The sequence below is a fragment of the Microchirus variegatus genome (genome assembly GCF_963457635.1).
Source record: "Microchirus variegatus genome assembly, chromosome: 10".
NCBI lineage: Eukaryota > Metazoa > Chordata > Actinopteri > Pleuronectiformes > Soleidae > Microchirus > Microchirus variegatus.
The window spans coordinates 14235487-14374849 of record NC_139811.1 but is presented as its reverse complement, the minus strand read 5'-3'; the positions used below and the strand labels follow the sequence as shown (position 1 = coordinate 14374849).

General features: G+C 41.3%; 6 protein-coding genes, 1 long non-coding RNA gene and 1 pseudogene across 9 annotated transcripts; all 8 read left to right on the top strand.

Annotated features, from left to right (window-relative positions):
• Window positions 1-6942: 6942 nt before the first annotated feature.
• On the top strand, window positions 6943-15242 carry LOC310932852 (sterile alpha motif domain-containing protein 9-like). The gene is made up of 3 exons (XM_083896228.1): window positions 6943-7038; window positions 8829-8888; window positions 10216-15242. Exons 2-3 carry the CDS (start codon window positions 8885-8887, stop codon window positions 14826-14828), a joined length of 4617 nt encoding a protein of 1538 aa, XP_083752354.1. The 5' UTR covers window positions 6943-7038; window positions 8829-8884; the 3' UTR covers window positions 14829-15242.
• Window positions 15243-17398: 2156 nt separating this feature from the next.
• LOC310932853 lies at window positions 17399-18684 on the top strand. Its single transcript, XR_014592943.1, has 5 exons — window positions 17399-17509; window positions 17660-17777; window positions 17918-18028; window positions 18140-18218; window positions 18413-18684. It is a non-coding gene; the product is annotated as an uncharacterized lncRNA (long non-coding RNA).
• A 6969-nt stretch (window positions 18685-25653) lies between these two features.
• LOC310932488 (sterile alpha motif domain-containing protein 9-like) lies at window positions 25654-28795 on the top strand (annotated as a pseudogene). Its single transcript has 3 exons — window positions 25654-25766; window positions 26782-26906; window positions 27623-28795. The product of its transcript is annotated as a sterile alpha motif domain-containing protein 9-like (transcript).
• Window positions 28796-34456: 5661 nt separating this feature from the next.
• On the top strand, window positions 34457-48918 carry LOC310932487 (N-acetyllactosaminide beta-1,3-N-acetylglucosaminyltransferase 3-like; the record flags this gene model as incomplete). Its single annotated transcript, XM_083895813.1, has 6 exons — window positions 34457-34513; window positions 34595-34671; window positions 34777-34892; window positions 38209-39191; window positions 47089-47222; window positions 48664-48918. Exons 3-6 carry the CDS (start codon window positions 34825-34827, stop codon window positions 48916-48918), a joined length of 1440 nt encoding a protein of 479 aa, XP_083751939.1. The 5' UTR covers window positions 34457-34513; window positions 34595-34671; window positions 34777-34824.
• Window positions 48919-54178: 5260 nt separating this feature from the next.
• Window positions 54179-57860, top strand: LOC310932486 (N-acetyllactosaminide beta-1,3-N-acetylglucosaminyltransferase 3-like; the record flags this gene model as incomplete). Its single annotated transcript, XM_083895812.1, has 3 exons — window positions 54179-55010; window positions 57361-57422; window positions 57855-57860. The coding sequence occupies 3 exons, from the start codon at window positions 54179-54181 to the stop codon at window positions 57858-57860; spliced, it is 900 nt and encodes a 299-aa protein (XP_083751938.1).
• gaa (alpha glucosidase) lies at window positions 57555-67175 on the top strand. The gene is made up of 19 exons (XM_083896256.1): window positions 57555-58434; window positions 59664-59815; window positions 60078-60243; window positions 60568-60664; window positions 60757-60876; window positions 61016-61134; window positions 61274-61405; window positions 61635-61745; window positions 62868-62981; window positions 63149-63233; window positions 63786-63903; window positions 64153-64286; window positions 64440-64591; window positions 64842-64990; window positions 65134-65275; window positions 65451-65549; window positions 66427-66591; window positions 66717-66869; window positions 66967-67175. The coding sequence occupies exons 1-19, from the start codon at window positions 57904-57906 to the stop codon at window positions 67030-67032; spliced, it is 2805 nt and encodes a 934-aa protein (XP_083752382.1). The 5' UTR covers window positions 57555-57903; the 3' UTR covers window positions 67033-67175.
• Window positions 67176-73417: 6242 nt separating this feature from the next.
• On the top strand, window positions 73418-90917 carry tbc1d16 (TBC1 domain family, member 16; the record flags this gene model as incomplete). Of its 2 annotated transcripts, none has more annotated exons than XM_083896810.1 (12): window positions 73418-73598; window positions 74259-74421; window positions 75316-75624; window positions 80024-80218; window positions 80910-81057; window positions 81142-81306; window positions 82124-82272; window positions 84916-85050; window positions 86041-86227; window positions 87225-87404; window positions 88432-88578; window positions 90618-90917. In XM_083896810.1, the coding sequence occupies 12 exons, from the start codon at window positions 73418-73420 to the stop codon at window positions 90915-90917; spliced, it is 2259 nt and encodes a 752-aa protein (XP_083752936.1). The 2 variants fall into 2 exon arrangements, with proteins under 2 accessions (XP_083752936.1, XP_083752937.1); XM_083896811.1 differs by having other exon boundaries at window positions 75316-75628; window positions 80028-80218.
• Window positions 90918-126587: 35670 nt separating this feature from the next.
• On the top strand, window positions 126588-133957 carry cbx4 (chromobox homolog 4 (Pc class homolog, Drosophila)). Its single transcript, XM_083896799.1, has 5 exons — window positions 126588-126719; window positions 126857-126900; window positions 127502-127567; window positions 129489-129555; window positions 131049-133957. The coding sequence occupies exons 1-5, from the start codon at window positions 126651-126653 to the stop codon at window positions 132465-132467; spliced, it is 1665 nt and encodes a 554-aa protein (XP_083752925.1). The 5' UTR covers window positions 126588-126650; the 3' UTR covers window positions 132468-133957.
• The last annotated feature ends 5406 nt before the right edge of the window (window positions 133958-139363 follow it).

The window sequence follows — 139363 nt, the reverse complement described above, 5'->3', positions numbered from 1 at the left end:
CAAAATGAACGTGCAAATGAAATCCATACCCGCGAATCCTGGATGTGAATCAGATGTATATGACCAGAAAACTTGTAACTGACCGAAGACGGCGCTTTGAGAAAACCACGTCAGACACAACACCCGGAGGAAAACAACACAGCAGCAGCAGCAGTAGTAAGTCTATAACACCTATGACACCAGCAGGCTCTCTGTGTGGTCCAAAGGAGACTAAACCAGGACGTACTGATAAAAATAATAATAATACACAACTGCTGACTTCCATTGTGGCATCTGCATTCGTCTTGAGTTTTCAGGGACACCGCACATGACTTCAATATCAGTAAAGAACACTGATGATTGACAGGTCATGCTGCTATCATATTCCTGACATTTTAAACATTTTGTTTATTTAAATATTTTCCCCTATGTATTTATATTTAACCTATTAACCTAACCATATTTAAACATTTGAACCATATCTGAAGGATTGTATTAAATTGCTGTTAAACACAATGTCTAAATGAAACTTATAAAGTGCATGGTTTTTATCGGTTTTAGGGATTATTACTATATTGTAATTTTGAAAAACTTTACCTTTACTTCCTGGCCAACTGCCATTGAACTAATAAAGAGGACTGAGAGGGCCAGCAGTAATTTTGAGCGGTTTTGTCCCAGTATGCTTACCGTACATGTACTTTGCTAGTGTTGTTGTCAAATGTTACACAGACGTGCTCCGCCTTTGCAGACGTCTTATTTGCCGTTTCGTAAATTGACGTCTTCGGAGCCTTTTGACAAAACGCCCTGTCTGTCACTGCTCCAGCTAAATAATTATTTACCTGGATTCAATGTAAGAGTTACATTTTAGCTCCACACTGAGCTGTTTGGTAGCTAATCGCAAGCTAACTGCTAGTCCAGGTAAAGTCAGCTCAGGAAGTGAGTCAAGTGAAAGTACTTATTATTAGTTTACCATAAGATTGACACTTTTCCATAGAATTCGTTGACTTCATGTGACAAAACTGAACTCATCAGTCCCGGTTGTTGATGGTGTGTTTCTTTGCAGGCTCATGCTAACCTATATGGCTCCCACCCATTCTACATTGTACAGGAGGCTGATGGATTAGCACATGGAGTTTCCTTCTCAATGCCATGCACAGTGCCAAATTTTCATTGGTAAATGACTCTTACAAGATAATTTCCTTATGACCTTAGTGTCAGAAAGAAGTTTGTGTTAGTGTTAGTGTTATGAGTTCAGTATCGACAACAAGAACAATCATACAAGCTTAGTAAATAGATTGTCTCTTTTTGTCACCATCAGGATTACGCAGACAAGCAAAGGATTTTCACTTTTGACCCCTGGGAATTTGGTGACCTCTCAGAGATGGTGGAAGAATTTCATAGGAGAGGCATGAAGTACATCCTTATTCTGGTGCGTTTTAATTTCTTAGACCTCAACCTGAAGGTTCAGATCCAACCATGAGTAAATGTTTCTCATTATGATAATAATATAAAAAGGTAAATGAATAAAAACAGACATATATTATATCAGCTGTTTAACTGAAAATAAACTACAGTGTATGCAACAATGTGTGTCCAGTAGATGGCAGCAAAGGCGTCTCAGCTTCTGACTGCTGTGCTCTCCTGGTTTCTGCCCCAGGACCCAGGGATCAGTAGCACTATCCCCACTGGAACTTACCCTCCGTTGGATGATGGCCTGAAACGACACGTGTTCATCAAAAATGTTGCAGGACACATTTTGATCGGAAAGGTAAGACCGCTTTTTTTATATGTTGTTCCGCCTGTTTGTGTGATATGTATAGCATGTGTTCAACTGTTGACCTGTGTATGGTTGCACATTCCCCCTGCAGACGTGAGCTTGGGGTTACAAGACAGTGACTACCTGGACGTCACCTGCACCCACTCTAACTGTTCAGATAACAGCACCACTCCAATCTATCTGTGTCAGAGCTGGGCATTTCAGCCAATGAGCATGAAGATGAAGGTAAAGTTTGAGATTGCGGTCACATTTTGACATGTCATTGTCAAACCTGTTCTTCACCATGTAAAATTTTCAGTTTGCAGAGGAAGAATCCATTGTTGTCCGAGTACGTAACATTACTTTTCATCCCAAAGAGGTCTTGGGTCATGGTGCTGAGGGCACCATTGTTTACAAGTAAGTCTAAACAACTGTCAAAAAGTCAACTGTTATTTATAGCTTTCTATTCAATCTCCTTGAAGATTTAAGCAATATCACTTCATTACAATGTTTTGTCATTGTTTCACCACAAGGGGTCAGTTTGACAACCATCCAGCAAAGATTTGGGTCCAACTAGCACAAATCATAATCATAGAACTAAGGTTACAGAAAGTGAATGTATTCAGTTATCAAATGTAACAATAACCTAAACAAACTAGCCTACGCTGTCGGGGGCCGACAGCAAAGGGTATATCCGCGAACTTGTCCAATCCTCAACTTTCCAATATACCCAAAGTATACGCACTCGTACCTGCCACTAACTGTTTTAATTAATTATTAATAAGTTCAACAAAATAACTGTTAAATATTATGATATAATGCTGACTACACTTTACATGTTCAAAGTATCCATATAAACTCGATATTGAACACACAAAACCTGAACTCATAAATTTCTCTCTAGTTTTTAATAAAACTAGTTAACCTATTATATATTTAATATGTTAAATATTATGAATATTAAAATGCTAACCACACCTGCCATATCTTCAAAGTGTCCAAATTTCATGAAAAAGCATACACTATGTTTATTAAATTTCATGAAAAAGCATACACACTGTTTATTAAATTTCATGAAAAAGCATACAATATGTTCAAACTTTCCATTCGATGCATTAATGAAGAAATGGAGGCTTAACTATATTTTATATGATGATTAATAAATTGATATTATAATGTAATAAATATTATGAATAAGTGCTAAATAAACCCATGATATCCTCAATGTGTCCAAATGAGCTCAATAATAAAGAAGAAATGCCTTAACTATTTTTTCTGTGTTCACTAATAAGTTAACCAGTTAACGTATTATGTAACTATTACCAATCATAGAAAAAGTAATAATGATTGTACTTGTAGATAGTTGTTACATGAATCATTGTACAAAATTTGAAGGCAATATCTCCATCAGTCTGGAAGATAAAGCCGAAAATGTGTTTTTAGCATAATAAATTAATTAATTTGCTAATTAATAATAAAGCTACAAAGATAGGGATAATTCTCAGGTGGTATGTGATGCCCATGCAAAATTTGAAGCCAATACCTGCAATACTTTGGAAGATACAGGCGAAAATATGTTTTTATATCATTAATTAATTAATTAATTAATTAACTAATTAATAATAATGGTAGACAGCTCAAAATCAATAGGGATCTTCTACAGGGGGTATGTGACCCATAAAAAAAAGCCTTTCCAGTTATCGCGTTAACGGGTAAAATCTGCGGACGCGCGAGACCGATTCCATAATATTCGCATTTCTCGCGGATATAATTACCACACAAGAGGCTTACAGCTAGCATAAATTAGCTTACCATATAGAAAGTGTTGTAATTCCTACAACGTTCACCTGATTTGGATGTAAATACCCTCAAATTAAAGCTGAAAGTGTGCAGTTCAAGCACATCTTGTGCAACCATGTCACTCCACCAACATGGTAAAAAAGTCTTTGCTTGTGTCATCACAATGGTTGACTGTCAGCATTTCCAGAGAGGACCTATGTTGCTTTGTTTGTTTCAAAAAAAGACATGTCCCTTCATGTCAGATCACATTAAACTACAAAACAAAAACAAAAAAAGTGGGAGATTGGTCGCTGGGATTTCATCTTTGCCGCTGGGGTTACACCACCTCTAATACAACCGCAGCAGCTGCGTTGGGAAAAGTAAACTAATCTGCAAGGCAACATATCACATGCAGGTGATGCATTCAAGAGAGTTGGAGGAGAGAATAAAGTATCATGTTCATCTCCTTGCTTATTCTGGATCTCCTGATGAAAAGTTATCTCAAAAATTAATTTAATCTCTCCAGTGGCGACAAGGACCCTCCCCCCTTGATAGCGATGGATGCAACTTAATGATGGTACATAAACTCTTAGAATCTAACGATCTTCAAACAGGGTCAATCAGAGTATGCTGTTCAACACTGACAGACAGCGCATGTATGTTTCTGAATGTTTCTGAGCGGCAGTCCCGGCTCGAGCTCAGTACAGAGGGCGATCGATCGTATAAGAAAACTTTCTGAGTTCCTGAACATTCTGAATGAAAATATAGCTGGTAGCTTGCGCTTGAAAATCTGTACAGGAAGACATAAGATAACGTGTGATGGGTTCAAGGACAACTGGAAACTCGGAATTTGAATTTGCTCATCTGTTCATTTTGGTTTTAACAAGTCAGTGGAGCTTTTTTGCAACAAAACTTAGATCATTGTCCAAGTCTACTGCTTTCTTATAAATAGTTTGATTTTTTTCACGCAGCGGATGCTAACTTCCTCTGATTTCCTGATGTGGACTAAATTATTTATAAATAATCAAAATACAGACCCAGCACACACACACGGGGCCACAAAGACAAAATGAACCATGCGCTCAACACCTGCCAACACACTAGTGATGGGAATTCCGGCTCTTTTTAGAGAACCGGCTCTTTCGGCTCGGCTCACTAAAAAGAACCGGCTCTTTCGGCTCCCAAACGGCTCTTCAGGTTGTTTTATTGCTTTCATTAATTTATCAACAACAATATAAAATTATGCACAAAATTAATTACTAAGTAAAAAAACGTGCTTTTTATTCATATATATGCTATATATGATATATGTGTTTATTATATAAATATGCTTTTATTTATACACTCCACAGAAAATGTAAAAAACAACTATTTACAATTCAACTTTTAACTATTTCAATTTTCAACTTTTTCCTTTTAAACAAATTTAAAGTGGAACAACACAAAACACTGCAAACCACAACATAATAAAATATAGATTAAAATATGCAAAATAAAAAGAAAAAAAATGAACACCCAGATCTTTAATTAAGGTCGAGGTTGGCATTAAGAAATACCAAGTGCCTCAGCTGTGCAGGTTGTTTGTGGAGCCGGCTCTGTAGGATATTCTTTTCTTGCAGACTCTACACTCTGCCACTGTGTTGTCAACAAAATTGAAATGGTTCCAGATTTTTGCTTCTTTTCCTGGTGTCACTCATTTTCTTACTATGGTAAAGGTATCTACTAAACCTTTACTAATGTGTCGATGATGTCTCTTCTTTCTCTCTCCTGCTCTGTTCGTGTGTTACTGCTGCGAGTGTAACTACCGCCCCTCCCCCCGCTGCTCAGCGCAAACACAAGGCACACGCATATACAAGGCACACACGCATATTGACCAATCACGTGCGGTGCGAAGAGAAAAAAAAGTGAGAGAGAGAGAGAGAGAGAGAGAGAGAGAGAGAGAGCAGCGCTGAGCAGCGGGGGGAGGGGCGGTAGTTACACTCGCAGCAGTAACACACGCACAGAGCAGGAGAGAGAAAGAAGAGACAACATCAACACATTAGAAAAGGTATAGTAGATACCTTTACCATAGTAAGAAAATGAGAGAGAGAGAGAGAGAGAGAGTGACAAGAAAAAAAAAGAAAAAAAAGAAAAAAAACAAGGCTCCCAAGAAAGAGCCGGCTCCCGTCGTTCACTTCAAAGAGCCGGCTCTAAGAGCCGTTTCATTCGCGACCGACCCATCACTACAACACACACATCTCCAACATCTTCCCCAGGAACCTACACATTCGTCACAGCCAGTGCAGGATTGTCACACAACACCTGTCGAATCAGTGCCCAGTACATCACCTGGTGAGCCTGTATCGTCACACGTGCCTGTACAGACGGTGGCGACTGACTTGTACAGTCAAACAGAGAACTCAACATTTGAACCAGAATGGCTTTCTACTTCTCTTAAGCAAAGGGAATCCAATCCGTCTGAAATGCACATACTGCCAACTCTCCTCACACTGAACAATGATCCAGTGTGAACTGGGATCAGTGGAGTCCAGCACAGACGGGAGCGTTGCCTTTTGAAGAGTGGATACAGTGTGTGGTGTAGTTGCTGAGCTCTGCTTGTGAGGACCAGGCCTGCAGTGCCTGTGATCCACGACCAGGCGCAGTAGCTGCACCTCTGCGGTTTAAGTGCCTTCCCCTCATCTGGGTTAAAGTGTTTCCCCAAAAGAACCGACGACAAGTCTCTCCGTCCAAAGCAAGTTCGATATCCACGAGGGTGTCGGAGGACATTTTCTTGACGCTGGATTGATGTTGTTGAACATGTGTGTAGTCACATAGTGCAATGTTGTATTTCTGAGTGAACCTTTTCACTGCACAGATACTGTATGTATATTTTTGTACAGAAAGAGTCAGAATTTGAATCATCAATGATAAATCATTTAATATGGCTGATGTGCCTTTTTTTTTTTTTTTAAACATCACTGCGCTGTATGGGTGCGGTTCTTAAAAGTTGACTATGCTAAATATGCTTGATTCCAGTTAATGCTGCTAAACTGCTTTTGACTCATTAAGAGTGAACAGTTCCAAACGGTGTTATGTATTGCATCTCAATACGTGTATGTATTTTATCATGTCTGTCTCTATGTAGTTATATGTGAGTCCGTGGTCAGGTTGCAGAAAGCTTGTGTGTAATAAGTTAAAAGGGTTTCAAAGTGAATTGATGACTTGCACAATAAATTCTATTTTTTTATACTGTAACCATGTTTGTATGTTGAATTAATATCTCAATGTGTTTAGTAGCCTATCTAATAATGTCAATGTTTTTTTAGTTTACAAATGTGCCAATTTATATAAAATTGTTCCGTCCATCCCTCCCGTGGACCTTATTGGACTCGCCCGGGGTTGTGTTTCCTGATAAACGAAAGTTACAGGTTGAGGGCGTTGTTCTTTGAGAGAAGTCAAATGCGTCAGTACAGAAGTAAACTTCTTCAACACAACCCAGAGCAGGAAAATGGACCAAAGCTGTCTTTCATTAACATTTATCGGAGGTAAGACCTGATCATTTTGCGATGTTTGGCTGTTCCTACAATTATTTTTAAAACGTAGAACGACACTCACTTTGTGCCCAACTCGCGGTTTTCAAACAACAACGCTCTACATTGGGGATATGGATGACTCATGACTTATGCTACTTTAGTTCCAAAGCGACGTTTTAGCTTCAGTGAACCACTCCAAACGTTAGAAAAGAGTGCGTGTTATTTTTGGCGTGGGGCTGAATAATAAACCAGTCCTTAGAGTCAAACGGCGTTTTGGACTCTTGTGGAGAAAAGGGGGCATTTCACCGTCTAGCATAGTTCGGAATTTTGGATATAAGACATTTTTTCCAACTCAGCCGGTGTGATGGAGACGTCGCATGGCATTAATTTTTGAGGGACTACTTTCTCAGCAGCAGCGGAATTAGTCCGCCGCTTTTATAGCCTACCAGGAAGTATGACGCGCTGCTGCGACATACATCCTTCACATTGCAAGGTTGGTTTTAATTCAAACATTCTATCAACACAGATATGTACATCGATAGTCTGCCGTTACAATCGATTTGCCTCGGGTGCACTGTGGAGTCTGTACGAGTGTTTCTCATTTCATGCTACCTTGTACCATTGACTTGCGCTAACCATAGCACCAGCGAACTCGGCAACTAGAAGACTAGAAAACGTCTCCAGACGTCTCCGTCACACCGGCTGAGTTGGAAAATAGGTCTTATGCCCAAAATCCCGAACTATCCCTTTAATTAAGAGCCAAAAAAAGAAACCCTGGGCTAACATTAAAAAAAAACATCACTGTGCTGTATGGGTGCGGTTCTTAAAAGTTGACTATGCTAACTATGCTTGATTCCAGTTAATACTGCTAAACTGCTTTTCCTCTGCCAATCAATCCTTTGTGCTCATGACTCATTAAGAGTGGACTGTTCCAAATGGTGTTAAGGATTGCATCTCAATACATGTATGTATTTTGTTATCATTATTACTAGGGGGAGGGGGGGGAGGGGGTTAAAGTAGTTTAACGACTGTAACTCTGCAAGGTTGGTAATAAGGAAAAGGCTTTACGTTCATTAATCAGTTACGAATACAGTTGCACCACTTCAGAAAATCACCTTTTTTGCCTGGCTATTTTTGGCCTGTTTTTTCTTTTCTTACAAATGCACTGCTTTATAATAATTGTATTGTCATTGCCACAATGGCTATGTAACCAAATGTAAGCCACGCAGGAGTGAACAAATGAAAAAATTATGACTTTCTTTCACATCTGTAGTCAAATATCATAATAACATAATGGGAGGTGAATGCTTGTTTGTCAAACTTGGAAATTATGTTGTTCACAAATGTATTGTTTTGTCCACAAACGAAAATGATTCCAGAACATTCCAGAATATTGTTTTAATAACGAAAAAAACTTCAAACCAATTAGTTTAATAATCAAATAATTGTTTCAACTTTATATTTTACTGTATATTACTGAATGATGAATAATGCTGTACAGAAATGTTGAAGATGCAGTATGTTTGAGGCTTTTAGAAATTGTGTCACCATTACTGAGTTTGCCCAGCAGAGAGCACTGTTTAGTTTGTTTTGTAGGGATCCTTAATAAGTTGTGGATATTTACATTTGCCTCAGACACATTTTATTAAGGAATGTATGTGTGAACCAAAAAAGGGAAACAATTAAATATCTGTCATTTTATTTTGAAATGTCAATCATGCATTTTGAGATTCGGTTCCATTATCACATTCATCTGAATGCAACATACTGTAACAAACATAACTGAACATTTTCTTTTACAGGTGGATGTTGACAAGTAAACCAGTGTTGTTGATGTGATGAAAGGAGAAAGGAAATCATGGGTGAGTGGATTGTCAAGTCAGTTTTATTGTGTTGTAATTTAATGTGATCTGATGTCTTTAAAAAAAAAAGGTAACATTTACTGTAAATAATATGCTCATGAACCACAGGATTGGCTCCACCAACGCAGCATAAGAATTTTATACATGGAGCATGTCAGCATCTTTAAGCTCATTGATGTGATTTGTTACAGACCACAACTGTACTTTTGGTATTTGTAAAGCATTTTAAAACAACTAAACAAAACCACAAATGGTATGGAATTAGATTCCAAACAACACTGTAAGAAGCACAACAAATATCAATTTAATCATTCAAAAATATTATATTTTATTGTTTGAAAATACACTTGTCAAAATAAAAGAATCGACTTCTATTGAATATATGTTTGTTGGCAAATAAAAGACATGTTTTTAAATAGGGATGCACCGATTGCCATTTTTGGGGCCAATTTCAGATTTTTCAAGAAGTTTGACCTGCCGATACCGATTTTAGCCGATTTCGATTTCAATTTTTTAAACCACTTTACAGCATACAGAAAGATATATATTTTTGCATCTTTTCTCTTTAATAGAACATTGTAACATAGAAATTCAATCAGTTCACATCCAATATCCAACTAAAAATACATAAACGAATCACTACCTGTATGTGTAGTTTAAGTTTAAACATATTTCACAACATATTACCTACACACAAATAAGTAAATGAACTAATGACCAAGAGCGCAGAGCTCTCTCTCTCTCTCTCTCTCTCCCGCCCCTCGTGCTCTCTGCGCACACAGGTTTAACAAACAAACAAATGCTGAGTGCTGATCAAAAGTTTTGTGCAAGTGGTTTAAAATCCTGACTCTTGTCCCAAATATGACAGGCTTCATTCAGTGATTGAAACAAATATATAAACATTAATGAAACATTTACATGCAGAGCGCCCACTCGCAAAGCAGACAGCAGCGTCACGGCTGCGCGGATGTTGTGTAATCAAATACACCGGTATGGCGGTATATTAAAAATTCATATCATAACGAAAAAAATGGTATTCGGTGTGAAACGGTATACCGCCCAGCCCTACACTCTACTACATGTGCGTGTAGCCACTTGCACGTGTGTTGCTGATGCTGCGCGGTGCGGGTGCATTTGACCGGCTTATTAAAAACTGAATATTTCTGTCTGACCTACCGGTCGCCAATTGCAGCCGATCACGTGAAAATCGGCCGGTTCCGGTCACTGGCCGATTAATCAGTGCATCCCTATTTTTAAATGTGGAGAACAATCTCTTATTCTATCATTTATGAATAAACCAATGTCTTTTTTCCCCCTCATTATTCAGCTGACAATCTTGTGCAGTCACCTGAGAATTGGACTGAAACTCAAGTAAGCACCTGGCTACAAACACTTGGCGTGAAAGAACAATACATAAAGAAGTTCCTTGAAGAAGAAGTAAATGGGAAAATCCTTCTTTTACTTGATAAGGACTTTTTGAGGACAGAGATTGGTATGAAATCAGGGCCTGCTCTTATGATCATCAAAAAAAGAAATGAGCTCCTCAATTCCCAGCAAACAGTTCAGCAGAATGCAAAGCCTACCAGGACGAAAAAAACTGAGTTGCAGCAGAAAAACAATTCAAAATCAGTTCATTGTCTTGCTCCAAGTGAAGTTCCTTCTGGACAGGTACATGCTGCCTTAGAAGAAAGTCAAACTGCCCAGCAACAGTGCACATTGACTTCAAAGGAAGACTGCAAGCCACGGCCATTTGATCAAGAAGGCATTGATTTCCTATATGTAAAGCACAGAGTTCTGCAACCTGAATCGGGAGCTTTTGATTTGATCTCTCCCTGCCATGAATTTAAATCTTTTGCTGTCGCTGCTGAATTGGATCGCACAAGACTTCAAGCTAAGTTTGCCAAAGAGGTTCTAAAATTTGCAACTGGTTGTATGAATATCCGATCAAATGGCACAATACATTTCGGTGTGATGGACAGCAAGGAGGATACAGGATATGTGCATGGTGAGGTAATTGGCCTCCCAATAGAAGACAAAGACATGTATGTGGATGCTTTGGACTACATTGAAAAGTGTTTCTCAACTGACAAAGAGCATGCTCGCAATTGTGTGCGCCCACCAAGGTTCATTGAGGTTATGGATCAAGAAAGTACAGCAAAAAAATATGTGGTAGAGGTTGACATTGTGCCTTCAGTCAACATTGTTAAGGGCAAGGTTTATGAAGTTCGTCTGCCAAACTTCAGTGAGGAAACAAACAAAGTACAATATGAGAAAAAAGCAATTCTGCGAAGGGTAGGTTCTAAAACAGAGCCAGTGGGTGACAGTGATTTAAGTGATTTCTATCAGAGAGTCAAAGAACGGGATGCTCGAAGAGAAGAGGCAGAGAAAACTCTAGTCTTCAGTACTCCACTCTGCCAAGACCTTGGAAGGAAACTCACAATGCTGATAACTAGTGGGAAGAAATTCATTGAAAATGATAAATGGTTCATATTCATTACAAACAAATTCAAACCTGATGACCTTTCTCACATCGAGTGGCTGCTGAATATGAAGATTTTCTCTGTGTTTGATTTTGACCCAGACTCAAAGATATCAGGCCTTTGCAGCAAATACCTTGAGCATCATGCTGCAAACATGCATTCCCTGCAGAGCTACAGCAAATCCAGTGACACGAGCATCAAAGAATTCACAGAAAAATTGCACCTGTTTGAACAAACTAGCTGGATCTTCTGCAATGGCCGTTCTGGTTTTAAAGCAAATGAAAGTCCTTCTGATGAAATGACTTGGATCAAGACACAAATTACCCTTTTGAGGAAATGTGTGTCTATGATTTGTCAACAAATCTTGCCAAAAGGGACATTACAGGTGATTTTTCTTCTCACATCACCAGTAGAGAAACCTCTCTTGCACACCTTTTATGAGTTTTTCACAGACATGGAAGGCCACACAGACATCATCTGCATCTGTGAATCAGAAACAAACTTCCAGAAGTGGCAAAGTTTTGCAGAGGGGTCATGTGGAACACAAACCGTGAACAACTTCAGTGTTGTTGGGATGAAAATGAGTCACATCAATGCAACTATGCAAATGATACAACCAGTAAAAGCCTGTGCCAAAAAACACTTGCCAGTCTTTGTGAAGGGGACATGTCTTCTTGAGACAAAGAAAGAGGAACATATGGCTTCTCTGGAAATACTGACAGTCAACCATTGTGATGACACAAGCGAAGACTTCATTAATGACGAGAAGGCAAATGTTGAACGCCAGTTTTACCGTGGTGGTAGAGTGACATGGTTGAACTTTTGGCTGGCTGAGCACAAGTATGTTGGAGAGACAATAGAACGAGATGCTTATCGCGACGTCTCCAAACTCCTCATGGATGTTTTGAAATCTAACGTGGATCAGACCCCAGTTACTTCTATAAACATCTACCATCACCCAGGAAGTGGTGGAAGTACCGTGGCAAGACAAGTGTTGTGGCAGAACAGGAAAGAACTAAGATGTGCAGTTGTGAAGCCTTCATACTCAGTTGCTGATGTTGCACAACATGCAGTTGATCTAAGAGAATATGAAGAAAAAGATCCACAAAGGTGTCTTCCAGTGCTGCTCCTAATTGAAGACTCTGACAAAGAATACCTTGATGATCTCAGAAATGAGCTAGAGGTTGCAATCAAAAGCAGGCGAATTCAGTATGGAACACTATGTTTCATTTTGTTGAGCTGTAGGCGATCCTATGATCCAGAGAGTAGATGCAAAGAGTCTGCACTGCAGAATGTATCTGTCACTCACAAACTGTCTCCTGAAGAGAAGAAGAAGTTTGCTGGAAAACGACAGTTGCTTGAAGAACAGTATGAGCCTCAGTTCATCCTGACATTTGTTTTGATGAGTGAAGAATTTCATAAAGATTATGTTCAAAAGTTTGTGAGACATTTGCTTCAAGGCATTGATCTTCAGTCTACGGTCACTCTTCTCATCCAGTACGTAGCACTACTGAACACTTACGTTTCTAACTCTTTCATCTCTCAGTCCCACTGCGAAGCTTTGCTAACCTTACAAATGCACATGGAAAGGTTTCGACAGCAAGAGTTTGCAAGATCACTTGGCGATCAGGCCAAACTAGTCTTCTTGTATCTTAGAGATGACAAGACCTACATTGAATCCATCAGAATAATTCACCCACTTGTTGCAAAGGAAATCCTCCAACAACTCCTTGGTAGCCAACAGACCCACAGCAGTTTGGCAATGAAATTGCTCTGTGACGATGTGCTTTTTGAGCACAGATTTGGAAAGGAAGAGTATCGGTCATTTTTGAGAGCACTTTTCATGAGGAGATCCAGAATAAGCAAAGGAGATGAATATGATACTTTATTCTCTCCTCTGATTGAACATGTGCGAGAAAAGGAGGGAAGCCCTGACAAAGCAATTGAGTTGCTCAAGGAAGCTTTTGAACGTTTTCATAAAGATCCACACATTGCACAACAACTTGCTCGTCTTCTGTATACTTATGAAAAGTTTGAAGAGGCAAAATACTGGGCGGAGACTGCAGCTAAACAGCTTCCCAACAACTCATACATACTTAACACAAAAGGACAGGTGTACAAAAAATGGTTCCAAGCCAAATGGAAAGCCATTGAAAATGCTCCAATCACAGCCCAAAACACAGCTGATGCTGTGGAGACTGCACTGAATGCCCTGCAGTGTTTTCAAGAATGTGAGAGAGCAGCTGATGCAGACACGGAACGTGTAAACGATTCAGGATATTTTGCTGAAGTTGAAGTTGGAATCAGCCTGTTCAAATTGATCTTTTCATTACAAGAGTTTGCAAATGTAGCTAAAGGCCATTCAAAGTGTAGAGAGTATCTGTTAACAGATTACATACCAGACATTATCTTAGACGCCTGGGCCCCATTTCATTGTCGTTTGAAAAAGCTTCACAAGACATTGAATGATTCCTTGGAATGGATTTCAGAGGACCTCAGTTTCTTCCAGACAGATGTAGGTGAAGATGAAGAAGAGATTCCTGAAAGTCCTGAAGAGAAGATAAGCCATCCACTGGAGTGGTTGATCAAAAGATCTTCCGAGTATGGAAAGTTCTTCAGTGAAGTTTCCGCTGCTGCAATTCTGCATCGAGGGCAATCAATCCCTACCAATGTCACTCATTTACAAAAACGCATGATCATCTATCAACTTGGTGGGGGTAACATCACTTCCATCTTGTCCAAACTAACTGACCAGAGGGAGGCCGTGCATATTTTAGAGACCATAGTTTCTCTTTACCCCAGCAGTCCACGAAAGGCAAATCTTGAACAGAGGGATATTGTGAACTACATTGTGGCTCACATTACTCTCAACTGCTTGTCACCACAGTCTTCAAAGGTTGCTCCTTTTAAAGATCTACAGGCCCTTTGTCATCAGTTCCCAGCTGATAAAAAGAAATGTTTACCAGGTGCTCTGTTCCTGCGTACCTTACTATTCTGGCCAGAGGATAAGGATACAGACCATGAGAGAGAAAACAAATATGAAATTGTCCAGTCAGCTGTGGAGCACATGGAAAAAGGCTACTGTACCAGGAAGAAGGACATTCCTCAAAGAAAGAGAAGGCTTTACACCCATTTTCTTCTGGGTCATGGAAATGGATTGGATAAATTTGTCCACAAGAGAAAGGTTCACAGTGTCACAAAGGTGTTCTCAATCTCTGAAAAACGCCTGAAATGGTTTAGTGGTGAAGAATGGGGAAAGCCTGAGGTTGCTGAAATGTTAAAACGCGTTTCTGGTTGGACTGAGGATGGAGTGGTTTACCTCGAGGGCCCTCAGAAAAAGAAATTCAGCATAGTGCCTCTTCACATGCGTTCAGTGCCACACAGCAATGAAAACATCACATTCTACCTTGGTTTCACCTTCAGGGGCCCTGTTGCCTACAACATTACTGTAAAGGAATAGTTCATCTTTGAACAGTGGACCTGTCATTGTTGAAGCACTGGCCTAGTATCCACTATGGCTGAACATTGAATCGTGATTCAATCAAAATTGCAATACAGCCTGTAAATGAAAACTTTGAAGCACATGGTATGATATCAGTAACGCATTGTTTTGTAAGATGTAACATAACTGATAACATTTTATGCATTTTTCATTTTTTGTATTAACCTTATGGAACAAGTCTTAAAGTTACACACTGAATGTTCATATACATTTGTATCCATGACATGATGGAGTTTGGATTGATGTAAATGTAAATACACAGTATTTTATCTTGTTTGTTTGTTCAATAGAAATTTTAATGTGGCCTGTTTGTGTCCTAGCACATTAGCTCACACTAAGTCATTGATGTGTTCAAGGAGTCCATGTCGAATCGAAGGGAATTTTGTAAACAGAGAAAATATGTTTCAGCAAAAGCTGTATTAAAGGGACACTGTGTAGTATTTATGGGTTTATATAACCCAAAATCCACTTTTTTATACATATTATGTGCTCCTGCATTGTCTAGTCGCTGTATAATAGTTTTTGTTTCATTTTCGTAGTGTTTCAAAAAGTCATGTAAAATAACATGGTCGCGGGCCGCGGTTGCATTGCCACTGTTAGCAGCGAGACGCCATGATTCTACCGGAGCCTGTAAGGACAAACGCGAGAGAACAAATCAAGCGTCGCTTTACTTGTAGCGGAAGTCTCGTCTGCTACGGCCGCGGTAGCTCGCCCTCTCCCTCACCTCACGAACCTCATCTGCTGACATGGAGAAAGACAACAAGGACGACTTTTGACAGGCTGCGGATACCGTAGCGCTCAGGGAAGGGAGGGGGTGAGCAGAGGAGCAGTTCTTTGTTGTAAATTTCAGCCTCTCCTCTAGATGGCACTATAAACTACTTACTTCACCTTTAAGAGCTGAAGAACACATTTTCTTATATATATATTAACAATTTATTTGTATTGATACTGAGTGTATTTCATGAAAACTGTGTAACGCCTGACCTATGTCACTATAAAGTCTACTTGTGTAGTAGTACCATGAGAATGTGTCTGGGTTCTTTTTAACTTCTAAACCTTTTTCAACTTTATTTGGTGTTGTTAGCTATTTTAAGCGAACAACGAGGTGCTGTTAGTTTTTTAAGCTAACAGCACCTCGTTGTTCGCTTAAAATAGCTAACAACTGTATTAAATATATATATTTTAGCATCTAGCTTAAAATGATGACTTCAAACAAAACAAATGTGAGTAGAATTGAGCTTTGCATTTTAACCCTTTTCGTCCTCTTTTTAAATGCTAACACAGGTATACTTTCTTTTTTTTCACAAAATGTACATAAATAATATGTTTGTTTTGGTATCACAAAAATAAAAAAATGAGGCTATATATAAATAGTTTTGCAATGTTAATAAACACAAAATGTCTCTTTAAGGGAAAAAACAAAGTAATATATTGTACCTATAAGTCGCCTTTGACTTTTTAAGTCACCTTATCTCATGCTTCTGGAGAAGCAACTTAAATTAACCTTTAATTTATGAACACACTCAACTGCAGTCAAAAGGTAAACCCTACAACTTCTTTGCACGCCTGAGTCGCTGCTTGGGAGCGTGGAGGCCGAAGACGATGTTTCACTTGTTGTAGAAGCAGCAAAACCAAATGAACGTGCAAATGAAATCCATACCCGCGAATCCTGGATGTGAATCAGATGTATATGACCAGAAAACTTGTAACTGACAGAAGACGGGGCTTTGAGAAAACCACGTCAGACACAACACCCGGAGGAAAACAACACAGCAGTTTTCAGGGACACCGCACATGACTCCAATATCAGTAAAGAACACTGATGATTGACAGGTCATGCTGCTATCATATTCCTGACATTTTAAACATTTTGTTTATTTAAATATTTTCCCCTATGTATTTATATTTAACCTATTAACCTAACCATATTTAAACATTTGAACCATATCTGAAGGATTGTATTAAATTGCTGTTAAACACAATGTCTAAATGAAACTTATAAAGTGCATGGTTTTTATTGGTTTTAGGGATTATTACTATATTGTAATTTTGAAAAACTTTACCTTTACTTCCTGGCCAACTGCCATTGAACTAATAAAGAGGACTGAGAGGGCCAGCAGTAATTTTGAGCGGTTTTGTCCCAGTATGCTTACCGTACATGTACTTTGCTAGTGTTGTTGTCAAATGTTACACAGACGTGCTCCGCCTTTGCAGACGTCTTATTTGCCGTTTCGTAAATTGACGTCTTCGGAGCCTTTTGACAAAACGCCCTGTCTGTAACTGCTCCAGCTAAATAATTATTTACCTGGATTCAATGTAAGAGTTACATTTTAGCTCCACACTGAGCTGTTTGGTAGCTAATCGCAAGCTAACTGCTAGTCCAGGTAAAGTCAGCTCAGAAGGTGAGTCAAGTGAAAGTACTTATTATTAGTTTACTACAAGATTGACACTTTTCCATAGAATTCGTTGACTTCATGTGACGAAACTGAACTCATTAGTCCCGGTTGTTGATGGTGTGTTTCTTTGCAGGCTCATGCTAACCTATATGGCTCCCACCCATTCTACATTGTACAGGAGGCTGATGGATTAGCACATGGAGTTTCCTTCTCAATGCCATGCACAGTGCCATCTTTTCATTGGTAAATTACTCTTACAAGATAATTTCCTTATGGCCTTAGTGTCAGAAAGAAGTTAGTGTTAGTGTTGTGAGTTCAGTATCGACAACACGAACAATACAAGCTGTAATTGGACTCTTCAGTAAATAGATTGTCTCTTTTTGTCACCATCAGGATTACGCAGACAAGCAAAGGATTTTCACTTTTGACCCCTGGGAATTTGGTGACCTCTCAGAGATGGTGGAAGAATTAAAAACTAAATGTTTCTGCATTATGATAATAATATAATAAGGTAAATGAATATAAACAGACATATTATATCAGCTGTTTAACTGAAAATAAACTACAGTGTATGAAACAATGTGTGTCCAGTAGATGGCAGCAAAGGCCTCTCAGCTTCTGACTGCTGTGCTCTCCTGGTTTCTGCCCCAGGACCCAGGGATCAGTAGCACTATCCCCAATGGAACTTACCCTCCGTTGAATGATGGCCTGAAACGAGACGTGTTCATCAAAAATGTTGCAGGACACATTTTGATCGGAAAGGTAAGACCGCTTTTTTTTTATATATGTTGTTCCGCCTGTTTGTGAGATATGTATAGCATGTGTTCAACTGTTGAGCTGTGTATGGTTGCACATTCTTGTATGGTTTTCCAGGTTTGGCCTGGCCCTACAGCCTTCCCTGACTTCACCAATACAGAAACCAGACAGTGATGGGTCACAGTCATTGTGGATTGTGAGTGTGTACAGACACACATTGAACATGTTATTTTAAATCAGATATGATTAAAACACAAGATGTCAAGTATGTGTAATCAGGCTGTCAGTTCTGTAATGTTCCTGGTGGTTTAGCATTTCGTTTGCGTTGCACCATGGAGTCACAAAAAGACAAATGTATATTTTGTTGTTTATCTCCAATGCTCCATCCAGAAAATGAATGAACCAGCCAATTTTGTCCAAGGTCATCTCTTGCCACAGAGTGTCCACAAGCAGCAGCAGCTTCAGCATCAGGAGTTTCAGTGACAGATGGAGGAGATGCTGGAGCTTCCCCAGAGACAGCAGCCATTTCCCCCTGCAGATGTGAGCTTGGGGTTACAAGACAGTGACTACCTGGACGTCACCCGCACCCACTCTGACTGTTCAGATAACAGCACCACTCCAATCTGTGTCAGAGCTGGGCATTTCAGCCAATGAGCATGAAGATGGAGGTAAAGATTGAGATTGCGGTCACATTTTGACATGTCATTGTCAAACCTGTTCTTCACTGTGTAAAATTTTCAGTTTGCAGAGGAAGAATCCATTGTTGTCCGAGTACGTAACATTACTTTTCATCCCAAAGAGGTCTTGGGTCATGGTGCTGAGGGCACCATTGTTTACAAGTCAGTCTAAACAACTGTCAAAAAGTCAACTGTTATTTATAGCTTTCTATTCAATCTCCTTGAAGATATTAAGCAATATCACTTCATTACAATGTTTTGTCATTGTTTCACCACAAGGGGTCAGTTTGACAACCATCCAGCAAAGATTTGGGTCCAACTAGCACAAAACATAATCATAGAACTAAGGTTACAGAAAGTGAATGTATTCAGTTATCAAATGTAACAATAACCTAAACAAACTAGCCAAACGCTGTCGGGGGCCGACAGCAAGGGGTATATCCGCGAACTTGTCCAATCCTCAACTTTCCAATATACCCAAAGTATACGCACTCGCACCTGCCACTAACTGTTTTAATTAATTATTAATAAATTCAACAAAATAACTGTTAAATATTATGATATAATGCTGACTACACTTTATACATGTTCAAAGTATCCATATAAACTCGATTGTTATGGTTTTAGCAAAGGTGGACAGCAGACAGGAGACGCAGAAGAGTCCTTCCTGATTGCTGATCTGGAGCAGGTGAGGAGGAGCCGGGCAGGTGTAGTCAATCACCGGCGTCTTGAGAAAGTGGGTCAGCCACGCCCCCTGCAGAAAGAGAGGAAGGAAGAGCAAACCAAAACACTAAAATAATAATAAAAACTGGGTGTGGGTGCAGGTGAGATCGTGACATCGATATTGAACACACAATACCTGAACTCATAAATTTCTCTCTAGTTTTTAATAAAACTAGTTAACCTATTATACCTTGTTAAATATTATGAATATTAAAATGCTAACCACACCTGCCATATCTTCAAAGGGTCCAAATTTCATACACAGCATACACTGTTTATTAAATTTCATGAAAAAGCATACAATAAGTTCAAACTTATAATTCGATGCATTCATAAAGAAATGGAGGCTTAACTATATTTGATATGATGATTAATACATTTATATTATTTTGCTGCCCTCACTGTGTGTTCGTCTACACAGATATGCAGCGACTCAAACACTCTCCCATAGAGCACCAGAGACAAGAGTTGTCTTTCAGTGACTTTAATGGAAGCCGTGTAAAACTGTAAACAATACAAAATACACACTCCGTTAAGACTACATACATACATAAACAACTCTCAAAACAGCAAATAAACTAATCATTCTGTAAATAAATGTATACAATAACACCAAAATATTACACACTAGTAATATATAAACAAATAAACTCACAGATTGTGCTTCCTTATGAGCAAACCAACGAAGATGGAAGAAGATTGACTGGAGCTCTCTTCACTGTGTGCAACGTTCATAAAAATGGCTGCTTCAAACTCATAACTTTATCGACAATTGAACACATTCAACTTTACCACTAGATGGCGATAACCACAATAAATGAAACTGAAAGTCCAAGGAAGGGCAGAATACTCCCCACCTGGCATCTGTAAGATGTCAAACAAACAAGCAAACCTAAATGTATCAAATTACTACTAGATCGCCACTGAAGTAGACGTGGATAGAAGAAGAATGACTTCTGAGACAGGTCGTAGAAAAAAACCTGGCTGTACCATCCTTGACGATCTTCACTTGGATCTTCCTTGTCTTCCCATCATCGCTTGGAAAGGTATGCGTAACCAGTCCGAGAGGCCAGTAGTGTCTTTTAGCCTGATTGTCTCGCAGAAGAACGACATCTCCTTTCTGCAGGTTTGGTCTTTCGGTTCTCCATTTGCGGCGTTCTTGCAGAGTACTCGCATACTCCCGTTTCCAGCGTTGCCAGAAGGTGTTCGCTAGACTTTGGACTTGTCTCCATTGACGTCGGAAAAGGTTGCTGTCGTCAGACTGACCAGGAGGCCATTTGATCAAGAAGGCATTGATTTCCTATATGTAAAGCACAGAGTTCTGCAACCTGAATCGGGAGCTTTTGATTTGATCTCTCCCTGCCATGAATTCAAATCTTTTGCTGTCGCTGCTGAATTGGATCGCACAAGACTCCAAGCTAAGTTTGCCAAAGAGGTTCTAAAATTTGGAACTGGTTGTATGAATATCCGATCAAACGGCACAATACATTTCGGTGTAATGGACAGCAAGGAGGATACAGGATATGTGCATGGTGAGGTAATTGGCCTCCCAATAGAAGACAAAGACATGTATGTGGATGCTTTGGACTACATTGAAAAGTGTTTCTCAACTGACAAAGAGCATGCTCGCAATTGCGTGCGCCCACCAAGATCGACCGGGACATAGCGGTGAGAGGCCGCATTGCTCGCGCCGTGTGACTGTTGCACCCGTTATAAATTCATCGGACGAATCTGACGGATTTAGCGAACCGGACCCGGATTCGTCAGATGAGAGGTTGCCGTCCTAATCGGGCAGGAGCAGCAGAGACTCGTCCCCAGACGCTGCAGGAGGACAGCAAGAAGGTAAGAACGAGCTAAGTTAGTTAGCCCCCCCCCCAAACACACACACACACGCTCACGCTAAAGTAGTTTAACGACTTTAACTCTGCAAGGTTGGTAATAAGGAAAAGGCTTTACGTTCATTAATCACTTACGAATACAGTTGCACCACTTCAGAAAATCACCTTTTTTTGCCTGGCTATTTTTGGCCTGTTTTTTCTTTTCTTACAAATGCACTGCTTTATAATAATTGTATTGTCATTGCCACAATTGCCACAATGGCTATGTAACCAAATGTAAGCCACGCAGGAGTGAACAAATGAAAAAATTATGACTTTCTTTCACATCTGTAGTCAAATATCATAATAACATAATGGGAGGTGAATGCTTGTTTGTCAAACCTGGAAATTATGTTGCTCATGTAACCGGGTTGAAATAATATCTTTATTTTCATGTTTGAAATGTCACCAAATCCTGATGAATATGGATAAATATTTGTTTAAGATGTGTTTTATTGTTATTTGTATACCTGAGTATTGTATTCAGACCATAGTGTTAATACCTGTACTGTCGCTTTAAGAGGTCGCAGGTCTTGTGACGTCATGTCAGTGCTTCTCTCAGTTCGCGCCAGACTAGCTGAGAGGAGGTAATGTATTGTTTTGCTCGTCACATTTCAACATTTACTTAGGGTTTTAGATAATGCAAGTTGTGTTTTAAGCATGTATAAATGTACATTTTAGGTTGTGAATATGTAGTTAATGTGTCACACTATGTATAAACTTTGTTAGCAGAGTTTTTACATGATTTAAAGTAGACAAGTTTCCATGTGCTAGTCTACAGGGTTTTATGTATGCTTATTTGCTAACAGGAGCTTGAGACACGTTTGCTGTGTGGAGGAGACTGCATATTACAGAGCCTTGTGTCTTTCTGTTGATTTGTACAGGTATGTGTGTCATGTTCATTATAATTTATGGCATAGTGTTTACATGCGTTTATACTGGTTGCATTAGGATGTGAAAGGAATTCATGTTTTCAAATGCATTGAGTATTTTATGATTTATTTCATTCATTTTCACATGTTTTATTTAAAAGTGTTTTTGCTGTTAAGGCTGAAAGTTGTAGCAGCAATGTATGTAGAGCAGTTCGCGCCAGACTAGCTGAGAGGAGGAGCTTGAGACACGTTTGCTGTGTGGAGGAGACTGCATATTACAGAGCCTTGTGTCTTTCTGTTGATTTGTACAGACCATCCTGTCATCAATAAAAGAGCAACCAGTAGCTAGTCGTGGTCCGGGTCCTTTCTTCAATCAGCACAACAGAACACAACGCAGAATATACAAGAGGTTAACAGATGCGCATTCAATCTGATGAGAAACTTTAAAAGACGATGCACACCCGTTACACTCACAAATGTATTGTTTTGTCCACAAACGAAAATGATTCCAGAACATTCCAGAATATTGTTTTAATAAGGAAAAAAACTTCAAACCGATTAGTTTAATAATCAAATAATTGTTTCAGCTTTAGATTTTACTGTATATTACTGAATGATGAATAATGCTGTACAGAAATGTTGAAGATGCAGTATGTTTGAGGCTTTTAGAAATTGTGTCACCATTACTGAGTTTGCCCAGCAGAGAGCACTGTTTAGTTTGTTTTGTAGGGATCCTTAATAAGTTGTGGATATTTATATTTGCCTCAGACACATTTTATTAAGGAATGTATCTGTGTGAACCAAAAAAGGGAAACAATTAAATATCTGTCATTTTATTTTGAAATGTCAATCATGCATTTTGAGATTCGGTTCCATTATCACATTCATCTGAATGCAACATACTGTAACGAACATAACTGAACATTTTCTTTTACAGGTGGATGTTGACAAGTAAACCAGTGTTGTTGATGTGATGAAAGGAGAAAGGAAATCATGGGTGAGTGGATTGTCAAGTCAGTTTTATTGTGTTGTAATTTAATGTGATCTGATGTCTTAAAAAAAAAAAAGGTAACATTTACTGTAAATAATATGCTCATGAACAACAGGATTGGGTCCACCAACGCAGCATAAGAATTTCATACATGGAGCATGTCAGCATCTTTAAGCTCATTGATGTGATTTGTTACAGACCACAACTGTACTTTTGGTATTTGTAAAGCATTTTAAAACAACGAAACAAAACCACAAATGGTATGGAATTATATTCCAAACAACACTGTAAGAAGCACAACAAATATCAATTTAATCATTCAAAAATATTATATTTTATTGTTTGAAAATGCACTTGTTAAAATAAAATAATCCACTTCTATTGAATATATGCAACGATTGCCATCTTTGGGGCCAATTTCAGATTTTTCAAGAAGTTTGACCTGCCGATACCGATTTTAGCCGATTTCGATTTAAATTTTTTAAACCACTTTACAGCATACAGAAAGATATATATTTTTGCATCTTTTCTCTTTAATAGAACATTTTAACATAGAAATTCAATCAGTTCACATCCAATATCCAACTAAAAATACATAAACGAATCACTACCTGTATGTGTAGTTTTAAGTTTAAACATATTTCACAACATATTACCTACACACAAATAAGTAAATGAACTAATGACCAAGAGCGCAGAGCTCTCTCTCTCCCGCCCCTCGTGCTCTCTGCGCACACAGGTTTAACAAACAAACAAATGCTGAGTGCTGATCAAAAGTTTTGTGCAAGTGGTTTAAAATCCTGACTCTTGTCCCAAATATGACAGGCTTCATTCAGTGATTGAAACAAATATATAAACATTAATGAAACATTTACATGCAGAGCGCCCACTCGCAAAGCAGACAGCAGCGTCACGGCTGCGCGGATGTTGTGTAATCAAATACACCGGTGTGGCGGTATATTAAAAATTCATATCATAACGGGAAAATAATGGTATTCGGTGTGAACCGGTATACCGCCCAGCCCTACACTCTACTACATGTGCGTGTAGCCACGTGCACGTGTGTAGGGCCCTATGAAATCCGTTTTATTTTTTTCCAAATTCCGTTTTATTTTTTTCCAAATTCCGTTTTTTCCGTTTTAATTTTTTAGAATTCCGTTTTATTTTTTTTTATTCTGTTTTTTTTACCTTTTATACTTACTTTACCACCATATAATGTGTGCTTTTTGTCAGTGAATAAAATGTCCACTGAAATGCAACTTTCTTCTTGAATCCACTGACTTCTCAATTGTTCAATTGTTTTGACTTAAGTTAAATCCTAATTAAGTAAATGCCAGTGAATCTTAAAACAAGCCATGCAATGCTGGTCACATTTAAAAGTAAAATAATTAACATAAAAAAAGTAGTGCCCCCTCATCTGGTGCAGACGGATTTCTGAGCACCGCCTCTGCGCTGTACTGTTCTCCCTCTCCTGCGCTTCTCCATATCCGACTGGATCAATTCTCTACACGCAATATTACCCCTACAACTCTGCAATTAAGGGAATAACAGATGCATCAGATGAGCTGATGTCTTTAGTTAACTGTTCAAAGAGAGAGAATGTTCTCTGCTGTGAAGTGAAAGTCACAGGGAGTTCATAAGTTTCACTTTTGCGCAGAGACTTTTCAGCATTTAACAGGCGATGTTCCACAGTTTACTCGCCGTGTTTCGGCCGCCGAATTATTGGTGCATTCCTTAATAAAACATCTTTATTGACAATAACAATATAACCGTAATAATGGCGTATTTGATGGTGTGACTTGGGTTTCAATTGGCACCTGGACAAGGGGACGCCCGCCGGTTACATGCGTGCGCAGCGCATTTGTTCCGCGGTTTAGAAAAAAAAAAGTGTATATAGCAACACGCACTGGGGGAGACCCTGGCCGGGTGAGTGTTTGTGGGGAGATGCACGGGTGGTGCCACGAATGAGCGTTCCCCGGAACATTTCTCCAGACAAACGTTCCTTCTCCTCACGATGACAGCATTTCAGTCACATTATGTCAATTTCCGCGATATTCCGCGTTTAACATTAGATTCCGTTTTTATTGGCCAATTCCGCGATTCCGTTAACACGGAAATCATAGGGCCCTACGTGTGTTGCTGCGCGATGCGGGTGCATTTGACCAGCTTATTAAAAACGGAATGTTTCTGTCTGACCTGCCGGTCGCCGATTGCAGCCAATCACGTGAAAATCGGCCGGGTCCGGTCACTGGCCGATTAATCAGTGCATCCCTATTTTTAAATGTGGAGAACAATCTCTTATTCTGTCATTTATGAATAAACCAATGTCTTTTTTCCCCCTCATTATTCAGCTGACAATCTTGTGCAGTCACCTGAGAATTGGACTGAAACTCAAGTAAGCACCTGGCTACAAACACTTGGTGTGAAAGAACAATACATAAAGAAGTTCCTTGAAGAAGAAGTAAAGTAAAGTAGACCTAGGAAATCGTGGATGGAGTGTGTCAGGAAGGACATGAAGGTGTGCGGCCTGACCAGCGTGAACCCCCTGGACAGAGCTGCATGGAAGAGGGGTGTGACGACTAGCCGGCTGCTGCCCACCCCTGTGTCAGGGACCCTGGCAGCAGTTTAATCAAAATACTGGATACTACTAATTCCCAGCAAACGGTTCAGCAGAATGCAAAGCCTACCAGGACGAAAAAAACTGAGTTGCAGCAGAAAAACAATTCAAATTCAAGTGAAGTTCCCACTGCACAGGTACATGCTAGAGATGAGTGTGCTTTAGAAGAAAGTCAAACCTCCCAACAACAGTACATATTGACTTCAAAGGAAGACTGCAGACCACGGCCATTTGATCAAGAAGGCATTGATTTCCTATATGTAAAGCACAGAGTTCTGCAACCTGAATCGGGAGCTTTTGATTTGATCTCTCCCTGCCATGAATTCAAATCTTTTGCTGTCGCTGCTGAATTGGATCGCACAAGACTCCAAGCTGTTTGCCAAAGAGGTTCTAAAATTTGGAACTGGTTGTATGAATATCCGATCAAATGGCACAATACATTTCGGTGTAATGGACAGCAAGGAGGATACAGGATATGTACATGGTGAGGTAATTGGCCTCCCAAAAAAAGACAAAGACATGTATGTGGATGCTTTGGACTACATTGAAAAGTGTTTCTCAACTGACAAAGAGCATGCTTGCAATTGCGTGCGCCCACCAAGATCGACCGGGACATAGCGGTGAGAGGCCGCATTGCTTGCGCATGTGACTGTTGCACCCGTTATAAATTCATCGGACGAATCTGACGGATTTAGCGAACCGGACCCGGAGGTTGTCGTCTGAATCGGGAAGGAGAACGGGCTAACTTTTTTAGCTTTGGCTAAAGGGGAGATGGCGGATCACTTTGATCGCCCCTGACGTGTGGCAGAAGGGGCACAAAACGAAGGTTGCTCAAATCAAGCCGGAGTGTGTCGTCTATTACAACTTATCAATGAATGGGGTGGATAAGTTGGACCAGAACATTGCGTACTACCCCTTCATTCGAAGGTCACTCAACTGGTCGAAAAAATTTGTCGCCTATCTTTTCCAGCTGTGCATGTTTAACACACATGTCCTATACAGGGCTAAAAACCCAGGGCAGTGTAGACCTCTCCTGGAGTTCATGCGTGGGGTTGCCAGGTCCTGGACTGCAAGACCAGTTGTGGGTGAGGAGCAGGAGCAGGAGCAGGAGCAGGAGGAAGTTGCAGGTTTGGGGGCTGAGGGAGGTGGGGACTTGGAGGAAGGTCGACATAATTCTAGGGCCCCGTACAGAACCGACCTAGCTAGCAGGCTAGACAGAAACATGGGCAAGCACATACTTGAACACCTCCAGCCTACCAGCAAGAAGTCTCGCCCAGCAAGGAGGTGTAGGGTCTGCGCACGCAGGGGCAAGCGCAGTGAGACTAATATGTAGTGCAAGTCCTGTTGTGTCCCCTGTTGTGGAGACTGTTTTACTGGGTATCACCTAAAGCAGAACTATGGTGTAGAGTCATGAGAACACACACACACACACACGTTCATATAATGTTGTATATTTGTAAATAAGTTATTGTTCGTCCCTTTCTGAGTGGAGAACAGACGCACACAAACATACATAAAAAAAGTTTATTATATTGTATATTTGTAAATAAATTATTGTTTTTGCAATCAAAAGCCCTTTCTGAGTGTTGTATTTGTTGTTCAGATGTTTGAGGTGTCACTAAAGAAAAAAATATTAGCCCCAAAGTCACTGATCTGCTGGGCATGCTTCTTTTCACAAAAAGCTTGTTTTCTCAGTTTTTTGGTCAATTTGCGAAGGGTAGGTTCTAAAACAGAGCCAGTGGGTGACAATGATTTAAGTGATTTCTATCACAGAGTAAAGGACGGGATGCTCGAAGAGAAGAGGCAGAGAAAACGCTAGTCTTCAGTACTCCATTCTCTCAAGACCTTGGAAGGAAACTCACAATGCTGATAACTAGTGGGAAGAAATTCATTGAAAATGATAAATGGTTCATACTCATTACACACAAATTCAAACCTGATGACCTTTCTCACATTGAGTGGCTGCTGAATATGAAGATTTTCTCTGTGTTTGATTTTGACCCAGACTCAAAGATATCAGGCCTTTGCAGCAAATACCTTGAGCATCATGCTGCAAACATGCATTCCCTGCAGAGCTACAGCAAATCCAGTGACATGAGCATCAAAGAATTCACAGAAAAATGAAATGACTTGGATCAAGACACAAATTACCCTTTTGAGGGAATTTGTGTCTTTGATTTGTAAACAAATCTTGCCAAAAGGGACATTACAGGTGATTTTTCTTCTCACATCACCAGTAGAGAAACCTCTCTTGAACACCTTTTTAGAGTTTTTCACAGACATGGAAGGCCACACAGACATCATCTGCATCTGTGAATCAGAAACAAACTTCCAGAAGTGGCAAAGTTTTGCAGAGGGGTCATGTGGAACACAAACCGTGAACAACTTCAGTGTTGGGATGAAAATGAGTCACATTAATGTAACTGTGCAAATGATACAACCAGTAAAAGCCTGTGCCAAAAAACACTTGCCAGTCTTTGTGAAGGGGACATGTCTTCTTGAAACAAAGAAAGAGGAACATATGGCTTCTCTGGAAATACTGACAGTCAACCATTGTGATGACACAAGCGAAGACTTCATTAAAGAGGAGAAGGCAAATATTGAACACCAGTTTTACCGTGGTGGTAGAGTGACATGGTTGAACTTTTGGCTGGCTGAGCACAAGGATGTTGGAGAGGTAATAGAACGAGATGCTTATCACGATGTCTCCAAACTCCTCATGGATGTTTTGAAATATAACGTAGATCAGACCCCAGTTATTTCTATAAACATCTAACATCGTGGAAGTACCGTGGCAAGACAAGTGTTGTGGCAGAACAGGAAAGAACTAAGATGTGCAGTTGTGAAGCCTTCATACTCAGTTGCTGATGTTACGCAACATGCAGTTGATCTAAGAGAATATGAAGAAAAAGATCCACAAAGGTGTCTTCCAGTGCTGCTCCTAATTGAAGACTCTGACAAAGAATACCTTGATGATCATCATATTTACTTCCACTTCCTGGCCAACTGCCATTAAACTAATAAAGAGGACTGAGAGGGAAGTGGGACAGGAATCTCACAGCAGTAATTTTGAGCGGTTTTGTCCCAGTATGCTTACCGTACATGTACTTTGCTAGTGTTGTTTTCAAATGTTACACAGACGTGCTCCGCCTTTGCAAACGTCTTATTTTCTGTTTCGTAAATTGACGTTTTCTGAGCCTTTTGACAAAACGCCCTGTCTGTAACTGCTCCAGCTAAACAATTATTTACCTGGATTCAATGTAAGAGTTACATTTTAGCTCCACAATGAGCTGTTTGGTAGCTAATCGCAAGCTAACTGCTAGTCCAGGTAAAGTCAGCTCAGGAAGTGAGTCAAGTGAAAGTACTTATTAGTTTACTACAAGATTGACACTTTTCCATAGAACTCGTTGACTTCATGTGACAAAACTGAACTCATCAGTCCCGGTTGTTGATGGTGTATTTCTTTGCAGGCTCATGCTAACCTATATGGCTCCCACCCATTCTACATTGTACAGGAGGCTGATGGATTAGCACATGGAGTTTCCTTCTCAATGCCATGCACAGTGCCAAATTTTCATTGGTAAATGACTCTTACAAGATAATTTCCTTATGGCCTTAGTGTCAGAAAGAAGTTAGTGTTAGTGTTATGAGTTCAGTATCGACAACAAGAACAATCATACAAGCTGTAATGCTGGACTTTCCTGCACCCCCAACATCATCGCGGTTGCCCGATCCTGCAGATTTGCCCTCTACAACATCCAAAGGATCCGGCCCCTCCTCACAAAGGAAGCAACGCAACTCCTGGTTCAATCCCTGGTCATCTCCCGCCTCGACTACTGCAACTCGCTATTGGCTGGACTCCCTGCCTCTGCGACTAAACCGTTGCAACGTATCCAGAACGCTGCAGTGCGCCTCGTTTTCAATCTACCCAAATTCTCCCATGTGACCCCCCTCCTCCGTGATCTCCACTGGCTTCTTGTTGCGGCCAGCATTAGATTTAAGACCATGGTGCTGGCCTTCAAAGCCATTACATTCTCCTTCTCTAGGCCTGTGGCTGCTTCGAACACTTCTGCAGCTACTAATGCAGCCTCCGCCTCACCTTCCTCTTTCATAGCATTTAATGTGGCATTCACACAGGCTTTTTCTACTGTCATCTCTATTGTCGTTTTGCATATGTAGCTTTTACGCGTGCAGCTTCAGCTTTTGCACGGGCATCCATTGCTGCGACGCTGACATTGGATCTACTAGAACGTGTACTGCCACCAGATTTCCGCGAGTGTCCAGTTGCTGATGATGATAATGCTTTGCATTCTGACCTGACCTCCAAGTCGCTTTGGTTGCTGGGTTTTGATGTAACCGACATGTTGCTCTCAGCGTTGATGTGGTTTTCCAGCCAGCGTAGACGCTCTTGTGGTGAAGTAATTTTTTCTTTTACTCTGCTGCCCTCACTGTGTGTTCGTCTACACAGATATGCAGCGACTCAAACACTCTCCCATAGAGCACCAGAGACAAGAGTTGTCTTTCAGTGACTTTAATGGAAGCCGTGTAAAACTGTAAACAATACAAAATACACACTCAGTTAAGACTGCATACATACATAAACAACTCTCAAAACATCAAATAAACTAATCATTCTGTAAATAAATGTATACAATAACACCAAAATATTACACACTAGTAATATATAAACAAATAAACTCACAGATTGTGCTTCCTTATGAGCAAACCAACGAAGATGGAAGAAGATTGACTGGAGCTCTCTTCACTGTGTGCAACGTTCCTCAAAATGGCTGCTTCAAACTCATAACTTTATCGACAATTGAACATATTCAACTTTACCACTAGATGGCGATAACCACAATAAATGAAACTGAAAGTCCAAGGAAGGACAGAATAATTATAATGTAATAAATATTATGAATAAGTGCTAAATAAACCCATGATATCCTCAATGTGTCCAAATGAGCTCAATATTAAAGAAAAAATGCCGTAACTATTTTTTCTGTGTTCACTAATAAGTTAACCAGTTAACGTATTATGTAACTATTACCAATCATAGCCAAAGTAATAATGATTGTACTTGTAGATAGTTGTTACATGAATCATTGTATAAAATTTGAAGGCAATATCTCCATCAGTCTGGAAGATAAAGCCGAAAATGTGTTTTTAGCATAATAAATAAATAAATTTGCTAATTAATAATAAAGTTACAAAGATAGGGATACTTCTCAGGTGGTATGTGATGCCCATGCAAAATTTGAAGCCAATACCTGCAATACTTTGGAAGATACAGGCGAAAATATGGTTTATATATCATTAATTAATTAATTAACTAATTAACTAATTAACTAATTAACTAATTAATAATAATGGATGACAGCTCAAAATCCATAGGGATCATCTACAGGGGGTACGTGACCCATAAAAAAAAAATTAATCTCAAACGCCTTTCCAGTTATCGCGTTAACGGCTAAAATCTGCGGACGCGCAAGACCAATTCCATAATATCCGCATTTCTCGCGGATATAATTACCACACAAGAGGCTTACAGCTAGCATAAATTAGCTTACCATATAGAAAGTGTTGTAATTCCTACAACGTTCACCTGATTTGGATGGAAATACCCTCAAATTAAAGCTGAAAGTGTGCAGTTCAAGCACATCTTGTGCAACCATGTCACTCCACCAACATGGTAAAAAAGTCTTTGCTTGTTTCATCACAATGGTTGACTGTCAGCATTTTCAGAGAGGACCTATGTTGCTTTGTTTGTTTCAAAAAAAGACATGTCCCTTCATGTCAGATCACATTAAATTACAAAACAAAAACCAAAAAAGTGGGACATTGGTCGCTGGGATTTCATCTTTGCCGCTGGGGTTACACCACCACTAATACAACCGGCAAGGTTGCACAACACATGCACAATGCCAACTTTCCAAGATCATTACCTTATGGCCTAAAGTGTTAGTGTTATGAATTCAGTATCAACGACAAGAACAATCATAGAAGCTGTAATTGGACTCTTGATTAAATAGATTGTCTCCTTTTGTCACCATCAGGATGTGCAGTGGAATGGTTTGGATTACGCAGACAAGCAAAGGATTTTCACTTTTGACCCCTGGCGATTTGGTGACCTCCCAGAGATGGTGGAAGAAATCCATAGGAGAGGCATCAAGTACATCCTTATCCTGGTGCGTTTTAATTTCTTAAACCGAAACTGAAGGTTCAGATCCAACCATGAGTAAATGTTTCTGCATTATGATAATGATATAAAAAGGTAAATGAATAAAAACAGACATTACATCAGCTGTTTAACTGAAAATAAATTGAGACACCAATGATATGATTAAAACACAAGATGTCAAGCATGTGTGAAATCAGGCTCTCAGTTCTGGAATGTTCTTAGTGGTTTAGTGTTTAGTTTGATTTGCACCATGGAGTCACAAAAAGACAAATTTATATGTTGTTGTTTATCTCCAGTGCTCCACCCAGGGGTCCGTTTCACAAAGCAGGTTCAACAAACTCTGAGTCTAACCCTGAACTCTGAGTTGATCTACTCTGAGAAAGGAAACTCTTTTCTAGTTTTCGGTTCCACAACAGCTGATTTGAGTTAGTTTGTTCAACCCGGAGTAGTTTCACCTTGAGTTAAGCGCGTGCACCACAAGTATAAAAAGACAGCCTCAATGGAGCCCCGTTTCGACTAGTCACCATGACAACGGGGAAGTGGAGGGCGACGTTCTTCACCCACTGGAGTTGAAAATATTAATGCGCTCATACGGTGAGTTTGAGCATGTTTTTAGAAGAAAGTGTAACACCGCAGCAGCAAAAGAGAGGGAGAACATTGTTGAACCAGCCAATTTTGTCCAGGGTCGTCTCTTGCCACAGAGTGTCCACAAGCAGCAGCAGCTTCAGCATCAGGAGTTTCAGAGACAGATGGAGGAGATGCTTGGGTCAATGCGTAAGTTTAAATGTCGTCCTTTGCACAATCACAATAATATCACAGGGGGAAACTGCTTGAGTTGTAGCCTATTCATTTATTCCATCCATCCATCCATCCATCTTCTTCCGCTTATCCGGGGCCGGGTCGCGGGGGCAGCAGTCTGAGAAGGGATGCCCAGACTTTCCCAGGCCAGCCGAGTGACATAGTCACTCCAGCGTGTCCTGGGTCTTCCTCTGGGTCTCCTCCCGGTGGGACATGCCCGGAACACATGCCCGGAACAACTCTAGCATGTCCCCATAGCTAGAGTTGTTGTCCCGCGATTGGGCCGCCGGGGCCCCCGCCCACGACTGCCACCCAAATCACACAGCACCGACCCCTTATGGCCCTCAATGCAGGTGGTGAGCCCACTTGGAGAGGCGCCCACGTGGCTCGTTCGGGCTGAGCCCGGCCGGGTCCCGCGAGCAAAGACCCGGCCACCAGGCGCTCGCCTGCGAGCCCCACTCCCGGGCCTGGCTCCAGGGTGGGGCCCCAGTGACGCCAATCCGGGCGACGTTAACGTCTTCCTGTTCTTTTGCTTCATAAGGGTTAGTGAACTGCTCTTAGTCTGATCCGTCACCTCGGACCTGTTTGCCATAGGAGACCCTACCAGGGGCATTAAGCCCCGGACAACATAGCTCCTAGGATCATACGGATACTCAAACCCCCCCACCACGATAAGGTGGCAGTTCAAGGAGGAGTTCATTTATGTTCATTTATTCCATTTAGGTTTAATCCCGCGGGGGAGAAGCGCAATTGACAACAGTTTAATATAAAACATAAAAACACTGTTCAAACAGGTAAGACCTCGGTATAATCTCATGGGATTACCTCATTTTGATCATGTTTTACATAAAGTAAATATGAAGTGGCTGTTTGATTGGACAGTTGTTTTATCCCCAACATAATGATGTTTTCACACACATGAAACACACGCTGGGATGTGAGAGCATGACTTTGGTTGGTAATGTTGGAAATGTAAGGACAGATTAGGTTGTGTATGTAAATGATGGACTGTGACGTGAAACGGTACCGCTCAAAAAGATAAGTGTCTGAAAATCTATGCGCGGTCTGATAATCATCTCCCGAGGAATATTTAATTATCTGCGCAGTAATGCTGCACCTTCATCCACGGGATCATAGTCAAAAGGACATGGTATTGAAAATAGTCGCCACCTAATATAACTTCTAATGTAGACGCAGAACAAAAGGCAGAACTCGTCTGCTGACTGAATGAATGAGGAAATCAAATACCATGTGTGTCTGAAAGAGGGCGGAGACAGAGAGAAACTCAAGGTTTGTTGAGGTTCATAGAGCATGTTACCATGGTAACTGACCGAGAGCTTAAGTTACCTCTCTCTGTGAAACAGGCTAGAGTTACTCCTCTTTCTCTGGTTTGACTAACCTCCTTTTGTGAAACGGAAAACTCAGAGTTTCCCTCATTTCAGGGTTAACAGACTCAGAGTTTTCACTAAACCTACTTTGTGAAACGGACCCCAGGAAATGAATGAACCAGCCAATTTTGTCCAGGGTCGTCTCTTGCCACAGAGTGTCCACAAGCAGCAGCAGCTTCAGCATCAGGAGTTTCAGAGACAGATGGAGGAGATGCTGGAGCTTCTCCAGAGACAGCAGCCATTTCCCCCTGCACGTCACCCGCACCCACTCTGAATGTTCAGATAGCAGCACCTCGAACATCACCCCCCGCGCTTCCAATCTATCTGTCAGAGGTGGGCATTTCAACCAATGAGCATGAAGATGGAGGTAAAGATTGAGATTGTGTTCAAATTTTTGACATTTTGGTGACAAACCAGTTCTTCACTGTGTAAAATTCTCCCTTTGCAGAGGAAGAATCCATTGTTGTCTGAGTTTCATCCCAAAGAGGTCTTGGGTCATGGTGCTGAGGGCACCATTGTTTACAAGTCAGTCTCAACAACAACTGTTATTTATAGCTTTCTATTGAATCTTCTTGAAGATATTAAGCAATATCACTTCATCAAAATGTTTTGTCATTGTTTCACCACAAGGGGTCAGTTTGACAACCATCCAGTGGCAGTGAAGAGAATTCTCTCAGAATGCTTCAGCTTTGCAGACAGAGAAGTTCAGGTTCACATTGTCAACTATTGACGGAGAAGCATCAACGGTAAGGGCAATTTTAAAGCTGTGGTTTTGCCGAAGGATTTCTATTGACTTTATTCTTTGGCTTTTATCTCTGAGGTGCTTTGGTGTCGAGTGCTTTGACATATATCCTCAGACTCCGTGGAGTCTCTGCTTTCATTCAAGCTGTATGGAGTGTGTTTTGGAAGAAGTGTTGCCGTACGAAGTTTGATATGTAGTAATTCATTTAGTTATTTGAGTTGTATTTGTCACATTTAAAATAGTTTATACAGCCTTGTAGCCCTTTTCTGCTGTCTGCTATTTTCGCTCATATTTAGTGCAGTGTTCCACAATATTATTACCCAGAGCCTCTTTGGCGTGCAAATTATTTTGCTGTGGGCCTGACAAAAAAGTTGCAGTGACAATCTGTTTTTTGCAACAAAAGAAAAACACAACTAGTTTTGAAAATAAAAACCCAATAATTTTAGTCTCTCCTTCTTCCCGAGTTTCTCCACATGTGATTTGAAAGAGAGGGAGTTAATTATGATCATCAGGTTAAGTAATGAGTGCTGGACAGCAGCAAAGGCTTTCCGCAGGGATTCAATGGCCTGAACAAGAGTTGATCTACAGCAGTAAATAACTCTGTCTGTCAGCATAAAAGTTCATGTTAGCATCCGACACATTTAGACCCAGATCACTGACATAAATAATGAACAAGAGGGGACCTACGGTGGTCTACAATGTCAAACACTTTTGTTGCTTCTTGTCAAGTGCAACAATAATGTCATTTACTACCTTCATTCCAGTTGTGATGGTACTGTTTTTTTTCTGAAGCCCGATTGATATTTCAAAAAGATAGCATTGGAATATAAAAACCCCTTTACTTGCTCACTCAGCAGGGAACAGCACTGACAAAGTAAATATTGGTCTATTATTATTTGTGTGTGTGCTGGATCACTCCCTTTTAATAAAGGGAGAATAAAAGCTGATTTCCATACAGAAGGATCTTTTTTACCATGAGATTAAAAAGGATTGTAAGATGCTCTGCTACAAAAATCAGCTGCCAATTTAAATAAAATAAAATTAATAAATGTCAAAAATAAATTAAAAGCATACATTCAATATAAACATAATCATAGAGCTAAGGTTACAGAAAGGGATCGTGGACATATCACCACACAAGAGGCTTACAGGCAGCATTAATTATCTTATCTTATTCTCATACCAAATGTCATGCTCGTATCGGATAGCATTATGAACAAATACACATAGTAACACTTAATAACACACCTACACAATATAACATTATCAGAACTCCCCCCCTGGCATTTACACACAGCAGTTAACAAAGGGAATTCAGGTCACTGGCGATAAAGGAAAAAAAATAAAATACACGTCGTCAGCAGCTGCGTTGGGAAAAGTAAACTAATCTGCAAGGCAACATATCACATGCAGGTGATGCATTCAAAAGAGTTGGAGGAGAGAATAAAGTATCATGTTCATCTCCTTGCTTATTCTGGATCTCCTGATGAAAAGTTATCTCAAAAATTAATTTAATCTCTCCGGTGGCGACAAGGACCGTCCCCCCTTGATAGCGATGGATGCAACTTAATGATGGTACATAAACTCTTAGAATCTAACGATCTTCAAACAGGGTCAATCAGAGTATGCTGTTCAACACTGACAGACAGCGCATGTATGTTTCTGAACGTTTCTGAATGTTTCTGAGCGGCAGTCCCGGCTCGAGCTCAGTACAGAGGGCGATCGATCGTATAAGAAAACTTTCTGAGTTCCTGAACATTCTGAATGAAAATATAGCTGGTAGCTTGCGCTTGAAAATCTGTACAGGAAGACATAAGGTAACGTGTGATGGGTTCAAGGACAACTGGAAACTCGGAATTTGAATTTGCTCAACTGTTCATTTTGGTTTTAACAAGTCAGTGGAGTTTTTTTGCAACAAAACTTAGATCATTGTCCAAGTCTACTGCTTTCTTATAAATAGTTTGATTATTTTCACGCAGCGGATGCTAACTTCCTGTGATTTCCTGATGTGGACTAAATTATTTATAAATAATCAAACTATATTTATAGGAAAGCAGTGGACTTGGACAATTATATTTTTTCAAGTTCCTCGAAGTGAATAATAGACAGAGATTTACTTCTCTTAGAAATAAAGTGGAGGAAATTCGATTCGCTAAAGCAAATTTTTTTATTAAAGCTCCCATAGAACAGAAGTACTTAACGCTGTGTTTTTGGTGTGCATCTTCGCTATTACCTCGTTGTTCGAAAACAAACAGTTCAGCCACTGCTGACAACACTGTGTTGTATTGTAATCTCGTGCTCAGCGAGATTTCTGAGAAAAGCTGTTCTGGTTATGTAAACAGCATATCTCATAAACAGCGGATCCTCCTGCTCCGGGCACTAGTCAGGGCACATCCGGTTGCGTACATTGAACCGCAGAAGAAGAATAACGTTGTGGTGGTGTTTCACGAGCGACAGGGTTTTCTGAGTCTGGATTCATCTCTGGGTCAAAGGCGTAAAAGGGACTGCACCACCTGCTGGTCATTATATGGGGAGTTGTGACAAAGCTATTTTTAAACATTGTTAAAACAATGTTTTGATAATGAGTAGCAGTGCATCCACCGTTCCAGAGGGGGAGCTGCGCTTCTGAGAGCAGGTGTGCTGATTACGTCCCTTCCAGGTATTGGCCAATCACAAGACAGTTGGGAAAGCCCTCGCTGGCTGGCCAATCACAACACAGTCTGTCTTCTGGGGGTGAGATGTTTGTCTGAAATATCGCAGCTGACGAGAAAAAGAAAAAAGACAGATTTCTATTTGCTCGTTTACAGCAACTAGGAGGTTTTTGACCATAAAAAGAAGTTAATGTATGTCTATGTGAGCTTTAAACTCTTCATTGTTCTTTCTTTTCTTTTTTATTTTCTGTTCTATTGTGTTTTTTCTCTGTGTAATTATTCCTCCTACTCCATGAAGGCTAACTAAAGGGACTAAAGATGGAAATTAGCCGTTTGGCTATGATCTTGCATATTTACATGTATATGTTCATTAATATGTATTGTCCCTGCTTAAATGAAAAAATTAACTCAAACTTGTAGGAGCCAATGTGGGGTTAGGTTTAGTTTAGGGTTGGTTCGGGTGGTTGGTGCAGGATTACTTGTTACGGTGTGATTTGTGAACTTCTAATGTAGTTAATGTCAACTGTTGGTCTTAAGCCTTTGGCAGGTACTAAAAAAGTACCTGGTACCAGGTATTATGGTAGTGGACATAACCGTGCCGAGGTGAAGTGAGCCGTTTGAAATGCGCCACTACAGATATGCTGATTAAAGTTTTTTTTTTCTCTGCAGAGTTTCAAGGATGAATAAAATCAGACATGGTATTTTCTGGCTGGCAGTCGTCCTTGCTGTGAGGCTCCTCATTCACTTGAGGAATTGTGAGAATCATCGCCCCATAAACATACACATCAATAATGATGAGGGACCAGAGGAAGACAGTCAAATGAGACAAAAAGAACCGAGCCATCAAGTCATCCCCAGACCAAAATGTCAAGAAAATACATCTGCTGCGAACATCACAGGTTTCAGCTCTTTTCCTAGTCAAATTAAAGACTTTCTGTCCTATCGACACTGTCGCCATTTCTCCATGCTACTGGACGTTCCAGACAAATGTGGAGGAGCTGATAAATCTGCAGATGTCTTCTTCCTTCTGGTCATTAAGACCTCCCCCGGAAACTACGAACGTAGAGAGGTTCTTCGCAAAACCTGGGCTAAAGAGAGGCTACACAATGGTAAGAAGATTCGCAGGGTCTTCATCACAGGAACAACTTACACTGGTTTGAAAAAATTGAGACAGAACAAACTACTTGAACTGGAGCATCATGAGTACAATGACATTCTCCAATGGGACCTTGTGGACACACACATGAACCTCACAGTGAAGCAGATACTCTTCCTGGAGTGGATGGAGAAGACCTGTCCGAATGCTCGCTTCTTGCTTAATGGTGATGATGATGTTTTTGCCAACACAGACAACATGATGAAGTATCTCCAAGGCCTGGAGGACAATGACGGAAGCAAACATCTCTTTGTCGGCTATTTGAAGCTGAGTGATGTACCCATCAGAGACCCACTTAGCAAATATTTTGTCCCTGTTCAAGTACAAGAGTCAAATTCATACCCCACTTATTGTAGTGGTGGGAGCATCCTCCTGTCTCACTATACAGCTAAGGTCATATACATCATGTCTCAGTCCATTCCCATTTTTCCTATGGATGATGTTTACCTGGGGATGTGCCTGGCCGAAGCAGGACTTAGGCCTTTTTCCCTTAAGGGTGTGTGGGCTTTTGGAATAAACAAAGTGAATAAATATGACCCTTGCTTTTATCGAGACCTTTTATGGGCGCACGGATACCCTCCCGATGACATATCTCTTATGTGGGAAAAAACACATGATTCCAAGCTGAAATGTTAATATTTCAATGTTTGGTAGCATGAGGTTGTCGTGGTGACAGTATGCCTCACACATTTGATCAACTTGAGGGCTGCTTCTTTCTTGCACAAAATTAAAGCAGACATTTTGTACATCAAAACGTTGCTACGGTTGTTGTCTAAGCATGTGTGTTGTTTTTCATATGGTTTGCGTTTTATCTTAAAATCACCTAAAAGCGCAGAGAGTTCTGGTCACAGCTCCCATTGACTCCCGTGTTAAAATTGTTGATTTGGAGTTTTGGAAAAATAGAGACGAGGGTGAATTAAAACTATCATTTCTCAGTCGATTCACACCCACTTTTTTACAAAATGAGATTTGGGCGCTGCTGAAAGCCTTGTGACGCTCACAAACCAAAAATGATCTCTATCATCTACTGTTGAAATATGACAACTTTAAAACATGTTGTTTGTTTGACAGTTAACCACAGGTGTATGCCTGAGTGAGGGGCTTGTGAGTCTCTCTCTGTATCGTATTGTTCTTCTGCCAACCCAAAATTTTGCACCACAACTCCACCCACACTTTTGAGAAAACCCCCACACATCCTATACCAAAACGTGCAGTTTAATCGGGAATGGTGTGGTATGACTTTTCTAAGTGTGTCGAGTCATCATGGCGACAAGGTATTCTTTGAGTCTTCAATTAGGAGCCGCACTGGAAGACACCTTTGTGATCTTTTTCTTCATATTCTCTTAGATCAACTGCATGTTGTGTACAACACTTGCTTTGCCACGGTACTTCCACCACTTCCTGGGTGATGGTAGATATTTATAGAAGTAAATATCTATCTGATCTACATTACATTTTACAAAACATCCATGAGGAGTTTGGAGACATCATGGTAAGTGTAGTGTTTATTCATTATGCACCACATTAAAACGAAATGTTGACAAACATTGTGCCCCTTATCAGCCAGGTGCTTAACTAACTTATTAGTAAACATTTTCTTAACCTAACAGACCCATTAATGCTGTGCAGACGCTTAACTATTCTCAGCTTCGACCTTTTTCCGTTTCCGGTTACAATCTATCAAAAATAAAAGCACCGACCTGAAATAACAGTAAAAAGAAATAAGATAATTCTAACAGATTACTTGAAATGTGTCAAATTGAAATATCCACAATTTATTGTAAGAACATGGAGTGCATGTTGGTGTTAACTAGTGTTTATTAACCCTTTAAGGCTGAAGGTCCCCCAAGAGGTTTGAGGCGAAAATATTGTGGAACGCTGCACTAAAGACAACAGAATATAGTGATGTTGCACATCAAATTAAACTGTTTTAAATATGACAAACACAGCTCAACTAACAACCAAATGAATGACTACATATAAAACTCACGTACAATACTGTTGTGTCAACCCGGCATGAATGAAAGCAAGACTCCATGGATTCTGATGATATTCAGTCAAAGCACTCTATACCAAAGCACCGCACAGATTACAGCCAAAGAATAAAATATACAAATTTTATATATATTGCGGTATTTTTCAAAATTCGAACGGTTTCACTGTATTTTTTTTTTCATGCATAATCAGGTGTTCACAGTATTTTCTACTGGTTGAGAACAGCATTACTGCAGTAGATTAACTTAGGATATGGTCTATTTTACTGACATGAATACTGTAGAATAACTCCACACTAGTACAGGTTCACATGGCCCCAGAAAATGATGCTGTTTACAAAGAAGAGCTGCTCGTGATTCTAATGAAGTGAGGAATCGCAATGCAAAGACAATTGCAGTCAAAATACAGAACTTTGACTGTGCAAATCAACATCTTTTATAAAAAATTCCCCATGTTACCTGCTGATGTGGAGGGTGCCGACCTTAACCTCATGCATTCTTGATAATCCAAGACATGCTTACTAGGGCTGTCAAAATTGCTGGAAAATGATATTCGAATATTCCCTCTAAAAAAAACACAGATATTCGAATATATTCGCATAGTATTTGCATCGCGCATCTGAGGTGCGTTGCTTCCGCTGCATCTGGAGGCTTTCAATCAGCCAGACTGTCAGGCGATGACAGCATGACGTCAACAATAGGACGAACTAATACAACGAGACATAACTACCTGTAGATGTAGTTTATTTAGGTTTAAACATATTTCACAACATATTACCTACACAAAAATAAGTAAATGAACTAATGACCAAGAGCGCAGACCTCACTCTCTCGCACTCGCTCTCTCTCTCACCTGCCCCGTGCCAACAAGGCTTCACGCTCTCTGCTCATACACCGGTATGGCGGTATATTAAAACTTCATATCATAACGAAAATAAAAACCTGTATTCGGTGTGAACCGGTATACCGCCCAGCCCTACCTGGATGTATCGATTGTCCAGGATTGGTCCAGATCTGAACGTCCATGAGGTGAATTAAGTGTGGACATTTAGTAGCATCTTATTTGTTTCATTTATTTGAGTTAGCCACCGGGCAGGTGTCACAACCTTGCCTTTCTTATGTTTGGTGGTAATCCTGAGTGGAGGTACGCTTCGCAGTGTTGTTGTTGTTGTTGTAGTCGATGCACTGAGTTCAGCGTTCAAAGTCGCCTCTGTTGCGGAGATTTGTTTATTAAGTGAGTCGACCAAAGATGGAGTTTCCTGGAGTCAGAGATGAGTTAAGTCGAAAAGCTTTATTGGGAGCAGCTCAGAACTGAGACAATGCCGAACATAAAACAAGTATGTTAACAGTTGGGCATCCTCTGTCAGTCTGCCTGTGAGTCCCAGAGTTAGGATACTTAAAGGTGCTTCTTCTGCTGATGCATGGAGCTGACCTTGGGGAGGACTGCGCAGTAGCGTCAGTCCTCTGCCCCATTCCGGTCAGGCTCAGCGAAAACATGAAGAGACGAATTCTGTAGACAACAGTGCTGTACCGAGGTCTATGTGACAACAACAGTTTCCGCAGGCGCTGTCCTGAATTGTTTAGGCTTGCGCTTAGGAATGGGAGCTGATAACTTTAGAGAAGGCCGAATAATGTTTTTCTCTTACAGCCTCGAGCTCGGCAAGCCATTGAAGACTAGTGAGGCCTAGCTTCTTCCTGATCGTCTGGGTGTCTCTTTACTTTTTCCTCAGTTTTTTTTCACTTTCCAAATAGAATTCGGATCACTTCATCTTATTTAATCACAATAAATTCTTAGTTTATACTAACTTGCGGTTTGAGTCCTTTGCATAATATGCATAATTCTGTCAGAATGACAACATACTCGTCATAACATACTCTTCACATGATGACATGGGGGCAGCTTGCAAAACAGACAGAATTGTACATGATTTCAATTTGTTTGTTTTAGTGATTATTATTACTATGTTGTTATTTTTTATAGTCCCAATAAATGATTGTTTAATATATTAAAATAGAGTGTTCTTGATCTGAGTCCATTCATTTTTGCTGCCGATATTTACACGCAGAATTCACCGTAACATCAGTTATGCTCTGATTAGTTGTTTGCCAAGTGCCATTAAACGAATAAAGAAGACTGAGAGGGAAGTGGGACAGGGAGTCTGGCAGCAGTCAATTAGAGCGTTTTTTTGTCCCAGTGTGCTTCTAGTGATGGGCAGATGAAGCCTTGAACCTTTCCAGCCAACTGGTTCCAGAAAAGGTTCATTTCTTGAGGCTTCATGTGCACACAAACCCCCTGCTGGCCAAAGCCTTTATTGACATTTAAACTGTTTGTGAGGCCTCTTGGTGCATGGGTACAGAAGAGGATTAGAGCCACGGTGGAAAAAAATATTTGAGATCTGACTTTAAAGTCAGAATTCTGAGAATAAAGTCAGATCTCAATTATTTTTTTCCTCCGTGGCCCTAATCCTCTTCCTTACATGGGAATAATCACTGCCAACAGAAATTTAATAGATTTTGTGTGGTTCATTCATTTATTCATCTATTCTGTTTTGATTACAGTTTTTCTCAAATGCTAAAACACATTTCACAAACGTTTCCTCCATGTTCCTCAATGTCTAAACACAATACCCTTTTCTAAAGCTACATAAGCACAACCACACCTTCTCACTTCAAAACTCAAACTTTCACACCAAAAGAGCAGCTCGAAGCTTTCAAAAATGTAAACACTATACACATCATTACACACTACAGCAAAACAATTTAAAACACAATGCTCAATTTGTGAGAAGGTTCTTTGTTTCATAACTGCCAATGCATATTTTTTTAAAAACTTTAGAGTAACGGATATTCTTAGCTCTCTGCAGAGGATTAGGCATTTAGAGTTGTGAGTTTCATATGAAGAGTACAGAAAATTCTGCAAGTACACTACTGTGACACAACTCAATGCAAAAAACAGAATCTATTGCACGCAACAGTACTCTTGAAAACATGATCAGGGTGTGACGTTTTTTTATTTTCTTCATTCACACCACACCCACACACACACCACAGTCACTGTGCGGTGTCATGTCGCCAAGCTGCATCGGGCCACATCACCTCATCCACATCGCAGGCTATATTGTCTCTTGCTAGGCACCGCGGGAAAAACGCCCGCTTTTATAGGTGTGGTCACAGCATTAGCAACAAGTGTTCATAGTGTTCAATTATTGCCGACTGTGGCAAGCATTTTGCATCACATGAACTTTCATTTGAGAATATGTTCTTTTAGCAAGGAAACATGTGTTTAGATTTATGAGAACGGAGGATTGTGTTTTGTGAATTGTGTCTTCATGTGAAATATGTTTATGATATTGGAAAATTATGGCTAGATTTAGTAAATGTGTTTAGACAACTGGTCATTTGGTTTAGAGGATTGGCCTTTTGTGTTTTAGCATTTGAGAAAAACTTAATATGTGGGTAATGCTAATAGTGGTGTATTAGAAATTACTAATAATAATTCATTATAATTAATAATTAATAACAATAATAATAATGCTTATTATTATTATTGCTTACTTTACCAGTATCATTAAGTCAATGATTAAATAAATCATTGATATTTGTTGAAAGTATTACAGTGTTTTCAAAGGATGGGACAAAGATGGGACATCAATTGCGATTGTGACTTTATTTGTTGTTGTTTAAAAACAACAAACGCTAAAAAAATGAAAAAATAAAACAAATAAAAATAAACTACAAACTCAACAGTGGGGGGGACTCTTTTTTTTATAGGGTTAGGGTTAGGGTTATATTATAGGTATTTTTTTGGGCTTTTTATTGCCTTTGATCGAATGTATAAGTAAAGAGAGACAGGGGAAATTACGTGCAAGAAAGAGCTGCCAAATGGACTCGAACCGGGGGCCACCCGCAATCAGGACTGTCGCCCCAATGGGGGACGGCAGCTCTACCAGGTGAGCTATACGCCGCACGTACTACTTTGTTCTTGGAGACAAAATCTGCAGCTTTTGAAAAACCTCTTTCGCATGGTATTGAGGAACCACCGAGGCTTCAAACGTCATCAGTGACGTAACTCGCCCTAAACAACACAATCGTCGATACGCGCTCCACTAAAGATTTCCGGGATTTCTCGACACACGCTCCGAAGCATCGACACTGCACTGCTTACCGTACCTGCACGTTGCTATTGTTGTTGTCAAGTGTTGAGCAGATGTGCGCCGTCTTTACAGACGTCTTATTTTATATAAATTGCTGTTTTCGCAGCCTTTTTCACAAAACGCCCTGTCTGTCACTGCTCGCAGGTAAATCATTTTGCGGGGAGAGTTAAATTTAGCTCCGCACTGAGCTGTTTGGTAGCTAATCGCAAGCTAACAGCTAGTTCATGTAAAGCTAGCTCATGAAGTGGGTCTATGAAAAGTACTTGGTTATTAATAACGAACGATTATGTTTTATGTAACCCATATATTCATCACGGCTTTTGTGCCACTAACAGCTTAGTTTAAAATTGACCAATGCAAATGCATACTTTTGTTTTGGAAGAATGATTCCCCTCCATCTTTCAAGATTTTCCTTGATCAACTGTCCTCATTCTACCACGCTGAAGTTGGCACCACATTCGCTTCCGGTTCTCTTTAATTTTCCGTTCCACCTTAAAAAGCGCAAGTTTCGGCCACTGGGTGGCAAGCTATTCTGCAGAGCAGTGCTGATCACACAGCTGTTGATGTGGGGGTGTTTTTGTTTTTTTTGTTAAAAAAAACTTGCCAGCACATACAGGTGCATATACATACAATAGATAAAAATATGCTGGTGCATACTTGTATTTATTAAACAACAAAAAAACTAAAAACTTTACAAGAACAGCATTCAATAATATTTAGTCATTTTAATTTTGATATATTTTTAGTTCTGTGAGGGGGAGATTGTTCATATAAATTGTTATAATGTTACTGATATAACATAAATATGTCCACGTTTACTGTGTGTTTACATTTTGACGTTTTTATTGCAACAATTGCTGACTTTGCAGTGCCACCTAATGGACAAATAAGGTTTCTTGAATGTCTCACCTGATTCACATACTACACCTTCTCACCTTTTCAGTGATGCCCCATATGTCCATATCTACTGTGGAATTTTGGAGAAAATCCACTTCAAATATCAACATTTTGACGTTTTCATTGCAATAGTTGCTGACTTTGCAGTGCCACCTAATGGACAAATAAGGTTTCCCGTTGAATGTCTCACCTGATTCGAATACTACAGCTTCTCACCTTTCCAGTGATGCCCCATATGTCCATATTTACTGTGGAATTTTGGAGAAGATCCACTTCAAATATCAACATTTTGACGTTTTCATTGCAACACTTGCTGACTTTGCAGTGCCACCTAATGGACAAATAAGGTTTCCCGTTGAATGTCTCACCTGATTTGAATACTACATCTTCCACCTTTCCACTGATGCCCCATATGTCCATATTTACTGTGGAATTTTGGAGAAAATCCACTTCAAAAATCAACATTTTGACGTTTTTATTGCAACAGTTGCTGACTTTGCAGTGCCACCTAATGGACAAATAAGGTTTCCCGTTGAATGTCTAACCTGATTCGAATACTACAGCTTCTCACCTTTCCAGTGATGCCCCATATGTCCATATTTACAGTGGAATTTTGGAGAAGATCCACTTCAAATATCAACATTTTGACGTTTTCATTGCAACACTTGCTGACTTTGCAGTGCCACCTAATGGACAAATAAGGTTTCCCGTTGAATGTCTCACCTGATTTGAATACTACATCTTCCACCTTTCCACTGATGCCCCATATGTCCCCATATGCCCCACTGATGTCATTACGTGCCAAGGTGCTGAGTGAGGCATCCTGTTTCTTGGTGTGCTTTGTGGGTCCGCCCATCTCTGCTTTTTCAACAGGTGCCTCAACTCGGCACCTTGGCACGTAATAACTTCAATCAACAAAGTGAACACTCTCACTTCAGAAATGGGTAGTTTAGAAGTAAAGAACTAAAGCTAAACTTTAGTGCTCATTGACCTGCCATTGTATCTGTTGTGCTAGCATGGCTGTGTTGTCTAACTTTACAGTCTCTGTTTTCTTTCCTCGTCGCTTTGTCAAATTGTTTCTTCATGAACAACTTCTGATCTTGTATGTATTCAGATGTATTACTAATCCAGCTGAAACACACAATAAATCGGTACTTTCAAGTGAAAATCACATTGAAAGTTTCCAAGAGACTAGTAATTATAGAGACGACAAATGCACCATGGCCCCACAAAGTCAGTTTGACTGTGCCAGGGACAGGGTTCTCAGTAAGAGACAGTGTGATGAGAGGGGTTGCTGTTACACACCTCTGCCCAACTCTGCTGGACCACCTTGGTGCTTCTACCCCAGTTTGTACCCTGGCTACAACAAAACGAGGCCTGGCTGCCACCCTGACTCGTGCCAAGCCCTCATACCTGCCCAGAGACATCGCCACATTAAGGCTGGAAATCATTGAGGAGACCACAGACTGCTTGCACCTCACTGTGAGTATCCAATACTGTGTTGATGTTTTTTTTTATCTGCTGCAACCATTAAATGTTTTTTTTAAAACGTTTATCATCTATTCAAATTTTGATAAACGTTTTAAAAAAAGTCAGCTTTCAATTGCTGTCTAGCTCTTTTATTTTTTGTCAAGACCAAAAGTGGTACAAAACCATTACTTCAATAAGATTTTCCGCTGGATATTTTTGTCCGAGCAAATACTAAACTGTTACTGAATGCCTTAATGCGTCTGCAGAGGTGACGCTTCAGCCGACTCCTGCTCTCACTTGGGTGTCAACTGGAGGAATCCTGGACCTATACATTTTTTTAGGTCCTGACCCTAAAAGTGTTATATGACAGTATCTTCAGATCATTGGTAAGGTGCATCTTTTTTCATGTTGACTGTTGATACTACAGCTCCTTGTGTATATAACAAATGAAAAATGTCATTTTCTCCCTTTGCAGAGGGATTTCGTCTTTGCCGCTGGGGTTACACCACCACTAATACAACCTACAAGGTTGCACAACACATGCACAATGCCAACTGTCCATTGGTAAATGACATTTCCAAGATCATTTCCTTATGGCCTTATGTGTTAGTCTTAGGAATTCAGTATCAACAACAAGAACAATCATAGAAGCTGTAATTGGACTCTTGAGTAAATAGATTGTCTCCTTTTGTCACCATCAGGTTGTGCAGTGGAAGCAAAGGATTTTCACTTTTGACCCCTGCAATTTGGAGAGAGGAGAGGCATGAAGTACATCCTTATCCTGGTGCGTTTTAATTTCTTAAACCGAAACTGAAGGTTCAGATCCAACCATGAGTAAATGTTTCTGCATTATGATAATAATATAAAAAGGTAAATGAATAAAAACAGACATTACATCAGCTGTTTAACTGAAAATAAATTGAGACACCAATGATATGATTAAAACACAAGATGTCAAGCATGTGTGAAATCAGGCTCTCAGTTCTGGAATGTTCTTAGTGGTTTAGTGTTTAGTTTGACTTGCACCATGGAGTCACAAAAAGACAAATTTATTTATCTCCAGTGCTCCACCCAGGGGTCCGTTTCACAAAGCAGGTTCAACAAACTCTGAGTCTAACCCTGAACTCTGAGTTGATCTACTCTGAGAAAGGAAACTCTTTTCTAGTTTTCGGTTCCACAACAGCTGATTTGAGTTAGTTTGTTCAACCCGGAGTAGTTTCACCTGGAGTTAAGTATAAAAAGACAGCCTCAATGGAACCCCGTTTCGACTAGTCACCATGACAACGGGGAAGCGGAGGGCGACGTTCTTCACCCACTGGAGTTGAAAATATTAATGCGCTCATACGGTGAGTTTGAGCATGTTTTTAGAAGAAAGTGTAACACCGCAGCAGCAAAAGAGAGGGAGAACATTGTTGAACCAGCCAATTTTGTCCAGGGTCGTCTCTTGCCACAGAGTGTCCACAAGCAGCAGCAGCTTCAGCATCAGGAGTTTCAGAGACAGATGGAGGAGATGCTGGAACATCTCCCGAGACTTCCCCCTGCAAACGTGAGCTTGGGGTTACAAGACAGTGACTACCTGGACGTCACCCGCACCCACTCTGAATGTTCAGATAGCAGCACCTCGAACATCACCCCCCGCGCTTCCAATCTTTCTGTGTCAGAGGTGGGCATTTCAGCCAATGAGCATGAAGATGGAGGTAAAGATTGAGATTGTGTTCACATTTTTGACATTTTGGTGACAAACCAGTTCTCCACTGTGTAAAATTCTCCCTTTGCAGAGGAAGAATCCATTGTTGTCTGAGTTTCATCCCAAAGAGGTCTTGGGTCATGGTGCTGAGGGCACCATTGTTTACAAGTCAGTCTCAACAACAAGTCAACTGTTATTTATAGCTTTCTATTGAATCTTCTTGAAGATATTAAGCAATATCACTTCATCAAAATGTTTTGTCATTGTTTCACCACAAGGGGCCAGTTTAACAACCATCCAGTGGCAGTGAAGAGAATTCTCTCAGAATGCTTCAGCTTTGCAGACAGAGAAGTTCAGGTTCACATTGTCAACTATTGACGGAGAAGCATCAACGGTAAAGGCAATTTTACAACTGTGGTTTTGGCGAAGGATTTCTATTGACTTTATTCTTTGGCTTTTATCTCTGAGGTGCTTTGGTGTCGAGTGCCTTGACATATATCCTCAGACTCCGTGGAGTCTCTGCTCAGTGCTTTCATTCAAGCTGTATGGAGTGTGTTTTGGAAGAAGTGTTGCCATACGAAGTTTGATATGTAGTAATTCATTTAGTTATTTGAGTTGTATTTGTCACATTTAAAATAGTTTATACAGCCTTGTAGCCCTTTTCTGCTGTCTGCTATTTTCGCTCATATTTAGTGCAGTGTTCCACAATATTATTACCCAGAGCCTCTTTGGCGTGCAAATTATTTTGCTGTGGGCCTGACAAAAAAGTTGCAGTGACAATCTGTTTTTTGCAACAAAAGAAAAACACAACCAGTTTTGAAAATAAAAACCCAATTTTAGCCTCTCCTTCTTCCCGAGTTTCTCCACATGTGATTTGAAAGAGAGGAATCATCAATTATGACACCCATTATACATGTGAACCACCTCTATATCATTTCTCTCCAGAGTGGACACTGTTTCCAACTCACAACCTAAGCTTTATCTTGTCTGCATTGAGAACAAGTTTCCGGTTAAGTAATGAGTGCTGGACAACAGCAAAGGCTTTCTGCAGGGATTCAATCCTGCCGGTAGTAATGTGACGTTCTGTATCGAGGCTTTTTTAGGGAGAAGCTGAAAATGAAAAAAATGAAAATGATGACGGCGCATGCTTCCCCATGTAATCGGCGCAGCGCACGCTTTTCCAGGTGCCGATTGAAACCCAAGTCCCACTATGAGTGCGTCATTATTACAGTTACATTGTTCTTGTCAACAAAGATGTTATATTTAGGGATGCAACGATAATTCGGCGGTCGAAACACAGCGAGTACACTGTGGAACAGCACCTGTTAAACGCTGGAAAGTCTCTGCGCAAAAGCGAAAATTGGCTGCGTGCGGCACAGATTATGAACTCCCCCGCGATATTCACTTCACACCAGAGAACATTCTCTCTCTTCGAGCAGTTAACTAAAGACATCAGCTCATCTGATTCATCTGTTATTCCCTTAATTACAGCGCTAAAGTGTCTTCTTCATAAATACTGAGACCACGGAGTAAAAACGATGAAAAGTGCGCTCTGCTCTTCAGAGTCTGTCACCGTTTTACTCAGATCTGCGCGGATCAACTGCACTTTATCGCGACTGTACTCCATCCTCGTCATAAAGACCGCTTGGAGACGCAGAAGCGCAGGAGAGGGAGAAGAGAACAGCGCAGGGGCGGTGCGCAGAAATAAATGGGCAGTTTGTCTGCACCAGATTAGGCAGATGAGGGGGCACTACGACTTTTTTATTTATTATAATAATAATAATAATAATCATAATAATAATAATGCATTATATTTCATGACACTCAAGATCGCCTTGTTGATTTATTTTACTTTTAAATGTAACCATTGCATGGCTTGGTTTAAGATTCATTGGCCGACTACTTAGTATTGTAGTGAAAAAATTGATATTATATATTTAATTTAAAGAGTGTGTCTTGTTAATAAATGTCTTACAATAACGCCGTGGCCTATCCAAACCCTGAGTTTGGATAGAGTTTGGCTAGAGTTAGAGAATATAATAATAGTATGTAAAATAATAATTTTCCATACTGCCAGTATATATATACACACAGTATACTGCCATCACTACAATATACATGTTTTGCATACTTCTTTATTTTGTCACTACCTGCCGGTATGATGGACAGCTCCATCATTACCTGATGTATCACCATGGGCACTTTGATGTCTTAACTGGCTATGATATAAAGAGGCATTGAGATAAATGTACTAGAATGCAGTGGCGGGCGGCGGCTCCTGAAGAAAATTTCAGGTGTTTCATAATTTCAATTTTTTCTGATAATGATAAGGTGACTCATTCAATATTTGCTTAAAGAAAGACAGTATCATTGTGTTGTTAGATGATTAATAGTCCTCCTTGTGTCCAGATGGCAAATTGATAAACAAATATTATTTACATCAGGGGTCACCAACCTTTTTGAGACAGAGAGCTACCTTAAGGGTAAAAAATAATATGGAGGGCTACCATATAATATTTTTTTGTTTGTTTACAATTTAAATGATTAATATTATGCATTTAACTGCATACACATTCATTCCAGTGCTTACTCCTAACGATTACCAGTTTTTATAAACAATATCAAAGATATTTTACTGAGAGATCATACGGATACATGCAAGTGAGGTGAAGTGAAGTGAGCCCGCGGGCACCGTTTTGGCTGCCTGCGGGCTACCAGGTGCCCGCGGGCACCACGTTGGTGACCCCTGATTTACATGAATCTAATGTATGACCAAGGATCAAGAGCTTTCACAACTTTTACCACACACAAACAACAAACATATGACAAGATAGCGCAGTCAAATTATTCATTAAGTGTAAAGGAAAGTGCATAATTTGATCTGTAGATGTGTTGCTAAATGCATCTAACAATACTCTCTTACACAAAACAGTCCGATTGTCTGATTTGTGTGAAGTTTAACCTGCAGTTAAACCCTGAGCGATACAAACATCAACAATGTTAGCAAACAAGCTAACGAACGTAGCTTCAAATGATTGCTGTCCGCTGCTACGAGCCATAAACAGCTAACACGTACGAAATCGCGAACTCCGTGGCACTGGTAAAACTATGTGTACTTATCCGTTCGTGCTGGGAACGATTAAACGAGCACAATCCTCCGTGTATTTTTAAAAACGGTGAGTTTCGCTTCGCTCAACGCGGCGCCAGAGAAAGAGCAACTTATCGAGAGACGTGAAGTGAAGAGAAGGTATCCCCTCCTCTCTTTGCTCAATTTACATATGATGTAAGCACATTAGTGCATGCACATAAATCCTCATTAAAAATGCATTGGAGGGTATGTTTTTCGAAAAAAACTTTTTTAACATGAGAGTCAATGGGAGAATTTTTGGGCGATTCTCCACGTCAGTCAAATCGCCCCAGAAGAGGCGGAACCATAAAACGTGACTTGAATCTGACGATTCTGATTGGACGATGACAGATAATATGTCTAGAACACTGATAATAACTATCTTTGCTGGAAGAGACGACTGAAAGGAATATGAGTACTAAAGACCCTTGGACTTGCTTATCTTTCTCCTCCTAGTTGGGAGGGCGTCGCCCAAATCATCCCTATACACTGGCCGACCCCTGCTAGAATGTCTAGCAGGCTAGGGCTTCATGTGTCCGTTTTAGCTCACTAAGTTAGGCGTAATAAGGTTTTTTGACCCTCAGATCACTATGTGATATTGGATTACGTTGTCTTACTGTTTGAACCTATTGATCGTCATTCACAACCTGGAGCATCAAAGGAATATTTCCATGCATTGGTGATCCTGGACAGGCTTGGATACATGTGAACAGGAATATAACTTGGATGTACGGCAAGTGGAAATAAATGTACAAACCCTTCATATGACTTTCTCTTGCCTGCATGATTGATTAATTAAAACAGTGCCTACAAGTCAAGCCCATTAGAACCTTGCCATAGCTGAAGACTTTCAGTGGCTTTGGAATTAAGTGTACTTTCGCCACTATACTTGACTCACAACTTCTTTTCAAACGACAGATAAAAAACATTGTGAATAAAATTAAGTTCATCTTGTCCAACTTTAGGTTTATTAGAACAATCTAACTCTTGACACTATGATGTCATACATGTCTTATTGTAACAAGTTGGGCATCGGCCTGTAAAACAACACTAAAAACCAATTGAAACAGTTTATAAACAAGCAATGAACGTGATCGACAAAAAAACGAAAACGTACCATCACTGTCAGATATTAAAAAAACATGAGCGCTTAAAAACTCACCGACGCTACCTTGACTTGCAAAATCTTCCATGGCAAAGCACCTCCTCCATTACAAGAATTTGTGAAGAAAAAAAACTCAAACAGATCAACAAGAGCTGGCTCTGGAGGAGACTGTGTAGTTCCTCTTAGAAAGAGTGCCTTTAGCCAAACCACGTTTTCTGTTTGTGCTTCTCAAACCTGGAATTTAATACCACTGACTCTGACCTCTTTTACCAAACATCTTAAAGTTTGGCTATTGGAAGAACAGCACTGTTGCCACAGCCCTAAACATGTATATTGTGTGGTGCACATGTTTCACGATCCATTAAACTCTTCCATGTTCTTTCTTTTCTTTTTTTATTTTCTGTTCTATTGTGTTTTTTCTCAGTGTAATTATTCCTCCTACTCATACTAGCCATGAAGGCTAACTATTCTATTTGTTGTTATTGTTGTTTTAATGATTTTACTATCAACCTGCCAAAGGGACTAAAGATGGAAATTAGCCGTTTGGCTATGATCTTGCATATTTACATGTATATGTTCATTAATATGTATTGTCCCTGCTTGAATGAAAAAATTAACTCAAACTTGTAGGAGCCAATGTGGGGTTAGGTTTAGTTTAGGGTTGGTTCGGGTGGTTGGTGCAGGATTACTTGTTACGGTGTGATTTGTGAACTTCTAATGTAGTAAATGTCAACTGTTGGTCTTAAGCCTTTGGCAGGTACTAAAAAAGTACCTGGTACTTGGTATTATGGTAGTGGACACGCAACTTAACCGTGCCGAGGTGAAGTGAGCCGTTTGAAATGCGCCACTACAGATATGCTGATTAAAGTTTTTTTTTTCTCTGCAGAGTTTCAAGGATGAATAAAATCAGACATGCTATTTTCTGGCTGGCAGTCGTCCTTGCTGTGAGGCTCCTCATTCACTGGAGGAATTGTAGTTACCTAATAAAGAATCATCGCCCCATAAACATACACATCAATATTGATGAGGGACCAGAGGAAGACAGTCAAATGAGACAAAAAGAACCAAGCCATCAAGTCATCCCCAGACCAAAATGTCAAGAAAATACATCTGCTGCGAACATCACAGGTTTCAGCTCTTTTCCTAGTCAAATTAAAGACTTTCTGTCCTATCGACACTGTCGCCATTTCTCCATGCTACTGGACGTTCCAGACAAATGTGGAGGAGCTGATAAATCTGCAGATGTCTTCTTCCTTCTGGTCATTAAGACCTCCCCCGGAAACTACAAACGTAGAGAGGTTCTTCGCAAAACCTGGGCTAAAGAGAGGCTACACAATGGTAAGAAGATTCGCAGGGTCTTCATCACAGGAACAACTTACACTGGTTTGAAAAAATTGAGACAGAACAAACTACTTGAACTGGAGCATTATGAGTACAATGACATTCTCCAATGGGACCTTGTGGACACACACATGAACCTCACAGTGAAGCAGATACTCTTCCTGGAGTGGATGGAGAAGACCTGTCCGAATGCTCGCTTCTTGCTTAATGGTGATGATGATGTTTTTGCCAACACAGACAACATGATGAAGTATCTCCAAGGCCTGGAGGACAATGACGGAAGCAAACATCTCTTTGTCGGGAATGTGAAGCTGAGTGATGTACCCGTCAGAAACCCACTTAGCAAATATTTTGTCCCTGTTCAAGTACAAGAGTCAAATTCATACCCCCCTTATTGTAGTGGTGGGAGCATCCTCCTGTCTCACTATACAGCTAAGGTCATATACATCATGTCTCAGTCCATTCCCATTTTTCCTATGGATGATGTTTACCTGGGGATGTGCCTGGCCGAAGCAGGACTTAGGCCTTTTCCCCTTAAGGGTGTGTGGGCTGCTGGAATAAACAAAGTGAATAAATATGACCCTTGCTTTTATCAAGACATTTTATGGTCGCACGGATACCCTCCCGAAGACATATCTCTTATGTGGGAAAAAACACATGATTCCAAGCTGAAATGTTAATATTTCAATGTTTAGTAGCATGAGGTTGTCGTGGTGACAGTATGCCTCACACATTTGATCAACTTGAGGGCTGCTTCTTTCTTGAAGAAGCAGCCCTCGTTGCTACGGTTGTTGTCTAAGCCTGTGTGTTGTTTTTATTTTCATATGGCTTGCGTTTTATCTTAAAATCACCTAAAAGCGCGGAGATTTCTGGGCACAGCTCCCATTGACTCCCATGTTAAAATTGTATTGTATTGTATTGAAACTTGATATGTGAGAATGACAACATACTCGTCATAACATACTCTTCACATGATGACATGGGGGCAGCTTGCAAAGTAGGCAGAATAGTTTTGGTGATTATTATTACTATGTTGTATGTTTTATTGTCTCAATAAATGCTTAAGATGAAGAACTTTTCACCTGAGTCCATTCTTTTTTGCTGTGGAGATTTACACGCAGAATTCACCATAACATCAGTAATGCCCTTAAAAGTTGTGTGCCAAGTGCCATTAAACAATAAAGAAGACTGAGATGGAAGTGGGACAGGGAGTCTGGCACATAGATATAATACAGGGTAGATGTCTCGTCCGCTCTGGCGGCCATCTTGTCACAGTAAGCTCGCTCACAAATAACATGTGTTGTTGTGGTACATGGACTTTTTAAAATAACCATAACTTGCTCAATTTTCTACCAATTTCCAAACGGTTTGGTTTGTTATAAACGTCAGAGATGTAGTTATTATGTCACTGCATATTTATGAATAATTAAAGCCATGGGCTTTAAATAACATTAAACAGAACAAAAAGGTGCAATGAATGTACACACAGGCAAGGTATTTATGTTAAATCAATATATGGGCTACTAAAACTCAGGATATAGAATGGCATGAGATATAAAGTTTTATATAGGAATATTTCTAATACAATAAAATAATTTGAATTATTACATATTTAGTTTAAACAAGTAATAATTCAAATAATTGGATATTAGTAATATTCTTATTAAAATCATTTGAAATATCACTTGTTTAGTTTAAACAAGTAATAATTTTTTTTATAAAAGTGACATTTATTTGCAGTTAAAAAAAAAAAATAGATGCAAGATTTCCCTTTACAAATATACAAGAAATCAAGAAATGCTGTATGTTGAAATCCCCACACTGTAAAGAGAACTAGACTACTTTGGAGGTATACACATATTAAATAATATATAAATAATATTTATTCAATGATAAGGATTAACAATAGTGAAGAATATAAAGTAACGGGAGATTGGTGTAAATCAGTAAGTGGAAGGAACCAAAAGTGTGGTGCAAAAATCAGTCCTGTAAAACCAAATAAAAAACCAAAACACAGAGAGAGACACGCACACACAAATACACACCTAAATTATCATATTTATAGGGTAATTGTAGTATGTATTCATGCATGTTTGTAATTTAAGCATAAGATAACCACACTAAAAACAGAAACATTCAGAGATTGTGTAAACAAACATATTCTAAAAAGCCTTGTATTAACAAACAATCTTGCAATACTATTATGTCATAGCAACACTGTTCCTGTGTAACAGGACCTGTATTGTACATACTTCCACTAAGTAACTAACGATTGTCCTAAATTTAAACAGGGGTGTGATTGGCAAAGGACAAAAAAAAGGAAAATATACAGTGCACCTACCATGACGTGACGGCAAAATGGGAACTCCACTTTGTCTCTATTACATTTAAGCCTAAAAAAATAAATGATTCACGTGAGGCTCATTTTCAGGCCGAAAAAAACGGAATTCTGGTAAAAAACAGAAAAATCACACCCACGGCGATTAGAGCATCCGTAGGCTGCACAAAAGTCTGGCATCTTCCCTGGTCAGCAATTTCCTGTAGAAATCATAATGTAAGATGTTTTTAACAAACCAACCCGATTGGAAATCATGTGCAACTTAAGTTTGTTATTGTGGTTAGTAAAACCTAGCTATATAATGGAAAATATCAACCTTGATAACTTGCGCAAGTAGGCTAGATAATGTAGCCGAGCCGTGATACACAACTAAGCTGCACGATTAAGTTGTTTTACGAAGAGAAAAGCTGCAGTTTCAATATGTTAAAGCATCCAGAATTAAGACAACGTTAATAATGTTTGTAAGAAACCAAACCGTTTGTAAATCCGTCAAGATTTCAGTGAGATAAGAGCATTTGCGTGCAGATCACTAACTTACCTCGGGTTCCACAGATCCCACCAGAGAGATGGACTGGGGCAAGATGGCCGCCATCGCGGACGTTCGACACTACGCCGTAAGACATCTACCCTTTTAAATATCTATGGTCTGGCAGCAGTCACTTTGAGCGTTTTTTGTCCCAGTGTGCTTACCGTACCTGCACGTTGTTATTGTTGTTGTCAAATGTGGAGCAGACGTGCGCCGTCTTTACAGACGTCTTATTTTATATAAATTGCCATTTTCGCAGCCTTTTCACAAAACGCCCTGTCTGTCACTGCTCGCAGGTAAATCATTTTGCGGGGAGAGTTAAATGTAGTTCCGCACTGAGCTGTTTGGTAGCTAATCGCAAGCTAACAGCTAGTTCATGTAAAGCTAGCTCATGAAGTGGGTCAATGAAAAGTACTTGGTTATTAATAACGAACGATTATGTATTGTGTAACCCATATATTCATCACGGCTTTTGTGCCACTAACAGCTTAGTTTAAAATTGACCAATGTGTGTGTGCAGAGCTAAACTTTAGGGCTCATTGACCTGCCATTGTATCTGTTGTGCTAGCATGGCTGTGTTGTCTAACTTTACAGTCGCTGTTCTTGTCCTCATCGCTTTTGCTTTGTCAAATTGTTTCTACATGAACAACTTGTCTGATCGTGAAACCACACTGGTCAGGCCTGTCTGTGCCGAGCCAAACAAGAGCATAGCATGTATTACTAATCCAGCTGAAACACACAATAAATCGGTACTTTCAAGTGAAAATCACCCTGAAAGTTTCCAAGAGACTAGTAATTATAGAGATGACAAATGCACCATGGCCCCACAAAGTCGGTTTGACTGTGCCAGGGACAGGGTTCTCAGTAAGAGACAGTGTGAGGAAAGGGGTTGCTGTTACACACCTCTGCCCAACTCTGCTGGACCACCTTGGTGCTTCTACCCCAGTTTGTACCCTGGCTATAAACTGGGTCCCTTCATTCCAACAAAACGAGGCCTGGCTGCCACCCTGACTCGTGCCAAGCCCTCGTACCTGCCCAGAGATATCTCCACACTAAGACTGGAAATCATTGAGGATACCACAGACTGCTTGCACCTCACTGTGAGTATCCAATACTGTGTTGATGTTTTTTTTAATCTGCTGCAACCATTCGAATAATTGTGATGAAGAAAGTACACTCAACAGAAATATAAACGCACAAAGAAAAACTAAAGTTATTGTTATGTGACAAAACAGAGTAACTATCCAAAAATAACAGTACAACTTTGTCAATTAAGTGGCTTTAATTTGCAAGCATTAGGATCAATTTCTGCTGGGCTGCTGTGAGGTCAAGACCCTAGTGCGGTCGGCATGCTCGGAGATTCACCTCCCACAGGGGGTTCCTGACTGTCTGCGCTGAAATCCGCCTGTCTGTGCAGATCAACAGTCTCACCGGCAGTTCTGGTCATTGGGCGGAACGGATCACGGAGGTGCTGGAGCCGCATGTACCGGTCCTGAGCGGGCGCGGTAAGACGTGGCTAGCGGGCATGTGCACGGTTCGCTGTCGTTCCAGTCTCTCTGAAACGAGTCCACAGGCGGCTGACAGTGGAATGATGCACATTCAGTTGTGTTGCCACAGCTGTAACGCTCAACCCAGCACTCAGCATGCCAATGGCACGCTCCCTCATGATTTGTGACGTCTGTGGCATATTGACAAGTGACAAAAGTCCACATTTTGGTGTGCCCTTTTATTGACCAGACCATAAGGAGTGTCTGTGTACTGGTCACACGTATTGACCACCACTCTGCCATGCTCCATCACTCTCGTGAGTTGAAATACTCAATCTGAGATTGGAGTCAATAGGAGTGGCCAAGTGAAACTGGACTACTGGGTTTGAGCAAAATAAATCATTCCATAAACAAATGCATCAAGAATCTGAGCAAATGTCATGACAGTCTGTTTGTGCGTTTATATTTTTTGTTGAGTATACAATACCTCAATTCCCAATACATTTGAAATATTAACAGATAAGATAACCTGGGTAAATCTGTCTATTGTGTTGGACTAGGATTTTATTTTATACTATAATGATTTAACAGATTACACGTAGTGGCCCAAAATAACAAAACAGGCTTCACTCCTTGTTTAACCTATACGCACTTTACTCAGCATTTACTCAGTTTACGCAGCATTTACGCACATTCCTGTATCTCGCATATTCAGCACCTGGAATCTTCTTTGTATCTTTTTTATTGATGTATAAAATGATTAAGACATTAGATTGACACTTTTCCATAGAATTCTTTGACTTCATGTGACAAAACTGAACTGTGACATGTTCACCCTCAAGCTGAAGGACCCGTCCTCTCAGCGATATGAGGTCAAGCTCCCTGCTGATGTTCCCAAGAGCAGAGCAGATAACTCTGATGTCCTTTACACCACCGAATACCAGTCTGACCCATTTGGTTTCATAGTGCGACGTAAATCCACTGGAAACACAATGTGAGTACATTTCAGTTTTCATCTACATCACACGTACTACCATATTGTAATTTGAGTACCTTTGACACATCTAATAACATGTTATCAGCCTCATTTGTAGCTTTATGAGACTACATTTGTACATGTTATTGTATGTCTATGTTTTATATTTCTATTGAGGCAACAGAGCCTACATCCTACAACCTGCAATACAGAAAATAGATTTCTTTTTTTTTCGTTTGTTTGTTAATTCTCTGTGTGTCTTTCCTTCCTTTTTTTTTAGTATAAACACCACTGTGGGACCTCTGCTGTTTGCTGACCAGTACCTGCAGTTGTCCACCACACTAGCCTCTTCCCTTGTGTCTGGCCTTGGGGAACATTACACCTCCCTCCTCCTCGACCTTTACTGGACTTCTCTTACTCTCTGGAACAGAGACATGGCACCTCATGTGAGTCTGTTGTTGCGAATACACAAACCCTGAGTTGTGGGAGCCCTCAAGCAGTCACACTATATACTGCATTAAATGTGTCAAGAGAAAATAAATACATTTCTTAATAATAATTAAGAAACATACAGTTGTTTTACATTCCAAAAAAAATAAGAAATCATAATCCCTGGTCTATGACCATGTCAATGATCTAAACAGATGCCAGTTATCTGAAATAGTGTTTACCACACTTTTAAACCAAGTTTGTCCATACTATAATTTTGTTATTTCCTACTTATCCCCCCTGTTGTGTGTTCAGGTTGTTGATGGTGTGTTTCTTTGCAGGCTCATGCTAACCTTTATGGCTCCCATCCATTCTACATTGTACAGGAGGCTGATGGATTAGCACATGGAGTTTTCCTTCTCAACAGCAATGCAATTGGTACAAAATGATTTCTTCAATAAGATTTTCTGCTGAATATTTTTGTCCGAGCAAATACTAAACTGTTACTGAATGCCTTAATGTGTCTGCAGAGGTGACGCTTCAGCCGACTCCTGCTCTCACCTGGGTGTCAACTGGAGGAATCCTGGACCTATACATTTTTTTAGGTCCTGACCCTCAAAGTGTTATACGACAATACCTTCAGTTCATTGGTAAGGTGCATCTTTTTTCGTGTTGACTGTTGATACTACAGCTCCTTGTGTATATAACACATGAAAAGTGTCGGTTTAAATAGGTATAAAGAGTGAGTTAGATTCATTAATCTGTTTAGTATATTTTATTTATCCCAAGGCCATCCCATGATGCCCCCGTATTGGTCCCTGGGATTTCATCTTTGCCGCTGGGGTTACACCACCACTAATACAACCCGCAAGGTTGCGCAACGCATGCACAATGCCAACTTTCCATTGGTAAATGATATTTCCAAGATAATTTCCTTATGGCCTTATGTGTTAGTGTTATGAATAGACGGTATAGACAACAAGAACAATCATAGAAGCTGTAATTGGACTCTTGAGTAAATGGATTGTCTCCTTTTCTCACCATCAGGATGTGCAGTGGAATGATTTGGATTACGCAGACAATCGAAGGATTTTCACTTTTGACCCCTGGCGATTTGGTGACCTCCCAGAGATGGTAGAAGAATTCCATAGGAGAGGCATGAAGTACATCCTTATTCTGGTGTGTTTTAATTTCTTAGACCTCAACCTGAAGGTTCAGATCCAACCGTGTGTACATATTTCTGCATTATGATAATAATATAAAAAGGATAATTAATAAAAACAGACATATATTATATCAGCTGTTTAACTGAAAATAAACTACAGTGTATGAAACAATGTGTGTTTAGTAGATGGCAGCAAATGCCTCTCAGCTTCTGACTGCTGTGCTCTCCTGGTTTCTGCCCCAGGATCCAGGGATCAGTAGCACTAGCCCCACTGGAACTTACCCTCCCTTTGATGATGGCCTGAAACGAGACGTCTTCATTAAAAATGTCACAGGACACATTTTGATTGGGAAGGTAAGAGCCCTTTTTTATATATGGTATGCAAAAGTTTGGGTACCCCTATAAATTTTCATGATTTTCCAGTTAAATATATCATATAAGAGACAAACAGTGATATTTGAGAAGTGAAATAAAGTTTATATGATTTTGAAAGTGTGCACAAATTATTTGAACAAAATTAGGCATTAGGCATAAATTTAGGCACCTTGTCATTTTATTGATTTCAATAAATTTAGCACCAATTATTGGTAACCTCAGTGACCCTTGACTTCCATACACAGGTGAATCCAATCATGAGAAAGGGTATTTAAGGAGGCCAATTGTAAGTGTTTCTCCTCTTTGCATCTATGAAGAGTGGCAACATGGGAGCCTCAAAAACTCTCAAATGACCTGAAAACAATGACTGTTCAACATCATGGTTTAGGGGAGGGATACAGAAAGCTATTCGCTTGATCACAGGGGCGTTATGCATGACGGAAAAAGAACACAGCTTTCCAAGCAAAACACTTGATACCTACAGTAAAATGTGGTGCCGGTTCCATCATGCTGTGGGGCTGTGTGGCGAGTGCAGGGACTGGGAATCTTGTTAAAGTTGAGGTTGCATGGATTCCACTCAATATCAGCAGATTGCAGCAGAACAATGTCAAGTAATCAGTGACAAAGCTGAAGTTGCGCCGGGGCTGAACAACGACCCTAAACACTGTTCAAAATCTACTAAGGCATTCATGCAGATGAACAAATACAACGTTCTGGAATGGCCATCTCAGTCCCTAAACCTGAATATTATTGAAATTATTGCTCAGAAACCATCAAACCTGACTGAACTGGAGATGTTCTGTAAAGAAGAATGGTCCAAAATACCTTCTGCCAGAATCCAGACACTAATTGGAAGCTATAGGAAGTGTTTATAGGCTGTTCTTTCTGCAAAAGGAGGCTGCACAAAATTAAACTTATGCACATGCCTAGTTTTGTTTAAATTCTTGCACACTTTCTGTAAATCATATAAACTTTATTTCACTTCTCAAATATCACCGTGTTTGTCTCCTATATGATATATTTAACTGAAATTTCTTATCCAAACAACCAATGATTCATTGGTTGTTTGGATAAGAAATTTCATCTTGTATAGTGTTCCAGGTTTGGCCTGGCCCTACAGCCTTCCCTGACTTCACCAACCCAGAGACCAGACAGTGGTGGGAAGACTGCATCAGAGATTTTCATTCTAAAGTGCCTGTGGATGGAATGTGGATTGTGAGTGTGTATGTTATTAAGACACAAATGATATGATTAAAGTACAACACAAGATATCAAGTATGTGTGAAATCGGGTTGTCAGTTCTAGAATATTCTTAGTGGCTGTGTGTAGTTTGCTTTGCACCTAATTAATATATTTTTGTCTATCTCCAATGCTCCATCCAGGATATGAATGAACCAGCCAATTTTGTCCAGGGCTCAATGGAGGGTTGTCCTCACACTGATCTTGAAGACCCGCCTTACACACCTAGTTAGTGTTTTGTCACAAATGATCAGCATCTGAAATCATAAAAAAAAACAATCTTGTATTTACATTATACTGTCAGTTGTGTTATGTTAAAGGTCCAGTGTGTAACATTTAGCAGAGTTTATTGGCTGAAATCAAATGCACTCTCCATAAGTATGTTTTTATAAGTTAATAACCAATACATTATATACAAATGTAAATAACAATTATTTAGGCTTTCTGAGCTTTGGAATCAGCCCTTTATATGCACTTTGACCAAGGGTCTTGCTTAACAGCATAGTTTGTAGTTTGAATCGGAAGCTTTCTACACAAACAAACAATGTCCTTTCTGGTATGTGAAGGCCCTGACATAAGCTTAAGAAAGGAAGTGGTGATTGGAGATGTCATCTGTTCATTACAGTCTGCAGCCTCCCCATTAGATTAAACAAATTCTTCTATACTGGGCCTTTTATAGTACATACAGTGCATGAATGTTCTGCAGATGCATACCGGTTTCTTTGTTCTGAGTGTTTCTTCAAATCTTTGTCTCTGTGTCTCTGAATCTCATTAAAACAGGAGTCGTCGGAGGAAAGTTGAACTCAGGAACTCTCTGCATGTCGGCTCAGCAGAGGCAATCCACTCACTACAACCTGCACAATATGTACGGACTGACCGAAGCATATGCCACAAACAGGTTCGAACCATGTTTGCAGAGTGAGTTCTTTAGGGGGTGTATTGGCAGATTAAGTCATTAGTTGCTGTAGCTGTCAAACAACAAAAACAACAAAAACAACAAAGGACAGATTTTCTTTGTGCAAGTGCTAGATTTATTTCAGTGGACCATAATGTGGCTCAGTGGAATATATGGATGTAGTTGTTGTTTGGCTTTTGTTATTTATTCTGTCTTCTGTATATTGATTCTGGGGTTGGTTGCTGCTCTCAGAGCTCTTACAAAGATACGAGGGAAGAGGCCGTTTGTCCTGTCTCGCTCCTCTTACTCTGGCATTGGACGCTTCTCTGGAGTGTGGACAGGTGACGTCAGGAGTGACTGGGAGCAGCTGCGATTCTCCATCCCTGGTGAGGAGATGAGCTGTAGTTTCCAAAAGGTTCACAGCCTGAAATACAATAACAGTCTTGTTACAAAGTGGGTTCAATTCTGTGGTCGTCTTTTTTTTTATGGACCTGTATATGGTTAAATTAAACATCAGTCAACCCCCCCCCCCCCCCCAGCTGTGCTGCAGTTTAGCCTGTTCGGGGTTCCTCTGGTGGGGGCAGACATCTGTGGATTTGAAGGCAACACCACTGAGGAGCTGTGTGTACGATGGATGCAGCTTGGGGCCTTTAACCCGTTTATGAGGAACCACAATGACAACTCCAATGCTGTGAGTTCCAAACACTTTTTTCTTTTGTTTGTTTGTTTTGACTATATGTGTCTTTGTACTGATTCAAGAGTTCGTTCCACTTCTCATACTGTATGTGCTGCCCCAGCACCATTCAGGGGGTGGGGTGGGGTTATGATGGAGGGCATGCCCTGAATGTTTAAAATGAGTCCCATTGTGTCATGTATCATGAATAGTGGTTACAGTGTCTCCTCCTATTGTCTCTGTGTTTTTGTGTGTCTGTGCCCGTTAGCCTCAGGAGCCGTATGTATTTGGGCAGGAGGCTCAGGCTGCCATGCGGAGCGCGCTGAACCTTCGTTACTCCCTTCTCCCTTTTCTCTACACACTCTTTCATCATGCACACACCTCCGCGGACACTGTGACCAGGCCTCTCTTCATGGAGTATGTTTCATCATTTCATCATCATTGTTATGTCGTCCTCTCTGCTTCCCCTCATACTTTTCTGGCTCTCTACTTTTCCCACATGAAAAAACAAACAAAAATATAATAAAGGACACATTTGTGTATCCCTCCTTCCCTTTTAGGTTTCCCACTGACCCCAACTGTCAGACCATAGACCGGCAGTTCTTGTGGGGGAGTTCACTCCTCATTAGCCCAATTTTGGAGCAAGGCTCAGTCAAGTTGTCTGCCTACCTACCCTTTGGCATTTGGTACAACCTGCATAATGTGAGTGGCTTCACATTATTTTTCTTTAATCAATAATATATACAGTTCAGTACAGTAAGATTTTGTTAACAGGTAAAGGCCAGCATGATTTTTGTGTCCTGTGGTAATGCATGATATTAGCATTAACCGCTTTCACTGTGGGGTCTGCTCTTCTGTCTTTTGCGCTCTACTCTAGGGTCAGCCTTTTTACAGTAAGGGTCAGTACCTGCTCCTTTCAACCCCTCTGGACACGATCAACGTACATGTGAGGGAGGGACACATTATCCCCCAGCAGGTAAGTGTCTGTGCTGACAACACAACACAAATGTAACATTCAGTCGGAGAGTGTCAAGTTTCTGATTCATTCTGAATTTCATTTAAAAGATCTGATATTGATCGACCTTTTAATTTATGCCATTTCCTATATCCTCGGGACAAATCTCACTAGACTTGACCACGATAGTCTTGCATGAGATCACAGCTGAGAATGCAGATTTGTTCATTAATTTGTCATTTATGGTGTCGAACCAGAAATGCTTCCACCTGCTGCTTTTCAGAAGCTTTGGTGTTGTAAATGTCTGCTCAGGTTTATTTTGTTTATATCCTCCCTTGTACAACATTACATCACTGTTACCTCTGATAATCAAAGAGGCAAAGCTGCTCCCACAGCAAAGCCTCTACTGGACAAAGTCATGGTTTGAATTATCATCTACGATTTTACTGTGGAGTTGCACTGTGTGGTCATATTAAGTAAGAAGTGCATTAATACAACTACTTACTATGGTCAATATAAATGTAAAAATTCATATTTTTTGTGATGCACCAGATTAAAGACATCAACATTTTGTACGATTAAGTCTATTTCATACCCAAGCCATGTTGTTTTGGACGGTGAAACATCGGCAAATGAAATGATCTTAAATCAAATTTAATTGGGACTGTATGAATCAAAATTGAATTGAATCAGTGGATGCAGCAGGAGATTGGAATCCATGTGTGATTATACGAATCACTGGTAAATATCTGGTTTTATAGCAATTTTTGTTTTGCCACTGTCCATGACTTGTTTGTCAAATGAAAGAAAAACACAATACATTAGCATATCATTAAAATATGTGTATTCTGTAATATAGTATAATGTTTTGTCCGATCTGTGTTTTTGATCTGTAAAGGATCCTGCTCTGACAACCACAGCCTCACGCAGAAACCCCTTCTTCCTGACGGTGGCACTCTCAGCAGGTGGCTGGGCCTGGGGAGACTTGTTCTGGGACGATGGGGACAGTCTTGACACCTACAAAAAGCAAGATTATTGTTATGTCGTCTTCACTGCTGGACGGGTAGGGAAGAGATGAGTAATGGGAATGTGCTTATCAAAACCCTAGAAGCGTATTTTGCATGTAAATCCTGCTCCACTTGAGTCAAACGTCAGTTTACTAACTTACTGACTTTGGTTCCAAATCAGTCTCAGGTTGTGAGTGATCCTCTGAGGCTAAATGGGGCCCTGGATGAACTGGTGCTGGGAGGGCTGCGGGTGTTTGGAGTGCCCTCACCTCCCCGCTATGTTTTGGCGAATGGGGAGAAAGTCAGTGATTTCATGTACCACAGCGACACAAAGGTGAATTCTTGGTGAAGTCTTCCTTTGATAATTGACCTTTACAGAAAAGTGACATCTATAATTCTGAAGTGGTTTATATGTTTGTCTCTTTCCACAGGTCTTGACAGTGACCAAGTTGACCTTGCCCATGTCAAAGATTTTTACAGTCCAGTGGGCTCTCTGATGCAGCCAACATTGTTGTTGTTAGATGGCCATTGGGACTGTTTGCACTCTGCACAGATGCTTTTCTTTTACAGGCTGCATTTGCTTATATCCCTCTGCAGCAGGTGTTGTGACAGTGTCACACCAATCACTGGATCAAGACCTTTCCATGACTTGTGAATGTATGCAATCTTGTAACTATATATTTATAGTCCTAATGCATTTTCTGAAATTGTGTTTCAGTGTTTTAATTAGTAAATAAAAACTGTGGAGAAAAAAGTGCTCTAATTTGTACGTATTTACAGATTTACAAATAGTGCACAATTGCACTATTTGTGCATCTATCAGATTGTTTATTGTTCACAGTGACTCTTAAATCTGTATGACGTTGAATCTGTATTTTTATTGATTCTTCAATTCTGAATGATATCATATATAGAATATATTATTCATTCATTATCAGAATTAATGTTAGTATACCACCTTGCACAGAAATAAAATGCATAGTTCTCCCCAAGAATAAACTTGAACAGATAAAACGTGCCAAGAACAAAGCTTAAGTTTTGGAAATCTTAGTAGGGAAATGTTTTATTTTATTATAGTTTATATCAAAACTGAAATGACTATTTCCAAAATAATTCACTACCAAAGCACATGATTGGAAAACAAACTCACTTTATACTTTGAAGGCAGGAAAGTGTGTGTAATTATTTTGATGAAGAATTATTGCCTGGACTAAAAAAGAAAAGCTTAAAATAGAAGAAGTAAATGTTTCAGCAGCTGTGTGAAGAGATGCTCTGGCTTAAGTTCTGGTTCTGATGATAAACCAAGCTACAAAAAACGTCACTTGTGGTGAAAGCGGTAAGATTTGTTTATCAAAAAAATAAAATAAATATCTGTTAATGTTTTTTTTTTACTATGCTCAAAACCATTATTTTCAGTTTGTCGTAAATGTTAAATTCACGGTTTTTTGTTGTTGTATTATAGTAAAAGCCCCTGGCATTCCGGAAGCAGCGGAATTGGAGGGGCTTGGTCTCGATCTTCACAATCAAGTTGCGGGACATACACGAGGCGTCTAACAGGAAGTGAGATACGTGTAGCTTTCGAAATAAAATCATTTGTCATACATTCTTTGACATTGCATTTTACTTCGAAAGGAATGGCCGGAAGTGCATGTGATGCTCTAAAAACAACTGCAGCGACGGGCGTGTGGTGTCACTGTTGGAAAACAGAGGGGCAAACAGGGCTACGCTATCCCACACCTGAGCTAAATCCTTGTCAAGTGAGGAAAAACGACGCCGGTACGTGCTGCTCCGTCGCAGCCCGCCCGGTGACATGGATGTCCGACACGGGCTGTAGACTCCTGCAGCGGGGACTGAAGGTGAGTGCTCCTCTGTCTGGTCCCGTTTCTCGACACGGTGCCTGTTATTATTCATTTATTCCTGCTACTGGAACAGGTGTATGACTACACGCCTCTCTGTCGCGAGGGGCATCTGTCATGGTTGTCCTCTTTAGCTGCTAGCGAAAACAAACTTTTGAGTTGTAAGCGGCGAGGGTTTCGGCCCCGACAGAGGCAGCTAAACTAAAATACTGGTGGCTCAGAATAGATGGAGTATCCCACACAGCATATAATGTTAGTATGGGCCTGTGTGCGAGTAATGCTGCGGTGGCGAAAGCCTGGTCCCATCTTCTTCTACATATTCTACCGTCAGCCGGGTTCTGCTAACTGTCAGACCCAAAGATGGGATGATGAGACTAACGATAACATGCATTAAAGAAAGAGCATTAATTTATCGTGATTAATTCCCATTTACGAGATTATCTTGAACAGGAAAATTGTTGATATTTCACGTGAGTGATTTGAAAATGCTTTCTAGCTCGCCAATATACAGTCCTAGTGATTTAGTTTGAAGTTCCACAAGGGGAAGCCATTTCATTTCAGGACCCCCACAATTATTATTTTTATCACACCAAAGTGTTCAGTGAAATATATTCCTATATTCCCACAACATTTTTGTTGTCGATGCATTTTTTGGTAATATCTGTAATGCATATTGTAACGTTACAACATTTCGTAACTACATTTTTCCTTTTTTGTAGTTGTTTTGTAATTTCTGTGTAATATTAATTCAACTGGTTCCTCTGCATCCATAGGCTTTCAGAAAATTAACACAAACATGGACATCCAATCTCTTCAACCCTTCATCATCATCATGTCCTGAAACAACACAGTCCATTTAAAGCAACATTATCGACTGAACTTGTTCAATTTGTTCAATTATACTCAAATTAAGATCAAATGTGTGAATATATGGGAACATAATATCACAACATTCCTTGCAAATTTACAGTAACTGCGAGTGGAAGACGATATCTCAGTAGCTCTTTGCTTGTAATGCTTTCACACACCTTTATTAGGGTGTTTTTGTTTGTGTTATTGTTTGTTATGGTGATGGCTTATGGGGGAGTGGCTGATTAGCTGAAAGTGCAGCTAATCAAAGTATGGGTGATGGGGAGATTGTACGGCTTTTACTGCCATAGACTGCCTTCTTGTCACAAAGTGTTTTAGGGTCTGAGTACAGAAAGTGTGGAAGGACCCTCTTGAAATTGCTATGTTTATTATAACTTTTGTTTACTTATTACTTATTTTCAAATAGTTGCTCAGCTCTAAATATGTATACACATCACTGAGTCACATCATAATATTTCCTTGTTCTGAGTCCATAAGAACCTAGTTTTTCAGGCTTCTTTGTGAGTGTTCTCTTCCCAATCTGCCTCCAGGCGCGTTAGCATATTGAGCAGATGATAAGGAGAGGATGTTCTACATGGTCTCATCTATTCAAATGTAGCTGACAACTTAATTAATGTTGCCCAGAGATGGGAAGTTCCTGGAAGCTTGTGGCTTTTATACTTGCAGCTAAATTTCCTTTCTTTGGGTTTCAGGTTCCCGAATAAAGACCCTGGGAAATTGTTAAGTATTTTTGAGAGCCACACAGGGGTGTTAGACAGAGTTTTGGGATGGTTTTTCAGTCCAAAGTATGCGAGTCGTTTTGATTAAAGAGTGAAAGGTCAGAGAGGAGAGGCTCAGCTTCAGCTCACTGAGGTGTTGACAGCATCAAATGATGAAGTGAGAAGAAAGCTGTGAGAGGAGTCTGTGTGGATGGACCATATCAATCTGACCTGACTCACCCTGTAATCACACAAAGACCAAAATAACCACTGGGTAGTAGCATTTCTGTTGATGCTGTTATTAGTCTACTGCAGCCCCAGTATGTCAATATGCACATGGCATTCATAGCTAGCAGCTTGTTTTTTGGTTGATTCGCAACTGGTTGACATCAGTCATAAGAATCTGAACTCTCATTTTGAAGCCTCAAGATTCATGAGCAGGCAGTGTGTCTGTCACACTGGTGTCCACCCATAATGTGCTGTGCTTTATTGCCAATTTTGCTCTGAACAGGAACATCAGGTACAAAATCTATGTGCCATTTAGGGGCCACATTGTTGGCGTAGTGGTTAGCACTATTGCCTTTGCAGCAAGAAGACACAGGTTTTTTCTTCCTCCCACACTCCAAAAACAAGTAGATTTGGGTATTAGGTGAATTGGTCACTCTAAATTGACCATAGGTGTGAGAGTGTAAGTGAATGGTTGTTTGTCTCTTTATGTGTATGCTATATATGTATATATGTATATATGTATATGTATATGTATATGTATATGTATGCTATATATGCTATGGACTGGTGAACTGTCCAGGGTGTACCCCGCCTATCGCCCTATGTCAGCTGAGTTAGGCATAGCAGCCCCCGTGAGTCGCGACCCTCCGGATGGATGTGCCATTTAGGAGACCTGAATCTAGCGATGTAGATCATGAACTCCTCAGGAAAACGTTTACTGATGTAAGTCAAGTGGGAAGCAAATTTTTCCACAGAAGTCTATTCAAACAGTCTTTTTTTGCAATCAGGAGTTTTCTGGTGGTAGCTCTATTAAAGTGTGTGTGTGAGAGATGTTTGAGATCACACACCAGCCTCTTTTTAGAAGATGTATTGCTCTTATTTAATTCATTCATTTTCTACTGCTTTATCCTCCACATGAGGGTTGTGTTGTCTGTGCTCTAAATCACGTGTGTCAAACTCGAGGCCCGCGAGTGATTAATTGGTCTTAAAAATCTGTGTTAAGATAGGTCTATGCTGCTTTAAGGCGTGCGTTGACCATAAACTACCTTTCCCACAATGCATGGTGATTGCGTTACCCGCAAAGTGACGGCATCCCGCCAGTAGATCGCAGTGTATCATTGTATATGTGACCCGCCACGGACCAAAAGGCAACAAGTCGGCCGAGCGCAAAACGAGAAAAACAGGAAAACGTTTTTTTTTTCCAAAATTAGGGATTTTTTTTTTTTTTTTTAAATTACACAAGTTGAAGTTTTGAAGAAGCCACTACATGCTTCAAATCACAGTCATGTGAACCCTTTTGCCATGGCTGGACACATGCATCATGCAACAAGTGAAATTGAGATTGAGACTGTGTTCACATAAGCCACAACCAAAAACGATGGGTCAGTGAAAGCTAGCTTTATTGTGGCTGAAGAAATCACCCGTGCTTTAAAGTCTTTTTCTGAGGGTGCGTTTTTGAAGCAGTGCATGCTGAAGGTGTGTGAGCAGCTCTGCCCCGACCAGATACAGACTTTTAAAACTGTTAGTTTGTCAAGAAACACCATCATGGACCAGGTTACATCTATAATGCATCATATTTGTAACTTGAATAAGTAATAAATACACAATACATAATATGTATTGTGTATTTATTAGTAAACTAAAGGTAGAGTAGTTACCTTTAGTTTACATTATATTTGGTTACATTTACTTACATTTATTCTGTATGACAGTTGCATCTGGCCCTTTGATGGTAACCATTATGCTGATGTGGCCCTCAGTGAAAATGACTTTGACACCCCTGCTCTAAATTGTCAAACTGAAAAACGTGTCCATCCACAATTCTTACAATAGAGCCAATGGTCTGCTCTCCTGGGTCCGGCTTGGATTTCCTGTCTGTGGCCTGGCATCAGGAAGTGGGGTGCCTGCTTAATCAGGCAGAAGCAAACATGCTCTCTGAGGAAAAAGGAGGGAACATTCCTCAGATGGAGTGAGGAGTATGTGACCAACGGCCACAACAAGAGATCAAGGCTTCATAGTGAATCCAAGGATGCAGACATGCATGTCAAAACAGTCAGCAGTCAGTGACTACTAGTCTGTACGTTTACATGACGTTAGAAAAAACAAAATGTTTGTGTTATTTATACGTTCAACGGGATTGAAACTGGCCTAGATGCCCTACACATGCTCCACAGTTCCTAAACCTAGGTTTGGACCTGAAGATAACAGATGAGGCTGGTACGCAAAGGAAGAAGTCAAAACATGGCAAAATCTATACCGATGCATTTATTTTGACCGATGAGGTTTATGCTCTTTCAGCGTAAAAAATTTAATATTTTGAAGTGAATGGATGGTAGAATGACGCAACATGCTACCACCAGCGAAAGCTGTTTTGGTCTGTCACATAACTGTCAACTGGGAATTACCTAAAACTAATGCGCTAAAAGGGAGCATATCACCACCTAATGTGGCGGAGGCAGACACGCTTCATGCAATAAATCAGTCCCCCACTAGTGCTTGTACAGGTATATTGGGACCAAGCTAGTAGTCCAATTAAGCGGCGCAGACAAGCTACAACCATAGTTCAAATTAACTGTATATGGAAACATACGGAGTATATGTGAATTAATTGGAGAAAATAAAATAAAAATTGGACTTTCTTGTCTTTTAGTCTCTGTTAAACCTGAAACTGAGATCCACTCATAGCCCTTTCAAAGGAGATAAAGGCACACAAAGCAGCGGTATCAGAGGAGCTGCTTTCCTTTTTGTTCAAGGTGAAGCTTTTCACATCAAACAAGGAAGTAGACAAGTTAAGCAGTGGTGGCTTGACGTGCTGGTCCCAGTTCAGCGCTGGTGTTGATGACATCTGTTAACCACTGATACAGTAACTGCTTGGAATTTCCCACGGATGGCGTGAAGTGTGTTTGCTTTGCCTACGTCTTCGCATGCGTCTGTGTCTCTGTGAGTTGTTTACAAAAGGAGTGGCACAAAACCCACTATCCACCGTACCTGTGAATGTGTGGGTAGTTGCAGGTGTGTGTATGTGTATATAAAAAAAAAGTAAACAGGTGAGCTGTGTAATGAAGATCTGTGCATACTCAGTGTGTCCTTGTCCTTAAAATTAATGGCATGTTTGTTTTCTGTCATCTTTCTCCTTGTCCTTATTCATTGTCCCCTCCTCTTGTTCCTAACACTCCCTGTTCTACCGTAAAATCTCAGAGGATGGGCCCGGTGTCCCAGCACCTGAGGAGATGTCTCTGGGTCGGCTCCTGCGGCGTGCCTCCTCCAAAGCCTCGGACCTCCTGACCTTTAACCCCGGAGCAGGGGGCTCGGCGTTGCGCTCGGGAATCGATGGCGAGATCATCTTTTCCAAAAATAATGTCTGTGTTCACCCTGCAGAGCCACTGCCTGGTCAGGCTGAACACCACCCAGGTCAGACTGGACTGATGTTGAAACTGTGTTGGGGCTGCAACAACTAATTGATTATTAATGAATGCATGATTACTAAATTAATTGGCAAGTATTTTGATGAATGATTGCACAGTTTTTTTTTTAATATAATAAAAACAATTTATTTGATTTAAGCTTCTTAAATTTAAATATATGAGAAAATGAATCAACAGATTAATCGATAAGGAAAATAAGCATTGGTACATTATGGAAACAATGCATAGATTTATCTGTATCATAAAATGTCTTGTTTTTAAATGCATCTGGTATGCAGAGTGAAATCATTTTAATTATTTGTTTTATTTATGCCTGTGCCGGAAATGCTGTTCCAGCTTTATGTTTTTCTGTGTGACAGGCCTGTGTTGCTGGCTGATTTTTTTTCAAATTCAAACAGAATTGCTCATCTCTTATTACCTGTGATTGTCCTTCTGTCTGTGTACTCTGGGAGGTTCCGACTCACCATTCAGGTTTCTGTCTGAGTCGTCATCTTTCCGTGGACTCATATCTTCTTATGTTTCATGTTTGTTTTAAACCTCCAACTGCCATCTGCTTGTAAATCATTTTATCCTCCCCTGTCGCTTAACCTGAATACTCTCATTGTATTTTTTGTCAAGTGAATATGGTCTATGTTGCCCCCTGTAGGCTACCTGTGTGTGCATGTGGAGAAGGACGAGAGCCTTGGCTCCACTCTGATTCTCACCTGGGTGCCAAATTCCCGCATCCAGAGGCAGGATGAGGAGGCGCTGCGCTTCATCACCCCCGAGAGCTCCCCTGTACGCAGGAATGCACGCCGCCGAGGCAGACGGTGGGGAAACTCGATTCTGAAAATGTCATGCATTCAAACAGATTATTTTGAATCCTTAATTTAGTTATATTAAAGGAGACATATTATACCCTATTTCTACAAGTCAATGTAGTTCCCTGGTGTCCTAATGAACATGTCTGTGACATGCTTTGGTCAAAATACTAATAAATCTCTTTAAATGCAAATTAGACATAATTTGCTGACTAGAGCGGGGACATTGCCGCCATATGTAAAATGTATCCACTGGACACGTAAATCCTCTGAGGCTGGGAGTTTGTGTAGAACTCTGTGCTGCACTGTGCAGCCAAGAATAGAACACTTTGCATACTTCCACTCTTCTGGATACTATTGCCCTTGCCAGCAAGTCTTTTTAGGGATAAAGCGGAGCTCTGTGAGACAACAATTCCAGGAATGTCTCATTGTGACGTCACAATGAGTGCGGAAGTCAACATTGTGTTTTATCTCCTGTACTTAGACTGAAGCGGACCACAAAAACATGACTGACACATCTTTATTCACACTTTGCCTACTCGTAGGGCCTCCAGAGTCCCAAACATAAGTATTAAAATTATTAAAAAGTTGATTTTGCATCATATGTCCCCTTTAAAATCAAGACAATGTGTCTTGCTTCAAAATGCTTCTTCCGCTTTATCCTCCACTTGAGGGTTGCCGAGGGAGTTGGAACCAGTCCCAGCTGACATAGGGTGAAAGGTGGGGTGCACTCAGGGAGAACGTGCAAACTGCGAACCATGTGGGGCTTCAAATCAATTGATATTTATAATTATCACATACATCAGATATTTACAAATGACAGTTTTCTCCTTGGTGAAACATGAATAAAATGTATACATATACATAATACTGACGATGTTTCAAACCTGCCCCTCTGCGCAGACCTAACTCGCGTCCTCGAGTGGCCCAGGAGGAAGACGAGGATGAAGAGAGGAACATTACCAGCAGCACCTCTACAGACAGCCAGAGCCTGGCGGTTGAGGCTGGAGTGGACGTCTCCTCACACCAGCAGCAGCTGCACTCGGCTGGGGACGAGGGGGACGAGGGCTCCTGTGAGCTCTCTGATGAAGTGAGCAGGGACAGCACCATGGGTTCTGACTCGGACACCTTCTCCTCCCCTTTCTGCTTGTCTCCTGTCAGCGAGGCCCTCTGTGAAAGCAGCGGCTCTGTGTTCCTGGACAATGAAAGCAGGTCAGTGAGAACAAGTGAAATTGGCATTCCTTATCTAAACTCTTACTCTTAACACAAAGTAAAAAATAAGTATTTGATTTTGGAAACCATTTTTGAGAAGTCAGAGGAGTTTTCTATCCAGAAAAAGGAATTTATGTAGTTGGACCTGACTGAGAGGTTACTTGTGTACACTGGTAGTGCAGGGGCAGGTGGGGAAAAGAAGCATTTATCCTGTCACACTGCTGATGAATGCAGAGTAGAATTTCCTTCTGAAACTTTTCAAGGGTGTGAATTTATTTGACAATGGTTTTAATGTAACAGACACTTGTTAATTTCATATCTGCTTCAGTTCTGATTTGACCGTGGTCTTTCTGTGTGGAGTTTGCAGGTTCTCTTTTTCTCCTACAGTCCAATTACTGTTTGGTTAAGTTATATAGAGACCCTGAATTAAGCTTAAGGGTGAATGCGAGTATGAATGTTTGTTTTTTCCCCCCGTTGGCTCTGTGATTGGCTTGTGACGTGTCCAGTCTGTACCCTGCCAAATGTCAGCTTGGGATCCAGTTTGGAGATTTATAACACTATAGCCATGCAGCATAAAGTAAATAAAGTGATCTGTGGTCTTGGTTTAAACCTTGCAACAGAACTTGTAGCATCACAGAAAGATTTTGCCAATCACATGACAGTTCAGAGAAAACACAGCTTATTCTCTGGTTGTTCCACACACCTACTCCCCTCGGTTGTTCCACACACCTACTCCCCCCCCTAGAATTAATGATCCTCCAGTACTGGCAACAACATCTGCAACAAAAGCTTAAAAAAGGAAGGAGTCTAAAAGAGAGTCAGTCAATAATTGCCAGAACACCGAGAGCAAACTAAGCAATAAGCTGTTTTTCCAACAAACTTGCCTACTGCAGCTTTTAAGGATAAGATAGTAAAAGGGGTGGATCTCTCTTTGAAAACAGGTCATGTATTTGCTTTGCAATGTGGTTGTTTTCATTAAAAATGGAATAAAAAACAAATAAATAAACCGTGAAAAGATTCCTCTTGTAGCATAATAATTCAGATGTCAAGTTGTTCCACAAGATTTGACGTGGACTATTATATGGGGGTTGTATCCACCACTACAACCTTCCACAAGGTGGAGCCAAACAGAAAAGAATGGATGCCTGAAGAGTCACTGACACTCTTTGGCCACATGGTGGCTTCCTGCACTATGTGAACAGCAGAGATGGCTTGAACAGAGGCCGTGAAGTGTTGTCAGACTTCAAAGTGGCTTTTCTTATTTAAAACAGATCTCAATCGTGTTTTATGCCATAGATGGCACAAAATAAGTAAAGAACCGGAGACCTCGGCATTTCCAGTGCACTTTCTCTAATCAAGAGAGCCATCTGGACAGTGACTGTGTTAGACATTTGACTTTATGATTCCCCCCGTGGTCATTTCCTCATGCAGCTATTTGGTCTGACATGTTGCCCAGAATGTGCGAGTCTGTTTTAGTGTGTGTGTTGAGGGGAGAGAGAGGGAGAGTTGGTGTGTGTTTAAGCCTCTTTTAACCACTCTCAGACCCCAGCTTGCTGTAAGTGCAGTCAGTGTGTGACTTGGCAAGGCTCTGAGCTTCACAGCTTCTAACCTTTACTCTGTCCTTCTCTTCCTGCTCTCCTCTGTGCTTCACTCACTCACTGTTAGGGCCTCTCCAGCTCTCTGGCACTAACATCCATCCGCCTCTCTGCCTGTTTTTCCCCTTCTCCTCTTAGTTGCCGCCTCTGTCTCTGTCTGTCCATTCCATTCACTCTTCATCCTGTATTTTTCCTCTTGGTTGTTCGCTCTGTTTTTCTCGATATTGTTTCTTTCGGCATATCCAGCTCTCAAATATCTTGCCCTCCTCCCCTTGCCTTGCTAGAGTCTATGTGAAGCCCTTTGATTCCCGGTGCTCCTGGGGTTGTTGTGCTGTGCTGAATGTCAGCTCTCCGGATTAGAGGACTGAAGAGACCGGAGCAGCAGCCAAAACCCTGGAACCCACTCAATCTCTATTTCTCTCCCTCTCTCTTTCTTGCTTTAATTGACACTGTTAAGGGGCCAGAAACTGGAAACATGTCACTTGGAATCACTCAAAGAGAAAGAACTGCATATGGGAGTGCAAGAGTGGATGAAAAGGGGAGAGGAAGAGGAGAATGGTGGGAGAGGAAAATCCACAGCACTCTCTATCAAGCTTCTTACATTGTTTGAAAGCTCAACAGCAGTTTATTAAGCTACTTTTGATTGTTTTTGTGCTGCCAAATTATATCTCAGTTCTGTGACTTTCACATGCAGAAAAAACACAACTTTTTAATCCAAAAGTGAAAAAAGAAACCTTTGCACCCAGTGTCCTGGCCCTCTTTTTCAATGATTCTTAACAAGTAGAAACTTGAGTTGATGTAACACATGTTTAATACCAAGGTGTCCACAGGGTCTTAAAAGTATTAAAAGTTGCTAAATCAATTTTGGGAAAATTAAGGCCCTTAAGACGTATTAAAAAGTCTTAATTGCGATTTCATGAGGATTAACTGCAGGATTCCTGCTTATACCCTGAATACATTTCTCAAAAAATCGACCTGCACTGACCACTTTCCAGAGTTTGCCCTCAGAGCCTACATCACCTCTTTCACCTGATCGTCATCTCTTTGTTCGGTACAGAGATTAGTCAAAGAGCCCGGTAGCCCCTTGAGGCCTGTAGCACTTGGTCCTGGTTCTCAGGGTGACCTGGCAGCACCTTCCCCCAGGGTAAAGAGGTGTTATGAAGAGCCTCAGGGCAGTTTGATCTCTCCTTGGCCTTATGAGACATGTCAGGTACAGGAGCCTGGCTTGTTTACATAATGTATTCTGTGTACACTTTATGAGGAGACTTCTGTCTATAGTACATGTTAATCATTTGTTCAGTTTTTGCTTGAATGCAGCACAGCGGGCAGTCTGTGTTGTAATGACAAGGAATCGGCACGGCACAGCCAGCTGCTTTTCAACTGTGTTTCATTTTGCACATTTATTTCACCGCAGAGAAATTTACACTCATTTTAAGATGTATTGCATATGTTGCATGCTAGTAAGAAGACTGCTGTAAATGTGCTGATAAACACACGGAGCTTGACAGTCACTGGCATCATGAAAAAGTGAGAACAGTAGTCCTTTAAAAAAGAGCTCCTCCACATTTCAGATTGCTTAACTCTCTGAACAGAGCCCCAGTCTCCACCTATTCCACAGTCTGGTCTGTGGCATGATACATGAGACAGAGAGCAGTAAATCACCAGATAGCAGAGGAAACTGTGCAGCTTGGATTGATCAGCCATGTTATTTTCCCATCTGCTAACAGGGAAATGATTAGCTGGACATGATTGATTCAGGGTGTAATAGATTAGACCTGGCCTGCCTCCCTCATCTCTTCAAAATGCCCACATGCCAATTGTGTTTGCCTGTAAAACTCTTGTAAACAGGTGATTGATTTCGAAGCAAAGAGATGTGCCACTTGTGTGAAAGGAGGTCGAAATGGTTCTTGTGGGGTACGTATTCAAGTAATATGTGTGTGTGTCGTAGTAAGTGGTACACAGCTTAATTTAGATGTGTGCTTCTTGGATATCGGTTGCTTTAGCTCATTTCTGTGTTGGTCTGTTTCTCAGTGTTAACATGTCTTGAGACGTGTATGAGAGCGCATGATGGTCATTAGCTATGGTGTGAGAGCGATGTGTGAGTGTGTGTGCGTGTTGATGAAAGACAAACATGCCACTAAGTCAGTTTTTGTTATAATTGCAGAGTCTGTTTGTGTTTGCTGTGGCACAGGGTGTGTGTTTGTGTCAGCCACATATACTATTTAGTCTGTTTTGTCCCATGTGTGAGTCCACTAATATTTATAAAGGTGGGTAGAAGTGTGTGTTCTTTGTGTGTGTGTGTGTGTGTACTTCTGCAGCAGAGGAACCATCAGATCAGGTTTCGGTGCCGGGAACAACATGCTGGCCATGGGGGAATGACAGGGGAAAATGGACGGCAGAGAGTGTGATTTGTGTGTGTACAAATTTGTGTGTGTGCATGTGTGCATGTGTGTGTCCTAAGAAGCCTCCATGCATTCCTCCCATTCTCAGTGTCTTGGAGGAACCATATTGAGACACTAAACAACAGGCCAGAACTAAGCTGGGGATAATCCCATATGTCTGCACGGTTATCACTGGCTAAACGCTGCAGGCTACTGTCTACATATTATTTATTACCAATGTACTTGAGTAGATCAGTATCCGAATATGAGACGCAAGAATGGAGAGATTTTTACACAGATGGGATCACTCCTTTCATGGAAAATATGACTCACTTCCCCCAGTTAAGCTATAATTTAACATCCTAATTCATAAAAAGTAATTCACCTTTTTTCTTCTTCTTCTTTTTTTTTTGTAATTGCCAGAGAGCTCTGTGATGAGACCATGACCCACTCGGCTAGTTCCGCCTCCAGCCTTGACAGCCATGTCCCGTTCGAGAACAGCGGCCAGTTGCAGAGCATGCGGTGGGAGGAGCAGCAGAAGGTGCTGGCTCTGGAGCAGTTGTGCGGTGTTTTCAGGGTGGACCTGGGTCACATGAGGTCGCTGAGACTCTTCTTCAGGTCAGCGGGGTGTGCAAAAGGTCATGGGGTCATGTGGGGTCACCTCATCACACTTATGTTCTGGGCACCACACTATGGATAATGGCAAGGATTACATATCTATAGAGAGAAAGAGAAAGTAAGCCAACTGCAAAATTGCAAGAGAAGTGATTAATTTTGTGTTTGACTTGGGCCATTGCACACGAATTAACTAAAGGTGCATTCATAGCTTTTCTCTGTGAAGGAGGTACCTGCGGACAGACTGGTGATGACATGACAGAAAATCATGGACAATGTTTCACACAAACACTGTAAAAATCAGGGGCACTTTTAGCCATAAAAGCCTCACTGTGCCAGAGAGCAGCACAGGAGGTCATTCCTCCCTACCACTATCAGTCTTTTGAACTCCTCTACTTAAATATACTATACCACCACTTTAACATATGTTGGCACCATTTATCAATGTGCTAAATTTTTGGTCCCCAACTGCATTTTAACTTTTTAATTTTGAGACTTTTACTTGTTTTATCTATAACTTGTTTTATTGTGTAGGATTGTATATTGTTTACATAGCTACAAGTGTCGTAATGATGCTACAAAACTAAATAAAGTTCCATTTGTCTGTCAACCACACGATTCCTGTAGGATGTGTGTGTGTGTGTGTATTAACGCAGTGATTTTCTTGTCTTTGTTATTCATGATGTGGCTGCAGTGATGAGGCGTGTACCAGTGGTCAGCTGGTGATAGCGAGCAGAGAGAGCCAGTATAAGATCCTCCACTTTCATCATGCTGGACTGGACAAGCTGGCTGAGGTCTTCCAACAGTGGAAGTGCTGCAGGGAAACTCAACTGAAAGACCAGGTTGGATTACAATCCAAAATCCTGTTTGGCTTTTCAGCCATGCCTTCAGTTTTTACATCTGTTGTCTTTTTTTTGCTACATCAGGTGTCGGATGAGAAATCCTGCATGCAGTTTTCCATCCAGAGGGCCACCCTGCCATCAGCGGAAACCCACCCAGAGGAGAGGCTCTATCGGCGGCTGGATGTCACCACCTGGCTACGCCATCTCAACCACACCGGGCAGGTAGAGGAGGAGTATAAGCTACGCAAGGTATGTCTGGGGATGCATGTGACTTTTTTCACAATGTTTTGACTAGGCATGAGATGGTATGAGATTCCAAAGGTATGATAGTCTATCACAGTATTGTGATTACAGCTACAAAATGTCTCCTTGTTTGGCTATCATCCCATGGGAAACACATCTGAGTTACTGCTTGCACCAACCTGGAGGGGGTTTGGTGGGGTCATGCAATGTAACACACAACATGAGTGATTTCTGCACTTTGTTTTTAGTCATTAAAAACAGCTCATACCTTAGGCACGGTATGACTTAAGCTGTCACTTTTTTAATATTGTGGTATACTTTGAAACCAGTAACTCAGTCAGGAAAATACACAGACTGGCCTATTGTGCCATTTCTCCTGCTGATATCCATACAATCCAATGTCACATTTTCTTGGTTTTCCTTTCAATCTGACTTGCTCAAAGTCAGCTCCACAGTTTGTGGCTTTCAGTTTTAATCAGCTCCTCCACTCTGTAAACAAAGAGAGCGTTGGTCTTGGTCGATGCCTTCCCGTGAGTCATTTCAGTTCCCTGAGATTGACTCAAATCAAGATTCACCATCTTACTGAAATGAGTCAGTGGCAGTTTGACTGTGACGGAGGCAGAGTAAACGGTGTTTATCAATTTTTCAGTTTCAGTTTTGCAACATTTTGCAAAACTTGTTAAATAATACAGCCACTGTCCTTTGCTCAGGCAATAGCTTGCATTCTTATGTGTGTGATATTGTGGCCCCTGTTTGCCCTCTGAACATTTGAGAACACTCCCTTTGAGCTCACTCCGCTTGCTCACCTCCCACTTTTCACCAGGCTATTTTCTTCGGTGGTATTGACCCATCTATCCGTGGCGAAGTGTGGCCCTTTCTGCTCCACTATTACAGCTACGACTCCACCTCCCAGGAGAGGGAGGCATGGAGACTGCAGAAACGCACCGACTATCATGACATCCAGCAGAGGAGGTGAGGCTAAAAAAGGAAATTTATAATAAGTACACAGTATAAGCATTAGTTAAGCATCAATAAATATTGAATTCATCATTTATAACATGAATACTCATTAGTATGTAGTATATAAACAGCTATAAATGTTTTACTTGTCCAAATAGCTGCTGTACTCAAGCAGCCAATCGGCATCCACCTCCAGCAAACGAGCTCTTTGATCGACTTACAAGGCATTGCTCTCTCACCTCTCTCTGTGTGTCCAGCAGTCGATCAGTACATGCTAACACTTCAGCACATGAGTAAAACTACATACTCATGAGTATTCATACGTTATAAATGATAAATTCAATATTTATTAATGCTTAAATGATACTAAGAGTGCGTACTTATTATAAAATGTTACCGAAATGAAAACTGACAGACAAGCAATAAGTTAAGACTTTTTGGATCTATTCATTTTTTAAAGTCTGACTAAGGCACGGCAGTAGTTTTGACACAGATAAACTGTCATGTGGCGGCAGTACCAGCTGCCAAATGCTCACTCACTCAAACATACAACCATATGTGACTCCATTGTGGCTTTTCATCGCAGGCGCTGAGCAATCAATAGGCACAATCAGGGAGGTGTTAAGGGGAGGTGCTGGGTGTGAAATAAAAGGTCTCTGGAGAAATAACATGTCAGCGCACATCAGATCATACTCTGGTGAAACGCAGCTCTGGTGCACACAGATGAGCACATGTACACATGTCACACGCTTAAGCACTTACGCCGGTCTTAAACTGCACTCCACCATCTGAAGGCTAAGCATGCACATACTTTAACATGTTGTGCCATGCTCTCTGTAATGAATATGATAATTGGACTGGTTTCCTCTCTATGGCCTATTAACATTTTAGTACATCAGAAGTTCTTATTGAAGTCAGGTAATTAGAGCCCTTGTTCTAACTCTGATATGGATTCCTTTTAAAGACCATCTGATGCAAGCAACCTTCAGGGCCACTGGTTGATCATTAGGTCTAAGGATACGTGTCTGTGGTTTCCTTCTCATCTCCTCACCCTTGTTTCCTCCCTTAGCTGTACAAAATGGAGGCAGTGCAGTTGTAACGAGTAACTACACTTTTGCAGAACCACATATTGGATTATTGCAGGCATAAGCCAGCAGATGAAAAAGTGAGTGGGATTAATATAAGTGACAGAGAAAAATGCTGAGAATGTTTTCATTGTAGAGAAAATGGTACAGATTCAATGATATTTAAGCATTTCAATGAGATAATCTTTCTTAATATTGACTGGCTTTTTTGTTTTGTCAATTTATCTTTCTGCCATACCAGAGTATGCTGTAAATCTAATGTTTGGGATATATTTGGAATTGAATACATGCTGCATGCTTGACAAAATGTCCTTGGCAGGCAACATGAACAAAAAGGGCTTCTTTATATATATATATATGTATATATATATATATATATATATAGTTTTTGGTTTTGAACATAAAACTTCAAGGATACAATATGCACACACCAACTGCAAGTTTTTATTTTCATTATCATGTTTTTCATAATTCAATTTGAACATCTTGACTTCTTTGTGTCTTGCTTTGTCTGACTAAAGGAGGTTAACTTTTGACAGTATCAAAATGATAACTGATAAAACTAATATCTACTTATTGTATCAGTTTCAGAGCATTTTGTCTTTTCCATTCTGAATTTTTGAGCTCAAAGATAAGAAATCAGATTTCTAACTTCCTTTATGGCGTCAGTAACGGTAACATTTTCAACTTAAGTTGAGGAATCCGTCATGTGGGTCATTTGCTGTGGTTTTATTTTACTATTCTGTGCCATTTGATTGTGTGTTATGCTCTTTTTCCTTGTTGTTTATGGATTTTAATGTTATTGTACAGCACTATTGTCCATCCCAGTTGCTGTATAGATAAAATTGGATTGGATTTTGTGCTTTTAAAGATCAAACTTTAGCTACTAGCTGTAGTCAGTGGGTGTTTGTATTTCCCTGCAATGAATTAAAATAAAACCATTAGTAAAGGGCAGTGGTAAATGTTTTTATGTAAACCGAGTCTTGATGTTGCCTTAGCTTCCTAGCCTCAGAAATATTAAGTGTTGAAAACACGAGGTGAACTCCTGAGTAAAACATCCTCCAGAGAGAGCAGAGTAGAAAGGCGGCACAGTGACACAAACACACGGCACTGAAACTAAACAGTTGCGTGGCATTGCATCAGGTGTGTGCTTATTATTCCTGGTGGGGCCACATGGAAAACAAACAGTGTTAATTAAATCCCCTCTGCTTGTTAGGACTTGAGTACATTAGTGCCATACACAGAATACAGTGCTAATACAGTCCCTAACATTTAGAGGCATGGCTGGGGGTTTTATGATTGTGGTGTTTTCCTCAGTGGGGTGATTCGTGGTGAAATGGCCCTTCAGTCTACTGCCTGCCCACCCACACATTTCTCTGTTTGTTGTCAGCTCACTATTAGTTTTTTTTTTTTTTTACACCAGTGTAACATTTAAGTTAAAGAATATTTTATTATTTTCTCCGTAGAGATTATGTAGTAAAAAGTTAACTTTGGAAACCACTCAAGAACAGCTGCAATTTTCTTGTATTATACTTCTAACTTTTACATTTCTGTCCATTGTTTCCCCCAGATTGTCAATGAGCCCAGAGGAGCACAGTGAGTTCTGGAGAAAGGTCCAGTTCACAGTAGATAAAGATGTGGTGAGGACAGACCGCAGCAACCACTACTTCAGAGGAGAGAATAATCCCAATGTGGAGATCATGAGGTTAGATACTTTTCTCTTGATTTCCCCTTTATTTTCCCCTTCTTTTTGCCCCCCCCCACACACACACACACACTCATGATATCTGTTTCTTTTGTCCTCTCTCTGTGTCGCTGTCTCTGCGTCCATCCTTATCTTTGCCATTCCTCGGCCCTACAAAAAGGCGTACCAATTAACTTCATATTCTAAACTTATTTAGACCGTGTCTAACCCGTCCGATGTACTTTCGATGCATAGGCTGAGCTAATGACTTTCTAGATTATGAGGAACAACAGGATTTAAACTGCACAATTGTTTAGTGAATAGTTTGTCTTGTGCTGTTTGTGGGGCAGAGTGAGAGCCGTGCTGCACATGTTCAAATGTAGGGCCCTTAGTTCATGCATCTTCTGTTATCTGTTGTTCTGATATGTTGCAGATTAACTGACGGTGGCATCCTTGTATCTTTTCTATCTTATTTTCAACTGACAAAACCACTGCAAAGTCTGGTTCTGCAACCTGACTAGCAACTCCGAGTTTACTTCCTAGTTTTTGCAAACGACATTGGTTCACTCCTTTTATTAAAATTGCACTTAAATTTTAAATACATCCTCAGGGTTTTCTCTTTGTTTGTTCAACACTTGCTTATCACAAGGGCTGCCAGGGAAGTTTTCTTCAAAGTAGTTACCATAGACCAAAAAAAAAAGGAAAGGAAAAAAAGAAAGATCATTAATTATCTCCCTAGTTACCAGAAGAGTTGGCATAGCAACCTCTAAGCGGAGCTCGTCGTGTTTTTCTGGGCATTAGCAGCAATGCAGAAACACATGTTGGATCATTCAGAGTGTTTGGGTGGGACCATACTTTTCAGTGGTTTGGCAGAGCTGCAGGGTCGTGAACATTTCTATAGAAGAGAAATTAAAATGTTTATGATGTTTTATTGCCCCGTCATGTCAGTGTGTGTTTTCTGCTGCGATGTTAACCTCAGCACTAAGATGTCCATGGCTGTTCTTGCCCCAGGCGAATTCTGCTCAACTATGCAGTCTTTAATCCAGACATGGGCTACTGCCAGGGCATGTCTGACTTGGTGGCCCCCCTGCTCACTGAGGTCCAGGATGAAAGCGACACCTTCTGGTGTTTTGTTGGCCTCATGGAGAACACCATCTTCATCAGCTCACCGCGGGATGAGGACATGGAGAGGCAGCTGGTAGGATTTGATCTTGAGAAAATGACAAATTATATCATCGATGTGAAATAAAGGTGCCAGTATACTCAGTGCAACGTTTAATTCTTGCATCAATGAAATTAATATATGTGAAACGTACACCATTTTTTGTTTACAATCATTATTTTAAATAACATGATTATTGTGTCTCTCACCCTTTCATTAAGAGCAGGCTTTTTACCCCCATCTTCAAATTTACCAGTTTGTCAAACTACTATTTAATTTCTGACATGTTGTTACATTTATGTGCGGGAACCTACTCTGAAAACAGTGTCAGGGGTAATTGTAGAAGGCGGAGGCTCACAACAAACAAGCTGATTTGTGGATTCAGTTTATCATTTTACAAGCAAAGCTTTAATCTACATTTTAGAGCTGCAACTAACGATTATTTTAGTAATCGATTAATCTGTCGATTCTTTTCTCGATCAATTGCTTGGTCCATAAAATGTTGTTGATCAGTGTTTGTCAAACCTGGAAATGATGATGTTCACGAGTGTCTTGTTTTGTCCACAAACCAAAATGATTCAGTTTGAATGATTTCTTTGTTATATGGAGAAAAGGAACGAAGATTGTTTTAATAATGAAAAAAGCTTCAAACCGATTAATCGATTAATTGTTTCAGCTCTACTACATTTCGGCATACAGTAGTTTTGCCACAGGGGATCTACTAGCACTAATTCTCCAAGACATCTTATATCTTCACCCATCTTTTCTGTCCATTCTCAATTTAAGTTTAATTTCACACTAATTAAACAGATGTAGTGGTTTATTTACACTGGCAGTGTGCTGAAATTGATCCACTTTTCCTGATTCTCCTTTTAACTTTAGTTGACATTGTGGTTTTGCTAAACGTGATTCTGCTTCCGAGACGCCATATGCTGTAAGTTATACTTACAGGCCGTATAAGTATAAAGAGAAAGAGATGGAGAAGCCTTAAATATTACTAGAAAATACTGGACTGCATGTGTGTGTTCTCTAGATGTACCTGCGGGAGCTGCTGCGTCTCATGCTGCCCCGCTTCCACCAGCACCTGACCAGGCTCGGGGAGGACGGCCTCCAGCTGCTCTTCTGCCACCGCTGGATCCTGCTCTGCTTCAAACGAGAATTCCCAGACACGGAGGCTCTGCGTATGTGGGAGGCCTGCTGGGCACACTACCAGGTCGGGACAAAGTCTGCACAGCTCCTTTGCATACACCACTTTGTTAAAAAGAACTAACTGCATATGTGACGGCATGTGGCCGTTGGGTTCCATTTCAGTACAGCTATGCAGTGTTTGATGGTTTTTCTTTTAGAATGCAGAAGTTAATTGTTAGCATGTAGCATCACAACAGACTGTTGTTACTTTTGAAATGTCATGTGTTTTCCTCTTAGTCCAGGAGAGATTAAAGAGTTGGATTCAACAGTGATTAGATTAGATTTCATAAAATCCTCATTCCAGTCTTACTATAAAAATGCTGGTGCTTTTGAAATACAAAATCTTTTCTTCGAAACCCCACCGTATGATCGTCCAGTAACTGTTTCTGTTGTATTCACTGGCAGAACTTAGCACCTGTCTTTCCTGTCTTTGTCATGCCATCTGTTCACACACTGCAGGTTGTTCTGATCTTCAGCTACAGGTGGTGATAGAGGCGATAAGAGATAGGAGACTGAAACCTCACTTTGCATAGCTGAATGTCACAAACTGGATTTTCAATTGATATCTGATGTATCTGTCAGAGGAGGGCAACATCATCATTTATTGTTTGGGTTTTTAGGTTTTTCATTCTTGGCTCTTGTAATCTGATGTTGGTCATGTTGACACAGCTGAACTTATTATATTAGTAGTATTATATTATATTGAAGTTTTATTTTAGGGTTAAAAGCTTTTGATTATTTCCAATGTCAAGCCATTCCAAATCTGTGCACCTTTAACTGAAAAATGACTCATCAAATGGGTTGTGTTCAGGTGGTTTACAGTCTCTATTAACTGCTCCCCTTTGAGTGGGTCTTAATTGTTATAGTTCAGATTTAGTTGAATCACTACCTTTGTGGCAAGGTTATTCACACACTTGAAATCAGTTTGATGAACGAGAAATTGAAAAGAGCATTGAATGTTTTTGCAGTGGTGTCACTGTTATTGGCTTCTTATCCAATATGCAGTGTTCAGAGCTTTACCTCCTCGCCATCCTCTCTCCTTCTCTAAACAGACAGACTATTTCCACCTGTTCCTGTGTGTGGCCATCATCGTTCTCTACGGGGAGGACGTGACAGAACAGCAGCTCGCCACCGACCAAATGTTGCTTCATTTCAGTAACCTCTCCATGCACATGAATGGAGAATTGGTGCTACGTAAGGTATCACTTTACACTTTTCTCTTTCATTTATTAGGACATGTTCAGAGATTTCACGGTAGATGAGTATCCGTACATGAACATGTTAAGGTTTTTTTGGAATGTGTGTGTGTGTGTTTTGTTTTTTTCTTGAGGTATTAATACATTATCAGCACTGACTTTGCCATGGTCTCACCTGCAGGACACTTCTGCTCACTGATAACATGGCTACGTAACAAAAGTACAGAATAAAAAAAGTGCTTAGTAAAAATGTCAGCCTTCCTAAATCTACTACACCTTCACACAGCCATTTCTAGCTATAAATTGAAGTTAAAAACTGGTCTCTCCCTGCTCTAAAGTCCATATACAAAATATCCAATCAGGGAACACGGGGGTTGCTCATCCACTACTTCTTCTGTCAGTAAGTTCAAATGTGTTAACTTTCGATTTCGCACTTACATGGGAGAGTTAATGGTTTACAAACTTCAGTTCTCTGCTGAAAAAGGCTTTCTAGTGGAGGGTTAAAGGAGTAAACATATTCTTAAGATTGTGTGGCCTTAAACAGGTTTAGAGCCTAGGTTTTCCCTTCTGTCCCTGTTGGCAGCCATGTTAGAGCAAGCTCCTCGGCAGGTTTATGGAAAGGGCGGGCAAAGACGCTATTGATCATGTTTCAATACCTCATACAACCACACTTCAAAAAAACATGAGCTATCTCTTTAAAATAATAGAATAATCTGTGATTAACGCGCATGCTCACATTAATTCCTCCACAATCTTCTGTATTACTATATGGGGTTGTGTTTGTATCAAGTGGCCATGTCCAGTGCTGCAGCAAAGCAGCTGTGATGTACTGTGACCTGCCCCGCAGAGGCCTTGAGATGCTGTCGTGCCACGCGGAGGATTTATGATGTGCATCCCTGCTATTGTGTCTGTGCCTGCATCCTCATGTTTATGGATGCTGTGTTAGCACTGCTTCAACCACAGGCATTGAGTTTGTGTTAGCATGCAGGACACACAACTCCTTTTGTTGTTGCCTGAGATTTTGCATGCAGTGTTTCAGGAGCAGGCAGAGCGGCAATGGTCACCTTGACATGCGATAGATTTTCGTTTTCACTGGAGGTCAACTGTCAGTACGTCGACATGATATAAGGAAAAAAGCCTAATTATTGTGTTAAGCCGACTGAAACAGGACTTTTAAAATACTCAGTTATTCAGACTGAAATGGTACTAATTTCTCAAAGTCGGAATAAGACACCTGGATAATTATTATTGCATGTTGTCTATGTTCAGTTAAACCAGGGTTGCATGCAAACTGGCCTGAACTATCTGTGCATACGCCACAGTTCTCATCCCCTCCAGTTTAAATCCAGAAATAATAGCAGAAACTGGTAAGAAAACATAAGATAATAACCATTCTGACAGTCATACTAGACAGAGATAAGACAAAATCAGACACAGGACAATGCAGTCATAAAAATAAAGTCCATAAAATACATGGAATTACACATTAAATACATTAAACTTCCTCAAAGGCCTAACCAGGGGATTACTTTTGGTTAAAAAGTGAGATGGAGTAAGGAAGGAACGAAGGTTTATATCTGTATACAGGAAAAAAAGACATTGATAAAAAAACATTTTCTTTGACTGAGAAGGAGACAATTTTACGCTCTGTCAGCCTAAAAAATGAAATACGTTTACAGTTCATGGATGCTAGCAAAAGTTGCTTGCCATGCCAACAACTAGCTTAACAGGAAACCACCTTACCTAAGAAGCAGAAAGGGCCCTCATTGCCACCTATTGTAGCGGAGGCAGATAAACTTCAAAAAATAAATAGATTCACTGCTTGTGTTTGTTTGCTGGGACAAGAACAGAAGTCCAATGAAATAACGTAGTCGAGCTCAGCTGTGCATGGAAATGTGTTTTAGTCCATATTCATCTCACAGTTAATTTTTTTGTCTGATTCTTATCAGTCCATAGCGCCTTTTACTCTTCTACATTGAGCATTTTTAGTTCATCCTGCCCCCCCCCCCCCCCCCCCCCCCCCTTTCGTCCTGCTCTCCCAGGCCCGCAGCCTTCTCTACCAGTTCCGGCTCCTACCCAGGATTCCATGCAGCCTACATGACCTTTGTAAACTGTGTGGTCCCGGGATGTGGGACAGCCGCTACATCCCCACTGTGGAGTGCTCAGGTGAACACCCAGACTCACAGAGCTGCCCCTATGGAGGCACGTCCACTCCGCAGCCGTCCACACCCTCCCCATCGTCCACACCCTCACCTTCACCAAACCTCACCCCCACAACTCCATCAGAGGGCAAGAAAGGATCCAAAGCCCGGGATATTTTCACTTTCCGTAAACAGTCCTGAGATGGAGTTTTTGGCGGGAGTTGGATTTCGGAACCATTTGCTGCCCTCTGACTCCTCTGTCCAAATCCCCTGCTTCTAGTTCCACTATCTTAATGTGGATTTCCGTCACCTGATCCTTTCCCATGGTGCATTGTGGAACAATGCCTTACTAGAGTGTTATTTCGAACATTGACTGAACCTGAGGATGAGGGAGGATTGCTGTTGGACATTCTGGGGGTCAAGAAGCTGCTTTCCTCTCAGAGCAGAACATGCAATCACCAGCCATTATGTTGGTCTGGAGCTACTTCAGGTTTCCGTCTGCTGCTGCTGGCCTGGCACACATCCCTGGGCTTTGTTAGCAGGAGTCACACAAGAGTCTGAGGCAACCGGCCTGAATTCTCTCCGGCTCTGAGCACAGGTCAAATGAAACGGAACATTCATTCACAGGACCTCTTCCCTCACAATGGGATATTTGTGGACATTTCAAGTCTGAGCATAAACATTTTTAACATCAAAACCACACCCTCGGTGTTGACAGACTCCAGGAATAGGAATATAACAAATTACTGGTACATTTCAGTTTTTTGTTGTTGTTTTTTTCATTTTTCCACAAGTGAATGTTTGCTTTTATATCAACAGTTAGAAATACAGCAGAATATTTAGCAATATTATATGCTTGCATGAAAGATTCTTTCCGTATAGAGGGCACAATATGTTTGCTGGAAAATACACAAAACCCTCCATCAAAACAGACGCAAGAAAGCGTTGACATGACAAAACCATCACCGTCGTTATAGGGCTCTGCATATTTCCTCAACAGAACGAGGTGAGAAACATGATCGGGTTTTTGTTTTTTTTTCATTTTCTCTCTGTTACAAAGGAGGAAGCTCGCCATATGTTTCCTTCTGACAAACTCAGACGCAGATGTTCGTGTTACCTCTCGTGCAGTAGGAGCTCCATCACTTTCACATTAGCATCACGCCGTTTAAAGACGAGTTCCCTGTCAGAGGGTTATGGATGGATGTGACAGCGCCGCCTGCGTTAGCGAGCACAGATCATGTTCGTCTCGACAGTGAAATTGAAGGCCTCCTGTTTTACTTGAAATGTTATCTGCTGTGTTGAATAATGTTAAAGCAGGGTTATGAAAAAAAAAACATCAACACAGTGTTCCACCCTCACCAGAAAAATGAATGATAAGGCACCATCAACACTGAGAGTCAGTCCACAGGAATGTACCTGTCTTCTCACTCCAATGTGAAGTGTGAAGCTCTTGTGTGTATACATGCATGGATGTGTGTGTACGCGTGTGTGTATAAACTGAAGTGACCTCTCAACATCTGGTAATGAGTCGGGAGAACAGCCGTCGAAAGCCCTCCCCTCTGACCAGTCTCTTTAATTATAGCAGTCATCATGGGGAGAAACGGGGAGAGGAATGACGAAAGAAAAGAAAAAAGCTGGCCTTTTAGACTCCTCAGAGAAAACAATCACAAGAGAGACGAGAGAAAAGCGACGATTTAGGCCTCAAACGGGGGGGATATGTGGTGATATGCACCTTGTTGTCGTGATTTGCAATTCCCGAATGGAAAAGATGGCACATGGAGGATTTCCCCCCGGAGCGGAAGAGGAAAGCGAAATTGGTGCTAAAATGTAACATCCTGACCTTCAGTCAGTATCTCTCTCTCTCTCTGCCCCCACTTTCTCCTTTCTCAGTGACACTCAGAACCTTTTTCCTTCTACTTATCACGTGCAGCTGTTCACTGGAAATGCCTGCGGGGTTTTAAGGACTGGTGGCTGCAGTGAAATGAGCAAAGTCAGAGACGTATGATGGAATAATCATTGTGTATGTGTGTGTGTGTGTGTCCTGATAGAGTCGCATTGTCTGCACAGGCACTTGTTAATCACAGGCCTAATTAATGACCACTCCTATTTAAAGGGGGTCGTGACCAATCATCACTGAATGTACCACTGTGTGTTGCTGTTGCTATGACTGTACAAATCACAGGGCAAAAAAGAAGCTTATTCAATGCAGTCATAATTTCATGAAACATTTCTAGAGAGAGTTTTTTCAGCATAGTCACAAATTCTTTCGTCATTAAACGCTGCTGAAGTAAAAAAAAAAAAAAGAAAGAAAATCAACGGTATGCTGTGTATTTTTGTAACGTACTTAAAAGTTGTAGCAATATATGCATGAGGTTTCACAGAAAGAGGCCTTTAAAAACACATTATGTGAATATATTATCATACATTTAAAAGAAATCTAACACTGAGGCTGCAAATGAGGAATAATACATTATTCAGAGGTAAATGGTTGTACATCTAAATTACATGGATTATATTCATACATTTTATCAACCCTGGCTAATATTACTATTTACAAAATCACTGATACCTGCAGGCTCAGCGCGCTCATTTTATAGCTACATATTTCTTCTCTTGTGTGTCTGCATTCATTTGATTACACGCTAAACTGAGGATTCATTTTGTGTCCTGTCTGTTCCGTTAATAGTGAGGTCAAAAAGAACTTTATATATGGACATTGGAGCATAAAAAAACCTGACCCTATCATGAAATTCAGCAGATTTTCTGATTGGTTCTACACTTAAAGACGCGTTCATCCATGGATGGACAAGAGGACAGTATGGGGGTCAGAGGACATGGATGTCAGATAAAAAGAGAAAATAAAATGTCACAAAAGCTGTAAGAAGACCTTATTAATGCTAAATGATCATGAAGAGGTTGCATTGTTTATATAATCATTTTGTGTCTTCTACTGAGAGGACGGAGACTTGTTTCTGCCCCACTGCCCATTTTCCCCATTTTCTCATAATCTCTCCATTATGAGAAAATGGGCCCTATTTATGGTGAACCGTGGCCACTGAAGCCTCAAATAAGGCATGATGTTAAATTATGAACGCCGTGAAACTGCAGCACAATCACTTTACAACGGTGCACTGTAATGTTGGCTGACATTAGTCGTTAGTTGAAAATAAGTCGAGTTACGAGTAGAATAAACTTCACTGCAGCCTTCGCAGCAATAACTGGGCACATGAGAGAAGGAAAACACTGCTGTGTTGGTGCAAAGCTAATTAATTTACTCAGACAAGTGTTTTTTTCCCCTCGTCAAAATCTGGCACAAAACTGAACGTTAAGCTGCTTATCTTTGATCGTACACTGGGACAAAAGCTGTAGTCCTCTGCAGTTTGTGTTGCTTGTACTTACGAGCAGCTGCAGTGTTGATGAAACGTCACGTTTCCGTGTCTGCAGCCGTGTTTTTGCTTGTTGAAACGAAAATGGCAGATCAACACTGACACGATGTGAGGAGACAAAAAAAAAACATCCTCCCCCAAATTCTTCTTTCTTATTATCAGAAATACACTTGACCAACTACAGTTCTTCCTACTGCTCTTACATTCCCCTCAGCAGCTATAAAATATAATGTTTTTATTCTTCATTTTGTCTTCTTTAAACTCTTCAGAGATTAAAAAAAAAAAAAAAAGAAGAAGAAGAAGATGAGGTGTGAATTCTGCCTCACGGGGGGATTTCCTTTCCACTTCTCTGATAAACAATACAAAGCCTCCCATGAGAAAAAGTCAGCAGAGGCAGAGAATGTGCTTCCCAGAGTTTAACCCTAAACCATCCAGCCGTCTTATCAGCCTCTGCTGCTTGTTGTGGCTGTTTGACAGCGTCTGCGATGGCTCGGGCATTTGCCAGCAATCAACCGACTGTCACTGCCAGCTGTGGAGATAGAAATCAGACACTGTAGTCAGGTGGCTGCTTCCTAGAAAACGATGGAGACGGTCGTTGAGAGAAGATACTCAGATTTAGTCTCTCAAAGAACAGCTCGAGAAAAACAAAATGATATTTTTTTTTTTATTCTGAGTAGCACTGGAAAGTCCCCTTCACTTCTCCTCGTCTTTCTGTTTTTACCACTCACTATATTAACCACAATGATTAATGCAAGACATTGCCAGGATGAGTATAATGGGTTTCAAAAGGAAAATGAGTTGGAAATTACCTTAACCTTTACCCCAGGGACCCAATCCATTGTAAGCAATTCTCTACTGTACGTGTGATTATTCTTCTATCCAGAGACCCTGTTGCCTCTGATGTGGGGGCCTGTCTGCCTGCAATTACAACCCATTAGCCCCTGATTGATAGCTTCTCTGAGGGGCTAATGCATTTCTACAGCAGAAAACAAGATAAAGGGGGGGAAAATGACAATAAATGCATAAATGAATAAAACGCCACTTCTCATTACACCAAATCTTTGGCCTCCTTGCATCAAAACCATAACAATGAACTACTGTGTTTGTGCAATACATGGCTCCACTATTAAATCTACCTGACGACTGTAGAGCTCGAGGTATAACATCCTCAAACTGTACGAGCAACCGTATCACAAAGCATCAGTACACAAATCATCTAAACTCTGGAGACGCTCTCTGCTCTATCATGTATCATGTATATGCCTGTGCTGCTTGTTATTACTCCCTCTACCATCAATGCTCCATCTCCTCCCTTCCCCTCCTCCTCCTCAATCCTCTCACCCCCCCCCCCCCCCCCCCCCTTCCCCATTGAGTGACAGTGTGGGGCCTGGCTACACTCCTGTTGTGAATGCCCGGTTATTGCCCCCTAATTTTCAATTACAGGGCCAGGCTTCTACACCTGGAGCAGACCAGGCTGGGAATGAGCTCAGCCCATTAGGGTGGACCTCTGACTGGGCTGTTTATGGAGGGGGCTGGGCTCTGCCCTCTGGAGGTGTTAATGGACCTTCCAGCGATACACACAGCATGCTGATCCATCGGGGTTGAATAACAGTAAGAGTAAGAGCGCAGTTTCATGCTGCATTTGCTGCTTTCGTTGTCGAGATCTTCATATTTATTGTATATTTAGTTGCCTGTATCTATTATGTATGTATATATATGTGTGTGTATATATATATGACACGTAGAGCTTAAAGGGGATAGAGCAAGTTTTCGACAAAAAGACATCACATTGACCGACAGTAGGGTTACACATTTCAGTGCTTAATTAAACAGTAGTGTATGGAGGTCCACATAGAGGTCCTCATGAATTCAATCCCCAGGGCCAGGCTGCCTTTGGCCCCAGGTTGCACTTTGGACAGGCTTGCCTTAAGTGTACAAGTGGCACCTGCCCCACTTTTAACCCTTTAACACCGATCGTATCGCAGACGACACGTTTGCGCAAGTACTCTTTGCATTACCGCAATTACACGACAATCGGAAATGCTATTTGCAAATTTGCATTACTGTAATTTCACTTACGTTGTTGCAGGAAGCCGGTGAATCAGTGTCTTTCCCACCAGAGAGGAGAGAGCTGGAAAAACGGCGGTTTCCATTTTTTGGCCTGTTTTTGTACATTGCGACAAAGACTCAAACAAATATTACTTTATAATTTGGATGGTGTTTTTTTTAGTTGTTAAATACACTAGTTTAACATGCAGTAAATTGTAAATAACTTCCAGATATTCAAAGTTATTCTGGTAAAATGGGCAAAAGCACAGGACATTTTCTGGTTTAACTTTTCTGGTTATATTTAAAATAATCAAACAAACAAAAAAAAAACCTCCAGACAGACATTTTGAGGCTTAGGTGTTAAAGGTTTAATTTACACCCCCTGCCCTTCCAAATGTCTGCACAAGCCACTGCTGTCACCCATGTAATCACATTTCTTAAATTGCATATTAATACCAGGTCTGACAAAAAAAAATCTGATTTTGCCCAATTAACAAAAGACTCAATCTCGTAAAATCGCTGCCTGCTTAAGTGAAAGCAACAATTTTCTCTTTGTAGTGAAGTGTTGCTTTTGTTCCACAGGGACACAAAACAAAAAAAAACCTGAATTATAAGTGGTAATTATGCAGGTTTACCCACTTGAGTATGAAAATCGTGTCCCTCTGCAGCAAAGATTAATAACGGCTTGATTAAGAATGTTGTCTCTAAAATGATTGATTCACTGCTAAATCTTTCTTTGAATGCACCATTCAAAAATATAATATATTCAGAGATGGTGCAATATTGAACAAAAAAAATAAAAAACTACTTTAGTTTGAATATTGCTTGCAGCCACTTGCAGCTCTCTTGATAGTTGGTGAATGTGCCAGAAAACATGCTCAGGCTGCTGCTCACAGAGTGACAGAGTGACACAGCCACCTGTGTCATTCACTCTCTTCTCTCTATTCACGTACAACGACGAGGTCCTTTCAGCATTGAATGCAAAACAAATTGACTTTGCCTCTTATCGCTTGCAAGTGTCGCTCCTCAGAACCGTCTCGTTCCTCTGCCCCGTTCAACTGTTAGTGGCGTGGAGGTGAGGAGTCGGCTTATGGCAGACGTGCCCTACTATTGTACAGAAGATTGAAATGAAAATAAGGCATTTCTCAGAATAGCTGCAGGCGAACGGGTCGGGAAAGGGGAAGGAGGCAGCCGGAGGATTGAGGGCGACGGGGGGTGAAGATATATGTTGTGACGCCGTGTGTGTTTTAGAGTCGTTGTGGAGTCTGCGTCGTGCTGAATGCTTCGGAGATGTGTCAGAGGTGTTATGATAGAATGAGGAGTGTGGTATGTGCTGCATTAACTTTGTAATTGGTTTGAAAGGATAGGAGTGTGCGAAAACACACACACACAGAATTTACAGGTGCATGCGAGTTCTTGTGAATGCATTTGGATCCCTTGCACACTCTGGCTTCCACCATGTGTGTGCGTATAACTTATCTTTCTGGGGACATTTTGTCTTGTCCCCAAAAATGAAAGAGCTCTTTTGTTGTTAGAATTGAACTCCATTGGCTACGCTTAACCGCACACATCAAATTCAAATCACGGATGCTAGCCTATGCTAGCTCCCACCTACTTAAATGTTTTCATAAAGGCTTAACCCCAATTTATTCTCCTGCGTAAAGTGCTCTAGGATGGTTAGGGAGACCCCTCTACATCGCCGGAGCGCCCTTGCGTCGTCTCCGACTGCACAAAATATTGTGACACAATTGTGACGGCAAGGGTTGCGATTGGTCCTCAGGACAGGCCAAGGTAACGCTGCTCTGTGCCTGCCACTGTGCGCACCGAGGGTCCACAGAGGCAGAGCTGATCACTGCCGACAGCGTCGCTGCCAAACCATAAATACGCCATATCTTAATACACAAACTACATGTTTAGACTCTAAATGGCTAATTTCTCACCTCAAATTAAAACTGCGTTCCGGGACATAAAAGTCTTTATTTCAGGTGAGAAATGGCCACCGTTTCAATGTTATACAGCTGCAGCAACAACCTTGCGTAGCGACCCCTACTGATCGAGCGGGAAATTGTAGTGTGCATCCGGCACCACAACGGAGAGCTATGAAGGCTCTCAGGGTCTTCGTGGTTATGCAGTCGGATATCGCATTACGCAGTCGTAAGTAGTATACGAAGTGTACTGTGGCCTTTATGTTACCCCTCGACTAGTCCGTTCATCAAAGGATTGTCGCCTGGCGGTGCCAACACCCCGCACAAGACAATCCGGACTCTTTCCGTGTGTCGTTCCACGTTGGTGGAATGACTTTACCGAGTGCTACCAGAACAGGAGCGTCCTTTGAAGACCCAACACTTCCAAGAACATCTTCTGTCCTAGAACTTCCCTTTACCCCCTCCCCTGCATGATCTCCTTCTGATCACCCACTGTCAGTCCATTGTTCCTACCTAGTGGAGTTCTTTCCAAGACTTCTTTTATGTAGCTTATTCCTCTTTTGTGAGTCGCTTTGGATAAAAGCTCAATGCTTAAATGTCAAGTGTTAGGTCAGGGTTAGGATCAGAGTTATTGTTCTGCATTTAGATGTGATGGCTGAGGTTAAGAGGTAAGGGGCTCTGTGTCTTTCAGTGTCCTCACAGTCCCCTCACAGCTTTGCATTTACTCTCCTCTGATATACAGACCAAAACTGTCAGTCATTTGAGTTTTTTTTTCCCTTCCAAGTTTGCTCTGTATATCTGAGACCTAACAGAATAACAGATCTTGCCAAATCACAACAACACATGCCACAATAAATAGATAATTGTATGAAAAAAATAATAATCAACCATTAGCAGTGTTGCCATGATATATCCACACTCTCAGTGCATTAGGCCTCCCTGCTGTCTCCTTTCGTGGCTCATTGGGGCTGTGGGATATGTGCACTGACGCAAGCTTTCGTCTCTCTTGGGCAGCCATGCAGGTAAATAAAGTGTCGATTGTGTGCTGAGGGGTGACATCACATGCACGGATGGAAAAGCCTGTTGATTCCTGATTGGTTTGCAGGGCTAATAATATTCTATGTCGTTGTGCTGAGCCTCGGGATGTATATGTGAATCTGTCTCATCAAGTTTCTTATCTTTTTTCTCACCTGTCTCAGCAGATACAATAGTTTGGCTACGAGGAACAGCTTAGCCTTGTGTGTTTTTATCATTATCTCATTCAATTGTGAAATATTTGACTGGTGGGCTGAAAAATGTTGAAATATTTATGCAATAACCGCAACTGTATTATGAATTCTTCCATGTCTATTTTGAGTTTTTGAGTACATGCATTTCCCGATTGTGCCAATCTCTTCTCTCTTGAAAATACTGAAGTTAAGGAAGTAAACGCGCGCACACACACACATACGCGACGCGGTTCTCAAAAAGACAATCGCTGCCATTTGCAACAATGCACCAATTAGGGCATATCCTGTGCAGACAAAGTGCTTTGTTGGGGGCCCCAATTCCTCACATTCTTGATTCCATATCTTTTGCCACCTCAAATGAAAAGCACTTGTAACAAGCGACAAGGCCTATCCACCATTATCCCTCTTAACCATTATATATCTGCAGTAAGCAGCGGCTCCCCTCAGGGCGACAAGGCAAGGTTTGATGCAATTCAATCCTAATCAGTCGCTATTTGCCTATTTTTTTGGATTGGGTGTTATATACTCTCTCACAATGTGAAAGGCACTGCGCCTCAGGCACAGCTGACTGTGACAGGTCCCCCATGAGGGACCCCATGGCCACTCCATGAGGGGGAGTTCCTAATCCTGGATTATTCCCCCAGACCCACAGCCAGCTGGATTAGGGGATAGTCGGCAGAAAAGGGCACCGTCAGCACTCTTTCCTTAGCAGCTCAGTGGATTAGAGTCATGCAGACGCTGAGCTGCCTGTGAGGTGCAGAGACTGAGAGGAACAGTAAGCCCTGCCGGTCCCCTCACAGCTACACAGCAGCACCATACATGGAGATGGAAAAAAAAAGAAAAAAAAGAGAGGGCATGGTTGAGTGAACACTCATACACTATGAACCGTGATTTTTTTCCAGTCTTCACTTTGGTGTGCTCAAATATGGCGGTGGGAGATAATGGTTGTCTTTGCGGGCGCATGGTGCTGAAGTAAAGTGAGGAGAGAGAGAAAAAAGGGCGGAAATTTAAATAAAAACTGCAGCGAGAATCCATAGCTCACTGTCCGTGTACGCAGGCCACACAGCTTCCACACAGCTGCAAGCTGCCGTCCCTCATTAGAGAGATTATCTACATTACAGTCACAGCATGGGTGTGCATTTGTGTATGATAGAGTGCTGCGTGTGTGAGGCCATATGATGGGAGTGTCAGAGGGTTTGCAGATCTTGGCTTTTTACTGTGGTTTGCGTATGTGTGCATTGCACAGCAGCCGCAGCACAGTGTCAAATACCTCAGGCAGGTTTCTCCAGCCAGTAATCAGCTACTATATTGATTGTGTAGTAGTCAATGAGAGTAAAGTCTCAATGTGCACTCAAAGCTGCTGAGGGCAGATCGATCACGGCCTGCTGCTGCTGCTGCTGCTGCTGCTGAGCCTTTTGTATGACCACCGTAATGGAATGTGCTCGGCAGTGTGCGGTGTTTGCGTTCCATGATAAGAAGAAAAAAGAACATTCACATGAGTTTCCACTCGGCGCAGGTCATTCACCTGCAAGATGCCCCGCAAGTTTCCCTCCATTTCGAAAAAACTCAAACACAGTCTGCGTGTTAGTCACCGTGAAAGCAGCGACCGCGCGTGTTCATCCGTGACGCCGTGATGCATGCGACCACATTACCTCCCCATCAAAAACACATCCTATCTACTTAATGCAGAGTGAGAGGCCATATTGAAATTGCCAGGTGCCTAATTTGGTCTTTGTCGCACATAATTGAAAGCACTCATCCTTCTCTCTCTCTCCTCCCCAAGTGGAGGGGGAGAAAGAGAGATAGAGGGGGGGGGGGAAGAGAAGAGAGAGGAGAGAGAGATAACTGCCTTATAAGGCAGTGGGCTGTTATGAATGTGACGTCTCATTCCCAGCAGCAAACTGGCAGATGATACGGTAAAGCCCACATTTCAAATCCATCTGAAGAAGGCTGGCTCTCACAGGCTTTGGTTTGATAGCTCCAGCTGTCTCATTCAGGGCTGTGTGTGTGTGTGTGTGTGTGTGTGTGTGTGTGTGTGTGTGTGCACATGTATGTTTGTGTGTATGCATGTGGTTGGAAAGCGGGGGATGGTACATATTAGTGTGTGTGTGTGAGTGCATGTACACTGTGTTATTGACTCCTGAATTACTTCTCTGCAGGGGGATTTTGTTGGAATTTTGTGTGTGTGGCAGCAGGCAGGAGAACATGGATGATGAATAGAGGTTTGTGTGTGTGTGTGTGTGGGTGCTGAGTCAGGTGGGTGATTTACAGTGTTAACATTGCAGAGCAGGTGGAGGCGCGCACATACATACACACACACACACACACACACACCAACACAGACCCACACAGACATGCCATGTGTAACAAATTTCTCCCTCGTCCTCTTCGGTTTCTGTGTCTCTTTACATTCCCTTTTCTCTGCCTCCTTGTGCTTCCTCATCCCTCATCCTTCCCTTCCTTCCCTCGTTGCAGCCCTCTTTTCCTCGTCGATCCTCTTTTCCTCTATCCATCACTATCCCTCGCCGTCTCCCTGCATCTCTGTGGCACCCCTCCCCCAACCAGACAGCCAGGCTGGATCTGGATATGTGTGCATGTGTGTGTGTGTGTGTGTGTGTGTGCACTCCCAGCTGGGGGCAGCAGTAGGGAGGGATGTTCTTTGGGGAAATGGAGGACGGCATGCAGTCTGCTCCTCTTGGAAAACCGTCAGTGTATCATCTCCTCTTTTCTGTCTCGCTGCCTTTTGTCAACTGCAAATTTCTGCCCTCTGAAAAAAAAAAAAAAGAAAATCAACCTTACTCTTAACATTAACCAGCTCCTCTGAAATCGGGCTCTTCCTCATTAGGACCAGGTGTTAAATAGCTCCAGACAGTCAGTGTCTATGCCAGAAAAGGTCATCAAGATGTAACAAATACAAGGACACTCTCTCTTTTCCGTCACTGTCTTGTGCTGCGTTCTCTGTCTGATGTGCCAGGATTTTTCCCCCTGTTGCTTGTGCCCTCTCAGCATGTGCTGCTAACCCCCACAGAGAGGGGTTTCTCCTGTCACTACACACTCCTCACAGGGTATCCTCTCACTACCAGCAGTCTCTTTAAAGTGCAGCCCTCCATTTATCTCGCGTCTCCTTTTTTTTTTTCTATTATTATCTCCCCTTTTTCCCCTTTCATAGCACAGCCGCAAGCTCCTTTCAATTATCTTCCTCTCAGTGGTCGCTGGGGGACCGCTTTCCTGTGCAAATATTTGTTTTCCATGAATATGCCATCATTAAGCACCCTGCATAGGTGTGGGCGCAGCACCGATGAAATGTTAATTTCAGCACGGCGAGGCCCTCTCGCGCATTCCTGCCCTTGCAGGAATCTGGCAGGAGCTCAGACAGGGAACAGACGTCTGGGTCAGGGCAGGCTCAGACAGAAAAAAAAGAGAAAGGAGGACTGAGAGTGAAAAAATAAGGAAAGGAGAGTGAGTTCGATGTAAATAAATGAAGAAAATAACATCTGCAACCATCAGGTTAAGTGCGCAGGTCAAACATGAGCCACAGGGGTTTAGATCTTTCAGTTAGAGCTGCTTTGTACAACACACTCGACTTATTCAAAGAAAAGAAATCAAAGTCTGATCACCAGTTCTTCTCACAGCTTTAAATTTAACATTTTCCCTGTTGTTTTACTTGCTTTGAATGTCCATGCAGCTCCATCCTCCGATTTCCCCTATGAGTTAGCCATTTACGGAAACATTTGATACATCTCATTATCACTGTCATCTTAAAAAATGAGAGTTGTTAATTCTAGTGGATAAGAACCAAGAGATTAGAGCAGACGTGTCAAACTGACATGCGGCCCACCAATTAATATCTGGTTTAAACACAGTGAGGTGATAGAATTTACACAGGATATAATACTAAATGTATTTGCTATAAAAGTAATAAGATATTCGATTGTGATTTTCACAGTATTAAACTGATGAAACTGAAACTAATGATGTAAATAAATATGAACTTATTAGGTGTTTTAATGACAGTTATTATTATTGTCAATGATGCATCCTTCCACAACAAAACAAGCACTTTTACTTTGAAATTCAGTGGAATATCATCATGAATATCTTTTTTTATTGCCCAATAATAAAACAATATTATTGGACAATATTTGCCTAGTCCGGCCTGATCTTGGCTCCCAGGCCATTTTAATTTGACACCCAGTGGATTAGAGTCATCGCACCACGGAGTTGGTATCTGTTGCAGGATCATGTTAATATTGTGAACAGCAACAGCTTTGTTGTAGGTTTGGAATGCAGCCGGTGCGACTCATTTAGAAGTGGCCGTGGCCGTTGGTTTTGCTACGTCAGCAGAGCGTCACCATGGTGACGCCCACAGAAACGGCGACGTGGACTATATTTTCTATTCATTTTACAACTCTTTTGATTAATAAAAGTGTGACTTTTAATGGAAAACACAAAACAATTGTATAGGTGACCCCAAACTATTGAACGGTAGTGTATGTATCATAATCATGTTAGTCCAGTCACCAAATTGAGTTTCTCTCATTGGCACAGGTGCTGACCTGGATATGTCAGGAAGTAGACAACAGTGGACAGAAACCAAATGTGCGCTCTGTCAGCTTTAAGAACTAAATATCTTTGAAGCTGATGGATGGTAATAATACTGGGGATGACGCTCACCGGGCTACTAACCAGCTATAATTTGTAAAAGCCTGTGTGTCTTGCAGTGTTTGGATGCGTTGCTGTGGTCGCTCATGTTCACGGCCCTGAACAAAAACAGGCAGTCATTCATAGCTCGGCCTTTGGAAAAGACAGACCGATAATATTTGAAGCTTTCTGTGTTGTGTCTCAGAGGTCGGAGGAGTGCGAGAATATGTGTGATTTTTTTGCCGATGCAGACAGGGTGTAGTCACAGGACTTTACACATGACACGATTGTACTTAGTCACAGTTAGGACAACGTGACTGCTGCTGCTACTGCTTCGGTGCGTTGCGTGCCTCCCCCCCCCGCGCGTCTGTCCCAAGCTCAGTCTTGGCGTTTCTTTTCACACTTTGAAGAGTGATGGAGCAGGCAAAGATGCTCCTCCATATTCTCATACACTGAGATGCATCTGACATGTGAGTGTTTGTTTGGGTGCGAGAGAATTTCTTTGCCACTCTCTCCATCAGCGGCAATCTTTTATTTCCCCCCTCCCGTCAGTGTCATCCACACTCAAACATGAAAGTGTCTGGGAGTGGAGGTGTATGTGGGCAGAGGGATGCTTCCCCGTTCCACATAATGCCTTTTTTTTATATTTATATATCTGTTTGCTTCAACACTAAAACATCCTCCTCTTCCTCACCTCTGTTCTGCTCCTTTTCCACAGGTGAATTCTCTTTCCTTTGTCTCTCGTCTATCACCCCCCCCCCAACTCCTCTCCCCCCTTCTTGCCTGCTGCTCTCCCAGAGATGTCAACCTGTTATCGGCAAAGTCTATGAATAGCACAGAGTTGGAGCTGCGACCCACTCACCCCCCAAACATAGCTCATGTCTTATGCATTACTCCCGAATCCCTACAGCACAATTCCTGCTGTTTTCTCGGCTCCAGTTCTGCTCGTTTCCCAACAGTCGTGGACCACGCAGAACAGAGATTTAAATATAATGAATTATTGAACGTGGACATTCAAGGCTAAAATAATCTTTCACTTCATTAGCGGTAGACCGTTTACGCCAGCGCGGGAATGCAGATGTGCGTTATCTTTCTGCTGCTCCTGCACTGAAAAAGATGTGTGAAACATCAAGGAAATCATTTTCTGCTCATATTCTCTCCCACCTCTGCTACAGCAGACTCCAGCATGTAGCTGTACATTCATTCTGAGGATTTCAGCCCAGCACTGACAGCTGCATACATACATGTATACATACATAACGCAGATGCAGCACAGAGATAAGCAACCGCCGATGCCATCATTCTTCCCACATTTGCCTCTGAAAATGCAGTCATACAAGATACTTAACTGCCCCAAACACCGAAAACTGTTTACAATGCTGTGAGCATCATCATCATCCTCCCAGTGTTTCTCCTCCGTGCCACAGCTCCGATAATACACCAGGGACAAGGAGCTTAGCAGTGACAGCCTCAAATCCCTATTTCCACAGCAGTGATTTGTGGATTAAGGAGGGGAGATTTTCACACCTCTGAAATTGTATTGTGTTACGGGGGCTCATGCATCTTTTCATGCATCTTTTCCTCCTTGCCTCTGTGCATCGGAATGGGCGCCTTATTCACACAGGTTTGGTGTGTGTGTGGACGGAGCAGAGGAGGCTCAAACATGGATGAGGTTTGAAGGGAAGGGAGAAGGTGGAGAATAATGGGGATTATTGTAGTAAATCCCCCTTGATGGTGTTTTTTGGGGCGGTTTTAGCCGCATAATATAAACAGAGGGCTCATGCATATTTTAGTCCTTGAAAAGCATGTTATTTTTCGAAAAAAGAAAAAAAAGTATTGTTCTGAAATCTGGATTCGCAGTCCTCCCGTTTCTTTGACAGATTTGGAAACCTCCGAACGTTATATTTTCATTCCAGTGTGATAAACCTCCATCGCTTCATTGCTCCCTGTCCTCCTCCACTCCTTTTCCCCGCTCCCTTGCTCCTGATATTAACTACAGGACCCCTCCTCACATCCTCTGTCATTCTTCCACCGATTCCATTACTGAGCACTGTTTTGACATTCCAGGTTCCGCATTCCTTCACACAGCATTCCGACCTGTCAGAAGAATTCCTGGCCTGTGATTATCCACTCATATTTCATACACACACGCACACACACACACACCCACAAGAACACGACATTGACCTCCATTTATTTGGACAGACTCAATAAAGCATCATCCATAACCTTCCTTATTCCTAAACACAATCCAAATCTGAGACCCAAACTTAACCAGTTCCCCAGAAATGAACGTACGCCTCATTAGGACCAGGTTTTCCTCTCCATGAGGACTATACTGGTCCTTACAAGGGCAGTTTTATAAAAAAGAAAGGTCCTAAAGAGGTAACAAATACAAGTACATGCGCACGCACGCACACACACACACACACACACACACACACACAGGGGGAGGCAATAAATTCGTTGAACAGGCTTTACTCTTTTATTACCTCTGCAGAAAGGTTTATTGTTTCTTGTTGTACTGAGTTGAACTGATTTATTGATGCATTCCGAAATGTCTAAATGCCATTGATTTGGTTTTGAGTGATCAATCTGCGGTTACTGGTGTTTTGTTTTTTTATTATTTGCTGTGTAGCAAGCAGAGCATGTGCGAAAGTGTGTGTGTGTGTGTGTGTGTTTCCTCGCTTGAGAGGCAAACTAAACGCAGATTTATTGCATTGTTTATTTTACATTAAATGGCAAATTAAGTTCCCGAAGAGCAATCAATTAGAAGCCAGTAATTGTGAAATAAAATACATATTTTCCATGTAGGCCTACATGGGCATATTCTTAATTATGACAAAACACATTGTTGTCAGTGACACAGTTATTATTTACCCCAAATGAAAGAAAAGAAAAAGGTGTTTATGTATCGAGAGCAGACACGTTAATGCATGTACACACACACACACATATATATGCAAATGTAACACACACACACGCACACAATACCAAAGCCTACCAGTTGTCAGTGGGTGTTAATTGTGTTGGGCCTCAGGGCAAAAACAACATTTCACCAATGACAGAGTGAGTGAGTGAGCGTGCGCTGTCTTTCAGCGACCTGTGACTTTCTTTCAAGACAAAGCAACACAATCATCTCACAGTCATTAAACACACACACGCGCGCTACTCCTTTATAACTGCAGAGATTATTACCTGTTTTACACTGTAGCCTTTATGGAAAACAAAACCGCTTCTTTTCTTTTCTTCAGAGGTTCTCTTCAGAGCACCACGTCCCCCAGTGAGTCCCAATAGACAGTGTTTTCATGACGATATGACTGTTAATTGCTAATTAGGCTGGTGTAGCAACAGACCCCTGTGTGAGGTGACGGCACTGTCGTCGTACACAGAATAATTACAGAGAAAGGTGTCGTAGGAGTGTGTCAACATCTGCCTCTTCGTGTGGCTGAGAGAAGAGGAAAGAGTTTGAGGGAAGCTCTCGCGAGCGTGACAGGTTGTACTGGATCAGCACAATAGTTTCTGTGCAAATGTGTGCTATAAGGCAATTATGTGGAGTAAGAGCTGAGAGAGTTTGTCTGAAAACTTCCTCTTTTGTTTCGCGTAAGTTGAATCGTGTAACTTCTGTCTTTGTTTTTTCTGTTTTTGTGAGCTTACATAAAGTGGTTGGATTAAAAACAATAAACCAGGTCAGAGATTAGGGAGAGAATATATACATGCACAATCTTTACTGATTAAAAAAAAAAAAGAAGAAATTTTTGGTCCTTGCACAGTCAGTATATAAACACACAATAGAACAAACACCACAAAATAGACCCCCTGCTCTTCTTCGTGGCACTTTGTGGATCTCCTCACTTTGTATGTGTGCAGCAGGGCTGACACTCACTATAGTTTTTGCACTCTACACACAAACATCGGAAAACAAAAGTCCTGAATCCAATGTTTTATTTGCAATTGTGAAATAAGAATCATAGAAAAAAGGAGGAAAAAGGAACTTAACATATTGACCTTTCTATAAACGAAACTAAATGAAATGCGGTTTAGGTTAAAGGCTTCTGACATGTTTTCGCAATATCCAATGTTCTATGTCATTAGTCACTGGTCAATAGTGTGATTACCACCTCACATTTGCAACACAGACTTGTGTCAGTCTAGAAAATATAGGATTTACATTACATAAACATGAATTACATGCTATTATAACGCAATGGACACATTATTGACACTGTGCATCTGCTTAACTTAACTTAACTTAACTGAAGGTCCACACTTGATAGATGTTTCACCAGACTCATGAATTCTAACTGTGGTGGTGGGAAGGGGTCTTTATTTATTTATTTATTGCTTTCTATCCTTTTTGTTTTCTTGCTTTCTGATTTGAAAGCCGACCGATCTAGTGATGCTGTATTGTTCAAAATGATAAACCTGGGACTGCATCACTCACTACACAGGTGTTTCTTTAAGGGTGTTCATAAATGTAAATTCACTTACTGGGGGGAAAACTACACATCCCAACCTAAATAATTATATTGTATATGTGTAGATTTTAAAGTTAGGCTGAGGTTAGAGTTAGGTTAAGGTTCAGAGTCAGGATTAGGCCAGTTGTTGGTATGGTTAAGGTTAAAGTAAGTCTCCAGGAAATGAATGTAAGTTAATGTAGTGGCCTCTGAAGTCATGGACACCAGTTGTGTGTGTGCGTGTGTGCGTGCGTGCGTGCATGAAAGCTACAATCTGAAAAACAGAGAAACTGCTTTATGAGAAGGTCTTTGTTGTTAAATTTAAAATCCTTTTTTGTGGTACACAGATTGTGCTGTCTTTCTCTTTCTCTCTCTCTCTCTCTCTCTCTCACACACACACACGCACACACACAAATGCACACATCCCCCCCCATGATCTTCTTTACTTGCTGCCCACGTGAAGCATGTGCCTGTGTTTGAGGTTTGGTACTGCAGCATGCTTGACAAGCTTGTCTGTGGGCAGAACTATCCTGAAAACACATGTTGGTCTAATGGCTTTAATATGGCTGTGAATTAGTCAACAGAGTGCTGGAGCATCAGCACCACTTACATGGAAATGTGCACTACTTGAGTGCCTTTTAACATTGCATTCAAAGCTTTATCAGTGGTGTATGCGTGTGTGTGTGTGTGTGTGTGTGTGTGTGTGTGTGTGTGTGTGTGTGTGTGTGTGTGTGTGTGTGTGTGTGTGTGTGTGTGTGTGTGTGTGTGTGTGTGTGTGTGTGTGTGTGTGTGTGTGTGTGTGTGTGTGTGTGTGTGTGTGTGTGTGTGTGTGTGTGTGTGTGTGTGTGTGTGTGTGTAACACATCTTCATTTCTGCACACCTCACACAGGACTGGTTTGGTCTGCAATCAGCTGCTGCGTTTCTCATACATTTTAAGGGCCGATTCTTTTCTTTTCGCACATTTCATGCTGCGCTTCATAAGCCGGGGCAGATCGTGCACGCACATCTCTCTCTCTCTCTCTCTCTCTCTCTCTCGCTCTCTCTCTCTGTGTCTTCAGCCTATGATTAATTTCATGCTTCATTTGAATGGGTTGTCTCATTAAGCAGACAACTGATTAAAAGAACCGGCGAAGGCCATAGCGAATTTAAACTGCAATTTGTCTGCATCGCTATTTATTTCTCTGTTCATAATCTGCGTCATTAACAGCGGTGTATGATTCCTCATTTGTGTGTGTGTGTGTGCGTTTGTGTGTCTGTGTGGTGTGTCACTAACAAACTGTGAAACACAGGTGTGAATATATATATATATATATATATATGCATGTAAATTCATAGGTGAGTGTGCATGTGTGAATGGGTGTGTGTGTAGGTGTGTGTTTAAACAGTTGATTGTGTGAGTGATGGTAACGTGCAGGCAGATTTTAACCTGCCCCTCTGCCTCATTAGGCCTGCCTCCGTTGCCATGGTTGTCTATTAGAGCAGCAGAGATTAAAGACTAATTTACATGTGAAAGACAAGTGTGTGTATGTGTGTGTGTGTGTGAGAGAGAGAGAACACTCTCCTCACTTGAGTATATTTTGGGTGAGAGGGGGTCAGATAGGCCACAGGCAAATGTTTGCTTTAACCATGTATGTGTATCTCTCTGTGTTTGACCTGGATTTTTTTTTTTTTTTTTTTGCATTTTGCATTGAACTTCTCGTCAGTCAGTACGTGCCTATGTGTGTGCATTGAAATAACTACCATAAGCTTTCATGATTGGTTTCATGATGTGCTTGTGGCTTGTGGTTGCAAACACAACCTGGACCTCTTCGTGTTTCCTGTCTACTTACTATACTGTCAAATAAGGACCAAAAAGGCGTCTTAGCAACTGAAAAACAAGCAGACATTTTGATCTAATTAATGTCAACTGTATGCGTGTGTGTGAAGATATGATGACATAAATCTTCGAATTTGCACATTGTGTGTGTGTGTGTGTGTGTGTGTGAGTCACACAGCTTCCTAACCCAAAAGGGGCCAGCACTGTTTGGTTCAGTTGAAGCAGTCTAATGTAATCCAACTGCCGTAAACTTTTATGATGCCTATAATGTTTCTTTCGGACACTGTCTGCTGGTATTATTTCATCGTAGGTTTTAGCACGGAGATCATCATAGTAAATGGTGCTGTTGTAGTATCTGCCTTGCTCATGTTTGTTAACACAAAAAAACCAGAAACATCTCTGTGTATTATGTACGACTACTGACCTTGAAGCCAACCCAGAAGTAATTATATTTTTGAATAGCCACCAAGGGGCGACTCTAGAGAGAACTCTATGGGAATATGAGCCTATACTTCCTACTTGGTTTTTAATGTCCGTTGAGGGTCAATCAATGACTTGTCTCAGGTCTTCTTCAGTAGCACACGATGAGTTTTGTCATTTTGCTCTCATTTAGAGGATCATTGATTAGGGCTGAGCAATTCATCAAAAATGATATCGATCAATACGGCCTACTGCAATCAAATCGCGGGAGGCGAGATATTTGTTTTGTTAGCGCACGACACGTTTCCATGACGATTGGCCGGAAAAAGACGCGTGTGATGTCATGTTTACGTGCCGCGACACCGGCGTCCAGGCACCGTTTGCCAGTTAGCTCCGTTAGCTGCATTAGCTCCTTTTAGCGCGCCTACAGTCGAACTGGAGCGGTCTGTTTATTAAACGAAAAGAGCAGCGCTACAAATAAAAACCAGTGTACCTGTGTACTGCGTATGTGTGCCTCTGTTTTTAAACTCTGGCGTTACTTTAGAGCATTGGTTCTCAAAGTGTGGGCCGCGGGCCAATGTCTGCCCGCAGAAACATTTCTGGCGGCCTGCAATGAATTACAGTTGATAGTTTTAATCCAGGAGCTACTAAGCTTGTTAAATGTTTATTGGACATTACTGGATACAGACCAATGAGTGTAAACTGTAAGAACTGCAATCTGGTCATTAAAATGATTACAAATGGGATTTCTTTCTGTTTTTTGCCCTCTTTTTTTTTTTCTTTGACGGCCCTCAGTCCAATGTTGGGTTCCTAAATTGGCCCTTAGGTATCAAAACTTTGAGAACCCCTGCTTTAGAGACTCATTTTAACAATCCAGAGTCACGTAAACATGACGTAAAAAAAAAAAGCACGGCACACATGAGTGGACACCAGTGTGATTGACAGCTGGTGTCGTCCAATAGGAGACTGGTTGCAGGAGTTCAGATTCTTATGGGTGACGGCACAACTGGTCACCACTTGTGTACGACTGAACCGAGTTTCCTAAAGACATAATTACATTACATGTTGAGACTGGTCTACTGGATTGTGTTATAGATTGGTGAACATAAAAAGAAAAAAAAAATAGCAGCTGAGTTTATTTTGTGAGTGAGAGAGAGAGAGAGAGAGAGAGAGACAGCTGTAAGATTTGCATACCGACTGTAGAACCAACATCTGGCACCCTGCCACGCCTGGTCCTCAAGAGAGAACAAGAAATATGAAGAGAAGTGAAGGAGAACAAGACTTTGAAATTAATTACAGTGTAAGTGAAACAAGTCAGTGTGAAAGAGGAGAGTGGGGGAGGTTAGGAGTATGTGGTGGGTGGAGGAAATGCAGTAATATTTCTGTCTTAATGATGGGACATGGGGCGACAGGAGTTACACCTCGCCCTCCACTCCTCCTTTTCTCACTCTCTCATATGATCATAGAGATATATAATATAATTAAATATAGTTTTGTGGTTTGTAACCATATTGTCATTGCATTCAGTTGTTTTTGCTGTGGATTGAGAAAATCAGTAGCTCGGGGCCCTCAGACATCTGCATACTTCTTCTTTCCGTGTGTGGAACGACCGACCGAGAAGCTCTTGAAGACCCAGCTCTTCCAAGAGCTTCTTCTGTTCTATAGCACTTACCTTTAGCCTCCTCCCCTGCACAGTCTCTTACTGCACTTGGATCCACTTCTTTCCATGACTTCTTCTATGTAGCTTTTTCCTCTTTTGTAAGTCGCTTTGGATAAAAGCGTCTGCTAAATTCCTCAATGTTAAATGTACACTACTGTTCAAAAGTTTGGGGTCACAGAAATGTCCTTATTTTTTGAAGGAAAAGCACCTTTTTTCAATGGATATAACATTAAATGAATAAGAAATAGTCTTTAAGGTTTTTAATGGAATATGTACATAGGTGTATAGAGGCCCATTTCCAGCAACCAACTCTCTAGTGTTCTAATGGTACATTGTGTTTGTTATTCGCGTTAGAAGGCTATTAGATGATTAGAAAACCCTTGAAAACCCCTGTGCAATTATGTTAGCAAAGAAGGTAGAAGGGCAAAATTATTATTTTGAATAAAATCATTATTTCTAATCTTGTCAACGTCTTTGACTATATTTTCTATTCATTTTGCAACTCCCTTGATGAATAAAAGTGTGACTTTTAATGGAAAACACAAATTTTTTTTGTAGGTGACCCCAAACTTTTGAAGTGTAAACACATACTGTTTTGTGTGACGCCCCTGGTCACTCCTCCACTGTGGCGGTGTTGACCGTAACCAAAATACCATACCAAAAAGATCAAGCAGTGCATATTATAACAGTGGATTGTGCTATGTATCACCTCCATATTAAAAAGTCCATGCAGGCAGTCTATGAAAATGACAGTAGCCTTTCCGAACACAGAGCCCGCTGGCCAAATTTAACATTTCTAATAAGCCAAGTCTGTGTGCTACAGGCAGCCACAGACAGCAGGGCGAAAATCTTCTCTATGAATATTAATGTGTGGTTTGGGGGAGGTTGAGGGGCAGGAAAGGGTGGGGATCCAAAGCCTCTTCCAAATCCTTCGCAGATAAACTGAGAAGGGAAGAGAGATGATTACACGCATGGTTTTTCACAGAGCTCTCCCCAAATCTCATTTTCAGTAGTGCATTTTAATGGGATCCTCGCACACACCTCAGCCAGCTAAGTCCCTGGATGCTGCCGCTAAGAGAGGGCGCTGATAAATTCACAGCTCCTGTGAGGTTTTTTTTTTTTTTTTTTTTGTTAAATGTGGCACAGCGAGGGCGAGCCGCGCCGTGGTCTCGTCACGGTTTTTATGCGAGACGAAAATCAGCGTCTTGTCGACCTTTTGTCTTTGTAATGTGCCGTATGCATCACTGTCATTTAAATTCAGGCCCGGACAATGGAAGAGCTGCGAGAGATGGATGAGACGAGGCACTGAAATAGGAATCAAAGTCATTCTCTGCTGCAGATGATGGAAGAGGTCACGGCATACAGGCCCCAGAGGGAAAAAGAGTTAGACGTATGTGTGACATGAAGACATGATGGAAAATTAGTTAATATGAAGGGGAATTAGTCCCGTATAATGATGCGCTTACAGTTATTGCAGGTATTTGGACTCACATTCCATTATTTATCATTTGCAATTTGCAAAAATATATGAACATTTTCTCCTCACAAATTCATATCCTGTATCATAATTTCCCATTTGGGAATTGGACACTCTCACATTGATCCCAGTCCCCTTTTTCCTCCCTGTTTGTCTCCTGTTTATTGCTGATAGCCATCAGGGTGACCTGAGTAGACACGAGGGACTGTTTAATTACATAGTCTTTCTCCACGTGTCCATCAATAATATGACTGATGCAATCATTCATGTGGCTACTTTAATCAATAGCCTCAAAAGAGCTGCAGCCGAACTCTGGGTCGCGTGTGACTGAGGCTGTAACATCGACTTTTATTGCACCGTACTCTACTACTCTACTACTCTACATTTTACTATCTGGAGTTGACCTGTCGTTTACGAGCAGTCTGTTTGGTCAAATGAGGTGATTTGCAATCATTTAAAAACCTTGGAAACACTGTGTTAGTAAAATAACCAGAGAATACTTTAATTAAATGAACTTTTGCACCACAGGACTAACACCAGAATAAATAAATAAATAAATAAACATGTCAAGTTCAAATCTTAGGAATAATATAACCTGCAGTACAGTCTATTGTGCAATGGCTGCTGGGGCAAAGTTGTTTTATACTGCTTTTTTTTTTTTAAACTGTTTTACATCCGTGTACCATCGACCTTTGTCCAAAGGAGAGAGGCTTGAACTCACAATGTAGAGGCTGCAAGTCAACTTTTTTCTTTTTTTAAGTGATTTATTTCATTTTTATTTTATTAACTAGCATTCATTGATCAATACTGAAGCTACTTTTTCGTTGTCTCACCTCCAAAACTCTTTTATCACCAAGAAAAAATAAATAAAATAAAAAGCCTGTTCATCCACAACACTGGTAACAAGTCTGGCAAACACTCTTCTGTTTGTCAAACTTCTAAAGACAAACTAGGTTTTGACTTTTTTAATTCACCCATTTAATGTTTTTTATTGTTTTATTACTACTAGTATTCGTCTTATTGTACATATATACCTTTGTCAGTTGCAATTGTTGTTTTATTTAGTTGTTATTTATGTTTGTTTGGCCTATACAGGATACTATACTTTTGGTTTTGGTTTTTAAATGTGCTATAGAAATGAATTTACTTTTACTTTTACTTACTCTTAGGACATTGATCTATACAATCATTTTAAAAAACATTGTATCACTTCCAAAATGAACAGTATTTTATTATATCATAAGATTTTTGAACTTTTTGGTGTTCCAAAGTATTGCATGTTATAACAAGAATGAATCAACTATTCAGTCATTCAATTACATTTATGTTTTCTATATCTTTTCATAATGATTTACAGTACTTACAAAAAAAAAAAAAGGTTTATCCTTAATATGGTTTGGACTATTTTGAACAGTGAGCTGCAAAAGTGCTTTGCAGGTGGTGACTCTGACTGAGAAAAGAGATCATGAATGTTGGTAACATAACTACAATACTACTATTTATGATTTTAATAATAACTCTCTGCTCTAACTGTCTTGAATATAGTAATCCTCTGCTTATCTGACACTCACCACTCAGCCAGTTTCGTTTTTTCTCAAATATCCTGCACAGAAATGTTTCAGGTTCCTACAGCTGTTTTGCATGTGTTTCCTTTTCCGCTTTTAAATTCAGCAGAATTTGTTCCTCTCTTGTCAGAAAAAGGACCCGCAACCTGATAACGAGGGCTTCTGTTTTCTTAAAACTGTGAAGCAGTCATGATTTTCCTTGTCAGAGGCCATTGTCTCATTCTTATGAATGTGGTGCTAATTGACCTGGTTCCTTTCTTCCCCATCACACATGCACTCACAGCACTGGAGGCCCTGCATGCTCAGGGGCTTATTTGCATAGCCTGCATCACTGAGTCCGTTTATGTGAAAAGTCTGTCAGACTAAGACAATAATTCTGCTTTCTTAATGTCATGTAAAGACACAGACAAAGAAGTCCAATTAAAATTGAGCTAGTCTTAGTCGGACTAACATAACTGGATAATGCATAGTCTGATTACTCCTGCATGTATGAACCTCAGCACGATACATCTCATCGTCCACTGTTTGTTTTTCTGCAGTGTTTTTTTGCCTCATAGTCAGACTATGGCCTTAGCTCGATTAAACTTCTGTGTCTCTGTAGCTTCAACCATCAAACGTTGTGCACAAACAGTGCGGTGTCATTTTGCGTAAGGTCTGGGTGAAACCTATTGCGTTCCACAGAGAGTCGCTTTTCACTTCCACTAGAGATGAAACAAATACTCGATTAATCAATTATTAATCTATTACTAAATGAATCGTCAACCATTTTGATAACCGGTTTTTCCACTCTTAAAACTAGATTTCTGATTGTTTTAGCTTCTTAAATGTGATTATTTTCTAATTTCTTTGCTCCATGTAACAGAGAAATCGTTAAAAATTAATTTTTGGTTTGTGGACAAACAAGACATTCGAGAACATCATCATTTCCAGGTTTGGCAAACACTGATCGACATTTTTCAGCATTTGCTGACATTTTATGGACCAAACGATTACTTGATTAATTGTGAAAATAATCGACGGATTAATAGATTATAAAAATAGCTGTTAGTTGCAGCTCTAGGTTCCACTCATACTTAAACTTCGGAGTACCACCTCAAGCAAGTTTTTGTTTTCTCTTTTGACCAAAACTAAATCTACATCACATGGACCATCTGTGTTCATGCAGACACTGAAACTATGACCTAGCCTTAAATGGGCTTTTGTTGACCAAATGGTTGATGGCTGAGTTCCATTTAGTTTGTGTATTGCTGGTTCACTGTCACACTGACCTGACTTATGTGAGCAGAACAGAGCCGCCGTCCTTTCACTGTGCACAGTTTGTCGCTGCCACATAAAACGAGAAGCTTGTCTCTCAAACGCGATGCATTGTTTTTTAATTCAACCTCTCTTTTCGTCCGTCTGACGTTCAGGCTCGTGCTGTGTGCTTAAGACTTTGAAGGCGATGCCGCGCAGAGAAACAAAAAAAAAAGACTAACCCTGTGCATGTGCCGTTATATGTGGTAAGTCAGATTCAGTGGGAAGATTGAAGATGAAGTGTGAGTGTGAGCACAAGCTCAGAGGTGTTAGATTGATATTACACGTGTGTGCGTGCGTGCGTGTGTGTGTGCGTGCGTGCGTGCGTGCTCGTGTGTGCGTGCGTGCTTGTGTGTGTGCACTTGTTTTTGTTACCTCTCTATGACCTTTTCTGGCATCAACACTGACCTTGTTAGGAATCCTCATGGAAACCATGGGATACCTGGTGCTAGTGAGGCAGAACCTCTTAGTTTAGGGCTAAGATTTGAATTTTGGTTATGGTTAAGGTTAGGCGATTACACTTTATTTAAACTGTGTCAATGCAGTGTCCTTAGAACCTTGGAAGAATAGCTGCACAAACCTGTATGTGTGTGTGTGTGATTCTGAAATAGGATCTCATCTCTTCTATAATTCACTTTTAGCTGCATCACTAGCACCGTGTGTGTGTATGAATTCAACACTACTTCACACACAGAGAGAGAGAGAGAGAGAGAGCATCCAGTACCGGTGTGATGCTTTTGCAAAGGTGTGAAGCACATCTTCAGATCAGTGGTGTAGTGCAGTGGCACAATGTTCACGTCTATCAAAGGCACCAAACCTCTTTGTTAATGTGTGTGTGTATATGTGTCGTTGTGTATATGGAAGGAATGTATTATCACATCATCGTATCGTAGGACAAAGGTTTATTTGCAGCTCGTTGTTCTTTTGATTTCAGTCACACTCTGTGTCTCTGATTCATAAAAACAACAATGAGAGGTACATCAGATCTGGTGTGATTGTATTCACGCCGAGGAAACGGGATCACACTGACGGCTTGTTAGTCATCGTGCATAAACACAAAAAGAGGCTTTTTTTAAAAAGAGTCCCAGCCTCAACCCAAGGAGTTTGGCGAGAGCCTCGCCCTCACAAGAGCTCTCCATTTTGGTACACAAGGAAGACAACCTTCCCTTTGTCAGCGCGGGAGCGTGGGTGAAGACGAACAGTCACGAACTGTTACTTCAATTGTCACCATATCTGGATGTGAAGTGTCACTCTGTCGTTTCCCACCCACAGCCTCCGTATCCTTTCATATCAAAGGCCATTGGCTGCAGCAGCGGTGGCAGGAATGATTAGGCAGGATTCACTACCCTACCCTCCATCACTCTCTCTCTCCCTCCCTCCTCCAGCAAAGCCAGGTTTGCTGCATGTCAGAGTGTGATGGTGAGTCACTGAGGGACTGCCAGTCGTGTCAGAGATGAAAAACGACAGAGGAGACAGTGACAGACAGGAGTGTAAAGTGTAAACAAAGAGGACCTCCAGGTCTGTGTATTTGAATTTGCTGAAGATTCATTTTCCTTGATTCCTCTTCTTCTCGTCCTCTCATTCCCCCCCCCGTGCATAAAAACATTCCTCACTGTAACCATCCCTGTCTTCTGTGCCCAGTAGGAAACAGCTGTCCAGTCTATAAGTCATGATAACAACCATCTTCCTCCTTTCCCTCCACACGACCCTCCCACTCTCTCTCTCTCTCTCTCTCTCTCTCTCTCTCTCTCTCTCTCTCTCTCTCACACACACACACACAGAGTGATATGAAAAACCACCTCCTTTGCTCAGAGCATGATGTCAGACGTCTGCAGGCTGACACTTCTTGCCATGGGAAAAACACACACTTAAATGCACATCAGTGAGTGTGTGCACACTCACCGCAGGGACCTCGCAGGCACACCAGCACACGCTCATCCACATGCGCTCTGCATATGTGAAGGAAAGCAGACAAAAAAAGAAATCGTTCACATCTGTAATTGAACTCCACACATACACCAAAAAGCCCATTAAGAGGAAGGGGAAGAAAAAAAAACACATTTTTAAATAATGCAGAGGGTTTATGGCTTGATTATGGATTTCATTCTGCCCCACAAATGGCAAGAATGATTAAACATTTATTTTGTAATGCAGTTTTTTTTTAAATCCATCTCTCTGTTTTTGCCAAGACTCCAGTTCAATTCAGCCTCCCATCCTTTAGGCCCGCTCTATGAAATGCCCACTATCCCCGTTTGGCCTGCGGTATTGATTTGCCATTATGTTGTATGGGGGAGAAAATCTATGGCTCTCCCTTTAAATAACCATCACATGAAGACAAGAGAGATATATCACGGAGAAACCATATCGGATTGAAGCACATGGGACGCCCGGCGTGAGCAAGGCAATCTTCTCCGTGCCTCTTGCGTCTGACAAAGACGAAGCTGGTGAATTATCTTAAGCTTTGCTGAATCAGGCTTTTCCAAAGACTCTGATCTTTGGCTATTGTTGTGAGGAAGTCCTCTTCACACAGAGTCTCCTTTAATAAACCTGCATATATTCATATCACCACCCACTGAGCAGAGTTCTGGACATTTGAACTGGAAGGTGAAAATTCTGCCTTGAAAGTTCATTCTTCAACTTTTTTTCCCCTTTTGATCATGTAAGAGTGAAACTTCATATATTTAATATACAGTCGGCTACTGGATTTCAGAGACTGTCGTAACATGTAGTTAAGAGCCGCTGCACTCCATAAATGAAAGGAATAGCCTTTTCACATCTGTCGCAAACCAGAACATCCACATTTCCATCTGTATGAGTTAATGAAGAGATCTTATCCTAATGGGATTTCAGTGTGCGGGTTCGTCTGCAGGGTGCATTTCTTGTTGCGTATACAGAAATGCATTTTCAACTCCCTGCTAAATCCGATATAATGCTCGAGTCTGACTCAGTCAAAAGAGAAGACTGTCTTATGAAATTACTGTTTTCACTGTAATATCCTCTCTTTGTGTTTCGATTCCTCCTCGGGAGCTCAGCAAAGAAAGTCTGTCTATACTAAAAAAAAAAAAAAAAAACAGCTTTGAACTTCAGCCACAAATCCTCAATGTAACTTCTCTACACAATTTGGAATTGCAGGGGTCCAATTTCAGCGTATTCCACCTCTTCCAACACGTATATGACACAGCGTTGTCCGCAGCAATTCATCTCTCCAGTTTGCCTTGTTGTCTTTATGTTTATTTAACCTTGTGTTGCCGTCTGCAAAGGAAATGAAAGCCCCTTGAAATGGGTAAGTCTCCACCTCATTAAATAGTAATGACTAAATAAGCCCCCAAAGCTATTAAAAAAGGGGGCCATAAAAATCATTTAAGTCGTCAAAATTGTCTGCGTGGGTGCGGTTTAGACTGAGTGGAAAACAACACCGAGTAAACAATTCTCTATTGTAATTCAAGTGTTGCTTACTTTTTAGCGACTGTGCCGAAACATATAGATAGATAGATAGATAGATAGATAGATAGATAGATAGATAGATAGATAGATAGATAGATAGATAGATAGATAGATAGATAGATAGATAGATAGATAGATAGATAGACAGACAGATAGACAGATAGATAGATAGATAGATAGATAGATAGATAGATAGATAGATAGATAGATAGATAGATAGATAGATAGATAGCTTTTATGTCAAACTCATGCGCAACAGGCACTTGTTCCCCTGCTCGCTCAGTTGAAACATGTTATTATTGGCTGTATTAGTGATAGGCACAACATCTTACTCACGACAGACACTAACAATGCACTGACATCAGGATGTCACCAACAACAGAGGGCGAACAATACAGGACACGCAGCAGACAAAGGGCTGCCTGTGCTGTTGTGTTCAGGAAGAGGCCTGTTCTGCTCTGATGTGGTGAGCTGCAGTACCTGTCACACACACACACACACACACACACACACACACACACACACACACACACACACACACACACACACACACACACACACACACACACACACACACACACACACACACACACACACACAGTTCCTGTGTTGAGTGTATGATGTCTAGTGCACGTGTTCAAGGCATGGCGATGAGTGACACACACACACACACTCACCCTGCCAGCCCTACTTATGAGTCCTGACAGACTTGCCATATAGGCCATGTGTGTGGGAGAGAGAGGTGATTATACAGTCATGCAGGTCTTCTTGTGCCAAAGTTTTCTATAATGTAGGACATTGTTATGCATATATTATATAGTTTTCTTTTTTTAAATGTGTAGCCCAGGAGTAAATGAAAAAACGACAAAGACAGATAGCGAATGCGAGCAAGAAAACAATAGATAACATTGAGCAGCAAAGTCTTTGTATATATGGTGCGTTCAAACTGCTGTGGATGGCAGTTTCTGGCATTTTTTTTTTTTTTTTTTGCAGCGACATGGGCCGCTTGATTATCTCGCTAAATTTAATACAAATCTCAAATCCCTGTTGTGCTCTTATGCTCAAGTGAAGAAAGCAGCTCGCTTTATCTCCCAGCTCCTCCTCTGAAGCTTCTTCTTCTTCTCGTTGCTCTCCACTCAGCCAATCAAAGCCCAAAGTGTATTATGAAAAAAAAGAGTGAGATGCTGTGGGGTGAACGCCTGCGTGGCGGAATTTCCATATAGATAGACGAGCACATTAAACTTGTCTATCTGTCCACTCCTCTCCTTATTATGTTTTGATAGAGAGATGGCAGCTTCATCTACATCCTCAACTTGCACTCGTCCTCCTCCTCTGTGTGTGTGTGTGTGTGTGTGTTCCATGTTTCTATCTGATCTGGACACTTGATTGTCTCTGAACCACCGTTGACCCCATAAAGAGGAACCTGCACCTGGTTCTCCTGTCACATTTGTGGTGTGGATGTCCTTACAGCTCTATTCCTCCCCCTGTAAATGCTACAGTTGACAATTCCACAGTGGTGAGAAAAAATGGGGGAAAGAAGAAGAGAACGAGGGAGAGAGAGAGAGAGACTGCCTTCCAGGCGTACATGTAAATTAAAATGCAATTAAAAACAGGCAAATAAGCTGTTCCCAGGAGATGAGGAAGGGAGAAGGGAGGGGAGAGGAGAAAAGCGAGGAAAGGGCTCTCAGGATAAGGGCCTGTGTCACTCATCATTAGCATGGCATTAGACTGAAGGGAGCTAAATCTGAACACCGGGTCACAGGCACAGGCTGTGTTTGCTGTAGCAAGGTCTCCACGGTGATCGAAATAACCACGCCATGCCACGAGGAGGGAGCTATTTCTGCCGCGGATAAGAAAAATAAAAAATATATATTTAAAAAAATCAACACAATTATTTCTTTCTGTGGATTATTTTCGGCTATTGTTCTCTGAAGCGTCGCCATTGTGCAAGCCTCACTCTTGTGATGTCCTGTACAAAGCTGTGGAGTATCTATCATTGATGGCAGTGGATGAATAATTCCAAAATGGAGGAGCGCTCTGTGCTGTTAGAACTCAGACATCCACGGTGTCCACCCCCCAACACACACGCTGTGCTGCTGCGGCTCAATACAGTATTGACAAGCGGTGGAAATGCGGCCGCAGATTCTGCCAGAATTCCACTGCACTACCTCCTCCTCCTCCTCCTCCTCCTCCTCCTCCTTCTTCCAGCCTTGGCCTTCACCCTTGTACCACCCCTTTAGAAGCCTGCTCTCCTTCTTCCTCCTACTCTTCCCAATCCGTCTCTCTCAGCTCCCCCATCCACCCCACCTCCTGTTCAGGCTCCTGGGTAAGGTGGGGGGTGGTCAATGTGGGGAGCGTATGGTGGCGGTGAACCCCACACGACGGCAACCTTGCAGGCAGTGAGGAGCAGAGGAGGGTGGAGGGTGGAGGGTGGAGGGTGGGGGGGGTGGACACAGAGCTGAGCATCTCCTCTCTGTAGACCTGTCGTCTTAGAGCAACAATAGCCATGACAATGACACTGGAGGAGGAATTTCCACTGCCCCAACACACACAACACAAACACACACACATGCGGCTCACACCTCCTCTTCATAGTGCATTAAAATCCGCTGCATCAAGATGAATGGGCCCTTAATAGCTTTCATTTGTTACAATTATCATAATTAAACATATGTCAGGGACAGACAAAGCAAAAGGGAGATTTCTGTGTTAACACCTGATGATGAAGAGGAAGAAGAAGATTGGGGCCCATGCTTCCGACAGCTCAAATATAGCCTCGCGTATATAGCAGTCATAGAGCATATTTACAGTCGCTAATTAAAGATCTCCTTGTTCTGTTTTCTGTGATGTTTCACAGCACCAGCGTGGACCTTGAGCCTTTCTTGCCATGTTTCATCTGCGTGTCCTTGCTACATCAGCCTTGTTTGATAGTGGAGCTTAATGACCGCCCGCTGAGCACTGCCAGAATGGCTGTAGGGCCCTCTTAACATTTTTGCAACACTCCCCTCATCTCCTCCTCTCCAGCCTGCCCTTGCATTCTGCCCCTTAAACCAATCAGCTCTTTTCTTCCTCGTTACTGTGGAGGAATGAATCGGGCTGCTTGGCAAAGGCCTTTTACTCCTCTCTCTGTCTCCTTCTTTTTTTTTTTGTCCCTCTTGTCCTCCCTCATTGCACCACACCTTATTCTTTCCCTCGCCCTCTGCATCAATCACACATTCCCAGCAATGTGCCCCCCCCCCCCCCACACACACACACACACACCACCTCCACCACAACAACCTCCCTTTCCTCTCCATTCCCTCAGTTGGCACTCCTGGCACTGTGGGTGGTAGGTGCCAAGGAAAGGAGGCCTCCTGGCTCTCTCACACCCCCCCCCCCTCCCATCCAGCCTCCATTTTGTGGATTGCTCCTTGAGCGAGCCAGTGTGCACAGGCAGAAAGAGAGAACGAGAGAGGAAATAAATTGGTGTTGCAATGGAAACAGTCACACGGCTGAGTTCAGTGCGCTTCCTGCAGAGATCATGACTTCACCTGACCCCGGCACACATTTACACCCACATAAATATACACCAGTGACATTCTTACACTCGCTCACAATCATCCGCTTTCAACTGTTTGACTGCAGCGTTCTCTGTAAATAAAAAATAAATAAAAAAAGCACGTACAAAAGCCTTCACCTCACAGAAAGGACACAAATTGTTTTTGCTTCAAAAACATATTTTCTTTCTCAATTTTTTTTTTGCAGCCCTGACACAAACAAGAACATTACCCTGTTGGAATAAAATTACGCCATAGGTTGTTTGAGAAAAGTCCCTTTCAAACAAGAGATAAAGCTGACCCTGAGTTTATCCCCATGTTTTTGATAACAACTGGTTTGACCTTGGCAGCCACAGCAAGGACAAAATACGCTGGGTTTCTGCAAAAAAAGGGGGAGAAAGCTCACTTTGTTTCCCAGAATGTTGGCTTAGTTTTAACAGCTTTATTCACATATATTCTAACGTTTAAGACTTTAAAGACTGAGACAATAATGACTAATATTTGTTAACCAAATTATCCACTAATTGTGAATCTCTTAAACACTGACACACGTGATCTTCCGTGCGCTTTAAATTCAGATTATTTTAACTGTCGGTGATCGTACCTCTCAGATTGCATACAGAAGTGAACACGTGCACGTGGACGAGTGCGCGCACACACACGCAGCTTCTTATGAAAAACAACTCACAGGAGAGACGAAATTAAAGTGAAATGAGTGGTTTGTTAATTCCTCAGATTCATCCATGAGCAATCTGACTTCACAGGAACTCGTCTTCCTGCTGCGCGCGGGTGACGCTGTTATACGCTGAACATTACAGTCTTATGTGGTTGAAGACCCTTTGAGCTGAAAGCACTAATTTGGGGGTATAATCTCATCGACTACTGTATATGCGCAGGTTGTTTTATTACATGTGATCAGACGTTGCACAAGCCGACACGCTGACTCAGAGGGATTTTCTAAATGATTATCCCCTGTCCTGACGCAGACACCTTTGCGTTCGTTCCTCCTCCACCCATCACAACCAGAAACATAAAATGAATCATAATTTGTATTTTGGGTACCTGTGCGTAAACAAAGCTGAAACACTGCAGCTCAGAAATGCTCTGCATGCGCTGCTGTTCCGCCCTGCGTGCGTGCGTGCGTGCGTGCGAGCGCGTGCTTAATGTGCACTTCACTTCTTCCAAAATCGTGTCAAAGGCATATATGATGTTTGAGGAAACGACAGAATGTTGGTGTCACTTCATCAAAAGCTCGCTTGTTTGTCACAAACTTAAATTCTCTCTCTCTCACACTCTCTCTCTCCCTCTCTCTCTCCTTTCATGCTGTTGCTAGGGAAGCAGGGCGTATGCGCTCCCTGGCCGCGGCTGAAGGGCACAGGAAAAAACAGGAATCGTGCGAAAATGCGACGCTTTAATCGAGCACGTTCGGACCCCACGCACGCTCGACCCCCTCCCGCGCCCATTTCACGACCCACACTCGAGAATTAATGAGCGCAAAATGCTATATTTCGGCTCTTTCTGTCCATTACCTTATATGGCAGGGCAGGGATATATCGTGCCTGTGTTTAATAGGCTGGCCGCTGCCGCTCTGCTTGGAGGCTTCATTTTAACCCTTGCGTTGCTGAATTATTTTTGGAGCAAGAGAAGCGTCGGTTATTGCACCCATTTTAACTCTTTTTGCGACACGTTGCAGCGCGTGTTGTCGTTTTGGTGGCAATCGAGTGTGCAAATTGCGCACAGAAAGTGGCCATTTACGCGTGTTTTTTTCTCCCCTGTTTCTAATTATGTTGCCATAAATTATGTGACTTAAAGCACGGCTGACATTTACAGCACGGAGGACAAACTCGCTGGTGTCGCGGTTTATGTTGTTGGATTTAAACTGTCATGGTGCAGATATACAGTATCCGTTCTTTTGATACATGTCACAAAAACCGTGGTGATTGGCGGTGTGGAAACAGAGTTAACCATGACAAAGTTGCCACAGGTATGCTGAAGGCTGCACTGCGAAACCTCTGCTGTGTGTCAAATTAATGCCAGTTGAGCCCAAAGGACATGGCACTGGTTTCGACGAGCGCAGAGTGTGTGACCTATATTTGAATGGCGGCACAGATCGAAGTGTGAGCAGCTCAGCCTGTACTCATCTGCAACTGTGCAGCTTTAAGGCGATCGGAAATTCAAATAAAGGGGAACTTGTTTTCCATTCGCGTGTGTCAGCCTCAGTTCAAGTCACAAACACACTGTCACGTTGAAGAAACTCTTCACAGAACTGCTTTGTTTGCATGCGCAAAGGTGAGCGCAGACACAGGTAGTGGGGGGGGGGATCCAGCTTTTTGAAATAAGGGTTTGCTGCATTAAACTGTTGAAAAAAATCTCACATGTCATGCCATTTTTTTTTGTTCTGATTATGTTATAATGAGTTTAATTTCAAACGCATATTTGCACGTGCACGTTCTATATTAGACTGCATTTCAATCTTTGAAATAAAAAAACCCTCCTTTAATGCACAGTTGATAGCACTGGTGGAGGAGGGTGTGTGTGTGTGTGTGTGTGTGTGTGGGGGGGGGGGGGGGTACTGGTACAATCACCACCCTTGTTATCGAACCCAACAAAACAGCTGCATAAGTGGCTTGTCTTCGTATCGCGACTGTAACGCGGTGATTGATTTTAATTTCCAGATATCCCTCCCGCAGTCCAGCACTCACGGGATAAACCCCAACCTCTGTGCAAGGTCTCCACCTCCCCCTCCCCTCCTGACGTCATGCGCCGAGCTGAAGCTATTGCACGAGAAGAGCTGCTCGCAGCCGCAACACTGTGAGTATCTCTGTGCTCGTTGCCAGGACTGTGGAGTGTGCAAAGGAGAGAGAGAGAGAGCGAGAGCGAGAGGAGGAGGAGAGGTGGAGGGAATACAGTTGGATTTTGGATACAACTGGAAAACTACCAAGCGCGCACTGCACACACCGAACGGAAGGCACATCGACGGCGCGTAGCCCACATTTCACCTACTCCCCCGTCCCCGGCCGTCGGATTCCGCCGAGAATGGAGCTCCCTGCTGCCGGAGAGCACGTCTTTGCAGTGGAGGGCATCGAAAAGAAGCGCATCCGTAAGGTAACCGAGAGAGAGAGAGACTCTCACACACACACACACACACAGCACGTTTGCAGCGTCGCTGCGGACGTTGAAATGTTGCGTTTTGACGCGATCCTCACCCCCTAAAAAATGTTGTGCTTTCTCCACAATGACAGGGCAAGATAGAATACCTGGTCAAGTGGCGAGGCTGGTCTCCCAAGTAAGTGTCTACGGCTTTTTCTGCAACGTCTCACATCATTTACATACACTGCAACAATATCAAGTGTTTGGTTCAAAAAAAAAAAAAAAAGGAGGCGCAGTTACAAAATGCGCGCGGGTACAGTGTGTGTGTGTGTATGTGTGTGTGTCAGCGCGGTCGGTATGTGTTTCAGTGCATCGGCGGATGCCTTCACTAATTTATGCGAGGGAAGGGGGAGGCACAGCCATGTAATCCCGTTTTAATTATTTCTGCTCTGCCAGCGAATTTACGAGACAGTGGTGCTAAAATGGCCGACTATACGCTGCTGGTGCTGGAGGGCCGTTTGGAGACACTTTTTGTTTTTAGGGGCTTTTATTTCTTGCGGTGCATTCGGATCATGTGCTCATGGTTGATTTGCTGACCAGTAGTTTGTTATTCACGATCCCGCAAATGCAGTTACCTTTGACCTTGAGTCACACATTTCCCAAATTTCCTTTTGAATTATTGGACCTGCTTGTCGTGTCTGTCTGTCTCTGACTGCACAGCAATGAGGGAGATGTGTGTTTATGTGAGTGCGTGAGTCAGTGACAGCTCTCTGACAGTTGTTTACTCTCCTCTGCAGATACAACACATGGGAGCCAGAGGAAAACATCCTTGACCCGCGGCTCCTCGTCGCGTTTCAACACAGGTGAGAGGGATGTGGACTTTGGACGAGGCCGCGCAGCCTCCAGTTCAACCATGACCAAATATGGGCATGGGAGGAAGGGGCGCCACAGTAACTCTGTCACCAATCCCCGCCGCCCCCTTTGCCTATAGGTCTATCTTCTCCATGGGGAGGATGATGGGGATGTGCATGGTGGCGAATCCCTTAATCAGGCTAATGGGACATGCGTCAATACGCAAACATGCAAATGACAGCACGTTGTATAGTAGTTATAATGCCTTTCCTAGAGCAGAAGCAGTCGCCTTGTTTTCAGGAAGTGCACGACAGGCCAACACAAATGGACATGTGGTGTTCTGCGAGTGGATCAAACTACAGTCATTTGTTTGTGATCAAGTCTTTACAGTTGGGTTTCCGAGCAGCCCCTAAGGCCTGAGCAGGACAGGTGCTAATGCAGCAGCTGAGCTGCTTTGACTTGATGTGCAGGACCAGGAGCACAGTGGTTTGTTGTGGGCATTTTTTTGGATGCAGGCCAAGCTAGCTGCAACCTGATGGGGTTTCCGTCATTACCAGAATACGATCTGCAAACAGAACTGGATGCCATGAAACGGCAGCTTTTATAACAGAATATTCCACCTTGGGTATGCAACTGGCAGCCAACTTTCAGTCTGGGTCAACAGTATAGGCTTAATAGAGGCCTCTAAAATGATCCCATATAAATGTCAATCCCAAGGGTTGAGGTGTTAATGAATACAAATGATGCTGTCCTCTCAGCCTCGTGGCATGTGCACAACATCATCTTGTCTGGGTTGTTGGACCCATGAGGCCTGTGTGATATAGTCTCTCTGTAGGCCACCAGGCCTAAAGACATTATGGCTGGGGAAAGGAATTCGCATTTCTGAAAAGGCTAATTGACACGCACTGCTCTCCAGCATTTCCAGTGTACCGCTCTCATATTCCCCTGCAGCCTGCCCGCCTGGCTCAGTGTGTGTGTGTGTGTTTGTCTGGCTATGTGCTGATGGTCATGGAGCGCTGCCTCTGCACTGTGTGTGTGTGTGTGTGTGTGTGGATTCCACTCTGCTCCCAGAGGATGGGGGAGGGGGATCCAACAAGGGAGGCTGTAATAGCCAAATCTTCTGTGAATAGGGGTCACCCCCCGTTTGGACGGCATTTGAAATCGCACACATTATAGCATTAAAAATGTGGACTGTATAATGTGGCAGTTTCCTGGCTGCTCTGACACTTTGAACATCTGCAGCAAAGGCCCAACAATGGGGTTGGGTTTGCTCATGGCCGGGTTTCACCCACCGCTGCTTATTTATGTGCCAATCACGACAAGTCAAGGTTTCTATCAAGGAGCAATATTTCGTAGCGAGCCTTCTACTGCTTAAGGTCAATACAGCTATCATCGTATTGTTTTTTCCTCACTCCTCCCTCATTAGAAAACTGTGATTAGTCTGATATTTATCACTCTACACCTTCAGAGAGTAGGCCTCGTGTTGCACAAGACATGGTGGTGTGTGCATTCTTTCAGCACACGTACAGGCACAGTGTTGTGTTGATTCCATTTCATTCTGTACCTCATGACCCTAATTAGACGGTAAATGTAAGAAGAGGAGGTTCTGCTGCGTAGGAGTGGATGTTTAAAAGACGAGGGGCGATTCTGCCTGCTGTAGCAGTAATTAAATTTCTTCTGGATAATGAGAATATGGAATGGGCCGATTACCATGGAGAGCTATGCAAATAAGGACCATAATGCTTTGCAGCGGGTCACATGTGGGCATTCATTAGTCCTCCGAATCAAAATTCCACTTTTGACCTTGAATAGGTAGAAAAAAAAGAGAAAAGAATGAAATCTCCAAATGTCATGTCGCTTTCTCATGTGTTAATGTAGTAAGGTGCAACACTGTCAAAGGCAAGAAAATGTAATTATCTTTTGTTTCCACAGAGAGAGGCAGGAGCAACTGATGGGATACCGAAAACGGGGGCCAAAACCAAAACATCTTCTGCTCCAGGTAATTATTATCTTCTGCTACGGCTCGGCACCAACATGAGATTGTCTCTGCTTCTGTAGCGTCTCGCTGTTTCAAGACTCGCTGTGAGTTTCAGTCAGTGAGGATCCAAAAACAAGGGGGAGTTTCTGTCAGGTGGTTTCAAGCTGCCATCTTTATAGTTGAGGATATTTATAGATTTCTTTGAGAGAGACGGAGAAAAAGGGCAAAGGGAGGATGGGGTTGTACAGCTGGATCTCTGTGTGCACTAATAATGAACCAGGTTTGTTGCCTGAGGTTACATAAGCATTGGGTGGCTGCACCAGTTTCACCCACATGTTCATTATTTCCTTATGCTAAATAGCTTCATTTGCAAAGGGAGCTTGTTAAGTTTCTTTTGTAGTGAGTCAGTTATCTGAAACATACAATGTGTTCATTCATCCCCCTGTTTATAAATGTTCCTCAGACAAAAATAGATGAGGCTGAAAGTAGCCACTCTATTCGTGCCTTAGACTCTCTTAGCTCAGGCCTTTACAGAACTGTATTCAGAGCCAAATGTGATTATATATTCTGAGACTTGGAGCTGATTACTATGCAGTGTCACTCCTTAAAGAGGCATACCTCTCTGCCAGAGTCACACGTGGCCAGCAATCATGGATAAAGCGTGACATGTCCGGTGGCACTTCTCTGACCTAAGGTTGCAGCCAAAGTGTCTTGAGCGTTCCGCTGCGGTGCCCCCCTGACGGCCCAAGGGGTCAGTCTGTACAGGAGGGGGGGGGGGAGGGGACAAGATGGTGGGGAGGAAAGTCATATGCTGAGTCCTGCTTGGTTGGTTTGCACCACTTTCTGCTTGACTTCATCGTCCTACACGCTCATATATTATCAGAATGTGCCGATTTGAATATTTTGTCTGTAGCACATTCTAGCAGCTGTGAAAAAGCGTCTTCTAAGTAAACGTTCAGCTGTCCACGAGAGAACTACTCTGTCTATATTAGGACGGTTACGTAACGTCTTCTGTTGTGTCTGTGGAAATAATCTGATGCTGATGCACTTGCGGTGTCATCAGGATTACTTGGAAATATGACACATTTATGACTGTTTCAGAATGAGGTTATGAAGTATGAAATGAAAGAAGGCTAATCAAAGGATGTTTGCTCCTAATCACGAAAATCTCAATGTCACAATTAAGGGAAAACTTGGATATGTTCTTATATATATTTCTTTACTTTATAACTCTTTTGAGGGGTTAATTTTTTGGTTTTTACCTTCTTTTAATAACCTCCTTGTAATATATAAGGAAAATTATAATTTAATATGTAATATATCGGAAATTGTCTTGTTTCTGTAACTATTTGTGCTATCTATGGTGCTATCTTGATTAGGAAGAAGAGATCTTGTATCCCAATGGGACTCAATAAAGGATAAATAAAATAAAATAAAATAAAAAACTTAAATTATTGAAGAATTTTGAAAGAAAGGTGAATCTTAAACGTGTCGTGTTTTGTCTCTTCTATAAGGTGCCCTCATTTGCCCGAAGATCCTGTATCCCCGCTGGTTTTGAGGACACGTGTCAGGATGCAGAAGGTGTCTTCAAGTCCGATCCTGTCCCGGTCCAGCGCCCCCAGCCACAGCAGTACCAGCTGAACAGCAAGAAGCACCATCAGTACCAGCCCAGCAGCCAGGAGGTCCCTGCTGACCAGCTAGCCAACGGAAAAAAGAAGTTCATCTACGAGCTAAACAGCAAGAAGCACCACCATTATGAGCCTGACCCAAATATGTATGACACACAGGCCTCGAGGCTCAAAGAGGTGGTCAAAGTTCAAGAGCCGGCCTGTAAACAAGCAAATCCTGGCTGGAACTTACCACTGGCACTGCAGCAGAAATGGGTTCGTGACAAAGACACAGGATGTTTGAGTAAAGTCAAAGAGTTGGCAGTGGAGGTGAGAAAACCGGCTGTCAAAGAGGCTGAGAGCGAATGTGCCCTCAAACCCAACCCGAAAGACGCAACTCTGCCGTGCGCCGTCAGCAGCAAAATGAAGATAATCAAGAACAAAAACAAGAACGGACGCATTGTAATTGTCATGAGTAAATATATGGACAGTAACAAGGTCCATGGAGCGAAAGGTAAACACGGGGAATCGTCAAGCGAAGAGAAACCTCAGAACACCAAACCATCGGAAAACAATCCAGCACACAGAACCAAAATGGTGGAGTATTCGGAGAACGGCATCCCCAAAGAGATCTGTAATGGCAGCTCCCCTCCTGCCGCAGAACATCCGACAAAATGTTCCCCAAAGGACCGACATTTCTCCAAACCTTCACCGAGCACAGCAGAGGAATACAACACGGAGGTGGCTCGAGGTCAGGCTGACCTGCCCGATGATTTACCGCTACAGCTGACGGCAAGCTCACCTCCAATGTCCTGGGCTGTTGACGCCAACATCCTGACACCGACAGCGGTCGACCAGATTAGGATCCCTTCCTTTCCCAGTGACCGCAAGCGAAAGCTCTCGGATCCTGTTGAGGACAGGAGTGTTTCTAAAACGTACCTGGCCTCCAGAAGCTTCAGTGTGCCCAGCACGGCCGTCGCGCCACCTCAGGATACACCAATGGACCTCCACTGTCGCGGCCGACGCCCTGGCACTGCATGCACATACGAGGTTATGGACTCTGGCGGCCAAGAGGAGCCGATGGATCTGAGCTGCCCAAAGACTAAGAGACAGGTGGAGGAGCCAGAAACCCAACCGGAGCTGGCACCAGAGGCAGAGCCTGCCGTCACAGATCCTCCACCTGTGACAGAGGACGCGCCGCAATTCACAGAGAAATCGAAGGAAGCGCCTGTCAAAAAAATCTCTCCATTTATGGGAAATATCATCATCACTGACATCACAACAAACAGTCTCACTGTGACGTTCAAGGAATACGTATCTTTTTAAAAGAAATCTCGGACTCCCCAGGTGCCGTACTGGATGATCCTGTCTATATGTGCATATGTAAACATGTAACATATGTAACATCAGAATTTTGTATATAAGGAAATTTATAATTTATCATTCAAATTCAATATGTTTCTTATGATGTTTTATACCGTTACTCCTCTGTGATGTTGTAGCCAAGAAAGTGCCCTCGAGGATTTGAGTGAATACATTCAAGTGGATGTATTCCACCCAAAAAAAATACAAAAAAAATCTGTTTATTTGTCATATGGAGCTTAATGGGATTCTCTTGCTGTTGTTTCATACTTGTACCAAACTTATAGCCTGAGATGTATGAAGGTTTATATGTATTTTGTATGAATAATATCTTATTTTGGTCCCAATAGAAGGTAGAGAGGAACTTACGACGATCTAAGATCAAACTGAAAGCACTTAATTCTTTCCTTTTTAAAAAAAAAAAAAATGTCAGTGTCATTAATGGAGATTACTCTTAAAGTCTTCTTTCAACATATTTTTTGTACTCCAGACACTTTCATTCAGTCTGACTCGGTATATTTCATCACAAGCTTTGTTTTAAGTGTGATTTCTGATGAAAATAAATAGCCATTACATGGATACAGAGCATAAACAAAGACAAGTGTGGAACGCACTCTGCTATGTCAACAGCCTTTCAGGAATGTCCTTCCCCGTCTTTTCGTTTATCTCGTCTATTTGTCTTGCTGTTGGTATGCAGTAAAGCCATCGGTGCGTCTGCTGTCACAATCAAATTATTACTGTTCTGCACATTTATGGAACAAAGGCTCAATAGCATTAAGAAAATAGCGTCATTTATCAAATTTGTACTTTACCGTTAAAGAAGAGGTATTGATTCTTACCATAACAAGGCTGTGATTTATTACTGTATTGTTGACCTCACATATTGCTGGAGTTAAAATGTCTCCTCCATGTTTTTGGGACCGTCCCGATAATGCACAGATTAACAACGGTCATCTAATTTTTGCTATTGAACCTCATCTTGTGATCTGAAGTATACATACGACTGCTCTATATGTTTAATGAAATGCTACCAGGTTCATGGATTGGAGTATGTTACGCAGGACTAAATGTGAGTTTCAAGGCGGGCTTTTGTATTTTTGTTCCATGCAATTCCAGTGAGTGCAAAGCTGTTTTGTTCATGCTGCTGAAACATCAGACGTCAAAAGCTGTTGGATGTAACCTACATTTATTTTTAGTCTAAATTGCCTTCCATGCACAGCTAATGCAAGACCAGTGAGAATGCTAAAATATTAGAATAATAATTAATGAATTAAAAAAAAGTGAAGAGTGTGTATTTATTGTCATTTCATTTGTCATTCAAGACTATTACAGGATGTTCTCTCCATGTGATTCCATTGAACCGGTTTTTGTTTCTGGCTCAGTTTGGTACTTTTTCTTTTGCCAATTCTCTCTTGCACTTGGTTCACGGTGAAAAAGGATTGTTATAAAGTATGTTTTTACCAGGAGCTGACTGACTTACTGCTTATGCGGCACAGCTTATTTGATGGTATGTTTCACAATAATAATAATAATAAAAAAAAAAAGATTGGATCTCTAGATATAGGTTTGTTTGTTTGCTTTGCTGTGCTGACACTAGGTGGGGCAAACTGGCTGCTTTGTGTGTTGAAATATTGAATTCCTCCTCCTTTTTATAGGCAAACGTTTCATAGTTTTGTTTCTGGCGTTTCAGTCAAAGATTTATGTATCATTGTTCTGCAGTTCCTCTCTGCACACGGAGGGGAAGAATAGAACATTAAGTGCTAGAAACTCAGTTGTGAAGCCACGAATAGGAAAACGGATCATGTTGCATAATCACAAACGCTCCTGCACAAAGGGCCCTCTGTATTGCATAACTGCACTGGCCACTTGTATCATCAAAACTTTATCAAGGCATTGTTTTTCTTCTGCCGGGTCAACTTTGAGAGGGAACGTCAACGCGCTGCATCTCATGTATGTACACATTATGTAAGTGCTGGATTATAAACAGAGGAAAGGCTTTGTGGAGACTTGAGGATTTGACTGTGGGAGCACAACAGAGTAGGGAATGGTGCCAATTATATGACATTTGTGTACAATGCGTCTGCAATATGCTCAGTGGCATTTAGCACAATGAGTTAAGTGCAATAGGAATGTGCGTTCTCTCTCTGCAGGCCTGTGTCACTATGACACTGCAATTCTAACCCACATTATTTCCATACACTATGATTTAAATAGATAAATCCACGGCGTACAGAGCTACACATGCGACGCTGCGCACGCATTTGTGCATGAATTTGCTTATATGAATGAGCTCTAATTACTGACCTTTCCTGACATTGCTAAATCCAGTTAGAGTGTTCCAGCTCTAAAGGGGATCATTAAAGGCCTGGAGCACAAGCTGTGCTCAGAAAACGGAGAGAGAAAATTGTTACGCTGCTGCACAGGAATCTCAGGCCGAGGAAAGATTTACTCTTTTACTGTTGTGAATGACAGAAAGGCCCAGGAATGTGTGTGTGTGTGTGTGTGTGTGTGTGTGTTCAAAGATGCTCATATATAAAGAAAAAAGCAATCGCCAAGAGGAGGGGAAGGGAGGAAATGTGGGGGGAAAGAAGGCAAGAAAGAAAGTGTTGTTTTGTGCCATTAAAGGATCACTGCACTGTTTTAATGTGCACTCTAATTAAATCTTAACAGTCTGAAGCTGCCAGTGATCAATCTTTTCAGAGTCATTTATTTATGCAGAAAGGAGCCTCTGTGTTCTCTGACGTTTAAATCAAAGGAAAAAAGTCATGTTCACGTCTTCAAGGCCGATGGTTTGAAACTCTAGAGCAGGGCTATTCAACTAAAATTTCTGGAGGGCCAGCTTTTTTTCAGAAAGCTTCTCCAGCCAGAGGGCCGGTCAACCCCTGTACTACCGTTTTGTGTTGCATGTGCAGTAAACGGATACAAATAGATGCAAAATGTTCTAAATTAGTTAGCACATCTTTATTGAAATGGCTGCTAGTTCTGTGCAAAAAAAGGTAAGTAACAAAACCACCAACATTCAGGTACAATACAATTTGTGTATAGTGCGAAAAGCTTACAGTTGCAGTACCACCAACAGTCACAATTGGCTCTTACAAAAAAAAAGGTATATATAGAGTTAACAATATAAAGACAAAGTGGCGCAAAGCTAAGTTTTATTGGCTACATTCGTTATTTATGGGTTACTGGGCAGCGGGCCGGTCCAAATTGCTGGAAGGGCCGGTTCTGGCCACCGGGCCTGAAGTTGAATAGCCTTGCTCTAGAGGTGCCACAACTGTAGAGCACTCACATGTACGCAGAGGAGGATCAGGGATGTGTCTGTTCTGATGCTACAATCTCCCTCGGGGGAAAAAAATGATATATGAACTTGATGATAGGATCATTCTCAGCCTCGATTAAAAATAGTGTAACGTTAAGTGAACCTTATCTCGACTTTCCTTGTCTGGAATTCCTTCATGGACGTGCACACATAACACGCTGTGGAAAATGTGATAAGTAAATTAATCTGAGTATGATGATAATTTTTGCAGGAAAATAGATTTTCAGTGGACTTTTTTAATGAATGAAAGAAAGAAAGGGGACCATCGGAGACGCGCGGACGCGTCTAAAACTGGCAGCAGACGTGACGCAGCGCATTTTTGACGTTGCGAAACTCACTCGATATGAGTTGATAGGGCCGGTATTTTGCAAAGCCCGTGAACACATAGTTGGCATACGTGTCTGCCTGTGAGCACACGAGGGCCATCTCTCTGCAGGCCTTTCATGGCTCTGAACCAACCATGTGAGTCAGTCATGCATCAGGAGGGAACTGAAACAAGGCTGAGCAGCGGAACATATTTATAGACCAAGTGTGATGTATCACATTCCCCCTTTATCATCGTACCCACCACCAGCAGCAGCACCAGCAGTAGACTTTATGTTACATGGGATTAAATGAGCAGTGGTGTCATTTCTCTGATTGTGTGACTCGGCGGATTGAGGCCTGACGTCGATGCGCATTAGAAAATTAAATGAACAGTTGAAAAAAAAAAGTAAAAGCCCGTGCATTCTTACCAAACAACAGCTTCTTTAATGTCAAACTGTGTGTGTTTTTTTTTAAAAATACATATAAAGCAAATCTTAACATGACTCTATATGGAGAGCTTGTGTTGCGGTGAGGTGTCTCTAATTCAAAGCTGCAGCTTCACAGTTTCTCGCCTGCCCTGCGGTTTTTGGTGCCTGCGCCACCTTCAGCAGAAAATGTCGCCCCGGTAAAAGTAGGACAGTGCATGAGCACAGCGCGCTGCTGTTGCCCAGAAACCATGAGAGCCAATAATGCGCTCACAGAGCCAGCTCTGTTTATTCATGTGCGTCTGTCGCCATTGCGGCTCACTGTGCAGACTCACTTTTCATCCACTCGCAGCCAAATATGGAGACGCACAAGCACAAGCAGCAGCAGCAGCAGCCGCCGTGTGTGCACACACGGACTGTGTGCAGGGTGCAAACACACAGCCGCCGCCTCACACTCTCACAACACAAACCGTGCAGCGCTATAGCCATTACAGCACCCGACAGGAAATGTCGGTCTTCAAGCTATGGCTATCAAAATGGTGGTTCATATTTCCACAGCAGCTACAACGTATCTTTTGTCCGCGGCGCGCCCGCCTTTGTCTGCGCAGCAGCAGGAACAAAACCAGCACACAGACAATATCACATGTATTATATTCATATATGTATATATATATGTGTGTGTGTGTATGTGTGTGTGTGTGTATAAATAGATGATTCAAGACTTTGAACACGATCGAGGACAAAGACGACCGAGCAGCAGCAACTGTCCGACTCTCCTTCTCCTGCTGCTGCGATTTCAGTCTCACCTGCATCATCTGATCCAACAACAGTGAAGTCACCTCACACGTAATTGCATTTAATTACATTACCTTTGATTTTTTTAATACCAGGTGAAAAAGTCACTTTGGCTTTAAACGACACCAAATATAATGCAAAAAAAATAAAAAAATAAGGCCGAATACGGACACATGATGTGTAAATGCATCCGCAAATTCATGCGTTAAAATACAAATACCAGAAGCTTTTAACGCATTTTATTTGCAAACCAAACGCTCCATAAATGGCCCGTTAATGATCCACAGTCTTTCCAGAGTGAATAAACTCTATCCGTTCTCATTCTAGACAGACACACTGGACTTTAAAAGGGGTAAGACAATATGTAATAATAATAATAATAATAATGATGTATGAGCATTGCTGTGTCATGTGCTTCATTGTAATTATTTTGTGGAAAATATGTTTTTGTTTAGGTGGAACACATTTGGAGGAAGACGAAGAGGAAAGGGAGGAGGAGGAGGAGGAGGCCTGGAGGTTATATACGTTTATTACAAGGAAATATTAATGGTTATGAATTTATGATTATTGTACTTTAATTTCATTCATTCATTATTATTATTATTTTATTTTTTTTGCAGGTGAATGAGGAAAAATGGACAAGACAAGGAGCTTCACTCCCGTTTATCTTTGTGTTTTGTTTAATATATTATAATAAAGCCTGACTACTGCCCTCAATAATAATAATAATAATAATCACAATAATAATAATAATTATTATTATTATTATATAATAATATTAACATTAAAAGTATTATTATTATACATCATTATTTATTTTCTTTTCTCGACGAACTACCGAAATAAAGACATTTCATATGCAATTTAAAGCTTTGTTTTTCGAACGATGAAGGAAGCTACGAGTACTCATAGTACTATTACTAATACAACTACTACTACTACTACTACTGCTAATAACAATAATAATAATAAAATAAAATGTAATTAAATTTGAAATATTTAAATTGAAAGTGCTCATATCACCGACGGTAATGAGATAGAGAGATAGATAAAAACAGAGTTAAATAACCATAACAATAACCATTTTCTTAATGGTTATTGTGTTTTTGTGTTTTTGTTTTAACTCACATGATTGGTCATGATTCTATTCATAAAATAATCAAAGGACCCACAAATTTAAATAATACAAATAAAAAAAGATGACATCAAATGACAGATATGCACTTCTAAAGCACAGGTCTCAAACTCGCGGCACGTGAGCCACATGCGTCCCCTTAATCGATTCTCTGTGGCCCAGCACTTAATATCATTCATCAGTCATGAAAACATGGCGCGTGACATTCCTCTTTTTCTAGTAAACACAGTGCGCGTGTGGCAGAGGCAGCTTGTTAGCGATATTTTGATTGTATTATTCCTATATATATATCACATTATTAAATGTATCACATTCAACATCAGTGTATATATCAGTTATGTACATCTGTTTTATTTCTGTAGATTAATTTTGCTTCAGAAATATTGTTTATTTTGTTTTGTTTTTTAATCACAGACTACACAGCATTCACTTTTATTTTTAAATTCTGTAAAATATCATCGTCATTTCAGTGGCTGCAATAATGTTTTAAGTTGTTTCCCACCTCTGACTGAACAGTTGCTGTTCTTTTTTTTCAACAGGACACCTGGTCTAAAGTTTACATTTAAATGTAGTTTTTTAGAGGCTCCACATCCGTCAGCTCAGTCATTGCAGAGCTTTTTTTTTAACATAATGTACAGATCGACCTCTGTATTTAAAATAATATTATTAATAATAACAGTAATAATAAAAAAAATACACGTTTAAAGTCGAGTTCTCATGCGTTTTAGTGAAATAATTACAATACTCACGTGCTTTGACGACAGAACATTTTTCTTAAATTAGCCTCCTCCCGTCAGCAAATCTTATTGTGTGCTTACAAAACAACATTGTGCACTGATGCAATTCTAAATGAAATTAACAGATGCAGGAGTTTATTTAA

Excerpts from the sequence above, each read along its gene's own strand:
- cbx4 (XM_083896799.1), top strand. The coding sequence starts at position 126,651 with ATGGAGCTCCCTGCTGCCGGAGAGCACGTCTTTGCAGTGGAGGGCATC. Across the intron at positions 127,568-129,488 it reads CTCGTCGCGTTTCAACACAG|AGAGAGGCAGGAGCAACTGA; the intron begins GTGAGAGGGATG and ends TTGTTTCCACAG. Across the intron at positions 129,556-131,048 it reads CAAAACATCTTCTGCTCCAG|GTGCCCTCATTTGCCCGAAG; the intron begins GTAATTATTATC and ends CTCTTCTATAAG.
- gaa (XM_083896256.1), top strand. The coding sequence starts at position 57,904 with ATGGCTGTGTTGTCTAACTTTACAGTCGCTGTTCTTGTCCTCATCGCT. Across the intron at positions 61,406-61,634 it reads TGAAGTACATCCTTATTCTG|GATCCAGGGATCAGTAGCAC; the intron begins GTGTGTTTTAAT and ends TTTCTGCCCCAG. Across the intron at positions 66,592-66,716 it reads TCGTCTTCACTGCTGGACGG|TCTCAGGTTGTGAGTGATCC; the intron begins GTAGGGAAGAGA and ends GTTCCAAATCAG.